Source organism: Manis pentadactyla, chromosome 1 (genome assembly GCF_030020395.1).
Source record: "Manis pentadactyla isolate mManPen7 chromosome 1, mManPen7.hap1, whole genome shotgun sequence".
Taxonomy (NCBI): Eukaryota; Metazoa; Chordata; class Mammalia; order Pholidota; family Manidae; genus Manis; species Manis pentadactyla.
The window spans coordinates 10,917,961-11,062,139 of NC_080019.1; the positions used below are offsets into that span (position 1 = coordinate 10,917,961).

A 144,179-nucleotide genomic window follows, 5' to 3' on the forward strand; every position below is an offset into this window, starting at 1 on the left:
CAAAATGCAAATAATAGTGCTCTTTGGGTCATGTGAGCATGTCCTTCTCTCAAAAGCACTTTAAAAGTGCACCAAATAATTAGACTTTTGTATAAACTGTCAATATATCAGTGCTTACCTTGAGTTTGGGTGATGAGACATAGGATGGAAAGCAGGAACAAAGGCATGCTGGCTACAGCACGTAGCCGAGAAGTCTCACACGCCGTGGAGATGTGGTCTCCCCCGCCACCCACTTTTATCTCCCCTGACTTCTCTTTAAAATAAGGGGAAAAAAAATTAAAACCTCAAACGTTCTTTGTGAGATTGGGGAGTGTTTCCTAATGGTGTTGAGAAATTGCCAATATATTGCACTGTCAAGATCGTGAGAATGTTCCTCATTTATGAGAGGTGTTTACATCTGTGGTTATAGCTTGTTAAGGAATCACATCTGGACAGCTGTTTGGCCCTGGTGCTCCTGTAGTGCTGGGACAGCACCAACTGAGACTGAGATGCTTGTGTACATATTTACATGCTCACCAAATTCAACCATCACTATTTATAATGTTCAGTCACTTTGTAGAAATTGGTCTACTAATTTAGAAAATACATCAGTAGTCTTTATGTATTTTGAGAAATTGGCACAGAGAACACAAAATCTATAAAGTCTTACAAACTAGCATATTTTAATCCCTCTAACCCTCAGTCTCTTTATTTGTGAAAAGAAGGTGATGATATCAGTATCTATCTCAAGCTTGTTCTAAAATTTTTACATGGTCCCACACACATATGCATGCACACATACACACCCGTAAAACTGTAAAGAAATGTGTGAATGTAAACCATTTTGACAGTGTTAGCCTCAACCAAATTGTACTGCATATGAAGTACATTAGAGGTGCATTATGAGTTCTACTGCAGGAAAATACTTTTCTGATTAGAAAAATAAAACATTTTCATGGTCATAAATATCAAAAAAAGTATATTGAAGAAAACAGTTGACCACCCAATAACCCAACATCAGGAAAGGAGTTCTGTTAACATTTTGACAATTTATTTTCATTTCTTCCTATGCACTGGTAAAGAAAAGAAAAGTGAAAGAAAATTCAATTTTTAAAACTTTAGTTCTTATTGCATAAAGAGTTTTGGGAACCTGTTATTTTTTTGCACTGCATTATAACACAAGCATTTTCATGCTATTGAATATTAAGGCTTTATTTTGATGACTTTAGGATATTTCCAGGTGTATAGGTTATATACCTCTCCCAATGTGTCTATTTCTTTGATTGGATTTCTGATTACTTCTTTTGAATCAATTACAAGAAATGGTATTATTTAGTTAAGTAAATCAACTGAGGTTCATGGTACATTGACATGGTATTTCTTGCAGAGTTAGCACCAAATTACATTTCCATTTATAGAATTTTCCCAGTCTAAAAATCTATGCTGTATAAGAGCTGAGCTTACTTTTTTACTGATACCTTGGGAGTTTGCTAACATCTGATAGTGAGTTGTGTAGTTACTTCTTTATGTGTATGCTTCTTTCTGTTCTTTCACATTCTTTTGAGTTATTTAAGTTTTCTCTGTATTTCTTTTGCTGGTCTAGAAGATCAACACTCCACATATATCCTGTAGTTGTTACTGTTAAAATTTAACAAAGTACAATCTGAATTAGCACCTCTACAATTAAATAATTCAAGCCCTTGGAATGGTTTAACCCATCAGCACCCCACCCCTGGCCACCTTCCATATTTTTGTCAAGTATTTTAGTTCTACCATGATTTTCACTCCCAAATTAGTCATTATCATTAGTTTTGTGTTTTATGAAGATGATGCTATTTGAAATTACTCATAGATATACCACCTTCTTTGCTTACAGTTCCCTTTAGCATTAATTCTGTTTTTAAAAAATTCCTTTGTGAAACATATTCTTTAATAAATCCTTCATTAAAGTTTTCTTGAAGTAAGCACTTCCATGGTTTCTTAAACTTTCTGATTTATTTCACCCTAGTCTTTAATGATAGTTTAGCTGGGAATACAGTTTTAGGATGACAATTAATGTCTCTCGGCACTTGGGATATGTTTTATTATCTTTTGGTAACTCTTGTTGCTATTGAAAATTCTACTTTCAGTCTATTAAATGGAAGTTAGCTTTGTTTATAAATTATACAACTAGTGTTGCAAAGTGAGTTAAATATTCATCGAGAATATGTTACATTTAAATTTATATTAAACTAATACTACATTTCTGGGCAATATTGATTCTATTCTACTGTACTGAGGTATTCCCACAATAAAGTATAATAATTTAGATGAAAGTACAAACAGATATAGTATATACAAAGGGAAAACATTACAATTGAGGTTTGGGCATTGTATTCAGGGAGATTTTAGAAGCACATAGTTTGTGGGGAGTGGAGAGAGTCAGATAATATAAGCTAGAAAAGAAATAGGGGAATGGGCATTCTGAGGAGAGAAAATCATATGAGCAAAACCATAAGTATATAGAAAATCATAATATGTTTGTAGAACTATAACATGTTCTCCATGCCTTGAATATAAAATTAAAATTAATAGATATGTGACATACATTTTGTGAGCTAAGCAGGGGTCAAGTTATGTGTAGACATATGCTGGAGATCTTAAATAAGGAAAATCTGAGAGATATTTAGCTCATAAAATTGTCAGACTTGCTAATTGAATGAATATGGCAATGGAGGGAGAGAGGAATCTAGAATGAGTTCTAGGTTGCAGCTTGAACGATTATATAAATCTTATAGGTGACATCCCCTAATGTGGACAGTTGATGGGAGCAGCAGTTTGGTTATACCCCTTAAAGGCAGGAGATGTATCCCTTGGCGTACCCTTCAGGAGCACAGCGCCTTGAATAACAGCTGTTCAAAAATGTTCATTGAACATACACACCATGAAAGAAGTTTGTAAACTGTACTATCTGCCTGGGACACAGATGCTATCTATTAGCTAGTTGAATATTAGCATGCAAATGAAAATTATGGAAATGGTGCAGAGTTTGTTTACTTGATGCATCTGGAGGAAAAGAGGAATGACATATATATGGACCTTATAAATACAACATCCAAGGATTAACTAAACATAGGACTTAATTATGATCATAAAACTAGGAGATAATGGCCAATATCCTGACCACAGAGAATTTGTTCCCATAAAACTTATAATTTAACATTCTAGAACATTGCATAATAAATTATATTTGATGATTTGGGGTGGATGTTTAAATATTGTCCAACTAAATAAAAATGAAAATAGAACAGCAAGATGGATGAAAGATACAATAATCTGTTAAAATGTAAAGATTTTTATATACATTATCTTATCTGATCATCATAAAAGATCTAAGTAGTTGTGTCAAAGATTACAATTCCCATTTTATAGATGACTCGAGGTTAAACAACTTCTTTCAAATTACACAGAGGGTCTGTAATATATGTCCTTAAGTAGAAGAGGTACTTGATATGAGAACTAATGATTTCAAATTCTATATTTTGTTATGGGAGAAACCATGTTGGTTTTGATTGTTCAAGGAAGAAACCTATTCTAAGAATATGAGGATAGGAATTAGTGGTTTGGGTGAGAGGTCTGGGATAAGAAGAGAGGACTTAGAATAATTATTGGTAGTAATGGAAGGAGAACTAACTAAGGAGAGTTAAAAATAGTTAGTTGGTATTGATGAAATAAATGAGGTTATAAATCACAGAAAGAATTAGATGTACAAGAGGTTCACATTAGAGAATGGGTTGGATACCTAAGTTTTCTTAAATGATAGTAAGGCTTCTTACCATTCGAGTCACAGTTGGCTTGTGATAAGGTATCCAAGAATTATTATGCTAGCACACTCTAAATCCTAAAAGTTCTAGAATTACAGTAGAATGTATCAATATAGAGAAGTAACATGGTGCATTATTATAGGTAATTCTAAGGGTAGGAATCTATAAGTCCCAAATCTCAGTGGCTAGTCACAGAATAGAGTTTATTTAAAATCCAGTCAGGAGCAAGAGGCTCTGCTCCACACACGGTCTTTCAGAGACACAGGATAATTGAGGCCCTGCCATTTTCAACATCTCACTTGCAGTGTTACCAAGGAAGTCAACTTCCAAAGGAAGATGAAGAAAGAGAAAGAAGGGAACATCTAGGGGCTAAACTTAGAAATGATGACATTACATTCTTGGAACTCTGTTGGTCAGAATTCAGTCATGTGGTCACATTTAACTGTAAGAGAGGCCAGGACAGTAGTCAGGCTGTATGAGCTAAAGGAAAGGGATATGGACTTGGGGAAGAGCTATGTCACATAACTTTAATGTGCATTTGTTAGGTGCTAAATTATTAGATATCAAAGTTGGGTAAGAACAGAAGGTGACAGCTGAGCAATATGAAACTCAAAGGAAATAGAAGTGGAAAAGCAATCATTTTAAAACCACCTTTGGTGAACTAGCAGTTTTCCCACTTATATGGGAAATACATGGAGTATGCAAGAAATACTCTTAAAATGGGTGCAAGGTAACAAGATCACTGCATGGACACTGAAATTTCAATTATGATGTATGGCTGAGGGACTGAATATGAAGGGTAAATTTGTTTTCAGGTGAATAATGGTCTCTAGATATTTCAGTAAAAGAGAGAGAACATTCATTAGGGGTTGCCTATTGACTCACCAAATATTTAGAATGTTACATTCAGGCTTTGTGTGAAGTTTTTGGGATGTGAGATTTAATAGTAGAATTGCGAAGACAATTACATTAAACATTAAGTGGAACAATGCATGAGGGAAAAAACTATTGAATTCATGTTACAAGAATTAGATTAATTACAATACTTGGTTTACCGCACAATCTTCCAAGTCCACACAGAGACCACTTTTAAATAAATTAAGATTAAGATTTAGTTTATCAATTATTCATTTTCAATAATTTGTGAGTACCTGAGAAACCACCACTCAATACAAAGGCTACACACCCTTTGACAGTAACCTGCATCTAACCAGCGCCCATCTCACAGACACATTGGCCTTCTTTCCCAACATAAATGCAGCATCGTCTTGAATCCTGTGTTCATCATTACCTCTCCTTTTCTTTGTTCAAGAGACTTACTGACTCTACATATGGTTCTACTTCTCTGTTGCTGTATAACAAACTAGCCTAACATCCTAGTGGTTTAAAATAACAATTCATTAGGATGATGATGATTATTATAACTCATGATTCTGAGAGTCAGGAATTTAGAGGGTACAGCTTGTCTCTATGTCATGATGTGTAGGGTTTCAGCTGATCTGACTCAGCTGGTTACCGAATGGCCAGAAAGAATCAGTCTCTCTCTATGAAGTTAGTTTTGCCTTCTTCATAGCATGGGACACAGAATGATCAGATTTCTATCATGGTGGCTCAGAACACTTGAGACCACAGCAAAAGCTGTGGGTTTTCTTAAAGGCCTCCAAATGGTTGAGTGTCACTTAAGCCCTCCTCTATCGATCAAGCCATCAAAAACCAGGGGTAGGGAAGCAGGCCCACCTCTTGGTCAGAACAGTGTAAACATTTTTGCATCTCCTTATTCAGCCACATCTTTCCATATACATTTTAGAATCATTTGGAAATTAAGAACAAAAACAGAAAGCTTCTGGAAATTTTATTGAAATTTTACTGAAACTATAGGTCAATTTTTGGATATTTGGTACATTTAAAATATTATTTTCTTATCTAAGATCATGATACTCTCTCCATTTGTCTAGTAGTTATTTTATTATATCTAAAAAATTTCGTATTTTCCCTGTAAAAGTTTTTTAAATGTTTCAGATTTATTGCTAGTTACTTAGCACTACTGTGAAAGTACCTTATTTTAACATTTCTCGGTATTTCTTGCTCTGTTTTTCAGTACATTTATGTAGCTCTTTCAGCAGCATTTTATATACAGACTATACCTAACTCATTGAATTATCTTGGTGACTTTGTTAGAAATCAACTAACCCTACATGTGTGGGTCTATTTGCTCGTTTCCTCATCCAAACTTCACTGCTGCAACAACTGTAGTTCAATTAAAACAAAAACAAAAACAAAATCCTTGAAATCAAGTAATGTAAATACTCCAACTTTCTTCTTTTTTAAGTTCGTTTCAGCTCTTCCAGTTTCTTTACATTTCCATATCAGTTTTGGAGTCAACTTGTCAATTTCTATGAAAAAGTTCAGAGAAATTTTGATTGGAACTACATTGAAATGATAAAATTGACATGCTGATTCTGTTGAGTATTCTAATAGTAAACACATATTTCTCCATATAACAAGCTTACTCTTATTTTAGTTTGCTGTTTCTTCCTGATGGTTCAACATTCTTTCTTTTATTGTTTCCTTTTTGGTTAGAGAATTTTCTTTAATCATTCTTTTATAGGTCTGATGGTGAAATATTCTTACAGTTTTCCTTCATCTGTGAATGTTTGGATTTCCCCAACTTAATGATACTTTTTCATGGGAAGTTAAGAGTATGGAAGAAGATTCTTTTATTTTAGTACTTGCATTTGTTTCTGACAAGAATCTGCACCATTTGAATTACCTTCTTTTCCCCTATGGCCATGTGTTGTTTCTTTCTCACTGTTTCCAAATTTTTTCTGTGTGTTTTAGTTTTCATCAAGTTAGATCACAGTGCATCTTGGTGCAGATATATTTGAACTGAATCTGGTTGAGTTCACTTAGCTTCTTGAATCTGTAGGGTTGCATCTTTTGCCAAATTTGAAAAGTTTTCATCCATTATTTTTTCAAGTACCTTTCTGCTTTGACTTCCTTCTCATTTTCTGAGACGAATAAAATGAATGCTAGATTTCTTTGCTGTACTCTCACAGTGTCTAAGGTTCTGTTCATTAGTTTCAGTCTATTTTTTTCTGTATTGTTTTGACTGGGTAATTTCTATAGTTCTATTTCCCAATGCATGGGTACTTTCCTCTGTCTTTTTTTATCATGTTCTTAAATCCATTTTTGAGTTTTTTATTTCAGTTATATTTTTCAGTGCTAAAATTTCCATTTTATTCTTTATGTCTTTATTTATTTACTGAGATTTTCTTTAATTGTTGAGAATCTGTTTTTTATTTAATAATAGTTGCTTATTTATGCATCTTTATAATGACTGCTTTAAAATCTGTCAGAAAATTCTGAGTGCTATAATCTCTGTGTTGTCATCTATATTTTTTATATCATTCAGTTTGAGACATCTAGTTCTTGATATGATAAGTGATTTCTTATTAAAACTTGGGCTTTGGTAGATTATGTTTTGAAACTCTAGATATTACTTAAGTTTTCTGTTTTAGCTGGCATCCTCTGACACAACTCTGGCAGAAGAAAGGGGACACCATTTTATTAACTCCTAGTGCAGGTAGACATCCAATTCCCAGCTCGGTTTCTATTAACACCTAAATGTTGGAGTGTTTCTTATGACTGCTGGGATTTCGGGCTCCCTAGTAGGTCTCCACTGACACTTCCATCTCTGGAGGGTAGGAGGCTCTCTCTCACTGCTCCCCACATGCCCTTATCGACACCTAGGTTAGCGAAGGTCACCTAGTTATGCCTGGGCGGTGGTGAAAGTCTTAACTCTCCATTGAGACCCCTCTGATAATCCCTCAGCAGTGAGTGAGGGGGGAGCCATCATTATTGCCAGATAGCAGTATTAGTCGAGGCTCTCTACCTCATCTCCACTGAGACCAAGGGTAGGGGATTTGTCATGCTCACTGCCACCTGGTGGGAACATAAGACCCAGATGTCTGCTCAGCCTTGTCTGACACTGCCCCAGAATGGGGACCAGAGGCCTGGGACAGCCTGGCAAGCTGTGGTGACCTAGACTCTCCATTCATCCTTTGCCACTATAGTAGTAGTACTGCCACAAATATTTCTGTAGAGTCTGGCTAGAGTGGAACTGTAATTCGAGGGGGGAAATCCCGGGGCAAAATACCTTTGAAACCGAAATCAGTCAAAGGGAGAAATAGAGTGGGAGAAACCCGTTTATTTCTTAGAAGCAGTCCACTCCTGCTTTCCCATGTCTCTCGTGACCCGGCTGCAGAAGAAGAGGTCCCACCCAACCCCTCCGGTCCAGATGTGCCCTCCCTGACCCTTGTAATTACCTATTGACATGGAGATGGCCTACCTCTCTTCATCCCTTGGAAACACCCATTGACACGCAGATGCACTAAGGCCAGGCGAGAGATTCTGGAAATATTGCAATTCTACCCACAGGAGCATTTAGTGCTTAAACGTTTTATGTGTTGCTAGCCTGTCTTGTTCCTGGCCCTTTGGCTAAAGTGAACAGAATTTATGGGGCTTTTCTTATCTATGTTCACTGACATTTCCGGGTTGCTGGCTTCTTCAGATCTAATCTGGGCGAAAAAGAAGACTCAGAAAGCTGACCACAATACCCTTCCCTGTATCACAAGGTCCTGGACGTTCTGTCTTCTCTCCACTTTTCTGAGCCTTATTACGTGTATTATATATATTCCATGTAGGGTTTTTAGTTGCACTTCATGCAAGAAGTAAGGAAAAGTACATCTATTCCATCTTCCTGATTAAATTGGTTTTCAGGAAATTTTTCAATGTTAAGGAATTTTTTAAAATTTTATCTAAGCTGCTGAATTTTCTTTTACCATAAAGCTTTCATACTAGTTTGTTATTATTCTTTTAATGTTTAAGGAGCTGTTGTGATGTCATCTCTCTTATTCTTGATATCATTAATTTCTGCTTTCTCTTTTTACTTGATGTTGGTAAAGTTAGTAAAGGTTTATCAGTTTAATTTTTCTTTCCAAATTATCAAATTATGACTTTTAATTTCCTTTCTTATTTTTCTATGTGCCATTTCATTTTTTCCTTATTTTTATAATTTTAATTTTTAAGTATTTATTTTGGTTTTTTTCTTACTTAAAGTCTGTTTTGATGTTAATTCCCTAGTCAGCAGCACAAAATGCATTCTACTTCTCTTTTACCCTCTCACAGATTTACCACACAGCCTCCTGTTCCCCAAGCCAACTTCACACACAAGTCTGCAAACTAACCCACCCCAACTCCCACATGTACATCTTGAGCATGGATGTTTATAGCAGCTTTATTCATAATTGCAAAAACTTGGAAGCATCCAAGATGTCCTTTAGTAGGTGGATGGGTAAACTATGGTATATTCGGAAAGTGAAATGTTATTCAGTGATTAAACAAAATGAACTTTCAAGCATGAAAAGACACAGAGAAACCTTAAATGCATATTACTAAGTGAAAGAAGCCAGTCTGAAAAGGTTATATATGGTATGATTCCAACTATATAACACTCTGGAAAAGGGGCAATTTTGGAGAAAGTAAAAGGATCAGCGGTTGCCAGGGGTTAGGGTGAATTTAGCTGCAGAGCACAAAGGATTTTTAGGGCAGTGAAAATGCTCTCTGTATGGTGTATATTTTCTCTTGCCACTGCATGCCTTATTAAGCAATGAATATGGAGAAGGGCAGGGAGTGGAGAGTTGATGAATTTCCCACAGAGTAGAAAACTTTAGATACCACAGGAACCAGTTAGTATCTCCCTACCCACAGACAGCTCTGAGGTCATACATTTTACTTTTAGAGAAGCAGCATTAGGAAATTAAATTCCTTATATGTTACTTCCCTTGTCAGTTTAGAGGGGGTAGCGTGAGAAGGCAATTGCGGGAAATGGTCCCACTTCCCTTGGCTTCACCCTGCCCAAGGTTTCTCTACTGCCCTAATGTTATTCCCCAGCCCCCTGGACTGGTCCTGTGCCATAGGTACACAGAAAGTGCTGTGTGGCCAAGGAAAACCGGCAGGTAGCCAGAAAAGCACAATAATACTTCCTACTCTTCTTTGACCCCATCACAGATTGACCACATTGCCTCCTGGTCCGAGCCAAAGCCACACCCAGAAGTGTGCAAACTAACCCTCCCGGGCTCCACATGCTCCAGGGGACTCTTCTGGTTTTCTTAAGTTCTTCTGGGACTAAAGAAAAGGAACAATGTGCCACATCAGCAATTTGCTTGAAATAGCTGGGTTTATTTTTGCAATGCAAACAAGGTACACATGTTTTCTTTTGTCATTAAATTTTCTTCGAATTATATCATTCAGTTGAGAGGATCCTTCAAAACTCCTTCTTAGTATAAAAGCTATTTTTATCAGCCTAGCTTCCTGTCTTCCTCTTCGCTTCTCCATTTGGTGTTTTAAGAAGAAAGTAGAAGTCTAAACTGAACAGCTCATGCATCTTTAGTCGGGAGATGTTGTCACCCAGAGTCCCACAAACAGCTGAAGGTAAGGTGACTTGAAGTCAACTGACGCAGGGTGGGGTGGGACAGTGTGGAGGATTCCCCATTGGGGGAGAAATGAGAAGATTCAAATATTAATTTCTATTGTGGTAGTACTCTAGTTGCAACAAAATAAAAAGCACCTGGTTCAGTTCAAAGAGCTATGTCTGGCAAATAAATATATGAAAATGCTCAGCATCCCGATCACTAGGAATTGCAAATAAAAAGACAATGGGGTAGCAGTAAATACCTATCCAGAACCTGACACCACCAAAAGCTGGGAAGGATGTGCAGCAACAGGAACTCTCACTCAGTGCTGGGAAAGCAAAATGGTATTGCCACTTTGGAAGAAAATGTGTCCTGACATACCTTTATCATACAATCCAGCCATCAAGCAATCACATACTGGTATTTATCCAAATGAATGAAATCTCATGTTAGCCAAAAAAAACTGAACATAAATGTTTATGTCAGCTTTCTTCAGAATTGCCAAAACTTGGGAGCAACCAAGATGGCCTTCAGTAGTGATGGCTCAATAAACTGTGGTATATTCAGAAAATGGAGTGTTATCGGTGCATAAATGAAATGAGCTATTGAGGGTGAAAAGACATAGAGGAACTTTAAGTGTCTATTACTAAACGAAAGAAGGCAATCTGAAAAGTTTACATACTATATGATTCCAATGATAGGACATTCTGGAAAAAGGACAGCTGTTGAGACAGGAAGAAGATCAGTGGTTGCTTGGGGCTGGCGGTGGGGGAAGATGAATGAATCTTCAGAGCAAAGAGGATTTTTAGGGCAGTGAAAGTACTCTGTATGGTGCTATAATGGTATATACCTATCATTATACATTTGTCCAACCCACTGAATGCATGAACCCTGATGTAAATTATGTATTTTGAGTAATAATGATGTGTCAGTATAGGTCCATGAATGAAACTTGACTGCTCACTGCAGTTGATATTACCTCAAACTGCTTAGGGTTCTGCCACAGTTGCCTACATTTTCTTATTCATGCTTGATATTCTTACACGAATTTTTTGTTCAGCAAGCACCAAGAGAAAAAAAAAAATAGTCTCAAGTCTGTTGCTTGTTCTTGATTATTTACAAGCTGATTTCAAAATGTAGTCTGTTGCTTTTGTTTTTAATATTTAAATTTGGTTTTCTTCTAACTCTGAGGTTTTATCAGTAGCACCAATGAAACAGCCTATGTTTAGAATTTAATTCCAGTGCTTTGGATAAGAAATTGAGAGTACAGAAAAACATACATATTTAAAACTATTTTGTATTCGAATTATTTTTGCTAGTCCTGATGCTAATTTACATGCATAATCAAGATCAATAACAGAAATTAGATATAGGTGGCAAATGATGGCTGAGATAGTCCCATTAAATCTTTGGTTCTTAACTAAGAGTACACTTCATGGTTATCTCTAGAATTTATTTAAAAACTGCTTGTCTTAATTCCTTCCTCCTATGTTCAGATTCTGTTAGTATAAAATGGGGCCCTTTTATTCTAAGTAATATAGATTACTGCAGTGCTCACTTTTGGTCAAGAATCACTATTACTTAGCATTGAGAAAACAGGACAGATATGTGCAAAAGAATGAAACTGGACCACCTTCTCACACCACGTACAAACCTAAACTCAAAATGGATTTAAAGGCTTAAATTGAAGACCTGAAATGATAAAGCTCTTAGAACAAAACAGACAGAAAACTCTTTGACATCAGTCTTAGCAATATTTTTTTGAATATACCTCCTCAGGCAAGGACAAGATTAGCAAAAATGAACAAATGGGACTATATCAAGCTAAAGAGCTTGTGTGCAGTGAAGGAAACCATCAATAAAACAAAAAGACAACCTACCGTGTAGAAGAAGATATTTGTAAACAATATATCCGATATTGAGTTGATATCCAAAATGCATAAAGAACTCATACAATTCAATAGCAAACAATCAAACAAACAACCCAATTAAAAAATGGGCAGAGGACCTGAATAGACATTTTTCTAAAGCTGACATCCAGATGGCCAACAGACACATAAAAAGATGCTCAACATCACTAATCATTAGGGAAATGCAAACCAAACCCAGAAGGTATCACCTCACACCTGTCCAAAAAGGTAAGAAATAATGAGCATTGGCAAGGATGTGGAGAAAAGGAACTTTCATGCATTGTTGGGAAAGTAAACTGGTGCAGCCACTGTGGAAAGCAGTAGGCAAGGTCCTCAAAAAGTTAAAAATAGACATATCATACATTTCAGTAATTCCAACTGTGGGTAATTATCCAAAAGATGAATGGATAAAGAAGATATGGTATATATACAATAGAATATTACTCAGCCATTAAAAAGTGAGATCTTGCCATTTGTTACAATATGGATGGACCTAGAGGGCTTTTTGCTAAGTGAAATAAGTCAGAGAAAAACAAATACTATATGATTTCACTTGTAATTGGGATCTAAAAAACAAAACAGAGCAAAAACAGACATGGATACAGGAAAAAAGTAGGTGATTGCTATAGGGAAGGGGAGTTGGAGGACAGGCAAAACAGGTGAAAAGGATAAAGATGTACAAACTTCCATTTATAAAATAAATAAGTCATGGGGTGTAATGTAGAGCATAGAGAGTATAGTGAATAATATTAAAATAACTTTTTATGGTAACTAGACTTATTAAGGTGGTCATTTTGTGATGTATAAAAATATCAAGTCACATTACACAGCTGATACTAATATAAGATTGTATGTCAATTATAACTCAATAAAAATAGAATCATTATTTTGTAAAGAACACTTTCAATATTGAGTTTCAGCAGATGAAAATTATATATAACTTTATTGCTATTTGTTTTTCTCCAAGCAGAATTGAACACAAATAAAATCATTACAGGGGTAAGAGAACAAATACTGTAATATTCTACATACTGACCATAAAATATCAATCCAATGAGCTTAGAAATGGTTCTGTAAGAAAAAAAAAGATCAGGTTCTCAATGAACTGAGAATAGAAACATATATAACTAATGGTCATGCAGTGACACAAAATCTAATCAATGTCACAGTATAAAGCTATTATGTTTTAAGACATTAAATTCCCTCAGTTGCAAATTTAAATGAAAATTATGGAAATGGTGCAGAGTTTGTTTACTTGATGCATCTGGAGGAAAAGAGGAATGACATATATATGGACCTTACAAATACAACATCCAAGGATTAACTAAACATAGGACTTAATTATGATCATAAAACTAGGAGATAATGGCCAATATCCTGACCACAGAGAATTTGTTCCCATAAAACTTATAACTTAACATTCTAGAACATTGCATAATAAATTATATTTGATGATTTGGGGTGGATGTTTAAATATTGTCCAACTAAATAAAAATGAAAATAGAACAGCAAGATGGATGAAAGATACAATAATCTGTTAAAATGTAAAGATTTTTATATACATTATCTTATCTGATCATCATAAAAGATCTAAGTAGTTGTGTCAAAGATTACAATTCCCATTTTATAGATGACTCGAGGTTAAACAACTTCTTTCAAATTACACAGAGGGTCTGTAATATATGTCCTTAAGTAGAAGAGGTACTTGATATGAGAACTAATGATTTCAAATTCTATATTTTGTTATGGGAGAAACCATGATGGTTTTGATTGTTCAAGGAAGAAACCTATTCTAAGAATATGAGGATAGGAATTAGTGGTTTGGGTGAGAGGTTTGGGATAAGAAGAGAGGACTTAGAATAATTATTGGTAGTAATGGAAGGAGAACTAACTAAGGAGAGTTAAAAATAGTTAGTTGGTATTGATGAAATAAATGAAGTTATAAATCACAGAAAGAATTAGATGTACAAGAGGTTCACATTAGAAAATGGGTTGGATACCTAAGTTTTTTTAAATGTACATTTTAAGAAGTTCCCTTAAGTACTCTTAAAAGGGGTGAAAATACCTATTTGTTCAGGGATGATTTGAGATCCTAGGTCGAGAAAGAGCGATTACTTCGTTTCTCAATTCACAGTATACAACTCAAGTTAGAAATAGGTACCCCGCCAAGGGATAAGCGTTAGGGGTGGAAAGTTTGGGCCCCACTGTGAGCTGACACAAATGCTCCCTGCTGAGGTTTGCACTTACTGGGCGTGACCAGACCGTGGTTAGAATAAGCAGCCAAGAGTCTGCATCTGTGGAATACCTAGGGGCTGGCAGGCTGAGAGCCCAGCAAGGGAGCAGAGTCAGCATTTCCAAGTTCTGTCCCAGAGCAACACCATCCTCAGAACTACTTTCAGGTCTCAGAAACAGGAAGGACCATTGACTTATTTGGTTGGTTAGTTTTTCTCTGTTTATGTGGTTTTATCATCCTTCTCAATAGGCTGTTTTTACTTTATAAACATAAATCTGTCAATCCTGTTTACTTCTCTTGTTTGCTTACTTCTTGTTTGTCTTTAGATAGTTTAGAGTAAGACTTGGAACTCCTCCTTAGTAACCATGGAGGGCTGAATGTTTGACATATTGCTGGTCTCATCTGCCCGGTGGCCTTATTATTTCTGTAACTTTCTGGCTTTCTTGTTTTCTAATTCTCGTAAGTGTTGTTCTTTTCTTTTGTTATACTTTTTAAAATCTCCATTTATGTACACACAACTGTGTTTGTATGTGTAATGAAGGGTGGTATGGTATATAAAAATATATAAAAGGACTCATTAAAAATAAATTAAGAAATGTTTTGGTCCAGCCTAACCTCAGTGACCCCGATGAGTCACTACTTCCTAATGCTATTATTGAAATTTATTATCTCCCTAGTGTGCCCTTTCCTCCTTAAACCCTTTAAACCACCTGTCATTTAAGATTTCAATGGCTTCTCCCTGAGAAACTTTTCTTTCCCTTTTCCCCAGATATTTCCTCTTTGTTCCCTTGTGCCCTTGGTTTAGGAATTTGTCTCTATTTCAGTGATTATTTTATTTCCATATTTATTTAGGTCAGTCTCTAGAAGGAGATTGTAAGTCCCTGGACAGCAGAGAAAGAGGTTAAAATTTCTGTCCCTCCTGTCAGTAGAGTAAAGTGGCAATTTTGTAAATGTTTGATTTAACAACAAAAGAAAACAACCTGGTAAGTGTAAGTTGCCCAATGTATAAATCCAGAATCTTGATGGAACTTTTGTTGTTAAACAAAGACTTGATGAGTACTTTCTAGGCTCTGTGCTAATTGCTAGTCACAAAAATGGGGAGAAAATTTAGAAATGATTTTCATTGAGAATAGATATTTGAGGGCCTTGACTATAACACCAGATAAAATTTCACTAGTAACATTGTGTAAAAGAAGTTATAGCTGGAAATAAAATGGAATTTCCATACTTAGTACTATAATATGAAATATGCCTTTCTGTGCAAAATAAGTACTGTTGCAGGTAGTGTTATTGTATAGAAGAAAATAAAAACATGCATTCAGAATAGCTGGATTTGAGTCTCTATTCCAACACTTACAAGTTGTGTGACGTGAAGAAAAAATTCACCTATTCTCATGTTTATCTTGGTTTTCCCATCTGCAAAATAAGGAAAATGATTATTTACATAGGATTGTTGTGAGGATTAAGTGAAATCATACACATACACACAATTTGTATATACGTACATATATACACATACACATATATCCACAAACTTGTATGAATCATATTGTGCCTTACAAATGTAAACTTTTGTTATTACTCTACGATATTCTGATTTTGTTTTAAATTATCAGACTTCGCTATGATTTCATTTTGTCCTAATAGCTTTGTGGATTCAGTACTCACTGATCTCAAAATATCAATTCAGGGCACATGGCTACCTCAGATCTAGGACAGTGTTTGATTTAACCCATAGCTCTCGCTGAGATTTAGACCTAATGTAAGTGGAGAAAGCTGAATAGGGCTATGGAAACAAATTCTCAAAGAACTTCAGTGATAAATAAAACACCAAGAAAAATAGAGGCTCACCAGTGAAATATGTGCAAATAATAAGTAACTTTGCCCTACTTCTTGCTGAAAGACGTGTGAAATAGAACCCTGTACAGAGAAGCGATTCACCTCTGACCTTTTTTTTTTGCAGTTCACAGGCATTTTAATTCAACCCTGAGTCACAGAGTAAACACACTGCAAGAATATATATACAGTTTGCATCAAATAAGCTGTATCAGCATTGTGGTTTGGAAGACCTACTCCTGCCAGATGGAAGTCAGCCATGAATATGAAGGTATGGGTTTCCAGGAAACAGGGCAAAGACTACACAGATGCTAGCATCCTGCTGCTAACGAGGGCATGGAGCAAGATTGAAGATTAATCTGAGAGGCAATGAAGAGAAATACACACAGTAAAAAAGGTAAGATACAGAAATCAATTTCAGAAAAAGCAACTAAAAAGAACCAGAATGGAGTCATCTTATGGATGGGTAATTGGTAAATGCATATCATCTACCTTTCTAGATCAGGGACATCTTTCTTCTGTTCTTTTTTCCTTTTTGTATTTTCATATGGCCTTTATACATTTCTTAGAAAATCCTCTTTGGAAATTGACAATTCATGAATTGTTAATTCTATTTCATTGATGAGGAAATTTAAAATGCCTAGAGTTTAAATTATTTTTTGAAGTCTTTAAAAAGCTTCTTATTGGCAAAGCCAACATAACTGTCTCTGCCTTTATACCTGCGTGTTGTCTGCCTCCTCACATAATGGTTTTGGGGAGTTTTCTGTTTGCTTGTTTGTTTTTACTTTTTTTTGTATTCTCTCCTGTGCATTTCCACTGAATTTTCTCCTGACTTTCCCTGGCTCCCTATCCAACATTTCAGCTTCCTGTTGGATCTGCTCGGCCCTGCCTAGAACTACCTCCTATAGATTCCACTCCAATTATAGTTACATGTCCCAAAAGACACACAAATCTCAGTGAGCTATTTCACAGCAGCTAAAGTGTTTAGAAAGCCAAATTGGTGAACACATTGATTTACAAGGGGAAAATGCTATGCTGACTCATAACACTTGGCCTGTGAATTGGGGGCCTTTTCTCTGAGAAATGAAACAACTTTTGCAGTTCAGAGGCTGACACATCTTTCTCAGAAGTTACTGGAACATGAAGAGGAGGCCATTATCTATAGTCATATTGTCATAACCTTGTTTTTCACTTAGGATAAATTTCTGAACTTCTTTGTTATTATTCCCACCAGAGTTGCATGCCAAGGATTTCAACATTGAACTGACATGTATACTAGGTGAGGCTAAGAAACTTTAGACATGGCTCTTGTTAAGAAGAGGATAGAAATTCCTCTGATTTAAAACAAGATTGTAAAATACTAGGAATACATTGAGTCAAATTCTCAAAAATATGTTTACCATCAAAGAAGTACAGATTAAAACAAAGTGTAAAGGGAATTATTTGGCTAGAAAATAAGCAAGAATTAAAAACAATGTTAATGTGAATGAAGATGTAGATTATAAGAAATGGTCTCCAGTTGTTTCTAGCAGAAAATAAATATATTTAAATGATATTAGACTATCCAGCTTTAGATTCTAATACATTCTGCAACATGGATGAACCTTGAAAATATTATGCTAAGTGAAACAAGCCAGCTTCATGAAAGAAAAAAAAAAGACTGTATAATCCCACTTATATTAAGGGTAGTCATGCCTTGGAGATAAATCAGGTTTGGTTACAGACCACCCCAATAAGGCGAATCCCACAATAAAGAGAGTAAAATGAATTTTTTGGTTTCCTATTGCATACAAAAGTTATGTTTACAGTATACTGTAGCCTATTAAGTGTGCAATAGCATATGTTTGAAAAGAAAGTACATACCTTAAAGCACTTTATTGCTAAAAAATGCCAATCATCATCTGAGATTTCAGTGAGTTGTAATCTTTTGCTAGTAGAAGGTCTTGCCTCAATGTTGATGGCTGCTGACTGACCGGAGTTGGTGGCTGAAGATGGGGTTGGCTGTGGCAATTTCTTAAAATAAAACAACAATGAAGTTTGCTGCACCAATTGACTTTTCCTTTGATGAATGATTTCTCTGTATCATGCGATGCTGTTTATTAGCATTTTATCCACAGCAGAACTTCTTTTGAAATTGGAGTCCCTCCTCTCAAACTCTATGGCTGCTTTATCAATTAAGTTTGTGTAATATGCTAAGTCCTTTGTTGTCATTTCAACAGTTTTCACAGCGTCTTCACCAGGAGTAGTTTCCATCTCAAGAAACCACATTCTTTGCACATTCGTAAGAAGCAACTCCTCATCCACTAATGTTTCATCCTGAGACTGCAGCAACTAGCCACATCTAGTTCTCTCACTATTTCCACCACATCTGCAGTTATTTCTTCCTCTGAAGTCTTAAACTCTTCAAAGTCATCCATGAGGGTTGGAATTAACTTGTTCCAAACTCCTGCCAATGTTGGCCTTTTGATTTCCTCCCATGAATCACAAATATGCTTAATAGCATCTAGAATGATGAATCCTTTCCAGAAGATTTTCAATGGACTTTTCCTACATTCATCAGAGAAATCATTATCTATGGTAGATATAACCTTACTGTAAGTGTGCGGGGAAATCTCTGGGCAAAGTACCTTTGAAATGGAAATCAGTCAAAGGGAGAAATAAAGTGGAAGAAACCCATTTATTTCTTACAAGGAGTCGTCCACTTCTGCTCTCTGGTGTCTCTAGTAACCCAGCCTCAGAAGAAGAGACCCCACCCAGCCTGTCTGGTCTAAATATGCTCTGCTGGCCCTTGTAATTACCTATTGATATGGAGATGGACTATGTCTCTCCACCCCTTGGGAACACCTATTGATATGGAGATGCACTAAGGCCAGGAGATTCTGGAAATATTGCAATTTTACCCACACTTACAAAGTGTATTTCTTAAACAAGAAGACTTGAGAAGTGATATACATTTTTGATCCAGGAACTGCAGAATGGATGTTGTGTTAACAACATTCATGAAAACAACATTCATGGCTATCAGAGATGAGTTGGAAACCTCCATCAGGGCTTTAGGATGACCAGATGCTTTGTTGACAAGAAGTAATATTTTGAAAGTAATCTTTTTTTTTTCTAAGCAGTAGTTCTCAAAAGTGGGCTTACAATATTCAGTAAATCATGTTGTCAACATATGTGCTATATCACCCAGGCTCTGTTGTTCCATTCAGAAAGCATAGATAGAGTAGATTTGGCATAATTCTCAAGAGCCCTTGGATTTGGGGAATGGGATGAACATTGGCTTCAACTTAAAATCACCAGCTGCATTAGCCCCTGACAAGAGAGTCAGCCTGTCCTTTGAGACTCTGAAGCCAGGCATTGACTTCTCTCTACCTGTGAAAGTCCTAGATGACCTCATCTTCCAATAGAAGGCTGTTTCATCTACCCTGAAAATCTGTTGTTCAGTGTAGCATGAATTACCTTTGCTAGATTTTCTGGATGACTTGATGATGCTTCCGCATCGGCACCTGCTGCTTCACCTGCACTTCTCTGCTCTGGTGACGGCTTCTTTCCTTCTACCTCATGGACCAACCTCTGCCTCCTTCCAACTTTTCTTGTTTAGTTTCCTCCCCTTCAACCTTTATAGAATTGAAGAGAGTTTGGGCCTTGCCCTGGATTAGGTTTTGGCTTCAGGGAATGTGGTGGCTGGTTTGATTCTATCCAGACCACTCAGATTTTCTCCATATCACTATAATAAGGCTGTTTCCCTTTCTTATCATTTGTGGGTTTACTGGAATAGCACTTTTAATTTCCTCCAAGTACTTTTCCTTTGCTTTACAATTTGGCAAAAAATTTGGTGCAAGAGGCATAGCTTTTGGCCTATCTCTGCTTTCACTAAGTTAATAATTTCTAGCTTTTGACTAAAAGTGAGAGAAGTGTGACTCTTCCTTCATTTAAACACAGAGGGGCTATTATTGGATTATAATGGATTATTAATAGCTCTGTCTCAGGTAATAGGGAGGCCTGAGGAGAGGGAGAGAGATGGGGGGGTGGCTGGTTAGTGGAAGAGTCAGAGCACACACAACAGTTACTAAGTTTGCCGTCTTACATGGCGCAGTTCATAAAATCTTACATTTGACCCAAGAGTAACATCAAATGACATAACAAATACAATAATAATAATGAAAAAGTTTGAAATGCTTTGAGAATTACCAAAATGTGACACAGAGACACAAAGTGAGCAAATGTTGTTGGAAAAAATGGTATCAACAGACTTGTTCAAGCAGTTGCCACAGACCTTCAATTTGTAAAGAACACATTATTTGCAAAGCATAAATTTAAAGCACACTTTATTAAAATGAGGTATGCCTGTACATACAGCAGGCAAATTCATATGGACAGAAGGTAGAATAGGGATTATCAGGGGCTGGGGAAAGGAGTAATGGGCAGTTATTTAATGGGTACAGAGATTCTGTTCAGGTAACTAACAAGTTCTGAAAACGGGTAGTGGTGATGATTGCACAATGTTGTTAATTTACTTAATGCCACAGGACTGTAAATTTGAAATTAGCTTAAATGTAAGTCTTTTGTAATTATATATATTTTAAAAATCCAGATAACCAGATTTTCCCCCCAGATTTTAAAATGGGCGAAAGGCCTTAGTAAACATCCTTCCAAAGAAGACATACATATGGCCAATAGACACATGAAAAGGTGTTGGTCATCACTAATTATTAAGGAAATGCAAATCAAGCTACAGTGAGACATCACCTCACACCCGTTAGAATGGTTATAATAAAGAACAGAGAAAATGAGAGTTGACAAGAATGTGGAGAAAAGGGAACCCATGTGTACTGTTGGTAGGAATGTAAATTGATGCAGCCACAACAGAAAACAGCATGGAGCTCCCTCAAAAAATTACAAATAAGACTATAACATGATCCCCAAATCCCACTTCTGGATATCTATCTAAAGGAATTGAAATCAGGATCTTGAAGAGATATCTTCAATCCCACATTCATTACTACCCTATTCACAATTCTCAAAATATAGAAACAAGGTAAATGTCTACCATTGGATGAATGGATTTTTAAAAATGTGGTATATACATACAATGGAATATCAGTCAGTCTTAAAAAAGGAAGGAAATCCTGTTACATACAACCACATGGTTAAACCTGGAGAACACTATGTTAAGTGAAATAAGCCAATCATAGAAGGACAAATATCACTTGATTCCATTTATATAAGGTATCTAAGATAGTCAAACTCATTGAAGCAAAGTATAGAATTGTGGTTGACGCGTTGGGAAGGGAAAATGGGAAGTTGTTAATCAACAGGCATAAACTATCAATTATGCAAGATGACTATGATCTAGAGATGATATGTACAACACTGTGCCTATAGATAAGAGGACTGTACAGTTTACAATCTGTAAAGATGGTAGATTTCACCAATATGCTAGTGTACCAAAGTTCTTTAGCTCAAGAGATGGATTTTATCATCAAATATATAAAATGTGAGAATATTATGTGCCAAGATAGAACTTTTAAAATAAAAAGGTGGTAAGACAAGTGAAAAATAGCAATGTAACACCTATGAAACATTGTGTCTATGAAAGACTGGAAGCAGAGAACTCCAGGGGCTGAAGAAGGATGTACTTCTAAAAACAGTTACTTTTAGAAACACTAATAAAGTTTAGACAGAATTTACTTTGTTCATTTAAACTGAAAAGTAAAATTCTGAAAACAAAAGGCAAAAACAATTCATTGGCAGGCCTTTATAATACTAATGTGAGATAGGAAAAAGAGAATGTTAATAAGAAAATAGAAGAAACAATTATAAATTGCCTCAAAAGTAGCAAAAAGGAGGGTTGACAGGATAGAGCATAGTCAAAAATTTGGAAGATAAACTTGGGGAATTCCCCAGAAATACTAAGTAGATAGGCAAGCAAAAGTGAGACAGAACGTGATACATGAGAAGATTGGATACTAAAGATCTCGAGCAGATAATCGGTACTTCTAAAAAGGAGAGAAAAATAAATGAAAGAGAATATATAGAGAAAGACAGGGAAAAGGTTTGCAGTGATGGAAGTTCTGTTAAGTACAGTGGTTAATTCTGCCTAAACCTGTCTGGAATATTTGAAACATTTGATATCTACCTGCCTTGTAGTAGTTGTCTATTGCAGCATAACAAATTTTCCCAACTCATAGCAGCTTAAAAGAACACATATTGACTATGTCACAGTTCCTGTGTTTGCAGAAACTGGGTAAAACTTAACTTGAGTCTTCTTCAGTTTCTCTCACACAGTTTCACTCTCCCATGTCCACTGGGACAGGAAATGCTTCCAAACTCATTATTGCCGGCAGAATTAGTTCCTGAAGGGGCACTGGACTGAAGGGCTTAGTTCCTCACTGGCTATTGGCCAGAGGCCACCTTCAATTCCTTATCACATAAGTGTCATTATTACCAACTTAAATAATAATGTAACTCTACCCTTTCCATAATTTCTGATTGCAACTAAAATTTGCTTTCTTTCTCATGCAAACTTCAGTATTTCATACAAAGTTAAAGGTATTCCCAAAATTCATATAAGCAGTAACTTGGTGAGGTGCTGAGGAGTATTCCAAGAAATCCTGTGGCATTCCAGTTGTAGAGCACCTGCAAAAGACTGTAGTCTAATCTTTTTTTAAGTAGAGAAGGTAGAAATAACTAATTATAAAAATAGGCTTTGGTGGCATACCTGAGATGGTTAAATATCATGTGTCTGGAATTCCCTTAAAGGTAGTAAATTGCAGATCTAGTTTGGAAAGAGGACTGTGAATTCAAAGCCTGCTTTAAGCCATCTAAATTTGCTTTACAATTCAGTTCAATGCGAAACAAAATCTTGAGGTAAGAGAGTGGTTTTCCTTTGTCCTCAAGACATCTGTCTCCATAAGGGGCCTGAGTTTTCTCTTCCTCAGGGATCCAGTGCCATGATTTCAGAATCTACAGGAATATTCAGATGCTACTTCCGGAGAACACGTTTTTTTCTAGCTTAGGTGATATAGGTAGTTAATTGAAAATTCATGGCTTCAATATTTCCATTTCATCATTATTAAAAAGAATGAGACAGGGACAGGAATTAAAACACAGAAACAAACAAAAACAGAGCAAAGATTCATAGGCCCATTACAAATACGATTGGCCTTACTGGAAATAGGGATTTATTTTGAGTTAGGGCGGGGTCTTCCAAAACCCCGCACTGCAGATAGAGCTATAGTTCCTAATATGTTCTCGAGTCAACTCCCACATAGACAGAAAGACTGCTACCATGAGAGAGGTTTGATATATCACTTTGGGTTTGCTGGGCATTGAGCTTTACTTTAAAGGGTTGAGTGAATTATCTAGAAACTCACACTGCAAAGGCTGATGAACTTCTTGTGGGCAAGTCCCTGGTGGAAAGGAAGACTTAGAGAGGCTAGGTGCTAAAAATGGGGCAGGTATAAAAAACATATTGATAATAATGGCATAGAATGCCAGTGCCCTAATAATGAAGCCATCTACTTTACTTGTTAGGATGACATTTTTTGTTGCAAGTAAAGAGAAAACCTAACTCAAAATAGCTTAAATAGTAAGAAAATTTTATTGATCACACAATAAGAAGTCTCAACAAAATGTGAGGGGACTCCAGCAGTTATCAGTCTACCATTTCAATAATTTCATTAAAAGAACAATTTTTATTCTTCCTATCTTTCTACTCTATCTTATTCAGCCCATCAGTCTTGCCCTCAGATTTACAGCATGGCTGCAACAATACCAGATAGAATATCCAGATGCCAACATCCTGAAAAAGGAGAAGGTTATCTATCTTTCCTAGAAATTCCCCAGTATATATCCTCTGTTGCCGCATTGGCAAAAAAACCCCAGAGGTGGGGGTTGTTATAAACTCAGCTCCAAAATAACTACTGGTAAGGGAAATGGGATTATTTTGATTGATTTAGGTGATTGAGATTTATCTGTGAGGTAGAGTTAGGATTGTCTTTTCTAAAATATGGACAGCTGAACAAAACGGGGGTTCTGAAAGCAAGAAAGAATGTGGGTTTTTTTTTTTTTGGTAGGCAACCAAAAATGTTTGCTCCATTACCAGTCAACTAAGCTGATGGTTGCTATGAGCAATGTGATTCTAGGGTTGACAAACCATTTGATTACTTTTAAAAAGCTGGAAATCTGGATGTTTATGCAAGATGTCCCGATTTTTAAATATTGGCAATAAATTCAAAACATTTAAAAATACTTTGTGGCCAAAATCATTCAGGCCAAGTAAAATAAATCTGCAGTCCAGTAATGTCCTGCAGGCCACCAGTCAACAACCTCTGATTTATGTTATAATTAATTCAGCTAAAACTTTCTCTACTTAGAAAGCAAAATTTACTTTAACTTTGCCAGTAACTGAATTATACAGATTTCTATGAAAAAAATTATAATTAGCAAAAGTTTTATTCAAATACTAAATGGCACAAGGATCATGGACAATAATGTAGGAAAGTGATATGTATATCAGAGAATGTTTATATAATTTTCTCCTTAACTGAGGGTTCTAATTTGACAGGTTAATGGTTAGAACAACCAAGATGGTGCTAGTCATCTAATAATGAATGTAAAATTTTTTCCCATCCCTCCATTTCCTGTGACTTCTTATTTTTGTTTTCATTAGAGGGTAAATTAATTCCTACGAAAATGAAAAAAAAAAATCAAGGTGTGCACAACATTTGAACAAACATTTGTCACCATTATAGTAAAAAAAAGAAGGGGGGCATGGCTAGGAAAATCATCTAATTAGGGATTTCAGTTTCATAGCTGTTTCTTTAGAATCATCTTCCTCCCCATGAGTATGGAGAATAGAAAATTTAAATTCATAGATTCTCAAAAGTACGTCTCTCCTGGAAAATTATGTTTAATTTCTTCAAAGTATAACGTGAATCGAAAAATGTTATCCTCCTTAGGTATCAAGAGCAAATAATAGTGAGAAAGTAAGTGTATTTCTCATCCATCCAGATTGTCCAATCTTCCAAGCTGGTCATTTACCCATCAATCCTTGCTTAGCCATTGCTTCAGACATTTGGGTTGGAGCCCTAAAAAAGACAAAACTCTTCAATGATAAACTTTTTTCAAAAAAATGTAGATATCCTATCAATTTGAACTGTTAAAAAATTAAAATCAAGTCTCTCTAGTCACAGTTTGTATTTTAGAGGTTATCTGATACATCGTGGTGAAGGAGCAGCAACGTGGGAGGGTAGAGAAAGGGGAGAAAATCGCCCTGGGATCCAAATATCCATCTGCTTATTAGGGTGCAGGCTCAGAAGAGTTGGGAGATCCTGGTACTTATGCTATGGTAAAGTTCCTCCATCCCACCCTCTCTGAGGAATATTTCTGCGGAAATGAAGAATTTGGGGATGATCATCACTTTCTAGCTAAGACCTTTCCATCGGCCTCATCTTGGTCATTCGCCAAAATAACAAGGAAGACGTACGCTAGTGCCCGTCCAGCAGGCACACAGCTGTTGCTCTTGATGAACTTCTTCAAGGAAGACCTGGCAGCCTCTCTCCTCAATTCTAGGGGTGCGCTACGTTATTATAATAGTTGGGCTTACATCTCTTACCTCTGGGGCAGACGTGGGCTTATCCATAAAAACAGTAGAGGGAAGAGCATTTGTGTCTTGATGCTGTAGTAGGGACCAAATAATAGGTCATTAAAAGTGTTAAGCATTTCCCATCTTAGCTACATTTATTTCCTTATTTAAATCATGTCTTGCCTCCTCATCACTCATGTAAATTCTACCCAAATCTCAGGGTCTAGTTCAAATTCCAACTATGTAGTCAATGGATCTTCCCCCCACTTTAACAACTGTGATCCCCTTCACTTCCCCCTGACCATATTCTTCTTGTTTGTATTACCCACTTTGGCACAAATAATACGTGAGGAATTCAGCGGCCTGTAGGTATATGACTTGCTTTTCCACCCAAAGTGTAAACAGACTTAAAAAATGGCCTTAAATGTTAATTCTTTCTTATTTACTGACCACAAAGTCCCAAGTATAAGCAGAAGAGAATGAGGAAACATGCTCAGTAACTGAGTGGATGAACTCCTCCTTTTACTTGATGAACACCTGCCTTGTATTCCAGGTTTGCCTTTACGTGGTCTGTTTTCATACCCTACCACCTACAGAAAGCCCTAATTCAGGTCTTTCTATCTATAATAAATAAGAAAGTAAAATATAATTTGAAAGAAAATTTTATATTGTCTAAAATGAGCATGTAGAAGCCACCCTTTGAAGGAGATGGTTTACCTCATACAGCAGAACTATTATTTCTTCACAATTATATAACCATAGACCTATTTTTTAATAATAAAAAATTAATACCCATACTAATTTATAGATAGTAAATAGGTCTTGCTTTCTTAGATATACCTCTGTGCCATGACATCTCAGGAAAGCCTAGGGAATACATATCCTGATAAAGAACTCATACATTCAGAGACACAAGTCACATGGGGCATTAGAGACATTTTAAAAATCACCAGTGACCATCTGATACTTACAAGGAAAGAGGAAGATGATACAAACGTAGGAATCGGTGGTGGTGGAAAATCTGGCTTCGTATTTAGCTAGTAAGAAGGTAAAACATTTTAATTCAAAGGTGGGGCCTTGAAAACAGGGGTGCTTATGGAAAGGCTTAAATCATTTTCAGAAATGGAGAACTTATGACCCTACTCATGAGAATACTCTAAACTGAAAGCTCAATTGCTTTCATTTAGGGGTAGACGTACAATTCAGAATAAACCTAATGCCAGCAGACAAACAATGGAGAGGGCACTCTTTGAAGCAGATTGATACCTTTCCAGTAATGAGTTTTCAGCTTTTCAGACCTAGTAATTCAGGTTTAGGGGTAAATCAAGGAGAATAATTGGAGAGGCACACATTCTCACATTTTGGATTGTCAAAGAATTTTTGCAGGCAAATCTATATTTTATATTAACATTCACACAGATTCCAACCTCCTTCTGTGGAACTAACTGGGCATTGTGGATAATGTCTGTCAGCAGTATTTCCTTGAGGATAGACTGGAAGTGTTGTTTCAAAGTTGCTAACTCACAAAAGAATCTGGAGGCTCATTGCTCTCTACTGGCAGATCAGGTGCAGGAAGATTCATCTGATTCATCTAAAAAGAAAAACAAACCCAAAAAATTGTTAAATGAAACTATCCATTTCCAAGTTCAGCTTCCAAGTAAGCAGTCCTTCCCAGACAAGGGAGATCAGTACTAAGATGACTCCGAGAGAGTGGATGGGCCATCCCAGAGCTGCTGCATTCTGCTGCGTCCAGACCTAGTAGAAGGACTGGTAATTTCCACCAAAACCTTAATTAAAGGTTATACATATTCCATACATATTACATGTCTTTACTGGGAAAAGAGGAATAAGGAATCAACCCAGAGTGAGAGAGAGAGAAAGACATCTGGCATTTGCCATCCTTGTCCTGTTTACTCTCTTTGCATTTTGTGAACCCCACCAAAGCAGCCTCTCCAATCTAGGGAGACTCTTTTGCATTTAAGGAAAGGCAAAGGAGAAATTTCGAAATGTGTAGTTACAGAGCCCCCGATCCTTACTACCTGCTAACTAGAGGGCTGGATTTGTAAAATGCTGCTGAGAGGAAATGATAGGTGCTCAGGACATGACAGTGGGAAGATCACAAACCAGGGCCCACGGCAAGCGCAGCTCAGGCTATGGTTCACCTCCTGGGGTTGAACGGCCTTCACTGACTCTGGTTTCCTCTTCTGTTTGCGTGGCCTGATGCCAGGAGGAGACAGTGGCCTGTAATGTGGAAGAATATCACAAAAACTGCCTTAGCAGTTCCTTCAGCATGCAAGAGAAACTCAAGAGATATTTGCCGATTGTCTTTGCCCTTGTGTCACCCTTGGTCATTGAGTGTGCTTCAATCTGCTCCCTGGTACATTCTTCAGGTTTCCTTGCTCTTTGATTCACAATCACCACCACTGAGTTTCCTTTCGATTCTTTACAGAGTCCTAAAGCCTAATCATGATGGCGTTGGATGCAACTTTTATCTAAATGATGTCTTTCAGTTAATTATTTATTTTATTCATTCGATATTTATTAAAAGCCTGTTATGGGTGGGTAACTCACTCTTTAAAAAAATTCTAGAAAGACCATGTAGTGTCAAAAACACGTTTGAAAGACTGACCAATGCAGATGCAAACCAAGACTCCATCGCTTCCTTCATAGGACTTGGAACGGGTTTACTAACTTCTGAGTTTCTGTGTCCACATCAGTAAAAATGTAAAGTGCCTGAGCCTGTGGGACCTTTTTGTCTATGAACTGGACATAATAGTTACTACCTCGTGAAGTTCCTGTGAGGATTAAATGAATAATATATGGAAAAGGACTTAGCCTAGGATAATGGCCATAAAGGTTAGATATTATATTCTTAGGAGTGCAAAAGTCTTTAACAATGAGAGTTATTATTACTTCTATCAATGATAAATACGGTGATGCACAACAGGTACAACACATCTTGCTGTAAAGGATTTCCCAGTAAAAGAGGAATGTAACTGTACTTTTTTCTGAGTATTTGAAATAAACCAAAGTTAAACTTGAGAATTTGGATCCTATCTTTGAATTGAAAGTAAATGAGTAGCCAAAAATTATGCAAAGCAGGAGAAAAGCCTACCTCTGGGCTGTCTTCTGCTTTCCTCTGGTGCTTTGATGTCGGCTCACTATGGCGACCACTATGAGGACGATGGCCATGGGGAAGAGCACCCCAACCACGATGGAGAAGTCTGCCACGGAGAGAGCCGGGCTGGTGAGGCCGTGAGAAATCCACAGGTTCATCACACCGGTCCTCGCTTCTTTGTTTATCACGAATGCCATCCCCCTTTCTCTGGCTGACATGCATTCCCCGGAAGAATCTCATAGCCAGTAAAACCAAAACGTATTTGGGTCATGATTCTTGTAATATTACTTAGACAAGGAAATAAAGGGAAACCCGTATGAAGTACGAAATATGAAAAGCATCATGCTACTAAAAATTCTCAGAATGATGTTTGTAATCATCGGAAAGTGATGGGCCAGGAAATCAGAATGCGGAGTAAAGAGGGGTGAGGCATGATTAACTCTCAGCTTTGGGATCAAAGCGGGAAAAAGAAACTGAAGCCTTGAAATCATGTTTCTGTGGCAGCAAATAAGGAGCTGAGATGTGAATAAGAGAATTGATAGGATACCAGTGCGTGTCCTACTGTTGTTTTGGCCCATTCTTGAAGTTATTACGGACACAAATTACGTGACCTTGTGAATTAGGGAACGATTCCAACAAATTTTCTGGGGCTCCCTGGTGTTTTCTCTTTTACCTACTAATCTAAGTAATGTATATAACTTCAATCTCTTGCTGTCTCAAATATCTGCTTCTCTTGTAATAATCCGAAACCACAGAGACAAGGAGGTGCAAGTTTGAAGAGCGAGGCAAACAGAGACTGCTCTCTTATTACAGAGAGAGACCAGCACATCAATAATGAGATTTATTTGTGTGTAAATGCAAGAAAAATTCACAAGTGTGCACATGCCTACATTCAGACAGAGGTAGATGCATCAGCAGTAGAATTCCAGGCAAGATAATAACAATTTGGATATCTAATACTCTACACCCTCCATAAAAATGCCAACTCTAAAAATCAAAGGAAATAAAGTTCTGGGGCATTTCTGTCAGATATTGTATAGGTATGTTCAGAATGGGGGAAAAAATGTATTTGCGCTAATGTCAGTATTGTAACTGTTTTCAAGAGAGGGATATGGTACCAGAGGAAATAAAGAGGAACTTGGCAGACCTTCACAAACACCCCTAATTTGAAAGGATGTGGTCTGGAGGTGTAGTTGGGGTATAAGACAGATGGAGACCAGCATAACAGGAAGTGGGTTTGCAGTTGAAGATGGAAATAATTGAAGAGAAAGTACAGCCCCTTCTCTTTCTGGTAATGGTGGTCTAGAAAATTGGACCAACTCTCCAACAAAAAACAAATATTAAATTCTTGCTGAAGAAAAACATCTTTCTAAAAAGCATGTAAATACTAAAAACATAGGAGGAAATTATTTTGGGAGATTAGTGAGAGGGCAGGAACCCAGAAAGACAGAAAGGAAAATGAACCTAGATAAAAGTTCAAAAATGCAGAAAGGAATGAAAAGTCAATAAAGCAGAAGTGTCCCTAATGTAAACCATGGATTTTGGGTTACAATGATGTACCAGTGTAGGTCGTTGGCTGTAACAATGTACCACTCTGGTGGGAGATGTTGATAGTAGGGGAGGCTGTGCGTGTTGGCGGCAGGGGGCATATAGGAAACCTCTGTACTTTCTGCTCAATTTGCTGTGAACCTAAAACTGCTCTAAAATGGTCATTTCTACTTTAAAAAAAAGCAGAACTGTCTATGATGGCCACTAAAGGAATGTAAAATAAATGCAAAATCTCCAATTAATGGAATGAAAAATAGAATGCTTAAAATCATCAGTAAGTCCACAAGAAATCAAGAAAGTAGAGAAAAAACAGGAGAAATAAAAACAATATGATTACAGATTACACCCAAGTAATCAGTAATTACATTTAACTTAAATGGACTAAGAACTCCAGTTTTAAAAAAAAGTTTGTGTAACTAAAATTACATATTTGTGTGCTTTATGAAAATGAGATATAAAACACATGTAAGACAGATATAAAATGAGGATTCAGAAAGGATGAAAGTATGAGAAATGTTATATCCATGCAGAGGAGGCCCAAAGTATGGTACGGCTACATTAGTCTCTAGGAACTATCAACTTTAAAAGGTAAGAAGACTGGAGATACACAGAAGCACTTATAATGATGAAAGTGTCACTTCACGGGGAAGACGTAACAATTCTACACTTTCATGGAGGTAATGGTATGGCCTCAAAATATAAAAGGACTGATAGAACCAGAAATAATAGCCTAATTTACAGTTACAGTGAGATGTGTTAACAGTCTTGGCTTAGTAATGATAGAACAAACAAACAGGATATTAGTATTAATATATGTGCACACAATTCACAAACTACATAGAAACATATGGAAAATACTGCACCTAACAAATGTAGAATACATATTTTTTGTGTGCCCAGACAGAATACTTACAAATATGGGGATATGCTGAGCCATAAAACAAGTCTGAACAAATTTCAATGTTTTCTCAACACTGTACATTCTCTGATCCTTATGTAATTATGCTAAGTGTTAATTAAACAAGAATTAGAAAATCTGCACATGCAAACATATGAAATATATGTGTAAACATTTCAAGGGTCAAAGAAGAAAGTGGAAATCAAAAAAATAATTTGAACCAATGACAGTGAAAAATATCATTTACCATATGATCTGTAACCAAAGGAGTTCTTAGAGGAAATTTTATAGATTTAAACATCCTGTAAGGATGTTTGAGAAAGAAGGCTAAAAATTAACAAGCCGAACACCTCTTTCAAGAATTTTTGTTTTAAAGATGAAATAAAGTTAAGGAAAGGGAGTGGAACAGTAGAAATGAAAGTGGAAATTGAAATAAACAAATGTGAAAAAATAAAAATCATATAGAATAATAAAAACCTTAAAATTCTGTTTGGATGATAGAAAAAACGACAATGTTATCAATTTCATTGATATTAAAAAGATAAGTATTATGAGAGATTTTAAGTCAAAATTTTAAATTTAGATGGAGTAGGAAAATGTATAGGAAAACATAACATACTAAAACTTACATAAGAAGAAACTAAAATCTTGAAAGGTCTTATAATTACTAAAGAAATTGAATCTTTAGTTTAAAATATTTCCCAGAACTCTAGGTTGGCATGGCTTACTGAACAACTTGTGCCAGATATTTAAAAGAAGCTTCCATTTTTATACAAACTCTTCCAGAGAATATAAATATATAAACACTCTCCAATTAATTTTATATGACTAGAATAACCACAATACTCAAACTGAGCAAGTACTACAGAAAAACTGTATGAGAAACTCATAGTTTGCTGTGAGAAAACTGCAGGCTAGTATCATTCATGAGCATAAAATAATAGCAAAGATCATCCATCAATATGGGTAAGAGAATTTCCATGTTGGGTTCATCCAATGAATGAAAAGTTAGATAAATGTTCAAATATCAACCAATTTATTTTGCAATGCCAACAAAGTAAAGGGGTAAAAAGTTTTAGCCAATAAAGAAAGAAAAAGTATTTGGTACAATGATTAGCCAACTAGGAATAGAAGTGAGCTTCCTTAATCCAATGGAGAGAATCTAAGTATGAACAGAATACCTTCAGATACAAGGCAAAACAATGAAGGTCTTTCCTTCGAGATTGGGAAAGAAACAAAGACGCTTGAGTTCACTATTTCGATTCTGCATTGTATAGGAGGTCCTACTCAGTGAAGGAAAACAAGTATAAGAAATCAAAATTGCGAAGATTAGAGATGGTGAAGGAGAAACAAAACTCATTTTTCTGAAACAATACAATTGAATATGTAGAAAATCTAAAAGAATCCACAGATAAACTACAAGAATGATGAAGAGAGATTAGCAGAGGTTCTTGATAAAAAAATAAATATGCAAAAATTAGTTGAATTTCTATATTCTATTAACAGTTGGAAATATGTTTCTTCAAAAGATACCATTTAAAAAACACAACAAAAGGTTCTTAGAAACAAATGTATGAAAATATATGCAAAATTTTCATGGTGAAAAACATATTGATAAAATTAAAGAAGACTAAATAAATGAATAGATATTTCATATAAATAAATTAGGAATTCAACATCACATATATGCTCATTCTCCCAAGTAGATCTATAGACGTAGTTTATGCTTTATGCACATGTAATTATTGGTACTTATAGTCTTTTTGCCTCTGCATTATCAAAATCATCCATGTTCTTTTATGTAGCTGGATTTCATTTATTTTTGCTGTTATGCAGAATAAGACAATATTATAATATATTGGTGTAATATATAATAGACACATGTGTGTGTGTATATATATATATACATACATATATACACATATATGTAACTTTTTTTCCTTTTCTTACTTCTGTTATGGATATTTCAGGGCTTTGATTTAAAAATATTTCTATAAATATTGTCATTCAGATGTCGTTATAATTTACATTTTATTTATATTCATATATAAAAATACATGTTATATACTGTAAAATATATATCATTAATAATGCTACATATCTATGTTTTTCCATACATACTATATTTCACAAAAAATGATTTTAATTAAAATTAGTAAGTCTGACAGCCATGCTGTCACTAGTGATCACACTACAGAGCAGGAATCTTAACCTTTTTTTTTGTGCCAAAAATCGCTTTGGAAATCTAATTAAGCCTATAAATCCCTTCTCTGAATGTTTTTAAATTCATGAATAAAATGTATAGGATTAAAATGGATGCTAATTATGTTGGAATACAGTTATCAAAATATCATAAAGCAATTTGTGATATCATTAAATATGTGGTTCTTCATTAACTCCTTAAATTATAAGATCTAACAGTAGATTAATGACCACTATAACTTCAAACTAGGGGTATGTATATATGCTGTTTGAAGAGATATGTAACAATGGCAATGTGATGTAAACATTTTTTGTAATTTCAATGGGTGACAAAGTCATAGGAACTACTAATGACACTGTGGTTTGTTTGTTTACATTCTTGTAATTATGGAAAATTCTAAATTTTAATTAGAAGTTTATGAAAATAGAGATGTCATTTTTCTCATTCAAGTTTAGATTTAGAAGACTGGCCATCATGCAAACTTTCCTCTGGGATCTGTCCTTTGGACAGGACACTTGCCTGAACAAGGGGACTTTTCCCAGACTGGTGGAGGCTTTCCTTGGTGGTGGAATCAGAAGTAGCACCAGATATGGATCCAAAACTCTCCAACAAATATCCCCAAACAAAAAGAAATCCTTTTGGATAAAGATGAATCTTTGATACAATGTTCTCAACAAATACAACCAGTTATTCAGAGAAAATCTTCCCTTATCTGCACTGCGAACCACTCCAGCTGCCCCCTTGATCCCCTTAAGATATAAATTCTTTGTAATATAATGTAGGTTTGTATCATCAGTCCCCCAAGTTAAAGTTTTCAAGAACTATTTTAACATTGTGTTTTAGAACTGATTCTACCTTATTAGATGATAATAATTAAGGGAGGAAAAACATTAAAAGTATGAAAAAATTAGATATAAAATATGTAGGACTAGAATATACATGTAATATATGCTTTCAGGAAAAAAAATTACAAAGATATCAAAATAAATTAAGGGTGCCATGTGCTTTGGACTCTCAATAAAATTAAAACACAGATTTTAAAAAGCAATGTATGAAATTGAGAAAACAAGAAGCTGGTATGGAATTGGTTTAAGAAACATAAAAATACTACTGAAAATTTTGGAATGTCATTATAAATAATAAATAGGAGGATTAATACTGCTAAAAATTCACTTTATAGTACAGAGAGATCTTGAAACACTTTCTCAAAAAAAATAGAAAAAGGACAAGTAAAAAGATAACATGGTAGCCACACAGAGATTTCATACAAATAATTTATGTTTCCTAATCAGATACAGAAAAGTGAGACAGAATCAATTTTAAAACCTGTAATAATAGAAATATTCCTTGAATTTAAAACAGAAGAAAATCCTCAAGTTGAAAAACTTCTCTGGCTAACAAACAAAATAATGGAAAGTGTAACACCCAGGCACAGCAAGACGAATAGCTTTCATTAAGTAGCAAGTCTAAAAGCATTTAAGGAAAAATAAAACTAATGATTTTAAAAGGTTTTATTTAACAACAGCAAAATCAGTACTTCCTCAGTTTTTAACCATTAAACATGTTTCACCTTCAATAGAGTCATGAATTCAAAACTGATTTTAAAAATCCAATCCAATGTTACCAGCTATCCATGTGTTCTATTAGGAAATCCATAGATAAATCAAAATAAAGACTTGATGAAGAAGGAAATTATAGTTTTAAAGGACTTAGTTCACCATTTAAGCCATTAAAGAATTTTTAAATTGAAGTAGTGATTATGTTTGTTGCATCTATCCACCTACCTACCCTAATCCTAGACGACAGATTGGCTAATAATGTATTTCATGTCTGTGTGGATACATATATATGTGTATATATTGATTATTTATTTATTTATTTTAAAAGATCATACAGCACTAGAACAAAATAGTATTTTTAGATACTGTAGAATGATAAGAAGTAAAGGGATTTAGGTGAACCAGAAACAGCAAATTATATATCAGAAGTAGATATTATTCTTTCTTGAGAAACCAACAGAGAATCTGGACTTGGTTCACTCAGGCCCATCTCCATCTGTATCTTCATGCCCAACCTTATATATACAGAAGAAGAGTGGGTCATGCTTGAGAACAAAGCCCCAGGAACTGCTCTCTAGAAGCAATGGGGGATGCAAGAATCTGAGAAACAGAAAGGCTAATGGCAGATACCACACTAGATCAGACAGAGTTGGGGAAATCAAGGGGAGAGTGCTGAGGAAAAGCAGCTCTGTCAGGAAATACATGCAGTGAAGAGCTCTCTCCTCTGGGCAAAGTGCTCCTCGCCATAGTCAGTGAGGGTGAGGATCCTGGGGATTCTGGCTGCTTCCCACCCTGATGACATGTAGGGAGATCTGCCTGTCTACTGATAGGTGGATATCCCATCAGGAGCCGTAGCAGTAGGTTCAGCGAACACAGAAATATACAAAGAAAATCCATGTGATTTTCTCATTCAAGTCAGTGTACTCCCACATTCAACTAAGGATCGCATAGCCTGAAGAAAAATAGCAAAGTGAAATACAAGAAAACAGGGCAAAAAAATAAGAGGATAAAACTCAAAATAAATAAATATAATTAAGAGAACAAATTGAACCTATAAAAATGATCTTTCCTATTCTTAGAGAGTTTTATGAGGATATTATATCTATACATTAAGTCAAGGTTGCTAGGAAAATGGAACACTATAAAGCAAGAACACTTGGGAAATGAAAGCAAGATTACAAATGCAAAATTTGAGGAAATATTTTTGCATGTAGAGTAAAATTATAAGGATGAGGAAAACATGATATAAAAACTTGTTTAAGAGACTCCGAGGATTAACAGTGTGGATTTAATATCTGCAGAACAAGAATTCAAAGAAAAAAAAAGGCAATGAAATCTTAGGTAAAATGAAGTAAAAACTTGGAAGAAGAGAGCGATTTTCTCAGGGTTGATGTGTAATGTTACCTACGGAAGACCGCGGAGGAGTCATCACAGCCAGGAGGGGCCCAGCCTTCTTTACACTGGCACTGGAGCTTGTGGTCACACACCTAGAGGGGCAATGACCCGGTCAGTCTGTACCCTAGACTGACCACCAACCCAAGAGTCTATTCGTCTGTGATGAAGTCCATTCTGAGAAGGGACTAGCCCCTGCTCTGCCACCTTTCAGATCTCTACATAATGTATGAATCAAGACAATAGGCATTTCTGTATCAGGTTCTTAGAAGAAATGCTTCATTAAACCAAACCCCTGAGGGGATAGACAAACTTGATCATTTTAATCATTGAATTATAAAGCATTAATTTAACATCCTCAAAGCTGACCTCAGATTACATAAGATTCAGCAAGCGTGCGGAAACATTTGCAAAACTTACGGAGTGTCCTTTGCACTTATAAGAGCAATTGCTTGTTTTGTAGGCTCTTTCAATATCCACACATTCTGCATTAATGCAAACCTGAAAGGGATGCGAAGAACAAAGCCGACATTAATGTCCAGTGCCTTCAGCTCTGAAAATCGTCGACTCTTTGAAATTTAGTCTTTATTAGTCTGTTACTAGCCACTATTGTTGTTGTTCAACTTACCTTTTTTACTAGGAAAATTCTCAACATTTTTTTGAAAATAGGAAGATAAGATTTAGATAATTTTTACAATAGAATATTTAGAAAGGCCTTTTTAAGGAAGATTTCCTTGCTTCACCCCATCTCTCATGAGTCATTCCCTTTAATCCACTACTTCAACTCCAGCTCTTAACACTGATTCTTAGCACTGAGCTAAACACTGTACATGACACCAGGTCCCCATTCCAAACAAAAAACATTATGGAAAACATGTTAATATCACATTATCTGCAATATCTAAATAATTATCCATTATGTAAACATAAATAGCATTGTTATTATTTTCTTTATTATTATCAGAGTGGTTATCACTTATTGAAAACCTACATGTTGGGGGACAATAAAAGCTACCTAAATTGACAATCTAGTGCTAAGACATAATAGGTTCTTATAAAATAGTATTGAAGGAATGAACACAGGCATATACAATGAATGGCATAAGCATTGCTTTGAAAACTGCTCCATGAAGCACAAGGAGGCCCTGAAAAGCAAACAAAATGAAAAGCAAAAAAAACAAAAGAAAATTTTGGGTAAGAGCCACAATTTCAACTTACTTTCATGTTTCCACATTTAGTTCCTTTGGCTACCATGCCTATTTCTTGATTGCTGTCTTCAGGATCAAATGCTTTACAGGCCAGGAAAGTCACTACATTTCCTTTCCAGAACATACTATCTGATCCACCTTGACAGAACAGCTTCCCACACATGGCATCCCTGAGGAACAGCCAAAATTTGCTACAGTTGAAATACCTGTTCGAAACTGCAGTTTTATACAAATGTAAATGAGCTCCCTGACTATCAGTATTGAATAGGGGCATTTCTCCCAAGGCAGAGACTCCTAGTTCTCCTTTATATCAACTTCCCCCTTATTCTTCAGTAGCACAACCAGTCAGTACTGGCGTGGAACACTGTTGTCCAATCCCATGCCAAATCCCATTTCTCAGATTCCTGTGCAGCTAATTTTGACCAATTGCCTAGGTTCTGGCCAATGGGAAGGAAGCAGAACCTTAAGTGCAAATGTGAGGGAGTATATTCTACTCTTCATTTTTTTCTCCGTTTTGCTTTTTGGAATATGATAGTTGGAGCTGGGGAAACCATGACATGCCAAGAAAAACACATGGAAATATGCATGATGGAACTATAGGAAGAGTGAGGATGGCTTTCTGACGTCATGGATGGCACCTAGGAAGTCAGTCCCTGTCTTGTTTCAGCTAAGGTTACTTTTGTATTTTCATAAATTGCAGCAGAATAATTCCAACTATAGTGTCAATATATGGCTGCGTCTGGGTTGAATGGTGGATAAAGTCAATGCTAATAAAACTGGAGTCAATTGTTTTATGCAGAATTCAGAGGAGGCCTGTGAAAAACTATTGTGTGAGTGATAGAATTGGAATCTTATGCTGTCTCTGGTGGCTGTTAAGAAACATGGTCGAGGAGTGGAGAAAAGTACTGATTCTCTCCAAATCTGAGAAGGTGTTTTTCTTGAATTATTCAGGTAGAACTTCACAAGGAAGGCTGTAGGGCACAGAATTCCAGATATATACTCCACTACAGCCAATGACTATTAAGTCCCTAGGAGGTCACCTGCAGAAAGAATGAAATGCTCATGCCTCCAGCTGCAGAAATTATCATGGGCTCATACAAACAGTTGTCCAGGACAGTTGTGTGTGCACACGCTGTAGAGGAAAGACCGAGCTGCCCTGCTCTCTTTCCTACTCACTACCCCTCACACGATGTATTACCCTCCCCACAGAACATACACAGACCACCTTTTACATAATTTTCCCCTTTTGAATCTTCCCTGAGACCAGAGGATATGATTGTCCTTTAAGTCCAGACTTTCAAGACATGACCCAAGGTCCAAAATTAGTTAGTTTGATTACAACTATCATCTAGAAAAATTAGTGTTTAATGTTTAAGCAAGAAAAGATCTTTGAGAAATGCTGATTTTGTTTAGTCTCATCATACATTCCCTTGTGTGTGTAAAATTTAGAGCAAGCACAAAGGTTAATCTATTACAATTTGAATTTTGAAGGGCTTCTTAAACTTGCAGAACCAAAATGATCCTACGGAAAAATCTCAAGTGTGTTGCTTATGATACTCTGTAATTTTTTTCAGGAATATCAACACAAAAAGTGCAACAAATTCTTCAGATGAATTATCAATCTTTTCTCCTACTGTGACTTTTTCTTCATGTATGTGATGTTATGGCAAGCTTAAGTAAAAGTGTACGAGCATTGTATTGGTTATCCACCTGAGTGGATCAGTATTCTAACCCCTAGAATCATCATGAAAGACACTAGACAGAAAAGCACCTAAATCTGGAATATCCATGTACAAATTTCCAACCAGCTTCATTTGCCATTGCACATTCCATCTCAAACAGTCATTCTATTAACAAGGACTGTCATCTGAAGCACCCACCACAGACTGGAAAAGTAGAGGTCGTTTCTTATTTGCCTTTTTAACTCAGTGCCTAGCCTAAAACCTGGCACATCATATGCACTCAATGAACGTTTGTCAAATTAACAATGCCCAAATTAGCTTTCTTTTTAAATGGAATAAATCAGAATGATGTGTGACTGAAGCGATCAATTTCCCTAGTCCATGAACAGGAAGGTTCAAACAACAAGACCACTTACTTTGCTTTACAGGGAATGGCTGTGTTGTTTACTTTATGACAGTACCCATATGCTGACCCGCCTTCATTTGTCCTGTAACACGACTTATTTGCAACTTTGGTTCCTGGGACCAAGCATGGTTAGCAGGGACACATTTGAAAGAAAAGAGACAAAAAGTTCAGTGCTACAAAGGATTAATGAGATACACAATTAAGGAAATACATAGCTTGAGAAGTACTCTTTTAGCATAATCCCATTGACCATTCTCAGAAATATAGGCTGCATTAATCTGATATCGAGAGCTCACTGGGATTTAAAATAACACTCTAATATTCTATTTTTGAATAATGGCTTTCTAAATATTTGGGAACTTGTGATTGATTTGCTGAAATTAAAAGAATCCATCAAAAAATGAAGATTTAGCCAGGAGAGCCGCAGTTATTATGTTAATAGCCCACAGCCAGATACTGGAACGCTGCCTTGCTGACACATGCTATGATGACGATTATCTGCTATGCTTAGTCAAACTTCTATTCTGTTCCAGGCACAGCAATACACATCATGTGTTTAATTTCTCATGTAAGCTTTCTCAGATCCCCATCAGATGGGCAATAGAACATAGTGGTTAAGAGCTCAGGTATTGTAAGCCTGAGCAGCTGTGTGATCTCAGGCAAGTGCCTTAGCCTCTCTGTTTGCTCTGTTGTAAAATGAGGCTACATAAAATAGCACCAGCTCGGGTTGTTGTGGGGACTAAATGAGTTAATACACATGAGCGGCTGAGAAATACTAGCCATTCTTATTACCAATTAATCAATAAGGAAATAGGATCAAATTGATTAAAATCACAGAGAGAGATGAAAAACCAGACTTCACACCCAGTTCTGTATAAGTCTAAGACCAAGACCTATGTCCCTTCTCTGTGCTGGGATGTTGCCTTTAAATATCAATAAACAGGACCAGGAGAATTTGAATCCAGTCTTTGAAAAAGCAGCAACTAGGTTAAAAGTGGTAAAAAGCCTATAGAAATATTGCATTGGTTTCAAGAAAAAGTATTAAACGTACTCTAATGATTTGTAAACTCAAACCTTTTAAAGGATTTTCATGTTTCAATGTCCAAGATGATAAATTGAGTCTTATTACCACATTGCTTATTCTACTTCAGTAATATTTATAGGTTGTTTTTGATTATAATAAAATATCTACTCTGAAAAAGTTGAATAGACATGGATAATCAGGTAAAAGCATATGTCGAATCCCAAGCTAGACTTTGTGGAAAGCACCGTTCATACACCTGGTATCATACTGCTTCAGAAGTAATTTTTTCCCAATTATCAATATACTTTTGTCCTCTCCCAAGACATTAAATATTGTAAAATGTCATAGCAATAATAATTGTATTGGATAAATACAGTACAATTTATTTGAACAACCCTTACTCTTGGACTTGGAGATGTTTCCCAATTATCTACTATCGTGAAAACAAAATGCTGATTTAAAATCCTTTGTAAATAAATATTCCTGGGTAAAATTGCTAGGGAAGGGGTATATTTTCTTTCTTTAGGTTGTACATATATTTTTCCCCATTCTATATGAAAGATTGAGCTAATTCATCTTCTTCCCAGAATACATGAAGCTAGACGTTTTGTCATAAGTTTACCGACACTGAGCATTAACTGTAAGAACCTTTGCAATGTCACAAGTGTAAAATAACTTGTTTTCATTCATATTTTTCATTATATGTTTCACTTCCTAATACATTAATGGTATTTCATGTTTCCTTATAGTGAGTTAAAATTATTTTTATATTTATTAGACATTCGTATGTATTTATGATGAACTGCTTGTTGATGTTTTTGTTAGATTCTCAATATTTGGAATTCCAAAGGACTTATAGGAATGATTTGATGTTAAAGAGAATGATTTTTCCTTCCTATACATGTTACAGAACTTTTCAGACTTTGAAAAGTAATTTAAAATAAATGTGTGGCCCCTTATGAATTGCAAAATTTGGTATTTTATTTAGGGAAATCTATTTCTCTGGTCTTTTATAAGAGCTGCCTTTAAATATACGATTTACACAAGGTTTTCCCTATTCCAACACCAGGTAAATATGTTCAATATTCATTCAATGAATTCAGGCAAAAGAAGGTAATAGCATGAATTGCAGTGGTTTAATACTAAACAGGAAAGCGGATGCCACAGCTCCACCTTTGTGAGGAAGATTGTCTTTCCCGGGGTCTCCGCCATATACTGGTTAGACAAGAAAAAACAGGGTCTTTAACCAGCAAAGCCTTTGTGTTTCCACCTGTCACTTAGCATGTTCACCTGCATGACAAATAGTAGGATTGCCAAGACCCGATTACAGCACGTTGGTGTACTTCCTGACGCACCATGGGATCACGCTCTGCTCCTCAAATTGTCTGAGCCCACCCTTGCCTGACACACAGGGCTTTATTCAGGGATCTTTCTAGGCTCTTGTCCATTTACTTCCCAGGTATCTTTTCTTCTGGGTGTATTGTGAATCAGTGGGTTTCTTCTTTTCCTTAATCCAGTATTATGTATATTTTCAGGAATTATGAAACATTTCTGGCAAGTGCTAACTTTCTTCAAATATTCTTAGGAATAGGGGAGTAAATTCCCTATTAAAAAATATTCCTCTCACCATTTATGCAGGAATCTGGAAGTGTAGCAGAAAAGGGTATGAAAATTATATGTATGCAATATACATCATATCCAGGAAGTCCAAAGAACTGTAATTTTTTTAAATTGCCTTTCTAATCAAGTTATTTAGCACAAGCTAAGTTTTATTTCAAAGTTGTTGGGGGCTTTTAAGTCATGCTCTTATTTTTAGTATTTCTTATGGTGTAGTTAGAGAATAGGACCTCTAAAATTCTGGTATTATGGATGAAATAAACATTTAAGAGCTTTATTCCTCCTCATTGTGCCTCGGCTTCTCCAGAGTCCTACTTTTCTTTTCTCCCCCTTTCCTTACACACACACACACACACACACACACACACACACACACACACATCTACCTCCAAGGGTTTACTTATCTGAGAAGGATCTTGGTGATGGTGGTCAGATAAAGTACAAGATATCCAGTTAAATTTGAATTTCAGATAAACAAAATTTTTTTAGTGTAAGTCCACCTCAAATATTGCATAAGACATATGCTAAAAAAAGTTGTTAACCTGAAATTTCAATTTAACCGGCCATCCTTATTTTTTTTTTGCAAAATCTAGCAACCCTTTATTGACCAGGATTTCAAGCAGTGGCACAACTTCTAAGGAAGAAGAATGGACAGAATGCTATTTTTGGCTGCGATTAATAAGCCTGTTCACCTGGAATAATACGGTTTTTCTTTGAGTGTGCACAGAGAGGCAGGATTGCCAGCAGCATGGGGCTTGTATTCCTACCTGGTCCCCACAGCTCGGTGCACTGCCCCTGCAGCGTAGGGCACAGCCCCATGAAGCAGTAGCCCATCCCATTTTGGCAGGGTAAGCCATTGACTTGGAATCTATCCTCAGGACAAGTACCGGATTTACCATCACACATTTCTGTCAGGTCACACTCATCTTTGGCTGGCCTGCACACCTTACCAGCCCGTTTAAACTGTAGGGAAATAAAAATGGAGAGAGGGCTTTTTTCGACCTGACTTAACTAGTATTTCAAATTAATGCAAATACTACTTTCCCTTTGGCTTTTTATTGGCAAGGTAATTAGAGGCATCACCCTATTCCAGTTTGCAGTCGCACTGTATAATCTAAAGCCACCTCCTATTATATCACTTTTACTGACTTTGGCCAGTGCTTTAAGTCTTTAAGCAATCAATCTTTTCTGAATTAGAAATGCAAACACTACAGAAATAAAAATGAGAAAAATACAGAAGAAAACCAAGCAACATCTCAGACACAAAGAAGGAAGCTGTTTCTTCCTTTCAACGGCATTTGTCCAGGTTTCTGAGGAGACTTACATCTGCAACTTCAGAGATTTATTGGTGAAGTGAATCTTCCATATTAAGGAAGATAAATTCACAAGCACCAGATTAGCATGCTCTCAGATGTTCCCAGGCATCACATTTCCTGATCCTTAACTCCTTTTATCATTTGTACAGGTATTTCCTTTCAACTCAAGTCTCTTATGGCATGATTTACCATGAGGGAGAAATAACCAAATATTCATTTGATGTGTTAATTCCATTGCAATCTATCCTTGCCAATTGTGCTCTTATTTCCTTACAGAAAACTTAAGGAAACAAACTCTGCCCTTCATGCATGTCTGAAGGGGCCTGTGTAAACACTGGAAGCATATCTTTGGCTAGGTGAAGTGAGCAGACATGCTCTCATATCACCAAAAACTTTCATTATCTTTACACTGGTGACAAAATAAAATCCAAATTGGAGTTGGTGCATATAAGACGCTTTACATTCAACCCCACTGCTTCTGCCAGACTAGCTTTCTTACCGCCTGTCACACAAAACTTGTTTATACCTTCTGTTCTGTCTTTTGTTTCTCTCAGCCTCCTCCTTTGGAATTTTTGTTTCCTTTCTGTCTACTTTCTTAAATTCTACTGATTACTTTCCAGACTCATTGAACACCTCATTTTTCATGAAGACTTCTCTGACTTCAGTGTAAATCACTGTCCCATTTTCCTACACATTGTGGGAGAAGAGCTCTGAATTCTGATTTGGAAAATATGGGTTTGAATGTTGGCTCTGCCAGTGACTAGGTGCATACACTTAGCAAGTGGATTTAATCTCTCTGAAAATCCATTTCCCAATCTAATATTTACTTTAAAAAGTCATCATGAAAATGAAGTGAAAATATAGGCACAAAGTATTACACAAAGGGAGTATATCATTATAGTATCTACCTGGGCAAAAAAATACACCAGTATATTTTCTTCCGTTTCAGCTATGGATATCATTGCCCTAAGGAAACAGCAAGTCCTTTGTGATCAGAGACTACTTTTGTTAATCTGCCATAATCTCAAATAAATAGCATTTAATATATTAATACTTATTAAATACTCCTTAAGTTCTCAAATTGTCTTCCTTTTGGCCTCCTTTGTTGCGTTCCTCTCCCATCTAACCCAGCACTACCTATAATCTGACATGCCGTCTATACATACATTCCTCTCACAGTCATTGAGCATTTAAAATGTATGAAATTCTGTGCTAGGTGAAGATAAATTAGTCCCCTGCTCTAAAATCATTTAGATTTAGTCAATCTAAATAAGGAGACCGACACATAAGCAAATGACCACAGTCTACAACAGAATGTAAAATGCTAGACTCTAATTTGCAGGAAAAGTCAAAAGAGGCTGAGGAAGACACAGAATCCTCATTTTATGTTGTTTTTGCTAAGGATTTCACCCTGAAGGGATATCAAAGGTTGAAGATAGAGAAGCCCTGGCATTATTCAAAATAAAAGCTTTTCACCAAACCATTACTAGAGGAATATGCAACCAAGTTGACATTTGGTCCAAGAAGGCCACGTAGCAGCAGACGAAGCGGCGGTCAGCAGCCAGCATTGCCCTTGGAACTGGTCATATTTGGAGTTTCCCAGTGAGTCATGCTGTTATTTTGCACATTATCTGTTCCGAGCCTCTGTTCCCTCAAAAGCAAAATAAGATCATATATCCACCTCAAAGGGTTGTCGGAGGCTCAAAGAGCTCATGTTTGCAAAGCACCCAGTGAGGACTTAATAAATGGTAGGGAGCATTCTTTCATAGAAAAATTACTGCTTTGCCTATTTCATTTAAAATAATTCCTGAAATTTTAATACAGCAAAAAATGAAGAGTAATCATAACTATTAAGAGAGAATAAAATAATTTACCTGGCATTTTTCACAGCATTCTCCTAACGCACATTGAGAATTTGCTTTGATTTTGCATGTTTCAGCATCACAGCAAATGTTGGTACATTCCTAAGAAATACCAGAAACAAATGCAAATTCTGGATTTGGTTTCAATCATTGGCTCTCATTTCAGCACAATTCACAATATAATTTATTTTTCACATAGACCTTACTTTGGTATAGTCTGAGAAATGATTTTCAGGAAAATGAAAGCTAAAACAAAATATAACATTAAAGAAACAGATTTTGAAGCAACTGGTGGTTTATTTATCTGACTTCTACATATATCATTTTTTTTTCCATTTGAAACATTTTTCATTCGTTCCCCCGGACCCCCTGTCTCCCATAGTGATACTGAAAATGATCTATTTTTGGTAAAACATGAGAGAAAAAGAAAAGGAAAACGGATAGTTATAAGAAATAAAATTTGTCTCTATAATTAAAGAATATAATTAGTTCATCAGTTTTGTACCTATCCAGCAATTAATTTAATCTCTAGGACAGGTACTGAAAATCTAACAATATAGTTATTCATCCAATTTTTACATTTAATTCAACTCTGTGTAAAGCAATATATTTTTGTCTAGTTCTCCCCACCTTGTTTCTGAGAAATCTGACCCTGCAAAGGCGCTGGGAGAACTTCCATCTCAGAAACTTCCCCTATAGCCACATAGATTCCCAAAGAGGAGTAACGTATTCAGAGTACAACTACGTTAGGGTTAAAACTCCTGCCCATATTTCAAATATAAACATTATGGGGAAGAGATTGCTTTCTCATAGAATGACTATATTTGTAATCCTATTTTGAAGTTACTGAAAAGCCAGTCCCCAGAGAGTTTGGCTTGTTACTTATATTAAGTGTTAAGATGGGGGCAAAGGTCATTCAGAGTCCCGGCTGCCCTGTGGGTAAGGCGGGAGCAGGCCAGGCACTTCTAACGCTAAGGACTCCACATGGCAGAGATGGACTAAATGCCCGAGCAGGTGGTTCTGGGGCTGCTCAAGCAGTCACACCAGAATCTCCACCTTGGCCCCCCACTGACAGTCAGGTGACCTTGGGCAGGCTGTTGACCCTGACCGAGCACTCCCAACATGCTGTGCTTAAAGCAACTGCTCAGTAAGTTGTAAGTACATAAGAAACATAAAGTATTTCTGCCAGAAAGGGAGGGATGAGAGAACCAAGCCCAAGCCGGTGAGGGCTACTTAAAAATACAGGAAATAGGAAAGGAACCCCGCAGAAGGAAATTAGAAAGCTCTGTAAGCAATGCAGTGCCCATTGTTAAAAAAGTTGACCTACAGATATTTACAAATGAACATGTACAAAATTACAAGAAATGTGTAGTTTTACGTGAACCACTCTATGATGTTCTGTAGTTCATTTTCTTAGTAACTGAAAAATGAGCAAGATCATTTAGAACGGACTTTATGGTACCTCAGGAGTCCCACAATCACACTCCTCTCCCATTTCTACCAGCTGGTTCCCACAGATCGGGGGGGATATGATAGCTGCAGCCAATGGAACATTGAAGAGGCAATTTGATAATTTATCTTCAAGGAACTTGGCATAGTCGGCGCGGCTGCAGGAACTGAAGTCCGTAGGTATGTAGAAGCTGTGAGGATCAGGGAAGAGAAAATGGAATGCAGTCATGCTGGAGGTGGAGGGACCAGGATCACACGCTGGGGTCGGCGCACCCGAAGACCTGCCCCAGAGATCCAGTCCAATGCACTGACCATCTGCTAAAGCATGAGCTCATTTGGATGCCTGAATGAGCCCACCTGGGTGGACACACACGCCTTCAGCTTCATGAGCAAATATGGTCATACCTCAAAAGCATAGCATCCACGTTGCTGTTGAAAACAAAAGTGTTCCTGACTTATCCAGATAATCCTACTGAGTCCTAGCTCATCCTGATGGTGAAGTCTGAAGGACAGCAAGATCATACTTATTCACGGGTCCAAGAATTTACTTCCCTTCAGTGGAATTCTTTTTGACAGACTTTCTTCATTCCACACACACACACACAAAAAGGTTTAAAAATGCAGTAATATCTGGGAGCGATAACATATATGACTGGCATGCAGCCATGTGCTATTTTGTGGAAGGGCATGAGAGACTAACCCTAGATCGAGTGGGCTGGGACAGAAAAATAGGAGAGAGGAAATGAATATATACAAAGGATTGTGGGAGTTGTAAAGATAAAATTCTCTGGCATCTTTGCTTAGGCAAGGCAGGAATGTGTAATCGCTTTTCACAGATTCTCTCTTCATCCTTCTGTGAGAATGTTCTTCTTTAGTTAGATTTTTCTACTAGAATTCTTTCCCTACCACCACCCAATCTGAATTCACTGAAAATTTAATAATGGCTAATGATTTTCTGAGACCAGGTCTTGTGTACATACAATGAGGATAAAATGACAAGTTATCTCAACTCAGAGATAATATATTTAAATTATAATTTAGTTAATGAAAAAGGTCACATACACATAAGGGATAAGGTGTTTGGATATTGATACACATCGAAGACTGTGCTATTTAATATTTAAAAGCTTGAATAGGTTGCTAAAGATGGCATAGAAGTGTAGCACAGCCCAGAGTGAATGAAAACAAGAAGTTGACACCGTTTCTTCCCAGAAAGCCTCACCTCATCGCTCTGTCCATCACACATTCTGAAGAGGAGCAGCTGCAAACTTCGGAGTCATGAGACATTCCGCAGTTATGGCCCATCTCATGGGTCATTACTGATGCAACTCTGATCGCATTCTCACTGTGGTCCTACGGGGGAGAGTCAGGAAACAGATCCTCTGGTTTGCAAACACGATTACCACCCAGGGTACAATTAAACAGTTTTACTGTAGCCAAGTGGAGCACAGAGACTGATTTTAGCTTTGACCTCCTCACCCTGTCCACCATTTCTCTTTCTCTCCTTCTTCTCTCCCTGCCTCTTTCTCTCCATCATTCTGTCTCCGTCTCTCTTTCTCTCTCACACACGTACCCCCCCTCTTTGGTACCAAATGACCGATACAAGGCATGTTGCCTTCCTTCTCTTTGTTCTTGTGAATAGGGAGTATCTATAACGAGGACATCTTTTGTGATTCCCTGCCATGAGAGATAATGGCAACATTTCTTCAACAATGATAAGGAAACAGAATTTTTTAAAAAATCTACCTCCTCCCCACAAGATTGTTTTACAATATCTTCTAATTTAATGGAGGTCTCTGATGTTTAGCTAGCAGGGGTCTAACAGCGTTGGTCAGCCTAGAGCTTTAGGCCCATTGTTGCCCTTCCAGCTCCATCACTGCCAAGGCATCGGTCAGTTCCAGCCTCGCCCCACTGCACCAAGTCCAGCCAGTCACCACCTGCCTTTCCAGATTGTTTCTCACTAAAGTTTGGACTTGGGGCTCCAAGTCATCCAGGAACAATCAAACAATACAAGAGCATCATTGCTGGGTGAAATTCCCCAGTGGGGAGGGATCTGGCAATGATATCCACCCACAGAAACTGGAATCCCTTTCTCCTTCATTTCAAGAACCAAATAAAAAGGTCTGTCAAGCATAGTGCAAGGCTGGCGAGCAAGGAACACCTGTGTGCAATGGGAATTAATACCTGCAAGTCATGACATTGTTTCATCCTGTTGAGATGAACCTGGTAACCCTTGATATACAATGATATAGAGTTTCCCAAATGGAGACAGAAACAAACCAAACATTTTAAGAAAAATGAAAATGGGTTTTATTTAAATAGACACTTTCCATTTCCATATTGCCTTATTTCAGATTCCTTCAAATTTAGGGCATCTTCCTTTAAATAATTATTTTCATAACTTAAATGGTTGTTTCTCCTAAATGACCTCCATTCTCTCTTCTTCCTCTCTAAACCCTACCCACCCTCTGAAGTTCACCTTAATGCAACTTTTCCTGACAATAGGAATCTTCATCAGCAATCCTTTCCTCTGGATTCCTTGTGCTGTTTTCAATGCTACTATCATATAGTATTAACTACTCCTTTAAGAAAGTTAGTTTCTCTTCCTTTTTTAAGTTAAACTCTTTCAAGGTAGAAAATATCAATTTTCCTTCTTCTGGTCAACACAAACCCAGACTCATATAAGATGTATTGGACTCATAAGATAAATTCCACTTCAACATAGGATGTAGACACCTGGACCAGAGCATTACTCTTGCACTAACAACTGGGATAAGCCAGATAAGCTTAAAAATTACAATTTTCTTTGAATCCACCAGTCAGTTGTGGTTGCAGGACATCCAAAGAGGGAAGAATAAGAGGAGACTGGCTTATGTACGGCAGAACAGAGAGGACGAGATGCCAGGTGTCCTACAAGTGGGGAAGACGAATGCCGTTAACTTCTTCAGTGAATTGTTAAAGACTTAGTATGGGCCAGAGGGAGAGTACTGAACCCTCGGGCTCTCAAAAACAAGGGTGCTTTGCACACCCTCCCAAGCTCTTCTCCAGCGATCTCCTCTGGGAGCTCATGACAGACATTGGGGGCTGGGTAGGAGAACAGAAAGAACCTTCCAGAGAGAGTAAGGAAGCAGCTGCTACAGGAAAAAAAGCAGGATGCCGGCCATACCCAGACTCTTCTCTAAGGAACAGAAACCTTCAGCCCCTGGGGGAGAAGGAACAACCTCCGACATCCCAAGGCGGAGCTGAGTACCCTTCATGGCTAGGCGATGGGTCTAACACACGCAGACACAAACAGAACCACAAAAGCCTCTGCTCCTGAGAGAGGGCACACAAAAATCCTGAGCCCAGAATCTTGTATTGATAACAACTGAGGTTTTCTCTCACTAAGGGAGGGCCAGGGAACTCTGCCACTGAACACCTGCAAAACACAGAGAGCAGAGTTTTGCTGCCATGGGAAGGACGGGCAGGTTCCTAAATAGCTTCTCTCCTGAGACTCAGGACCTGCCTAAGATGGAAACCGGACAAAGTCAGAAAAGAATCCCACCAACCTCTTTTCCCCAGTACCGGATTGTAGGAAGCTGGAAAGAATATCACTCCCAAACTTACAATAAATAAAGACATTGGACAATTGAGACACCATTTTCTAGAACCCATCCTAGAGCTGAGTTGCAGGCAACAAACAAAGCTGAAATTGAAAGAAAGATAGACTGGCACCTACAGAGAGAGCCAGGGATGAATATCTGCTTACCTGGGCAGCTACAACCAGATGCTAGTAACAACTCATATAAAGAAATCTAAAATTGAGAAAGTCAGAGCCTGGTACGGCAAGAGAATATACAGATCATGGGGGCTTCACACGTAAGGGGAATTTTTGCCATGCACTCATGTGAGAGTTCTAACACGGCCCCCATTACAGCATGGCCCTGAAGAGACGGACAGCAGTGAAAAGACAGGAACCCCACCGAGTTCCCTCTCCCTGATCTCTGCTGTGGAACAAGCATGACCAGGCCCAGGATGAGAGTCCCTTACTTGCCTTATTCTAGTCCCAGTCCAAAACTAAGGCCTTACACTTCTAAGAGAAAAGCAACAAATCCTGACACCCTCAGGGCACTGGTAAAAATCTCAGTGCAACTCTGAACAGGAAGGAAAGACTAATAAAAACCTCTACCCCCAGAGGAAAGGGGCAGGAGGGCAGGAGGGCAGGAGTACAGGCTGGGCTGTATCACTGGAGGTCCCCACCATCTGGTCCTGGAGTAGGACCACCCGAGACAGTAAGGGACACAAGAGTGACAAAAGCCTATTCAAGGAGGAGAGAGAACAGCATAAAGAAGAATTTCTGTTGTTAAGCCACACAGCCTGTGCTGTTATGGCAGCCCTAGCAAATGAATACACAGACTATTACAGGATTAAACTACAAAAGACAATGATAGAAATTATTATAATACACTTCTAAATAATACATGATCAAAAAAAAATCAAAAAGAGCTAAGAAAATATTTTTAACTGAACAAAAATGTACACACACATATCCAAATACCTAGGATGCAGCTAAAGCAGTGTGGCACAGGAAATTTATAGCCTTAAATGCTTATATTTGGAAAGAAGACAAGCCTCAAATTAACAATTAAAAATTCTTCCTTAAGTAACTAGAAAAAGAGCACATTAAATTCAGAGAAAGCAGAAGGAATTCAACAATCAAGATGAGCAGAAATCAATGAACAGAAAGCAAGAAAACCCATCAATAAAGCAAAAGTGGTTTTCTTCAGATCAATAAAATTGATAAACCCTTAGCCAGACTGACCATGAAAATAAAAGACACAAATTACTAGTATCATGAAGGCGAGAAGGGACATCACCACAAATCCTACAGATGTTAAAATGATAGTAAACATAAAATCAATAAATTTGTGCCAACATAAACAAAATGGACAACTTTCCTTAAAGAGACAAAATACCAGAGTTCACTCAAGAAGAGATAAATAATCTGAATAGTCCTATACCTACTAAAGAAGTTGAATTTGTGGCTAAAAACCTGACCACAAAGAAAATTCCAAGACCCTACGGTTTTACTGATGAGGTGTACCAAACATTTTAGGAAGAAATGATGTCAATTTTACTCAAATATTGCAGAAAATTAAAGAGTTTGGGAATACTTTGTTTTATGTGGACAGATTTACCCTTATAGTCACCCTAATAACAAAATTTGAAAAAACACTTAACAGGAAAACACAACTACAGACCAATATACCTTATGAATACAGATGCAAAAATTCTCAAGATATACTAACATGTAGAATCTAGCAATACATAAAAAAGATAATACATTACTATGCTGGGTTTATACGGGATATAGAAGATTGTCTAAACATTTGAAATTCAATCAATGTTATTTACCATGTCAACACACTAAAGGAGAAAAACATCATCTTCTCAATAGATTCAGAAAAAAGAGCATTTGATGGACCTGTACTATAGAACCAACTGTTTATTTCCAAACAAACCTGAACAATGCCAACAGAATGATAAGGGGTGCACATTGTAGACATGTAAGCAAGGCCCACAGTTGTTCCAGAAAATTCTGTTGCTCTGAAAGAAATAAATTGATGTAACATCATATGATTCTCTACAATATATTTTGTATAGAAAATTCATTCAGAACTCTAAATGGTTAGCAGAAAAACTCACATTGTGAATAATAACTCTTAAATATTTCTTTCAGGTTTTGAATTCACATGAGGCATTTTTTTATACAATGGTTGTCATGTCACTGAAATCCAAGCACCTGGATAAAATCACTTTTAACAATTTACATCTCACATTCATAATTATTATGTTTTTCATTATGGAATTCATCCCTTTTCTGGAAATAAAGGGATTTTTTTTGTCCTGATGTTTTTTTTGTATATATCTTATTTTAATATCAGTATTAATATTATATGCTTTGTTTTAATTCTTATTTTCCTCATATAATTTTATATCTGCTTACTTTTGTTTTTCTTCTTCACTGTTTTAGCTATGGTAGAATTGGAGTTTTGAGTCCATCCTGAAGTATTCATTGTTGAAGTGTTAGGGAGAAAGACCATTATAAGCAGGATTAAAAGAAGGTGGGGCCCACCAGGAACTCAGGGGGCCAATCAGATAAAGCCAGAGAGCCGGAAAGGACTCAAGAGTTAATGCCCTTTGCGATGTGAGTTCATCCCACATGCTCTGAATCTGGGCTGACCTTGAGACTTGCTCTAGCTAATGCAGGTGGGATAGGGCAGACATGGGACAAGCATCATCATGAACTTTTCCTGCCTTGATGAAAAATGCTGAGATATAAACAGTACATAAGAACAGGAGGGACTCAGTCTTAAGGCTAAGACTCCATTTTAAAAACCAGGGAGTTAGGAGGTAAGATTCTTAACATATTCTTTAGTAATCAGCCAACAACCTATCTTAAGGCATGGCAAGCAGTCTTAACTGATGTATTCCCTGTGCTGGAGGGTAACCACTATCTTGGAGAGGAACAGGATCAATAAATTCCTTATGTTGTTTATTGTACAGAATTATCTGGAGGACTAACTGTGGGTGAGGACATGGTGTCCCTCATTGTAGATGGACATCATGAGACCACATGTCAAGCCTACACACACCCTCAACCCTTTACCTTTACTCCATTCTTGAAAGCCTTAAAAGATGGAATCCTAAGCCCTTAAGTGCGCCTCCTCTCTGAGGTCGTCCACACTCGCCTTTCTTCGAGTGTGTCACTCTCTCTGTTCTACTCCAGATAAGTAGTGACGGGCTACTAAGAGCTCTGATTTGGTCTTCCAAGTTCCTGTCACTGGGGTGACTTGGACAGATCTGCAGCTATATGATCATGTTCCTTAGTAGCTTGCCTGAAAATCTCTTTCTTTGCCTTTAGGAAGTTCTCAAAACATAATCCCACTCCATCCAGTGCTCTGCAGGCTCCCCCAGATCCTAGGGATTTAGTTCCCACACCGTGCAGAGTCAAGCAGACACTGGATGCCAGGTGATACTGGCTTTAGGAGTTGGCAGGGGATTTTGCCCTTAGGCTTAGCAGCAGTTCAATGAGCCTCCCTTTCCTCCTTCTGTTTTTCTCTCCTCTCTTATTTATTCAAGTAAACCCACCTTTATCTACTTTGACTCTAGTGCATTCCTCCCTTAGAATGTTTTCAAATAAAAGTTTTATTCTTCTTTACGACTGTGTCTGTGCCCTTCAATTCTTTGTTGTGGTGGCACAAGAACCTAGGAGAACCTGTGATTGAAACATTTGTTTTGTTGAAGGGGGATTTGAACCACTTGCATTTATTTCCAAAGGTGATACATATGTCTTCAGCAATTTTAATTTGTTCATTGGTTTTGTTTCATTTTGTTTTTCTTTCCATTTGCAATGGTTCCATGTGCTTTCTCTGTTAGTATTCTTCTGCTGTTTGTTTAAGATCCTGGCCTAGTTTGTCTCTAAAAATTTGCAAAGTATGCATCATTTGAGAAAATTCCCTTAATAGATGCATTTACTTAAAAAGCTGAGCCTAAAGTTTCCCACTTAACAACATCAAGAGCGGGAGTATTGTTTTTGACATGCAAATAAGGAAATTAGAGAACTTCTTCCCACTTTCCATCCCCTGTGGAGTTTTCAGATACTTGTTATTTTAAATATTTTGCAACATACTTGATCTTGTATAGATTTATAGCATTTATGTCCTCTTTTATATAATTACATTGTAAAGTTCCTTATGCTTAAGTCTACATTTGTGTGGGCTCAATTCTCATTACTAACTCATTTTATATGAATGCAATCTTTCCCCATTATGGAGTTATTTATTTTGGTTCCTCTTTTTAGTGGGCAGAGTATATTTGGACTCTACCTGGTTATGCCTAGGTATAGGTATCTTTTGTCAATTTGTCAAGTAAATGGGAAGGCTTTCAATTTACAAGTGAAAGGACAATTATTTCCTTCCTGTTTATTCTGGCCTATGCAGGAAATTTTGATATTGGGCTGCAATTTTTTAAATCTGTAATCCGTCAACTTGTCCATGATTTTTTTCTCTCTACCCTATTGCTTCACGATATGGAAATATTCTATAATTTGAGCAATGGCCCTGGAGGCAGTCTGGTAAGAGTTGAATTCTGTTACTACTTACTAGCAATGAGACCCTGGAAAAATCACTAAAACTCTCCAAAAGCTGAGCTCTGTCCTTTGGTGGGTCCTTGAGTCTGGAGCTCAACTTTCCCAATTAAGGAACTGTGGCAGCTATTCTTTAAAGATAACTCCCAATGAGCCAGGCTCGTGGCGTTCACATCCTGTGTAGCATCTTCTCTTGAACCTGAATAGGTCTGTGAGTTGCTCTTGACCCAACGAATATAGTTTGGGTCATAACAGGCCTTGAAGTTGTCTCCTGAGTCTCTTAAAATCCTTATTTTGGGGAAAGCTAGTCACCTTGTAAGATGTCCAAAACCTTGAGACTGCCATGCTGGGGGAAGGCCAAGTTTCACCACCTGGAAAGCTGCATATATGTGTATATATACATATATATACAGAGAGATGACCAAGCAGCCCCCCTGCTCAAGTCATACCAAGCAAGGCACCAGATATATAAATGAAGAAGACTTATTTTAAGCCAGGAAATTATGGGTGGAAGTGTTATGCCTAAGAGATAACCAGCACAAAATATTAGTTAATCCTGACAGGAATTAGTCTGCTTATTTCTTATGACACCCACTGTATTTAGGAAGTAAAACTCAAGTCACCCCTTGCTGCTTCCTTCTGTCTGATTCCAGCTACTAACTATAGCAGAATTTCCTTAATTTCTTTTGAGACATATGCTGAGCAGTCTTGTGTAATTTGCAGCCACTAGCTTTATTTTCCCAGTTTTTGTTTTTTTAAGTAGTCATTTAAAAGGTGTGGGATTAAAATATAATACTCAATTTTCCTTCTCTCCTAGGAGGTTGTCCTGACTAGTGCTTAAAGCCAATCATTTCTTTTAAAACATTGACTTTAAATCATTCTTGCCTTTATCTAAGTCATCTTTCCTTTCTGTATACCCAGTCAAAGCAAGTCTTATGAATCCTGATAAATGATTAGCTTATCTTTAAAAAGAAAAAAAAAAGAAAAGCAAAAGAAATACTTGGTTGAAATGTAAGAGCGTACTTAACATAATATCCAAGAGCACTTTTTAAACTGTTAGTCCCCTATATGGAAGGTCCTTCTCTGACCTTATTCCCTGAGATACCACTTGCTTTGTTTGCAAAGGCTTTGAACAAAGTTTCTAGGCTAAACACAATGTAACATATAAAGGGGAAAATCTATACATACGTGAGTAACTGAGCAACATCATGATGTTTTCTTCTTAGGAGGACACTGCCCTTCCAGCCAGAAAAATTCTCCAAGGTAAAGCTTGCTTTTGGGATTATCTCTATTTTATCCTTGTCATTCCAGATTTCCATCCCAACTAAGGCCACGTGAGTATTGAGTTTCTTATAAAGCTGTCCAAAGAGAGAAAATGACCAGGCAATGACTCATCATGATGATACTATCTTTTAACATTTTCAATGTAGTTTATTTAGATTTTCAGATGTATTTATAACAGTACTGTAAAAACCTCCTTTCCAAGCGTACTTGTGCATGGAAGTTACCATGTGATATAGGTGTTAGCATCCCCATTCTTAGACCCCTTGGATATTTCAGGTCTATACACTCCTTATTTTGGAGCAAAGATCCTATTGAAACAAACTTTTTCTCTGCTTGTGACCACAGGAAGTATTACAATTTTGTATCAGTAGCTCATTAGTAAGACTCCACTTTAAGCGTATTTACTCAAATGCTTTGTCACATTCTCAGAGTCAGAATGAACGAGGTTGACTTATTGTATTTCACAACTAGCTGGTTTGAACAGTAGAAAAGGAACATACTATGTGGAAAAGCCCTGCAACTGTGAGTCACAAGAAAATAAGTAGTTCTCTAATTCTTAAACTTGAGTGACCTAAGTAACCTACAGTGCATATATGGTAACATTGAGAAATAACAAGTTAAACTTATGGGACAATACACTCTAAAAATAAAAGCTTAAATTGCTACTATAGTTGATAAAACTGCACAATGTTGGTCAAAGATTACAAAGTTCCAGTTACAAGATGAGTAAGTTCTGAGGGTCTCATGTACAGCATGGTGATTTTCGTTAATAATAGCATATAAGACACTTGATAATTGCTGAGGGAGTAGATAGTAAGCCTTCTCACCACAAAAAAGAAAAGGCAATTATGTGACATGTTGCAGGTGTTAGCAAACCTTTGGTGGTAATCATTAATCATTTTGCTGTACATAAGTGTGTCAAATAAATATGTTGAAAACCTTAAAATCATTGGTTATATGCCAATTATATCTCAATAAATCTTGGGGGAAAACAGCACAGTGACAGGCTTTCTCCTGGGACAGATTTCTGCTGAGAAACCTGAAGAATTTTTGTAAAGCAGTTTAGAAAACACTAAAAGTATGGAGGAATGTAATTATCATCCAAAGAGAAGTAAAAATCTAACTAGATTAAAATCCATCCCTTGACTATGCCCTCAACTTCTGGTTCCTTTCTTGTTTTGTTTTACTTACCCGACCAAGCTCCAGTCCTGGTTGAGTGACTCCCACCACATCTGCCCTTCGAAGCCCTGAACAATCTTGGGAAAGCACCCGACTGGGACTCCCTTCACTCTGAAGCCAGGGATACTACCCTCTAGTGGTCTTTCCCGCCCTCCAGCAAGCCTGCTGCATTTCCAAAGTCCATCCACTCACATGGTCTCCTGCACATTTTTTTCATACTTTCTCCTCTTTCTTATCTAACCCTTTAAGTTCTCACTTTGAGCAGATGCCCCTGCTTCCAAATTCACGGAGCATATAGAAGCAATCAGAAGGGAACTTCCACAAGCTCCCACCATCAGTCTCCCTGCTGACCTGCACCTGTTTGAATAACCTGCACCTTCCCCTTCCTTACTATAGGGATGAATGGGAGCTTAAGGCTAACTTCTCCACTTGTGCTTTACTTCCCCCACGCCTCCCAGATCAAGGAGATGAATGCAGCCATTCTTCCATTGTCTTTTTGCAGTTGTCAGTGGTTAGCCTTCTATGCAATCGTTCCCATCAGCATAAAGAAGATGTGGGTGGCCAGGGGAGAGAGGAGGTGGGGGGAATTTCTCTTTAAGGCCCTTCCCCTCTAACTTACACTCTGCTTCTCTGCTCCCATTGATAGAAAAACTTCTGGAAAGAATTTTCTGTATTTGCTGTCTCTAATTCTACACCTCTGGCTCTTTCTTGGACGCACTCTAATCATGCTTTCACTCTTACACTACCCAGAACCTTGCTTCATCCAGGTGACCAATAACTTTTACTTGGCTAAATCCAATGGCCGATCCTCAGTCCGCAGAGGACTGTAACATCATTGATCATTTTTTCCTTTGATAGATTTTTGTTTTCAGGATCCTTCAGGGCAACCCTCTCTCCTGGATTTCCTCTCACTTCACTCTCTACTCCGTGGGCTCTCTCAGCTTCTCCCCGACTGACCTCTGCTCAAAGAAGTATTTCAGGAATCTGTTCTTGGGCTCTTCTCTACCTATCTACACACCCTCTGTTGGTGATCTACACCAGAGTTAGCAAACTTTCTGTAAAAGACCAGATAAACAATATTTGAGGTTTTGAGATTCTATGGTGTGAGCTGCATCTATTCACCTCCTCTGGCATTATAGCAGAGAAACAGCATTAGAAAATGTGTAAACAAATAGGTATGGCTGTGTTTCAATAAAACTTTATTTTATAAAAGAGCAGCAGGCAGATTAGGCCCAGAGGCTAACTTTTGCTGACCCATCTTATGCCATCTCTACGTACTGCAGACTTAGACAGATTTTTATCTCTAGCCACCCCTTGCTCCTAAGCTCCAATTTTGTATATCCAGCATTTCCTCATTTTTATACAAAAAGATATCTCAAAGTTAATGAGTCCAAAATAGAAATCACAGTCTTTCCTCCAAGTCACTGTCCCCCACCATTGCTCCCCATTCTTGAAGCTGCTCAAGTCAAAGCCCTTTATGTCACGTGGCTCCTCTTTTTCCTCTGCTTCTCATCCCCTACCCTCCTTATACACCCTGTTGGCCATATCAGAGATCAACTACTCTCAAAGGTCCACTATCACTGCTTTTACTCAAGCCACTGTCATCTCTTGCCCTAGATTATGGCACAATTTTTCCTCTGTGGTCTTGCTTCCTCCCTTGCTTTCCTTCAGCTTATTTTCAACTTAATGTCCAAGACGACCTTTTAGGAACACACATGTGAAACTGTCATCCTCAGGTCAGGCTCTCCAATGTTTTCCTTATTCAAGAAAAATAGCTAAGCCCTTACACAGCCTCACCAGGGCCTTGGGGTCCTGGTCAGTGCTACCTGTTAGATGGTATCTCTACCCCCCCTCCCCTGGCTTATGTCCTCCCAGCCACAGTGGCCATCCTACTGCTCTTCCAGCAGGACAGTGTAGGTTCTACGCTTGCGTCCTTTGCTGGGTTTTGTAACCCTCCCTTGGGCCACACCCTTCTGTCCCTCCTTTCAGGTCTCTGTTCAAAGGTCACCTTTTAGAGAGGCTTGTAATATCTTAGGGTTGTTTAGAGTATTCAATGAGATCATGTATTGGATGACAGCAATGCGCCAGAGCTTGGCTTATTTTGTTGGTTTTCCCATTTTCTTCCTTAGATTGACTTTCTATTGTTTGTGAACATTTTCTTCCTGGGTGTTATTCAACAAAGCCACCTTTTATACCTTCATGGACCTGAGAATAGTGTGGCAAGTAGGAGAGAAACCTCTCTATCTCATAATATTGATATTCAGTCAAGTAGCAAGAGCTGCAGTCACCCCTTCAAAAGCCAGTCAGTGGTATTAGTCTTTGTAGTATTGACTTTGCTTTCCTGCTTCATGAAGGATCATAGACATACTGATGATATCGCCTAGCAAATTGTTGAAATTACATTTAATAAAATATATCATACCATGTTGATGTAATTGACCATTTCAAAAACCCTCTTTCTTATTTCTTCTGTATCTTGATTGTACTTTTTAAACTGAAAAACAACCAAGACAAAATATGAGCATTGATAGAAATGAATATAATTGGAAGGTAAAAAAGGCAACTTCAGTATATTTTACTCACCAGTAGTTATAACTGATGATCAGTTATAAAAGTTAACAGTGAAAAGTTGGAAACAAACTGCTTCCTTGTCTCTCTAGCTAAATTAATGCACTTTGGGAGTAGACGTGATGTTTTGTCCCCTGAAATACTAGCTTACTGCAAAGCTCTAAGGAATTATTCCTAATGTATTTTTAGTTAAATACCATGGTTTCCTAAACTGTGCATAATTAGTACCAGGAATAGCTCATTCATTAAAAATATATATATATAAACAGTAAATGAATCTAGCATAAGAGAGGCCAAAGCTTTAGGGCCTGAACTAATTAACTTACTCACAATATCATAGCATAGAATTTTCCCCTGAGACCACACATGAGGACCTCAGGCTTAGAACATTCAATATATGAAAATGCCTTCTTGTAAAAGAAGATAAACAGTGAATATTACTAAAAAGTTGCCTGTTTCAGAAGGTTCCCTTCACTAATCTTTGATATTTACCATTCCCTGATAAGCATAAATTCTAATTTACCAATTATTTAGCTGCTTAAAGAAGACAACATTATAAAAGAGTTTAACTGGAAACTGTTTGGAGCCTTTCGGATCATGAGAAAAGAGAATTTTAGTGCAAAAATTTCAGTTTATGCATATCACATTTGTTGGACATTCCTGAAAAGGAGAGATCATCAGTCTAATTATAGGTCTAATTTCCTAGGTTCAAAACAGTTTGTGAAAAAGAAGAGCCCATAGTCATGATTTTTAAAAACTGATCCACATATTCAGTATCTTATATAATAAATGTATGTAGAAGGTATTTTAAAAAAGACATTTATCCGATATAGTTACCACACTATTATCCAGGACCAAATAATATTCTATGTATTTCTCACGTTCCCAAGCCTTCTGGTCTTTTGATTTCTGTAATAAATATGAAAAGGGAAATTCCTAAGATAACATATTTACATGCAAGTGTCATTTTTTTAATTTTTATTTGAAATGTGTAATTTTATAAGAGATTAGTTAGTACCTGGGAATAAAGGAAGTCAATATTATCATTTTAACCCCAATTAGCCAGAATTATCTATAGACCAAGCCCAGAATGTGAGAGCTAGAAGAGACATCAGTGATATTCTGGTCTGACCTCTTTATTTCACCAGAGAGTTTAACGATTGTACAATTAATTAGTAGGGGTACTAGAACTAAAGCCAAGTCTATGGATTTTTTAAGCAGTGGACTTTCTGCACTCTCCTGCCATCAAATAGAGAAACTTTGAATCCAGCATCCCCCTACTGCTGTGTTTAGTGCCTTTTATTGCTGTCCCAGTGATTACCCCTCGGTTACCAATGGCTCAATGAGGGCCACCGTGGCACAAGATCTGCTCTTTCCTCCTCAGGCAGACCTGGGACTGTTTCCTACATTACAAGCTTCCCTATCTTCTGTTCCTTTCTCTTGACAAAACAAAACAAACAAAGACAAAAACAACACGTTTCTAGTGGATTATCCCACTGAAAAGCAGCAGAGGCATTATTCACACTAAATTATAAACCATGTATGTTTATTATGTTTCATTTCTGGAGGTGTTTGTCTTTTAACAGGTAAATAAGCTTAAATTAGCAAGAAAAAATTGTGAAGGCAAACTTTAGGTATTACCTAAGGAAATATGCATTTGCCTCACACCCTATACAGGACCAACATATTTATTAGTAATTATTGTGCACCAACAGAGCTCTAGGGATATAGCAGTGAAATAGACACAGTCTTTGTGCCTAGGAGCTCACAATAGACTGACAAACATAGATATGTCAGATGGTAATTAGTGCTATGCAGAGGAGTAAATGAGTGCTATGTATTAAGTAATAAGGTAGTTTTTCAGAATAGAATGAAAATCTCTGAACAATAGCCTCTTTAGAATAGGCATATTAAGAAAGTTGACAGAGTAATAGAAATTGAAATAATAGACATATTAATGAATAAATAGAATAATAGAAATAGAAATAATGGTAGCCAGGTAAGGGAAGATAAATTGGGAGAAAAAACTGAGCAAAAAGACTAAAGTGAATTGATGCTGGCATGTGTAAAGCACAGATTAAAAGTCTGTGTTTGTCTGGACTTAATGAGGGAGGTCATTTGTGAGTGGGGAGTAGAAAGGAGGAGGAGATTAGAGGGGTAGGTGGGCCCTAATCATACAGGGGTTTGTCACTCATTTAGATTTTGTACTATATGCAGTGAAAAGCCATTGCAAGGTTCTAAACAGAAAAGTGACACGATGTGATTTAGAATAAAAGAATCTCTTCACCTATGGTGTGGAGTGTGGATTCCACTAAGGCAGGCATGAGAGTGGGGGGTCAGGTAGAGGGTGCCGTCACGGTTACTGGGAGCTGGGTGGTGCATGTGGTCTTAGGAAGAGGGAGCAGAGCATAAGAGCTGGAACGTGTGGGGGCACTTGCTGACGGATACCATCCAAGGAGGAGTGAGGGAAAGAGGAACCAAGGACAGTTTCTAGATTGGTCCTGAGTAAATGAATGGCGGTACCATTAACTGAGATGGGGGGGAAATGACGTAGAAGCAGATATGGTTTGGATTTGGAAATCAGTAGTTCTATTCTGACCACATTCAGTTTGTGGTATCAGACATCAGAATGAATGCATGAAGCAGGCAGTGACTTTTAACAGTCTGGCCTTTAGAGGAGGGACCAAAGCTGAAGGTCTAAATTTGATAGAAATAGTTCCTATTTCAATAAGACATATCATAGGATGAGACAACCCAGAAAGAATGGGTCTGCAGAATAAGCTTTATGAGGGCCTGTAGTGATCAGCCAGAGGAGGGGAAACAGAGTTGCTGGGAAGGAGAAGAGTTGGGAAGAAAAGACTGATGGCAGGATGCCATGAAAGCAAGGTGATTTGCACAGGTTAACAAGGAACTGAGAGAGAGAGAGAGAGAGACAAGAGGCCATACCAGGCTACATCAGGAGATCAACATTCACGGGGAAATACAGGTAGGAGGGGTCTGGGTTCTCAGGTATCATCTCAACAGTAAAAGTCAAACCCACAGCAAATTGAACCCAACAGAAATATTATTTTATTAAGATCAATTCTACCCAGTGTTTATAGACTCTGAGAACACTTTGAAGAAATGATTGCATATGAGATGTATCCTGAATGAAATGAATGTAATAATGACAAAGATTTTTTTTATACATCTTCCAGTTTCAAACACAAGGCATATTTATTTTGCTTCTGTGACTAGAAGCCAAATTCCATACATGAAAGAATATTCTAACTTCCTGTTGGCAGATTCTACATTAATTTTACTCACTGCCACATCCCTAGCACCTATGGCAGTACTTTAGGAAAGATTTGTTGAATGAATTCATTCCTGAAGATAGCAGGATGTTTTACAAAGTGATAATACTTGATGCCTTTGTTGTACATTGTATTGTGAAAGTTGTCTGCTCCTAGAGGGCAAGCATCATATTTGTACTTCTTTTTAACCCTCGTACATTATCGTTAATAATAGTAGATCCATAAGTACTTATTCAATAAATCATCAGCAGACATCAAAGTTTTAGTGCCTCTATGGCCTACTAATTTCAAAAATAACTGTGAAGTTTCAGTCAATCAATCACAGCTGCTAAGACAGGAACCCAGGGCAGCCAGACAGGACACATGGAAGTATTGCAGATAAAACATAAATGTTTGCATACGTCCAGACTGGTGGCAGGTGGGGCCACATTCTGTGGAAATCCATGTGCCCATAACATGTCATCCATCCCGCAGGAGCGGTTCATCTTTCCATAGGGCTCATACTTATAGAGTGCATGTTCCTGTTCATCCTGATGAGTGGCGCTTAAAGGTTCAATGAAGTACCTCTGCTCCCCCTGACTGAAGTAGCCCCTGAAAAACATGAGAATTCAGGTTTCTTTAAATATTTACTCTGGCATTTCAGGGCTATAGACTGATAGACTCCAAAATATTGCCAATGTCAAAACATTAGAAGCTTAGGACAGTGGAATATAGTGTAACATTACAGCTGAAGTCATGATTAGACATCACACAAACTGATTTTCTGTGTCAGGAAATGGGGCCTGTTGGGAAGAAGGGACTATTGCAACATCATATAGTTATAACTCTGTCACAACTGGGGCAGTGACAAGGGCACTGGAAACTGACTGCATTTGGTAGTTAGGTCCCTCTCAGCACTTTCACTAAACTTCTTGAATTCTTTCAGTTACTCTTCAGAAGATAGGAGTGTGAATATTTTTAAAAGAGGCAGAGTAAGGGGGTGGAGCCAAGATGGCGGCATGAGCTGGACAGTGGGAATCTCCTCCCAAAAACATATATATTTTTGAAAATACAACAAAAAAAATTGCACTGGAATGGAAATTTCCTAACTCTAGTCCCGTGTTCTTCCAACTCCCATGCCTTATCTTTTCTAAAGGTGCACTGAAAATGAAAGAGACTTTGGAGTCTTATAGATAAGGGTTAAAATTCTGGGTTTATCAATTATTAGCTGTGATACCATGGGGAAACTACTAAAAATCATAGCCTCAGTTTCTCCATCTATAAAAACAAAATAATAATACCTACATAATAGGATGGTTGTAAAAACTGAAGGAGATGATATGTAAAGCACATGATTAATGGATATTATCAATATCTTCTCAATTCTCTCTATTGAAGCCCTGAGCTAAGATTCATTTAACAAATACTTAAGGTGTATCCATTATCATTAGGCACTGGACTAAGGGCAGGTGGTAGAAAAAGACTCGTGATCTCTCCTCTCATGGAGCTTATATTCAAATAAAGAAGATGGAGGTGCATAAAATGTGATTTTTATGTGACATGGATGTAATATACCTAATTACAGCAGAGAGTTGCTAGGAAGAAAAAGTACAAGAACATGTAACAGGGAGACTGGATTAAATGTACATAAAATTATAAGACAAGAGTGAATGTGGTGAGAGAAATTAGGTGGTTTATTACAGTGACCTGCTTAAAGGATCGTTGATAGTTTGGACAAGGATGTGGCAATAGAGGAAGAACCTCATGAAAATCTCAGGAAATATTTAGAGCATATGCTCAATAGAGCTTGATAATGGATTGAAAATGGACAGTTGGGAGGCAAAAAGTCATCAAGGAATCTGGATTTCTGGAGGGCAAGTGGCTGGTTTATTGTATCATTCACTGAGATAGGGGACACTGGAAAAATACCCGATTTGGAAGAAAAAAATCGCTTGTTTGTTTGGGGTATATTTAGATTGAGATTTTGCTTAGCTATTGAGATGCAGATGTGGAGATATGGAAAAAGAAATTAAATAATCCAGCCTGGTCATCAGAAGAGATTTCTTACTGAAGACAGACATGGGGAGTCATTAACACACAGGAAGAAATGGATACCATAGGCATGGATGGAACAGCTGGGGAGAGAATTTAGAGTGCAGGGGAGAGGAATTCCCATTCCCTAAAGATTCTGACTCCAATACCTGTTTTTTGTAAACAAGCAAACAAACAAAAACAACTCTACGAGCAATTCAAATATGCAACTTATAAACCACTATCAAGAGAAGCCATGTTTCCTTCAAATTTCAAAATTCTTGAGCCCTGACGGCTCATATTCAACTATAGTATAATTAATTATAATTGAGATTCCTTATCTTCATTAAAATACCACCCCCCATCATCACAGGTACAGACACGCTGTTCGTGACACTTTACCTTAGACCCGTGCATGTGCTGATGCTAGCATCAGAAATGTTTTCATTCATGATGTGTCCCTGGTAATAACAGTCATCCTAAAGAAAAGGGAGAAGGGGATTTAAAAAAGGAAAGCGTGCATGTGTTTTGGACTGCTAAATTTGAATTTGAAATATTGAAACAAGATCTATAATGTTTTCAAATTGTTTTATGTTGAACAACAGTCAACTTAAAGATTAAAAACAATGTTTAGGCTTTTGTGGTTAAAATCTTTAATATTTAGTTACTGATCCAAAATGCTTAAAGAGTGTTAACTAAATATTGGCATTGTATAAAAAAAGATAACAGGGGTGAATACAGTCCAGAAGAGACAAACTTACAAATGTAAGTTTAAAACCTGAGACCCCCAAAGCATCAGATAACCATTCTTTCCCTTGGCTGATTGCACACTATGTTTTTTTCTAACACCTATGAGCTCTTCCTAATGAATGGATTATTCAGACTGTAATTTCTTGATTTATCCAAAGGGTACATACCAGGATAATGAAATTAGTACAACATCCCTGACTCCATCTGGGGCAGAAAGCCAATCCTAAGAATTTTCCATGTGCATGTACCTCAATCAAGCATGCCTTTTGACTTTGGGAGAGACAAGCTATTGGCCCACATAAACCTCTGCGCAATTGCTATGGAAGAGAATGTTTAAAAGCCTTCCAACAACAAAGAAATGAAGCTCAGAAAAGATAGCAGTGGAAAAACACCCCTCATGCCACATAACACTGTCACTTTCTCTGAGCCAGTCATGAGTGAAAATTTTTTAAGGGAAACACAGAATTCTCAATTCTGCCATTAATAGAATAGTCTTGAGTTTGAAAGACTACATGATCTAGAGAGGTGATCAACATTGACTAAGAACACCGAAGGTATTTAATTCTTCACTTTTCTAATGAACATGAGAAACTCCTATGCCCTCTCTTTTATAGAGAGACCTTGAAGGCTGGAAAGGGTTGCCATGGGTTGTCAAGGAAGCCTTTGTTCCTGTCCCACTGTAGAAGGTGGTGGATCTATTAAGAATTTACTACTGCTGAAAAAAGCACCAATACTATAAATGCTGGTTCACTTCCACTGTTTGTCTGGCAATGACACGGCCTTTGGTTGGATGGATCATGCCCCAATTTACAATGAATCTAGGCCCCTGAATTACCATGATCTGTGGGCTCGTGGTGACCTCCTTTCCAGTGGAACTGTAAAGCGTTTCTGTGTAGCCTGGTGCAAGGAGATCCCTGGGGAAAAAAAAGAATGTCATGGTTACTCATGCTATTTGCAAAGTCTGCTGATCAGAGAGCTTTCACTAGATGTGCAGAAAACTTCTGAGTCCTGATCTCCTGCCCGTGACATAGCAAGACAAGTCCAAGGTTGAAAGGGATGTGTACAGTGGGAAGACTGATGGGGCAGGGACACTCCTGAGTAGTGCATAGCAAGGTCAGCTTTTTCATCAGACTTTGCATGTTTGTCTGGGGAGAGATTTGAATAATAAGTGGAAGTGAGGAGGGGAGAGTTGATAAAATGACTGAGAAGGGCACTACTCCTCACCAGTTCAGGATAACTGCACCTCCATCCAGTCCTACTGCGTTACCAGCACCTGGTCACAACTGGGGCAGTGACAAGGGCACTGGAAACTGACTGCATTTGGTAGTTAGGTCCTTCTCAGCACTTTCACTAAATTTCTTGAATTCTTTCAGTAACTCTTCAGAAGATAGGAGTGTGAATATATTTTTAAAAGAGGCAGAGTAAGGAGGTGGAGCCAAGATGGTGGCATGAGTAGGACAGTGGGAATCTCCTCCCAAAAACATACATATTTTTGAAAATACAACAAATACAACTATCCCTAAAAGAGAGACCAGAAGACACAGGACAACAGCCAGACTACATCCATACCTGCAAGAACCCAGTGCCTGGTGAGAGGGGTAAGATACAAGCCCCGGCCCCGCGGGATCCGAGCACCCTCCCCCCAGCTCCCGGCGGGAGGGAGAGGGAGCCCAGGACTGCTGAACACCCAGCCCCAGCCACCTGCACCAGAGCGCAGGCACAGTGTATGCGTGAGGTGCTGGAAACTAGGGAAACAGGACAGTAAGACCTGTGAGCGGGTCCCGAAGCCGGCGCTCCGGGGACAAAGGAAAGCCAGTGCTTTTTGAAAGTGTTAAAGGGACAGGGACCACACAGCTGGACGGAAGCATCCCGGGTCACAGTTCAGCAGCTGGAAATTCCAGGGAACTCCGGGCGCACTAACCCCCTGGGCAACAGCTCTGAGACCCCTCACGGCGGTAAACAGCCAAACAGCCCCCCCGTCCATTACCCCTCCAGGGCCCCGCCAATAGCAGAGCAGCAGTCGGAGGCTGGCCACGCCCACAGCAAGGGAGCTTCCTCCATACCTGCCGGGCAAGATACAGAGACCCAGTCTACATGCAATTGCCCAACACAAGCCACTAGGGGTCGCAGTTGTCCCAGTAAAGAAAGGCCAGGAGCCAAGTGGAAAGACTTGACTCTCCCAGCTGACAGATGAGTCAATATCTCACCAATGTACCTATCAACATGAAAAGGCAAAAAAATTTGATCCAGCCAGGACTAACCCAGACAGCTTCGGCATCTGCTACATCTTCCCCTGAGAAGGAACCTGGGGAGATAGATTTAACCAATCTTCCTGATAAAAATTCAAAACAACAGTCATAACCATGCTGATGGACTTGCAGAGAAATATGCAAGAACTAAGGAGGGAGAATTCAGAAATAAAACAAGCCCTGGAAGGACTTCAAAACAGAATGGACGAGATGCAAGAGACCATTAATGGACTAGAAAACAGAGAACAGGAATGCAGAGAAGCTGATGCAGAGAGAGATAAAAGGATCTCCAGGAATGAAAGAGTTTTAAGAGAGCTGAGTGACCAATCGGAACAGAACAATATCCACATTATAGGGGTACCAGCAGAAGAAGAGAGAGAAAAAGGGATAGAAAGTGTCTTTGAAGAAATAATGCTGAAAACTTCCCCAAACTAGGGGAGGAAATGGCCTCTCAGACCACAGAGGTACACAGAACTCCCATGACAAGGGATCCAAGGAGGGTAACACCAAGACACATAATAATTAAAATGGCAAAGATCAAAGACAAGAACAAAGTATTAAAGGCAGCAGAGAGAAAAAAAGATCACCTACAAAGGAAAACCCATCAGGCTATCATCAGACTTCTCAATAGAAACCCTACAGGCCAGAAGAGAATGGCATGATATACTTAATGCAATGAAACAGAAGGGCCTTGAACCAAGAATACTGTATCCAGCACAATTATCATTTAAATATGAAGGAGGGATTAAACAATTCCCAGACAACCAAAAGTTGAGGGAATTTGCCTCGCACAAACCACCTCTACAGGGCACCTTACAGAGACTGCTCTAGATGGGAGCACTCCTAAAAAGAGCACAGAACAAAACACCCAACATATGAAGAAGGGAGGAGGAGGAATAAGAAGGGAGAGAAATAAAGAATCATCAGACTGTGTTTATAATAGCTCAATAAGTGAGTTAAGTTAGACAGTAAGATAGTAAAGAAGCTAACCTTGAACCTTTGCTAACCACAAACTTAGAGCGTGCAATGGCAATAAGTACATACCTTTCAAAAATCACCCTAAATGTAAATGGACTGAATGCACCAATCAAAAGACACAGAGTAATAGAATGGATAAAAAAGCAAGACCCATCCATATGCTAATTATAAGAGACTCACCTCAAACCCAAAGACATGCACAGACTTAAAGACAAGGGATGGAAAAAGATATTTCATGCAAACAACAGAGAGAAAAAAGCAGGTGTTGCAATACTAGTATCAGACAAAATAGACTTCAAAATAAAGAAAAACAAAAGATAAATAAGGACATTACATAATGATAAAGGGCTCAGTCCAACAAGAGGATATAACTATTATAAATATATATGCACCCAATACAGGAGCACCAACATTTGTGAAACAAACACTAACAGAATTAAAGGAGGAAATAGAATGCAATGCATTCATTTTGGGAGACTTCAACACACCACTCACTCCAAAGGACAGATCCACCAGACAGAAAATAAGTAAGGACACAGAGGCACTGAACAACACGCTAGAACAGATGGACCTGGTAGACATCTACAGAACTCTACATCCAAAAGCAACAGGATGCACATTCTTCTCAAGTGCACATGGAACATTCTCCAGAATAGACCACATACTAGGACACAAAAAGAGCCTCAGTAAATTCCAAAAGACTGAAATCCTACCAACCAACTTTTCAGACCACAAAGGCATAAAACTAGAAATAAACTGTACAAAGAAAGCAAAAAGGCTCACAAACACATGGAGGCTTAACAACATGCTCCTAAATCATCAATGGATCAATGACCAAATCAAAATGGAGATCCAGCAATACATGGAAAAAAATGACAAAAACAACACAAAGCCCCAACTTCTGTGGGACACAGCAAAAGCAGTCTTAAGAGGAAAGTATACAGCAATCCAGGCATATTTAAAGAAGGAAGAACAATCCCAAATGAATGGCTAATGTCACAATTATCAAAATTGGAAAAAGAAGAACAAATGAGGCCTAAGGTCAGCAGAAGGAGGGACATAATAAAGATCAGAGAAGAAATAAATAAAATTGAGAAGAATAAAACAATAGCAAAAATCAATGAAACCAAGAGCTGGTTCTTCGAGAAAATAAACAAAATAGATAAGCCTCTAGCCAGACTTATTAAGAGGAAAAGAGAGTCAACACACATCAACAGAATCAGAAACGAGAAAGGAAAAATCACGATGGAACCCACAGAAATACAAAGAATTATTAGAGAATACTATGAAAACCTATATGCTAACAAGCTGGGAAACCTAGGAGAAATGGACAACTTCCTAGAAAAGTACAACCTTCCAAGACTGACCCAGAAAGAAACAGAAAATCTAAACAGACCAATTACCAGCAATGAAATTGAAGCGGTAATCAAAAAACTACCAAAGAACAAAACCCCCGGGCCAGATGGATTTACCTCGGAATTTTATCAGACATACAGGGAAGACATAATACCCATTCTCCTTAAAGTTTTCAAAAAATAGAGGAGGAGGGAATACTCCCAAACTCATTCTATGAAGCCAACATCACCCTAATACCAAAACCAGGCAAAAACCCCACCAAAAAAGAAAACTACAGACCAATATCCCTGATGAACGTAGATGCAAAAATACTCAACAAAAATATTAGCAAACCGAATTCAAAAATACATCAAAAGGATCATACACCATGACCAAGTGGGATTCATTCCAGGGATGCAAGGATGGTACAACATTCGAAAGTCCATCAACATCATCCACCACATCAACAAAAAGAAAGACAAAAACCACATGATCATCTCCATAGATGCTGAAAAAGCATTTGACAAAATTCAACATCCATTCATGATAAAAACTCTCAACGAAATGGGTATAGAGGGCAAGTACCTCAACATAATAAAGGCCATGTATGATAAACCCACAGCCAACATCATACTGAACAGCGAGAAGCTGAAAGCTTTTCCTCTGTGATTGGGAACAAGACAGGGATGCCCACTCTCCCCACTGTTATTCAACATAGTACTGGAGGTCCTAGCCACAGCAATTAGACAAAAAAAAGAAATACAAGGAATCCAGATTGGTAAAGAAGAAGTTAAACTGTCACTATTTGCAGACGACATGATATTGTACATAAAAAACCCTAAAGACTCCACTCTGAAACTACTAGAACTAATATCGGAATTCAGCAAAGTTGCAGGATACAAAATTAACACACAGAAATCTGTGGCTTTCCTATACACTAATAAACTAATAGAAAGAGAAATCAGGAAGACAATTCCATTCACAATAGCATCAAAAAGAATAAAATACCTAGGAATAAACCTAACCAAGGAAGTGAAAGACCTATACCCTGAAAACTGTAAGACACTCTTAAGAGAAATTAAAGAGGTCACTGACAAATGGAAACTCATCCCATGCTCCTGGCTAGGAAGAATTAATATCGTCAAAATGGCCATCCTGCCCAAAGCAATATACAGATTCGATGCAATCCCTATCAAACTACCAACAGCATTCTTCAATGAACTGGAACAAATAGTTCAAAAATTCATATGGAAACACCAAAGACCCCGAATAGCTAAAGCAATCCTGAGAGGGAAGAATAAAGTGGGGGGGGATCTCACTCCCCAACTTCAAGCTCTACTATAAAGCCATAGTAATCAAGACAATTTGGTACTGGCACAAGAACAGAGCCACAGACCAATGGAACAGAATAGAGACTCCAGACATTAACCCAAACTTACATGGTCAACTAATATTCGATAAAGGGGCCATGGACATACAATGGGGAAATGACAGTCTCTTCAACAGATGGTGCTGGCAAAACTGGACAGCTACATGTAGGAGAATGAAACTGGATCACTGTCTAACCCCATACACAAAAGTAAATTTGAAATGGATCAAAGACCTGAATGTAAGTCATGAAACCATTAAACTCTTAGAAAAAAACATAGGCAAAAATCTCTTAGACATAAACATGAGTGACCTCTTCTTGAACATATCTCCCTGGGCAAGGGAAACAAAAGCAAAAATGAACAAATGGGACTATATCAAGCTGAAAAGCTTCTGTACAGCAAAGGACACCATCAATAGAACAAAAAGGTATCCTACAGTACGGGAGAATATATTCATAAATGACAGATCCGATAAAGGGTTGACATCCAAAATATATAAAGAGCTCACACACCTCAACAAACAAAGAGCAAATAATCCAATTAAAAAATGGGCAGAGGAGCTAAATAGACAGTTCTCTAAAGAAGAAATTCAGATGGCCAACAGGCACATGAAAAGATGCTCCACATCTCTTGTCATCAGAGAAATGCAAATTAAAACCACAATGAGATATCACCTCACACCAGTAAGGATGGCTACCAACCAAAAGACAAACAACAACAGATGTTGGTGAGGTTGTGGAGAAAGGGGAACCCTCCTACACTGCTGGTGGGAATGTAAATTAGTTCAACCATTGTGGAAAGCAGTATGGAGGTTCCTCAAAATGCTCAAAATAGAAATACCATTTGACCCAGGAATTCCACTTCTAGGAATTTACCCCAAGAATGCAGCACTCCAGTTTGAAAAAGACAGATGCACCCCTATGTTTATCGCTGCACTATTTACAATAGCCAAGATATGGAAGCAACCTAAATGTCCATCAGTAGATGAATGGATAAAGAAGATGTGGTACATACACACAATGGAATATTACTCAGCTATAAGAAAAAAACAGATCCTACCATTTGCAACAACATGGATGGAGCTGGAGGGTATTATGCTCAGTGAAATAAGCCAGGCGGAGAAAGACAAATACCAAATGATTTCACTCATATGTGGAGTATAAGAACAAAAGAAAACTGAAGGAACAAAACAGCAGCAGAAGCACAAAACCCAAGAATGGACTAACAGTTCCCATAGGGAAAGGGACTGGGGAGGATGGGTGGGAAGGGAGGGATAAGGGCGGGAAAAGAGAAAGGGGGCATTATGATGAACATGTATAGTGTGGGGGGCATGGGGAGGGCTGTGCAACACAGAGAAGACAAGTAGTGATTTTACAGCATCTTACTATGTTGATGGACAGTGACTGTGAATGGGTATGTGGGGGGGACTTGGTGAAGGGGGGAGCCTAGTAAACATAATGTCTTTCATGTAATTGTAGATTAATGATACCAAAATAAAACTAATTTAATAAATAAATAAACAAACAAACAACAAATAAATAAATAAATAAAAGAGGCAGAGTAAGGAGAAAAGGAACTCATTAAATGCCATCTCTTGACTGGCCACTGGGTTTGATGTGTTACACGAATCATTTAATTGAAGCCTTTCAACAATCTTACAAGGTAAAGAGTATTCTCCTTATTTTTTTGTGAGATTAAACAGTTCAAGTGACAAAGAATCATATCTAGATTTGCCTGAGTTCAAAGCCTGGGATATTTCCATTAGGCCACACTGTTTTCTACACTCCAGGCTGTTGTCACTTTTTGCAAAAAGTGATCACTATTTGAAAAACATCATGCTAACCTCTGTAGAGCAACTGAGGGACTAAAATGGCTTAGAAGCACTGAATTAAGCAAAACTGTTTTTTGAAATAGTCTACATTTAGATGGTCAAGATCTGGGTGAAGACTAAGGCTATGAAATTTGGGAAAAAATGTTGAATTTAGATGAACTGAATGGAGAGAATGAGGGACTAAGAGGACAATGTAATGTAGGAGAAAAATAGGATGATGGATAGCTGGCTATGAAGATCACTGGTGTTAGAATCAGGGCTGCCCCATTCCTGGCTTCACCACTGACTTGTTCTTTTGCCCTAGATTTTAACTTCTACATGTCATGTTTTTTCCTGATGTAAATGGTTGCAGGTTATTTTAAAATCACATTGCTCAGTGTTAGAATAATAAAATGTAATAATTAGAGGATGATTTAACAATCTACCTGCTGTGTCATAGAGTTTGATAAAATGTATGTCTGCTCGTACCTCGCTCATTGTTTTATTACTATAAAGTAAACTATTGTTTTATCCAATGTGTTTCTACCATTTCAGTGGGAACAAAGTCATGGAACCCCTGGGCCAGCAGAGAGCAAAGGCTGATTAGCCCGGGTTTACCAGAGCCATTAGCAGTAACAGACCCAATTATATTTTCACATCCTAACTTACTGTTGGTAAAGATAATACAGTAGTAAAGACACTTACTTGCTTTTTTTCAAATAAATCACCGTAATTTTTCCATTAACTGTCATTTTATACTTCAATTCAGTTTCATATTGTTCCTGTAAAAATGCAGAAACATTGTTGGCAATTAAAAACACACACAAATATTCACTTGTCTATCTCCATTTGTTTAATCATTAGCAAGCAATGCCTCTTTTCCTCAACAGTACTGTTCATGATCCAAATATCTGCTTCACCTCTTGGAATAAATCAAACAACTCTGCCAACTGAACAGACAAATTATCTGAGACCTTTACATCCATCCATCTACTCATCCATCCATCCATGCATTCTACAAATATTATTTGAGTGCTGCTTCTGGGTAAGACACTGCTGGGTTCTAGAAATTCTACTCTAAGTAAGAAAAATAAGTACCTACTATCATAAAGCTTGTCATCTTGTGGAAAGACAGACAATAAAAGGAAGTTAGTTGTGTCGTATGATAAGGGGTATAAACATGGAAGCAATATAGGATATCTAACATTCTTAAAGGCAAGAGAGGCTTTCTTAAGGAAGTAAGCTGAGATATGTGTAAGCTGAGATATGAATTAGCCAGGTAAAGTTATTTTCCAGGGTGTTATATATAGCTATATTAATTAGCCATGGTGGGGAAGTTAATTGAGAATAGCAGCCACACAGACCTAGACCTCCAAGCCTCTCACTGTCTATTTTGGTCTGGAGGTCTTCTCTAAGCTAACTGGGGGTCATCATAGGGCAAAATTACAGAACTATGTACTCTAAGGCAGGGAGAAGTCATCAGGAAAAAAACATAGGTTTAGGTGTTCAGAAATGGAAAATATCACCACAAGTAAGTCTTGTAGAAAAGGGGAACAGCTTCAAGTTTAGATTTATAGAGAGAGGAGGAGATAGAGAGGACTGCACAGAAATATTTTGAAGGTATTATTGGGTAACGATTTCTCACCTCTATAGAACAGGACTATTGGCTATGGTGACACCCAATGCTACAAAAGAAGCACCAGGATATTGTCATTAAAATCTAAACATGGCAGATGGAAGGTGATTGAGAAGCACATATGATGGACTGGGTGCTCTTTCCTCTGTCTTGCACCTAAGGTCAAGCTTCCCTATCCTCTCTTCATTGGCTGGAATGGTACCTGAGCTCATCAAGGGTCAGGGTACTGTGCAGCGACTTGCCATCTCCCAGGTCAGCCCACATTGCCTTCAAATGACCAGTTATTGGAGTCCTCTGATGCCAAAAATCCCAGACTATAAATATCCTATGTTGTAGGCCTAGATGAGGAGAAGCTGCTGCAAATCAGTTCATTTTCATGAGTACCTGGAGCTAAAAAAAAGCCTGAGGATTAAAAGTAAAAGTCATGGGGAATTCTCATAACCACTTATTGTTCAGGCTTGAGAAAGGCCAGACAGAACGAAAGTATTAGGATGACATTGGATATTACCTTCTACCCAGAGGAGACTTCTAGATACCTGTTTCCTGTCAGCAGTGGATTTTAGTGGACTTTCACCTAAAATATTACTTGGAGGTTGTTTTAGAAAAGATTTATTGTTTTTGGAGTGGGAGTTTTAGCCAACACTAGTGTAGAGATTATACTGAAAGGAAATAGCAGTAAAACCCAGTCTATAAAAGACGGTGGGCTGGGGGATGTTACAAGTGCCCTTCTCAAGTACAGGACGAGGGTAGGAAGCAATGCCTGTTAAGCAGTGTACCTATTTGTGCACTGAATAGGTTCTGAATGATAGGTTAGAAGAGGAAGATGCACCTTTACGTGGGGAATATCTGCCTAAAGGAAAGCAATGATCTGCAGCCCACTGAGTAATATCAGCCAGTCACAGAGACAAAGAAACAAAAATTTCCTCCAGGAGAATGCCATGGTGAGTAGGTTAAGGGTGAGTAGGTAGACTGGGAAGACCACAGTCCTGGATGGTCCTGGGATGGGAGCCAATCTATGAAGTCAAGATGGTGCCCATGGGCACACAGGAAAGAGCAAAGGAACCCCCAAAAGTCCTGGGGAGGTTCTTAACTCTAGTAGTACCATTTTGCTATAACAGACAGTAATCTGAGGCCTCTATAAACCCCAGTGGACGCAGCTAAAATTGTTCCCAGTATCAGGGAGGCAATGTGCTGCCAGACAGCCGATTTTATGGCATGGCCCAACAGCAAGACGGGCTTTGGCCTCTTGGGAAATGTGTGATGTGGAGGCCAGATCCTAGGAGGAGGAGAGACTGCCCTTCAAGTATCAGTTCCCAGTGTCAGGCACCTTGATTAAGTATTTGTTGAATAGATCTATGCAGGTCTATGGACAATGTACTCAAGTTACACTAGTTCATTCAACAAATATGTTTTCAGTTCCTCTTATGCCTTACATATAAAACGCAATAAGACTACACTAATGAATAACACACCCATGGGTCTACCTCCAGAAAAATTTCCAAAGGATTAGTCCTTTCCAATTCAAATCTTAAGTACCAGGGCCAGGAGTGAAGAAGTGAGAAAGATGTTCCATGCTCTTGGCACAGGGGACAGGTAGTGCCAGAGCCTCGGTGCTCGGGTCCCACAGAGGGCACAGGTGTACTGTATGAAGTACAAGGGTCTCCTTTTCACTGCCTGGAAAAGTGATTAATCCAGACTGAGATCTCGGGGGCATCCACGGGACACAGAGATATCCCCTGGTCACATGCACAATGAATTCTGGATACTCTGAGTGATTGCTAATCAATTCTTTGCCTAAGGAAGACCAATAGTCTCAATCCAGAAACTACGAGGATAACGTCTAAGAACTTGGCTTATATCTATAAAACAGTGTCCTTATTAGTCATAGGCTGTGCCCGAGCAAAAGAAAAAATTCTATGTCAATGGAAAGAATGTACCTGTTGCATGGCAGAAAAGGATGCCCCTAGCTTCTCTCATCTATGTGTACACAAGAAACAATATGATTTGGCAGAATGCAGTGCCCCTGACAGAGCAGGATTGAAACATCAGACATGCAGCAGCATGGACCCTGATAACTGCAGATGGATCAGGGACTGGAATCATAGAGAGACTGCTAGGGTTTCATTCTAGATGTTCACAGGGAGATAACAAAAGCCACATGGTAAGATTGCCATACAAAATACAGGACACTAGTTAGACTGAATTTCAGATAAACAGTGAATAGGATTTTTAAAATCACATCGCATGCAATATCTGAGAATACTTGTGCTTCAAAAAAAAAATCATTCACTGTTTATCTGACATTCAAATTTACCTGGGTATCCTGTATTTTTATTTGCTGAATCTAATGATTCTGCACATGGTAAAGTCCATGTAAGGAAGAATGGGAACTAGACATCAGTGACTAGGGAAAGAAGAAGAGTTTCTGAGATTCCAGAGCAGGGGAACCACTTGCTGGGAAAAGCAGATTAGTTCTTTTGGAATGTTTCTTTAACCAGGGATAACTTTTAATGAGTCTATCACATACTTGCTGTGGGGTACTTCAAAGACATCAACCAGCCCCTGAGAATGTAAATGCTCCTTGAGTACTAAAAAGTAAACATGATTGAGTCATATGACTTTGTGAGACTGCGTGAGAGTCTTGAGTCTTGAGTGCTTATCCCTCCCAATAACGTGCTGTCTTCTGTCCTCTACCACAAAAAGAACAAAGAGCAGTTTGCAAAGATAGCAAATAAAACTACAAAAACAAAGAATGATTCACCACATAAAGAAACATCAAAGCATTCAAATTATTTAGGCGAATTTTCCTTCAATTTGATACTGGATTTGGTTTAATGTCTGAAGATAAAGAAAGATAAAATCCTTTGCAAGGATTTCTTTGAGCATTTATGGAACACTTTCCATAGCACGGGGGCTGAGAGTTGTGGGTGAAGAAGTGGCAGAGACATTTCAAAGTCGTGGAAAACACTGTTTCTAGGGACCTGGGCAGTTTCAAATGAGAAAAGAAGATTACATCTACTCTCATAGACATACACACACACACACACACACACACACACACAAGTACACACACCATCAGAAGTGAAATCAATATTAAAAAAAAATCAAGATCCAAGTGGCAGAACATTGATCATTACTGAAGCATGACTTCAATCAAGGGATATGCAAATATTCCATGCTGACCTCACAAAGAATATAAGACGGGCTGGGCTTAACAGAGAGAGAACATTTTAAGTAGCAAAAATCCATACGAAAGGGCATAGAGGTGGAAGCAAGCATATTATCAAGAAAAGCCTTGAGATTACCAAGTCTGACTAAAAAAGAAGCTATGTGTAGAAGCAAAAAGAAAATAAAATGGCTTAATAAACCACAGCATTGAGCACAAAGACCTTGAATATTAGTCATAAGAAGTGGAAGATGATGGGTTATATAGGACACATAGCCTGATCTTGAACATGGAGTTAATAATTAATCACATCCTATTTTGCTTTTCATGTAGATTACCTCAAAATAGCCATATAAGATAAGCATTACTATTATTATCTCAATTTTAAGACAATTTGAAGTTTATGTGTGTCTAAATTTACATAAAGGGAATTAACAAAGCTAAAACACGAATACAAATAAGCCCTCTGAATTCAGATCCTTTATGCTTTTACTATGCAGCATGAAAATAAGGTTCATGCAGCCAGCTAATTGAGCAGGACTAGATAAATAATTTATTTGCAACAAATATCAAACACATTGTATTAACTGCATCCATCTACTCAATCATTCCAAAAATTAAGACTGATTATGTCATAGGTGCTAGGAACTACTCTATGGGTATTCATAAAAATAAATTGTTCAAAAGCTTAAATTTATTTTTACAGTTGTGAGGAAATCCATTTATAACTGTGATAAACACACTGGACTTGTATTCAAATTTTCCTTAAAATATTCAGTGACAAAAGGTATCTGGCATTTTTAAGAGACTGCCAGAAAGCATTTGAAGAAAGAGGTATAGATAGGGAATCTAATGCATACAGGTCCCATTGAAATTTAGCAGAAACATTTGTTGACAGATAATTATTCAAGGAAACAGGGATTACTATGGGTTCTACTGTTACAAATGTGTTTACTTAAGAAGAAATAATCTGTGAGGAGCCTCATACAGCAGGGGAATATGTGCTCCCAACATGTGGCCTCTTACTGTATTGCTGTGAGTGATTATTTATGTCTCAATTATCTGTATTTTTCCTGGCTCCTAGCAGCAGACTTTCTTATGTAGGTAATTAGAAAATTCTCATTGAATGAATCATCATGTTTTAGCTTTACTCTTTTGACTGAGAATGCGTTATTTCATTAAGTGGTAAGAATTATACGAACTTTAACGACTTTCTCTTTAAAAATGACAGAGGTAAATTTCAAGTTTAATTATAGTAATTCATCCTCATTTAATATGCATATATTCATGCATGCATTCAACAATATTTTATTTTCTACTTCAGTTTTAATGTTCATGGTTTTATTTGTATGTGTGTTTATGTAGATAGAAGATAGAAAGTTGTATCAAGTTTCTTTGGAAGTACACAGAATAAACTATAAAAATATTACCTTAAAAATTAAAGCTTATACTCCATGTGACCTTGGAGGTCTTATTTCAACTGTCAGAACCTTAACCTGGAAAATCAGGCTAATTATAGAACATTGGGTTATTGGGGAAATTAATATAGATAAGATAGGTAAAAAAAAACCACAATGTGTGTATATATATATAAATGTGAACATGTACATATATTTATATATTAAGTATAGTTATATATTTATATGTATATGTATATATCATATTTTCATTTAATATTCTTTATTAAATCAAGAGCTATACCTGTTTATCTGACTCCTTGACCTCTCTTTTATGTAGTGGATGAAGTCTTCTTGGATAAACCACTTCATACTCCCTTACTTCACGGAGTTCTTTTATAGAATTTACTAGAGAAAAAGAAAAGTAAGAGTCAAGACATAGCTAAACAGAACAAATAGAAGCAGGTTGGTGATGGTCATCTTTTACTGCATTGCCGATGAATGATGCCACAAAGAGGCTATAACTGACTTACATCAGAGTTATTCAAGTGCAGACTCCAGGAGAGATTGACAAATCAGAAACCCCCTCTTACTCTCAAATCTTTAACTTGTATCTTCAAATATTTCCTCACTGAAAGCCTACAAGGGTTTCTCCATTTAGTGAAAATATTTCTTTAGAATTTTCCTATTTCTCTTTCCTAATTTGAATCCCCTGCAAAGGGATGTTGCAAGCAATACAGCCAACAGCAAATACAGGAAGGCAGAAGCCAAGCTAAGCCTCGAAACTAATCTTAGTGTCAGAATAATTGAGTTGAAATACTCTGAAAACTATATAGTGTTATAAAAACGAAATAACTAATGTATACTACTTCCAATTCTATTGCATTTTTCTTGTATTTTTCCAATAGCAATGTTTTGCACTAATGAAAGAAACTAAGATGCAGTAAGAAAAGGCTCCAATACTAGCTCCATAGAACAGCCAGCTTTAGCAATACAGATAAACCTTTATTTTTTGCATACAAAGCGTGGAAAGAAAGAATATTAGAGAAGCAGTCAGTTAGAATATTATTAATGGCCTGGAAGGAAAATTTTTGAGCCTGCAGTTATACTGAAAAAGAATTGGAGAGTTCTCATCCAAACTTCTATCTACATTTTGAATTCTTTGTTCCTAGAAATTATTTTTGAGAGAAAGAGTTCTCCCACAGCTAACACTGGACTTTCTATTTTCTTTCTTATTTGCCTACGTGGTCTGATCCCTGCTTTGTGTGGGCTAGTGGCCAAGGTGTGGCGTAGTGCCTGAGGATCTGTGTGGGGTAGTGGCCGCAGAGCCAGGTGGGGTAGTGGCCGAGGATTCATGTGGGATAGTGGCCGAGGAACTGTGTGGGATAGAGGCCAAAGATCCCTGTGGGTAGTGGCTGAGGATCCCCGTGGTAGTGCCTGAGAAGATGTTGGCAGACCTGCTCTCTGATGGCTGAAATTGCTGTTGGTCCACCCAGAATACAGATGCAGTAAGAAGCAGCTCAGAGAATGGGCCAAGCCAGTTTATAACACTGTGACCTGGAAAAGCTTTAGTTCTCTGTGTAATGACTAGAAGGCTCTCGAGAAATAATCCTAGCTCATTAAAATACTCAACCCTAAATTTGCCAATACTACAAATTTATGTTAGTGTTGATCTTTCAACAAACTGAAGTATATTAGTTGACTTGAATGACTGTCCACTGATCCCAAGGATGCTCCAGAGAATTTACATTTAAAAAACGTTTTTTTTTTTTCAGAAACAAAAAAAATCCTAATAAATGTCAACCTTCTTTTATCATTTTAAGATGGCTTTAATTTATTTGCCCAAGTAAGAGTCATTTACATCAAACTTTGAAGAACAGGAAAGTGATTAAATTGGTTTAAAACTTGCTGGGTCAAAATAGGGTGTTAAAGGTGTAGGTTTTCTTTCAGTGGCTTGAGATTTACTCTTAAAACCATTTCAAAACCCCTTCAAGCCATGACATCAACACTAGAATATCTGAACTTTGGGTTTAGTTTGTTTTTTTTAATTGTTTGAAAAGAGGGGACAGATAAAATGATGTTTCTAAGGCCAGACACAAGTAGTCTACATGATTGTATGCAAATAAGTACAGAATCCCCTATAATCTCTTTGAAGAGGTGATGATCATTAGGATAAAATTCTAATCAGTTGTAATAAAATAAGTCTCACTACACAGTTACACTTCAAGAACTATTTCACAAGGTCCCTCAGTTACTTCTTGCTGTTATAATCAGTTGGCATCTTTTATTTCTATTTTTTTAACTTTTGGTAAAGGAAAAAAATAAGTTATGAAAATTTGTCATTGACAGAGGTTCAAAAGCCCAAAGAAACATTAAATCAATCTTCTTCCCACTGAGTTATAATTTTTATAACTATCATAATTATTTCAAAATAATAAGATGCCAAGAGGTAAGAAAATTACCCTTGTCAGAAATCAACTGATTTTATCAACACGGTTCCAGCAATGTCCTGTAACTCTGTGGTACCCCAAACAAACATACCATAGGCGCCCACATGGCATCTGGTGGATCATGTCCAATGAATGCAATTAGTCCCATTAATATAGGACCTCATGAAGCCATTTATTCACCAATGTTGCAACTAAAGTAATTCTTTTTAAAATATTATACGAGAAAAAATGGTTTTCATATCTAATTCACACTATTCTCACAGGAAATTCTGCTCCAAACTGCTCTAGGGTCATAAAATAATAACTTATCCAACTGATTCTGTTTATAAAAGTAGAAAGTGATTAACACACCCACAATCTCCGTTCAGACTGGTGAAAAGGAAATAGGCGAGTCCAACAAACATAAGTTTCTCTGACATGCACATTGATCTCCACGCTTCTAGTTAATATCTAAGTCCTAACATTTCATGAAATCAATTACCAATTGACTCTTAAATATGGAGAAATATGTACATTAATGGAGAAATTTATTTCTGTTTGCTAGATGAGCACTTCTAAATGGCAACCAAAATAAATCAATAAATAAAATAAACAATAATATTTTTAAAAATCCCTCTGGCAACCTCTCACATTCTTCAGTTGAAAATGATAGGATTTTCAGCTCTTCCCAAACTCTTGCAACACAGTACATTATCTAAAGAAAACAGAAAGAATTTCCCTCCACCGCTCTTATTTTTTTGACACCAAGAAGGCCCCCTGAAAGAACGAGATTTGAGATATAACGAATTACATAGCAGTTAGGGAAAAGCAACAGACCTAACTGTTGCTTGGTTTATTCATCCTTGAGGCTGGTGGAGACGGTGCAGCCTCCTCCCAGCTGAATAACAGGCTAATTATTTTGAAGCCTGTGGAATGAACAGAACTAACCGCCGTCCACGGATGATACAAACCCAAGAAGCAGCACAATGTCTTTCTACCAACTCAGTGTAATACTTGTTTTCTCTCTCCCACAGAACTCATGTCAGACTGGTTTTGACTAGCAAAACTGGATCAAGAAAAAAAAAACTGCCATTTTGGTTTGAGTTAGATAATTATTTTTGTTCTTCATTAGTTTTAGAAAAACTAAGGCTCATTGACAAGATTAATATATCAGACACTGGTCTGGATTTCTACTTTATTTTTTAATAGGTTGGGGGCCATTTTGGCATTCAGCACATTTGTACATCATATTGACATTTTCATATTTGTTCCAAACTGTTCAAAGCAATGTCCTTCCCAGCTGAACACATGATAGTCAGCCCCAGATCAGGGTCTACACAGTGACTTGGGCCTCAGTTCCTGGATTCTCTGTATCTCCTCAAACTATCTGGATTTTAGTTTGGAGTTCTGACTCCTGAGTACTGACACTGAGGAAAAAACACATCCTAATTAAGTCTATGATTTTGGCTATTAAGATTAAATTATATATACTCTTTAGGGTGTTCTAGTAACTTCATGAAGGCAAGAAAGAGTCCCTAATTTAAAAGGAAAGAATTCCCTAAGGTACTGTACCCCCTGGATATTCAGTGGGCATATAGTAAAGACCTTCTCCTCTGTCCGCGCACTTACTTCCAAACAAGTGTCACGTCCTTTTAAGTATTTGTCATTATTGTTTTCTTTTCCTATGATGTGATCCCATAACTAATTTTTCTCAGGGGATTGTGGAACTCATTACAAACAGGTGGCCTGATTTTATCTCATTCTTTTTTCACATGTATGGGAACTGGGCCAAAGTCATGGCCTGAGGGGCACATATTGATTATCTGGATGATGGAGCCAGAGGAACAGAACAGGAAGTGCGGGAAAAGGAAAATTGTTTTGCTTCTTATATTCTGGCTGGGAAGTAAAACCACTTAGGAAAAATATCAGGGGTATTTCCGGGAACAAGGAGACACTCACAAAAATACAAGATGGAAGGTCAAAGGAGGGACAGCTTTCTCTTCAAGATGGAAGATAAGGAGAAGAGTTCTGTCTGTCTCCTGGTCTCTAGAGCCACTCAAAACCTCTGTCCCCACCACCAGTACTTGGAGATGTCCCACTTCTAGGCATGACTTTAAGGAAGTTTCATCTCTTGGTGCCGGGTTGTAAATGCAAAAACGGGGGTCAGACAGAATCAGCAAGCATGCCCATTTCCATGGAAAGGCTGAAATGTGGGTCAATTCCAGGGTTAGCTATGTAATTCTACAAATGGGTCCATTTTGATCTCTGTGCAGTTGGATAAATCTGGTACCCAAGCAATTCTCATGGTCGACTAAACTGAAAGATCCCACAGAATTTTTAGCAATGGTGTTTTTAGAGCATGTAAGAATGGATTTCTATTGGCTCAACAAATAGGAATTTTAAGCCAACAACTTAAATTCCTAGTACAATTCTCTACTTACAGATATTAAGGACAAATTTTACAAGTCTGGAAAACAAATCAGAAATGAGGCACAGCAAAAATCATTTTTACTGACAAAGTACAGAGTGAGTCCCAGCGGGAGGAGAACCTTTCCCTCCCTAGTGTCATGCTTTTTGCTGATAATTTGTTCTCATTCCTTAATCCCAGCAAGCATTCTAAAACCCAAGAAAAGGTTTACCACGGGAGGTTTCCCAGGCACTGGAGGTAATGTGCTAACTGAAGCTCTAGAAATAGAAATAAGCTGAGGACATGTGTTACCCAATCTAATTTAGCCAAAAGCTAGTTGGAGAACTGATCTGAAATGAAGAGACATGCTAGAGGTGATTATTAAAAGGTAGAGTTCCTTAACATTTGAATTCTTAGATGGTTGATATAACCAGCTAGATGGAAGTGAGTTATCAGACTTAAGCTTAGTAGCAACAGTGTTTCAGTCAAGTAAATATCACAATGCTTTATAAATATGAAATTGGTCAACTATGTATTTCTAATTAGTCATATTTGTTATCGTCAGTAATGGAAGGACTAAATATAAAAATGTGCACCCAAAAGGAATAGGACAAGACAAATTGGTCCCAGGAATAATAGCAGAGGCTTTCCAAAGTCTACTGCACAGAAATATCCACTCGAATCCACTGCATCTTTACTAATCTAAAAGTGACAAGGTGGGTTTTGACGAATTTCACTTTTTTTACTCCAAGATCATATTCATTGTTTAAACTATGCTCTATGAAATCTTCCCTTTGATTTCTATATATTCTCAGATCAGACATGTAAGTGATTCAAGACCTCTCCTTGCCTGTCCTTTACACAGAATGGTTACATCAGTTGCAGCCCCCCAAAACAACAGATTAAATCCAGACCAACAGGTTGGTAAAATTGGCTAAAAGAAAAGAAAAAAGCTACTGGAGGAAGATGAAAAGCAAGCAGTTTGCTGACGTATCGGACAGAATCTGCAAAGGAGGTAAATACCTACCGGGAACTAGAGAAAAGAGGAAGGCGGCCTTCAGAAGAAGTCCTTGCGACATGCTGAGTAGTGATCGGTCCCAGGAGGCAGGAGCCTGCCCTTCTCACTGCTGTGTGGTCCGTCCCTGCCTCCTCTCAAGCGAGACAGAATGAAACTCCCAGGTGAATTTTGTCTGCTTCAGTGAGTGTTTACCAAAGGTGTTGCGCAATCATTAAGCTGTGGTCCTGCCACAATAGCAAGGCGGGCGGAAGTCCTGGCTGCCTCCTAGCTCAAAGATTCCTTCGGAATAAGCTGCTGCTTCTTGTTCCTTCTTCCACATATTCTCCACTCAAAAACTGCATTTCCAATCTATTACTATAGCCCGATGAGCTGCCATGAGGTAACAGCCTTGATGTACTTTGATAAATGTGTGTATTTATTATGTTCATAATAAATACATAAATATGTATTGCATATATATTGCGACGTTGGCCAAAGTTATTGAGAATCTTATTCTTCCCTCATACATGGAAGTGCTCCAATGAAGTGGCTTGTAATCCAGTCCAATTACAATGTAAAATGCTCTTTTACAGTTACCATGGATCCTATTCTCAAGCCACGGTGCTCTCAGGGAGTTTAACCTATCCTGAAATGAGAATGCGTAACACTACGAGCTCAAGTTTCTGCAGATCCCCAAGAATGTTTATATCATCACCAACAACCTAGAGGTGCAGGAAAGCCTTCATGACCCAAAGGATGTAACTTCCAGGAAAATTTCAGGAGCTGTCACTGGTTTCACTTCCTGCTACCACACTGTATAATAATCAAATAGCTAATATTAATTGAGCTGCTTACTAAGTCCCAGGTACTTTATACTTATTATCATATTAATTTTTATGATACTCCTATGTGATAAATACCACCTTACTCCGATTTTAAGATGGAAAAAACTGGGGTTTAAAAAGATTCAAAAGATTAAGATTCAGTTGTCCTACTTTTATAGAATAAAAGGATTAAGCAATTTGCCCCAAATCACTTAATCCAGTGAATGGCAAGAGTGGAATTTGAACTCAGTATGATCTGAGCTCTTAGCCACACACTCTAATGCTTCCCTCTTACACAGCTGATTTATTCACCCAGTTCTTTGTCTGTTGAGAAGTTGTACAAAGTGATCACTGCCTGTGTGTCATAAAGTGTGTCTGGTGCGATGGTGGATCAGGCATAGAGGTCAGAGGCTGCCCCGACAGGGTAAGGGAGACTTTCAGGAGGCAGGTTTGGTCAATGAGGAATTAACTGTAAGAAGGAGTGAGGAGCCTATCTTACAATACCTTAATTTATAGCTGGTAATATTCTGATACTGTTGGAGTACAGAGCGTTCAGGGAATGGGATTAGAGGCTACTACGTGTAAAAAGTTCATGTTGGGCTTTGTCCCTGTAGGGAATGGGCACCACTGGTGGCTCTAATCGGTGAAGCAACTTGCACAGGAAATGAGAAAAGGTTGGTCTGCATTGGGATGTGGGGACATGCGTGGCATTTTAAACTGGAAGTTGTTCTTCAGCCCCCTGGAGATCTCCTGCACTCAGAACATGCCTCGACCGTCTTTCCTCCCAGCCATGATTCTCTTGGTGTTGCTCAGTCTGCATGGCCTGGGGTTCTACTTACAGGGCCCTCCAATGTCAAATCTAAGTGAACTTTATTCTCACTTCCTGGTTATTTCTTCAAAGATGTATCAAGCAGGCATCAAAGTTGAATTTTGTCATCCGGCTTAACTTTCCCCTTTGTTTCTCTGTCACAGAGGCAGCATTATCACTTCAGGCTTTTATCATCATTACTGGCCAAACTTTTTACAAGAACAGAAAACAAATGGCAGGAAGAAGAGCCACATGAGTGAACAACATACATTTCATAATATAGTAAAGTCAGAGACTGGGCCAGAATGTGACAAAGTGTAAGCCAGCACGCAGAGACTGGGATAAAACATGTTTATCAATGGTGTCCTACAGATATATATATTTACTTATTTATTTTTATTCATATATTATATATTTACATTTATTTATGCACTATATGTTTATTACATGTATTTAGGATATATGTATATACATGTTACACATACATACATATATATGCCTTACACCTGCACTTACGAATATACATATAAATATATATATGTACACATGCACAAATCATTATTTATTCCTGAATTATTTAATCATACATATATATATATATATATACACACACACACACACATGGGTATGTGTATGTATATACAGATGCACATATTATTTTTTATATATTTTATATATATAAATACACTTAAGATACTATGTCAGAAAGACAGTGTTACAAGTCATCAGTGCTGCAAGGGGACGTGTGGAGGACTCTACTATTGCATTTCAATTTTAGAACAATTCGTTTGGCAGCAGCACAGAGAACGGCTGAGGCCAGGTCAGAGGGGAAGAAGGAACCAGATGGAAGTGAAAATGGATGATGAAGCAGAGGCGATAGGGATGGAAAGGAGGCCACAGGTCTATGAAATATTTATGAAGCAGAACTGGTAAGCTTTAGTTACTGCTTAGTTACTAAAAAGACTTAATTATTAAGGTGCTGAAATTAAGAAACGGTTTTGTTTATTCATTCATTAAGTATCTACTATGTGCCAACTATTGCCCTAGACTCGAGGATTAAGCTTTGAAAGCAGAGACAAAAATTTATATGTTCATGGAGCACAGAGTCTCATTGGAAGGGGAAGGTGGACAAAATCAGTGTTATGAAGAAAACAAAGCCAGCTGGTGAGTTCTGATGGGTCCTCTCATCCTCCCTCCTAGTGTTTCTTCCACATGAAGTATATTCTGTAGCATCAGCTCCTGGCCCAGGGGAATCATCTCCCTGGCCCCCTTTCTGCCTCTTTTGGGAGCTAGATGCTCATAGGGAAAGAGCAGAGAGCACGGATGTGCACTCCATGCTCAGTGTCTAGGGGCACAAAGGCTGGTCCTCGGGTGGGACAGAGGCCTGCCCTGTGGTGTTTCTGGAAGGGCCAGTTAGCCTGCCAAATTCTGGAGATCGGAGTTAGCAAACATCCTTGCCCTAGTTAAAAATCACATTTTCCTGTATCAGCTTTATCTAGTAGAAAGAGACTATTTCAGTCGTTATCTGTCTTAATTGTGCATTATTTCTCAGATGGCTCATAAATCTGGTAGGGAAGTTGAAACTTTTTAATTGGTCTGCTTTAAAGTCCAGCAAAAAGAGCTAGGAAAGTACAGCTGGGGCTACTTTGTCCTCCATCAGGAGGTAGCATTTATGTTGGACTCTAACTGATGAGAACCCAGGCACAGGAAAATGTGAGGGAACAGCATTTCAAGCAGAGGGAATGGAAAATGCAGAAGGTTTAAGCTGAAGTACATTGACATAGCAAAGAACAAAAACCAGGCCCAGTGTGGTTGGAGGAACTGAAAGAAAGGAAAAGGGGCAGTTGGAAATGTGGGGTAAACGCCAAATGGTGTTGGGCCTTTCAAGTATTTTATTGCAAATGCAATGGGAGGTCCTTGAGGAAACTTAAACAGAGAGCAACATAGGCCATTTAGTGTTTCTAAAAGATGATTCACACAATAAAGAGAACAACAGAGTCAGAAAGAGATCAGGGTTCCAGGGAGAGAGCCCTCAGGAGCCCAGCGAAGACACATTACAGGGGAGAGAATGGACCAGCAAGGAGGCAGTGAAAACGGAGGTCAGGGCTCAGGTTAGGGATATATTTTGGAAGCAGAGATGCTAATAGCTTGCCTTCCCTGAGCTTTCTAGGGGAATCTCATTATATTGTGTCTTGAGAAACTGATTTCACACAGTAGAGTCAATAAGAAGAAAAATACCAGTTTGGAATGTGCTCCGTACAGGCAGGATATTGAGAAAAACAGATCTGGACCTCAGGCTAGAGATCTGTTTCAAAGAATAATAGATTCGTGTATCGGGATGTTATGTGTGAATTAAAACATTTTTACCCTCACAACATTCCTGTGAACTAGATAACAGTTTTATGATCATTTTAAAGTAGAATGCACTGAGATAGAAAGGTTAAGTAAGATCATGCAGTTATTGTGCAAAAGAATAAAGAGTTAGACCCAGGCAGCACGGGTCAGGGGCACGCCTGTTTACATGCAGTCTATGGGGCCTCTCTCAATGCCTGGGGAGCACAATCTTCAGTAAATTTCTAGGGATGAACAAATGCACATGCTAGTGTATATTATTATTTTGTTCCTAAAAAATGAGTCTCTTGAATTAGATTTCAAAATCCTTGGAGTTAACAACCATGTCATAGTCTGAGCTGTGATTCCCCACAGCCTTGTATATCCCATCTATGTGTATCTAAAGTCATATGACAAATAATTTCCAATACTCTGCTTCACTGGAGTTTATAAGGATCAAATGATGTTATATATTTAAAAATCATTTGTAAAATGTTTTGTTCACTATTCTACACAAGCCTCTCTTAGTTAAATGTCACCTAAAAAGAGGATTCTAGCAACGTGATCCCTTTTTAACCATCTGAATAAAAATAGTGTGGTCTGAACTCTGATCTGGATATAGGTAAAAGCATTACTGATTTGTACCAGTGTTCCAAATTCTACAGTTCCTACATATTGGAATTTATGGAATATGGGCAAAGTCCCTTCCCTTTAGGACTACTTGATATCATCTGAAGGGTCCCTAATTCTTATAAACACTTTTGATGTGGATGTCATCATCTCCAAGTTACATATGAGAAAACAGAGGCCAGAGGTGATAAGGGATTTGTCTCAGGGACCCCAGCAGGGTGTAGCTTAGGGGGATTATATTGCAGTAGTATTTACCAGCAGGGCTTGCCCAAATTCTAGCTCCATCCCACGGGGACACAGTTCTCTGGGAGATGATTATCAGAAAGAGAAAATCTTTCAGGGATGCTGGCTGGGGAGAGATGGACAGTGAAAGAAGCCTACAGCACCAGGCAGGAGAAGATAACGAAGATCACTGTATCGGGGAAGATCTGGTCTTGAGCCTTGCCTTTTAATGGTGCTTTGTGAAGTGTTTCTTGGAGCAGAGTATCTGTACATCGTATAAGAGCCTCCTCCTGTTTTCCTTCCAGGTGTACATCTCAAAAGAGAAACTACTGCAAAAACAGACACAGATAAATGAGGGGAAGGTGTTTAAGGTTTTAAATGCCTAATTTTTGGTAGACGGCCCCTCCCTCTTAGGAGCAGATGGACTTAAACCTGGGATTGAGAGTGTCAGACACAAAGACCCAATTATGGGTAGGTTCTTCACACTCATAGATTGGATCTACAATTAAATAATATAATCATTTAAATAAATATAATGGTTCTACCATGCTTTTTGTGCATTTATTTCATTCATGGGCTTCCAAATACCTTCCAAAATAATTACTTAGAGCCATCAAATTACATGAATGAGAGATGATACCTTGAACTCTGCCCACGGTGGGTTCACTGAAGTACAGGAGGACCTCACTGTAGCTTTGTGACCCCCCCCCAGGACTGTATCAGCTCTGATCCCAGGCACTCTATTCACTGAGGGCAGAGCAGGAATTGCACACATGGATGATGATGTCTTTCTTTAAAGGAACTTCACAAAAACCTCTTTTCCCTCCAGAATTCTCACTATCCTTTTTGCTTTCCATTTTGATTATTTCAAAGAATGTCATGTATAAAGAAGAGCGAATGATGTTAGCTCTGGAAATGGGAGAAAAAGATGATTCAATCACCACCTAACTGGCTCCATTCAGGTCAATGGACACAAGGTCTTAAGAAGAAAAGAGAAGGGAGCAATTGGTCCCTGGGTGATTGGAATGGCCCGTTCCTTATATTAGCAGGTGACAGTCTTCAACACACCCCTGAGAAGGAAGTATCTTTGAAATATCAAACACCATTGATCTTTTGTAAGCACATGTGACAAGTCTTGGGACCAGTGGGCACCAAATCTTCAATATGTGGTTTTATTTAATTACAACATTTCTAAACTGCTGTGTTTTTAAAATGCTTCTGGAAGAGAGAGATAGCAGGGTCAACCCAAAGACAGACCATAGGGTCATTGAATATTGAGGCATCACCTCCTGTTTTCCCTGTACCCAGAGATGAACTGCATAAAGTTGGCATTGAGTAAACACATCCACTGATGCCAATAAGGGGTGTGTGGAGGCACTTAAGGGACTCAGGTTGTTACATGGCTGAACATAGATAGTCCTTCTCTCTGCTCTGTGCACATATTGTATGCATGTTGAAAACTTGTCTGACAGCATATCTACCTCTAGAGATCAGAATAAACAAAAATACAAACTTAGAGTGTGAAAGTAACCTTCAAGAGAAGGCACACTAGTCATCAAATTCAAGATTTTAAGCACTCCTTAAATATTTTAAACAAATAATTCAACAACTGAGAATCACTCTAAGAAATTTCTCTGACATATAAAATGGGTTTTATGCATCAAGACATTAGTTACATTATTTGTAAAGGATAAAACTAAAACTAAATATCCAAAAATAAGATGGGCATGTAATACAGTAACTACTCAACAAAATATTCAATCATTATTTAAAGTAATCTGTACAATGAATTTTAATTTTATGGGATATCTTTATATTATAATATTATAAACAGATGAATCAATAAACTTATATACAAAATGATCAGAACTAAATAAAAACTTCAAAATCTTATTCAGAGTAAAAAAATCCAAAATATTTACAGAGGTTTTTCTTATGTGCTGGGGAGCTAAGTGTTTTTACCTCTTTTCTTTTTGCATTTCTTGGTTTCTAAGTAGCAATGTTGTCAGACAACTGCATCTGGGGAGGTCTCTCCTTGCCCACTAGATGACAGGTGGGGGTGGGGGAGCCTGGACGGGGGAGGGGTCTTGACAGAATGAGAAAGATTTATCGAACAGGTCAGACTTTGCAGATAAGGAAGGACTTCATTAAAGCCAGAGTAGCAGCAAATGGCCGCAGCCACACAGGCTGTAAAGAGCAAGGAAGAACAGAGGGAGGGAAGGGAAGCTCACTGAACTCCTGCTCAGCACAGGGCAGATTCCTTGCCAACTCCTGAAGCCAGCATCACCTGGCATCCAGTGTCTGCTTGAATCTTCATGGCATGGGAACTAAGACCCTACCACCCCAGGATTTGGGGGAGCCATGGAGCACTGGATGGGGTGAGATTATGTTTTGAGAATTTCCCAAACACAAAGAAAGGAGGTTTTCAGGCAGGCTGCTAAAGAGCACGATCGCACAGCCGCAGTCCTGTCTGGGTCACCCAGGTGACGGGAACATACAAGCCCAAATCAGAGCTCTCAGCAGCCCCTCCCTGCTTGTCTGAAGTAGGACAGAGAGAGTGAAGACTTGCACTTAAGTCTAGAAAATTGAATAAAATAGTGAAATAACAAATGCTTACCACTGGAAGATCACAGAGACAAAACACAGGAAGTTGAAAGATGAGAAGGCTTTATTTAAGGCAAAGTATACACTTGAAGAAAGGGGACTGCAGGCAACCTTAGAGGGGAGACACACTTAAAGCCTTGGATTCAGGCTTTTAGGATTTCAATAATGGGACAAAAGGTGGGGTGGGGGGCAAAGGCATGACATATGGCCTCATGATATCTATCTCCAGTGAGAGACTTTATGTCACTATCTATAGTAAGTCCTCTAGATGTTCTATAAGATAAAATTAACACAAGAAATTTATTGGGCCTGTTCTTCTCCAAGACAGTGGTTATAAACAGTGGAAACATACCATTTAGGACTATTTGCCCTGCCTGAAAATAGGGCTGGTTGTTGGCTGATTATCTTAGTACATGTTAAGAATCCCACCCCTTAACTCCCTGGTTTTTCAGGAATCTTAGGCTTATGATAGAGTCCCTCCTGTTTTTATTATACTATTTATATATAAGCATTTTTCATCATAGGCAGGAAAAATTATTCATGATGCTTGTCCTATGCTCATGCTGTACCTCAGCAGTTACACTTATTTTTACAATTTAAAAATTATGTAAAATAAACACACAAAAAATTAAAATCTTTTCCAAAATTACTGACAGGACTTCCCTCCCCTAAACTGAACTCTCTTTTAGGATACTGACAAATCAAAAAATTCTAGAGACTGAGACATCTCTAAAATAAAGGGGTTATTGAGCTTTTACATATGCCAGACAGAAAAGGACTAAGTCCTGGGACAGAAAGTTTATGCTTCGTCAGCAGCAAGGCCAGTTCACAGAAAATTGTTCACCAGACTTAAGAAACAGGGCCCATTTATGAGGGAGTCTCAAGGAAAGAAAGTTCTTTAAATACACATTGGCTACAGATAAGGAAGGTGGGCTAATGTGAAGAAGGGGAAAGCCCAGGGATAGGTGGTTAGTCCGTAAAGAAGCTAGTAGATTGGCTATTGATGGCAAATACTGCTCATGCTCAATGGGGATGCGGTGGTTCTGAGGACCTTCCAGATGATTGTTGAAATGACTTGACCCAGGAGCATAAGTTTCTGGTTATCTGTGGGTTATGGCCCACAGCTATTGACTGATTGCCTTTCCTTTTCTCTCTGCCTCATTCTCCACTTAATTTAGGACATTTCAGAATGTTTGCCTTATCAGTATGTATTGGTGATCATTGTATCCTCAAGACCCTAACATGGTACTTAGAAAATAGTAGCTACTGAAAATATGTTTGCACAGGAATTAATGATTGAAGGAGGGCTGGTTTTAAAAACAAGCAGAGCTTCTGAGACACAAGCATGGTCAGCCAAGTCTTTGAAGAAAAGGAGGAAAAAGAGCTGGAAGTCTTTTAAAACCGAAACCAATTTAAAGCCTCAGGGTTTTCTATTCTAACTTATCATGTTCCCATCTGTGTTAAGTAGATAGTGTGACACAAAGGGAAGAAAGCCGTTTGCTTTTAAGCTTTTAAAATGTAAGGACATTTTTACATAAGAAAGCCGAGAGATTTTGTTATCACCTTTCAGGTACTATATCTCCATTCTACTTTCTTGCTTATGTTTTAATATTATAATCAGTTGGAACCCCTCTGGCCATGAATTACTAGCTCTGTGTTTAAGACAGGCTATGTTTCATCAGGTTCTTTGTAATATGAAGTGGCCTTTCCTCTCATCCTACAATATCTAAATGAAAAAGCAGTGGGTAATCAGAAATTTATTGGGTCCAGCCAAAATGATGCATCATTTGCACAGTCTGAAGTACTTCACAAGCAGACAAGGGCCGGAGAACACTGTCTTCCAGGCAGAATGAGGATAGACATTGCCCATCTTTATATGTGTGAGTCTTCTATGTTTTCTGTGCTTGTAGGGAAAATGGAAATTCCATGCCCAAGATGCTCACCTCATCCTAATCTAATCTACCCACGGTGTATGTGCAATGATATAATGCCTAGCCTACTGCGCAGGTGTGTACTTATATACCCATTGGCGATAAGCCATTGTTGACTATGTCGCTATTAAGAGTTCCTCTGGTGCTAAGAGAAGACGGCAAGAGAGCAGGAGAGAGGAGAGCAGAGGTTGGAAGAGAGGGCAGAATCTAGGGCAGAGGCTGAGCCAGAGGCAGACACCGAGGCAAATGGGATTCCACCTCTCAGCCTGCAATTGTGAGAATAAAGCTTGATATGAGTCCTTTTTTACCCACAATGTTCGTTGTCATTTTTTGGTCTCATCGAATCTATAGTGAACTTGCCTGGGATGAAACCTTCAGGTGAGACAGTGCTCCACTGCTCACTTACACTCTCCCCTACCCTCCATCTGATACAAGAACTAAAATTAAGATCTGACATTATGTATGACTTGACAGCTGGGGAGAAACCAGAGGGCCCGGATTGTCCAAACCTTGAGTTTCCCTTCCTGCTCTATTTCCAAGGATCAGGTTCCCCAGTTAGACACCAATCCTTATCCCAGGGACCCAGCACAGTTTCTGCTTACACTGAGTACTGGGCTTCAGTTCCTTGCCAAGCTACAGAATTATTTAAACAAGCCAATCACATTCTTGCATGGAAACCAGAGGTGCCATATCCCCTTGGTATGGCTAGGCCTAAACCCAACAGACCCTGGATGTTCACTCTTTTTCCAAGTGCATTCTTGCGTGTTTGGGCATAGTATGCAGGGCACGGATCCCTCCAACCCTGGATTGTGAGTGTGTGTGACAGAACTGTTGCTGATCTCATCTATCCAGTGTAAGGTGTTGTATGTTTGGCCAACCCCATTGCACTGGGGCAGGAATCTCTCCCTCACCAATGGGATAAATAGGAAGCAAATTAGACATTCAAGTAAATACATATATCTCAAGAAGCAGTTAAATATCCCTGGCCTTAGGAGACATTCTGTTTACATCTACTTTGATTTGCTCTGTTTTGATTTCACAGTCAAATACGCACAGGGAACTCTCATGCCTCTTATTTATAATCAGGGGTAGAGAGAGTTTTCTTATGATTATTCTCATGGTCTGCCTACATATGAAAATCCAGACTGACTGAAAAATCTTCACTACCTCAATTAAACCCACTCCATCCACTACTATGACTTTCAAGGATGTACAGGATCTGCACACCAATGCCTTGTGGTCACCCCTCAGTCCCTTCAGGTCTCTGATTTCATCTTCTTGCTCATTCTAATCTGCCCACACTGGATTACTCCATATTCCTTGCATATGCCAGGCATATGATTGCTGCAGCATTACTTTTGACTATTCCCTCTGCCTGCAATGTTCTTGCCTCAGATAACTACCTGAATGATTAACTAGTTTAAGAATTGGTCTAAGTTGTCTTCTCAATGAGATGTAACCTGATCAGAAATTTCCATCTTTCTCTTTTCTAGCACAGCCTTTCCCCTTTCTGTTCTATTTTTCTCCATTGTGCTTATCATGTACTAGCATTTTGTACTATGCATTTGTTTGCTTATTTATTCATTTTTAGTCTGTCACTCACACACTTGAATGTAAGTCCTACAAGGGCAGATAATTATTCAATAAGTTATCTGCAGCTTAGAACTGTGCATATTTCAGATTAAGCACCTAATATATATTTGTTAATATTTGCAAAATGAATAAATTTTACTTAAAGATCTTTAATGATTTTTGTACAAGGAATTCTTTCCTTTCTTAACATGGAATTCTGATATATATGTTTAACTTTTAAAAAGCTTTTAGTAACTCACTTGAGCCTCATTATATACTATTAGTAAGAAAAAAACCATTCTACTCCTCTTCATATACCTTTCTGCTCCCCAAATCATGCAACAACTGACAGATTTGCACAGCTAAAAGAATGTCATGCCTTTTCAAGATAGTAAGCAGAGAGTGAGAACTAGATTCTGATGGGTCTGATATTGCAATTGCTTTGTCACTGACGATAACTGGTCCATATGTAGAAGTATTTTTACAGGCTCCAGACCCTTCCTAGGCAGTCATGGGCAAATTTAAGCCCTTGTATAAAGCCCAGTTCTCATGCTTAAATTCCCTTTTCCCATACATTATTCAGGTCAGAGGTCTGTGTTTGTGGTCATCATACTATGAAGCATTCCCTGGGCTTCTTCACATAAATGTGGAGGCGAACAAGTCCAAAATCTCCAGGTATGCTGGTGGGCTGGAGACCCAGAAGAGCTGACGTTGCACTTTGCACTTTGAGCCCGAGGGCAGTCTACTGGCAGAATGCCCTCCGTCTCAGGGGAGCTGGGGCTTTCTTTTTATTTTCTAAGTTCAGCTTCTTTTTATTCAGCTAATTGAATAAGGTCCGCACACATTATAGTGAGTAATCTGCTTTGTAAAGTCTGCTGATTTAAATATTAACTTAATCTAAAAACAGCACCTTCATAGAAACAAAATATTGTTTGACCAAATATCTGGGCACTGGAGCCTAGCCAAGTTGACACATGAAATTAGTCATCACAGAGCATATATGTTGGGATTTGATGCCTTCCTTCCAGGAAACAGAGCTTTTCATTTAAATGGTCACTTTCTCCATGGAAATCTACTCTATATACCAAATGGGTGTATGACTTTTTGATCATTAAAAAAATAACTTGTTAGATACTAATTCACCTCCTGGAAAAATGCGGGCCAGTTACATTTGCATATGTAGGAGGCCCTCCAAGTGATCCTTTGCAGGACAAAAAGGATCGGGTTCTCTGGATTAGAAATCCTGGACCCACTCTAGAAAGTAAGAGATACTTACATGAGCAATAAAGCCCAAAGAGTGACAGTTTAATAAAAACGAACTTTCAACAGCCAGATGGGAAGGCAGGATTCTGACTGCAAGTCCTGAGTAAATGTTCTTTGAGGAGGTGCTGAGACCACCCAAATGTTCACCTTTTTACCGGGTGGGATCACGTAAACCAGGACTGACAAAAACTCTGCCGCTGGTGGCACTGTCTTCTTTTTCAAGCAAACTATATAGAAGAACATTGTTGCAACAAGGGTGACATTCAACAAATTCATCTATTTATAACTGAGTCATTCTACAAAGGCTGCTTCTGTGTCGCATGCTTCTGGGTGGATGAGAGGTGCTTGGTAAGGTTGATAGAATCGTATCATAGGACTGGGTGCCTCCTTTCATTCAGGAATGAAAACCAGCTGTTAGTCATAGATTCAATTAATATTCAGGTAAATAGTTGGGGATCTGCTTAATAGGTCAAGAATGAAGCCATATCTGAAAGTGCCTTGAGTAGAGAGAAGATAAATGCAACTGAAAGTCAAGAAACTGAGAGAAAAGAGTTTGAAGAAATTAAGATTTAGAATTTAACATATGAATATGTGATGATTAATTTTATGTGTCAACTTGAGCATGATGCCTAGATATTAGGTCAAATGTTATTCTGGATGTTTCTATGAAGGTGTTTTGGGATGAGATTGACATTTAAGTCAGAAAACATCTTTTTAAACCACTTTATTGAGGTCTGACTGACACGTAAAAAGCAGTAAATATTTAATGACTACAAGTTACTGAGTTTTGGGATAAGTACACACCTGTACATCACCACTATCAAGGCAATAGGAATATCCAACTCCTGTAAGTTTCCTCCCACTCCTTTTTTTATTATTGTTATTATTATTTGTATTGTATCTGTGTAAAAACGCTTAAGATCAACCTTCTCAGTAAATTTGACTACAACATATACACAAGGTTGTTTTTGTCTTTCTGTGTCTAGCTTATTTCAGTTAGCATAACCTCCAAGTCCATCGTATTACCATCAACGGCAGGATATACTTCTATGTTAAAGCTGAATAATATTCCATTGTGACTATATATGAAATTTTCTGTATCTATTCATCCACTTATGGACATTTAGGTTGTTTCCAAATCTTTGCTATTGTGAATAATGCTGCAATGAACTTGGGAGAGCAGATATCTCTTCAAGATCTTGATTTCAATTACCCTTTGGATAAATACGTAGAAATGGGATTACAGGAGCATATGGTGGTTCCATTTTTAATTTTGGGGGGGTTATCCATACCATTTTCCATAGTGGCTGCACCAATCTACATTCTCACCAAGAATACACAGATTCTCTTTTCTCCACATACTCACCAGCCCTTATTATCTCATGTTTTGTATGATGGCCATTCTAACAAATATGAAGTAATATCTCATTGTTATTTTGATTTGCATTTCTCTGATGATTAGTGATGTTGAATATGTTTTCATGTACCTATTGACCATTTGTATATAGTCTTTGGAAAACTATTGAATCAGGATGTTTGCTCATTTTAAAATTATATTGTGTGTCCTTTGCTATTGAGTTGTATGCATTCTTATATATCTTGGCTAGCAACCCCTTATCCGATAAATGATTGCAAATATTTCCTCTCACTCTGTAAGTTCCCTTTTCATTTTGTTGATTTGTTTTTCTTTTTTACTGTGCAGAAGGTTTTTAGTATGATGTAGTTCAATTTACTTATTTTTTCTTTTGTTGTCTGTGCTTTTGACATCATACCTGAAAATTAATTGCCAGGAACAACATTATTGAGCTTTCCCTATGTTTTCTTCAAGGAGTTTTATGGTTTCTGGTCTTATATTTACATCTTTAATCCATTTTGAGTCCATTTTTGTGTATGGTATGGTGTAAGATAGGGGTCCAACTTCCTTCTTCTATGTTTGATTATCCAGTTTTCCAATATATATTATTGAACGGGCAACCTTTCCCATTGAGTATCCCCGGTATCTTTGTCAAATAATAGTTGACCATTTATGTAAGTGTTTATAAATGGTTAACACTAGAGTTATGGATCATAAATGATTATAGATACAACAAAAAAATGTTGAGGGATACTGAAGAAGTACAAACACTCTGAAAAAAAATTTTCTCCAAGAAATAGAGCTAAGTACCCTGTGAGTGAGGTCTAGGTGAGGGACTCGGGGAGCATGCTGGACTTAGGGATCCACAAGTCTGTAGTGGCAGTTCCAACAACATCTATATTTGGAAACACCAAACTAGAAAGATAGGTCTCTATCCAAGTTGAATATAGATAAAATAGCCAACTTGGAGCTTATGAAAATACATGCAGAATTAAGGCAATGGAACATGGCTCTCAAGTTAAAAAAAATAAAAGTGCACCTGTTAAAATAATTTTATGAAAGGTATATAAAATAATTTCAGAAACATATGTTGCCCCAGAAAATACTTAAAAAAAATATCTCTCTGCAACAGGAGGAGAAAACCAGGAAGAAAAAACACTTAAATATGCAGAGAGCTACTTATAATGGCAAAAACATGCAAAATACACTTGTGTGTGATATCAGTATGAACATAGAGATCTAACTTTTCTGCTTCAAACACCCCAAGTGCCTCAGGGATATAGAGAGCGCAGTGTAACTCAGATGTCCTGCAGGACACTGCCACACCACGGCTGCCCACACAGTTAATGATTATTCAAGAGCTGTGGGCAGTTAAAGAGGTTTTTTGTTTAGACAGTGAGAGGCAAGGAGGCTGAAGCTATGTGCTTCTTGCTCAGATGGCTTGGATCAAAGTATTACTACTTGAAAATTCATCTATAGAGCCTTTTTTCCTGAGCACATGCTTATTCCTAGCAAGTTGGGCCAGAATGGGCCCTAGCTGCCATTTTATGTGGACATAGAAAAAAATCTTTGTATGTATACATATATATTAGTATATGTGTGATAGTGTATGGCTGTGGTGTAGGCAGGGGCAATTACAGATAGATAGCTAGACAGCTAGATAGATAATGTACATGTGGTAGACAATCAATAGAGCACTGATGGACAGATAGGTAGATGATAGATACCTGATAAAAAGATAATAGACAGGGAGATAATCAAATTACCATTTTCATGAGTTTACTGGTGATTTGTATGTTTTTTTATCTATTTATGATTTCTTAATTTTTTTCTAAGATGAAGCATTATTCATTCTATGAAATAAATAAATTAAACTTTAAAAAATATGTTCAAAGCTAGAGAATCGTAGTAGTGAACAGGTTAAGAATGAGGCTATTTCTGAGAATGACATAAGAAGGGAGAAGGTAAATGCAACTCAATGTCAAGGAATGAAGAGATATACTCAGATTCCCTGTGAGCTGACATGAACGTTGTAATCACTAAGGATGCTGGCAGAAACTAGGGCTTGAACGTGGGAACCCAGTGAAATGTGTGCTGAATTCTAGGTGAATGTGGAGAAGTATCTTGGAAGCTAACTTAGCAAATGTAGAGGGATACCTGACTTCATAGGAAAAGAGGTGTTTGTAGAAGAGTGTAAGGTACGAGACTAAAGTGTGCAGATGGCCACGGGACGCTTAAACGCTGCTTCCTGCATTCTTAGGAGGTGATGGAATAAGGATCGATTACTAAGCCACTACTGTGCTTTCCTTGGTAGTACTGAATGAGAAGTGATGTTAAAAATGATGGCATGGTTTATAAACAATGCGACAGTCATTCTGGAAGGCACAACGGGAAGTCAGCAAGAGAGAGCAGCCATGACGTGGTGACAAATTCACAGAGGAAGCACAAAGAAACTCTGAGGTAAGAGTATAGAAAAAGATATTAACCAAAGGAGTTTTCATTAGGAAAGATGACCAAGGATGACAGGACCTGAAAGGAAAAGGTATAGTTCTATGAGAAAATGTTTGGAAGAATAAGAAAAATGCAAAAATGGGAGGTGGGAATTTTCATGGATCAATATTCTTATAAACTACCTTCCTATATTACAGAAACTTGCAGAAGCAATCTCAAATGTCTCCAGCATGCATTTCCTAATGAATCACTGCTAGAGCTGCCTGGCACACCGTGGCTGTTGGGACACACCTTAGGATGTGATTACTGAGGAAAGGTGTTTATCAGGAACAGTGATTACCTTGTGAATGAGGCCAGAGCAGTGGGATAAATAGAATGAAACATGAGCCACAGAACCCAAGGAGCTACATGAAGTTTCTACATTGTTATTGCTTGTTCCTAAGAAATAAGCTGGGTGGCAGGGAGTAGGGAAATTTATAGCAGAAGAGCTGTTGAAGAGACGCACCTCTCTGCAGATGAAATGTGTCTATGCATGTAAACAAGATGTAATGAAATTAGTGACACAGACACCCACAGAAATGCACCATCAATTTACATGTCAAAGCTTTGAAAAGGGCTCCAGAAGAGTCTTATTCATGTTCTTGACTTACTTGATTAAGTCCTCTTTATTTTAGTAAACAAATTTTCATTAAATTAAGAACAAGTAGGGGTAAATTTTCACCAGATGTTAAAATCAGTCATGAAGTTACAATATTGAGAAGTCTTGTTCAGGCATAGTAATAGACATATAGATAAGTGGGACAAAATAGAAAGTCCCAGAATGGACCAGAATATATCTAAAAATTTAGTGTATAATAAGGTTATAATTTCATATCAGCTTAGAGTACTCAATAAATGGTATTAATTAGGTTTACTAATTAGTAATTAGTAAGCTTACAATTAAATATATAGAAAAGGAAAACATTAAGTTAGAATTTCTGTCCAATATACTAATTCCAGATAACTTAAAGATTACTATATAAAGTATGAATATAAATAAGCACATATTTTTCACCCATCAAATTGTTAAAGATTTTTAAAATGATAATGCTTAATGTTACCAATGTTACCACTTCTGAAGGAAGGGGAAATTATTTCAATATTTTTCAAATGTTGTATCCATTATTAATCTTTTTATTAGATTATATTCCAAGGTGTAAAAATTTTCTTTTTAAGCTAAGGGCATGATGTCTTGGGCTTTAACCTATATGGCCATATCTTTCCTGAAAGTGTTTTTTCCTTATTATAATGTTAACTCATGTTGAATATAGAAAAACAGTGCTTACAAGGAAGAAAGAAAAATGTGCTTTTTAAGGGCTTAACTTCCCCAAACCAGAGATAAAATATCACTTCAAGGTATATTCTTTTAGAAAATCTCTCTACATGTCTACATATGTATTACTTTCTCAGAAATGATATCATGCTATTGTTTTATGACATTCCTTTTCATTTAAAAATATATTGTGAAATCTTTTAACAGACACAGTTCTGAAGTGTTGGTATTGCTGCATATACTCTATCATTTGGATGTATGGTAATTTAATGCCCTTTAAAAAAATCCCAGGAAATTGAGATTTCTTCCACAATTTCATTATCACAATGTTACAGAGATTACCCATGTACAAGCATGTGAACACTCACCATTTGGAGACACATAGTTTTATTAGAACATCTTTAGGTATTTCAGCCAGTTTATTTTGATACTGGCCAAGTGGACTGCAGTCCGACTTAGCTGAGCTTTTTAGTGGGAGAGAGTGTGTATGTGTGTGTGGTCAGATAGCAATAAAAACCAAACGCAAAACACACATTCTTTCTCTCCCCCCTCCCTCTTTCTCTCTCTCATATACACACCCCATACCACACCAGACACTAGAGAAACTATTTCAAGAAGCTCACATAATTTCCTAATGTGAGTAGCTTTGAAAAAACAGAGCAAAGTTAGAAAGCAACTAATTTACTACACGATGACACTCTGGGATCATGGGGCAGATGCTATTAATGTGAATTTGCATGGGTCATATGGCAGGCAGTCCTTTGCCAAAGATCACACAGCAAGTAACAGAATAAGCCTGAGAATTCAGTTCTCCCGTGCCCAGCACTCGAGTGCAGAGCATTTTCCTTCCATGAGAACTTATAATCAAGCACAAGCAACCTGAATATCATAAAATGAAAGATTAAAAAGCACACCACAGAGGGGAGCAGACAGCAGGGGAGGGCAACATTATCATCGATCATGTTTTATTTAGTCTTTCCGTCCAGGTTCGACTTCTTGAAAGAATAAACTACTCTTAGAGAGGAAGAAACAGGAGGAAGGCAGAACGGGACCCATTCTAATGATGGCTAGTGACTGGAACATGAGTTTGGGGGCTGAGAGGGAGGAGCCAGGGAGGACGCAAAGAGAGGACATTTGGAACTTAAAACTGAGGAAACAGGGACAGGACAGCAAGGCCTGGGATGCCATCTGAGGCAAAGTTAACCAGTCATGTGTGTGGTGAGAAGATGATTTGAAATCGGTAGACAAGAGCAAGAAGACAGATGAGGGAAGAGAAAGATGGAGCTGTGACCATCAAACCTGCTCCCTGCAACAACCCCCACAAGATGCTGCGGAAAGTACCAGGGATCTGAGCTGTTGAATAGCTAATGAGCTTGGAATAATCTTCCAGCCTAGCCTCTTCTTCTCCTCATAAGAGTGTCAGTGAGGCCAGGCTGCTTGTAAGATAACTTAGTAAGACATAAAAATAGAAAACTGAAAGTAGAAGGATGGGGGAAACAGAGGAGGATTAAACTCATATTTATAACCAAATGATGCCACAGTTTAACAGCAGACCAATAGTCTTTGAGGCAAAACATGTTTCTAGAAATAAGCAAGTTCACTACATATTGATAAAGGTTTCAATCTACCAGGACTATATAAAAATTTGAAATTTTATGTACCCAATAACACATCCTCAAAATATAAAGAGCCAAAACAGAGAGAAATTGACACATTCATAGTCACATTAGAATATTTAGGACACTTTTCTTAGTAATTGATCAACAAGCAAAAAAAAGGCCATGTGTAAAAACTATTTGAGCTAAAAAAATAAAATATATTTAAATTACATATATAGGACTCTCATATGCAAAATGAATGGTTTCAAATTATATTTTCAAGCACATTTTGAACATTAACAAAACTTGACTATGTATTACATAATAAAGTAACAATTTAAAATTTTCACAACTGTAGTTTTATATAGATCATATTTTCAGACCACAGCATAATTAATTTAGAAATTCATAAGAAAATAAAGAATTAAATACCTCTTATGGCTGGGAATTTAAGAACAGATTTCTAAATATCTGAAGATCAAACACAAATGTTAAGGGAAATTAGATAATTCTTAGAACTGAATGGTAATAGAAATATTACCTATCTCCCACGGAGAAAACTCCGTGTTCTCTAGAAGGTTAAATTGATAAACACAGAAAGAGAACTATATTCCACCTGGAATCATTAAAGTTGGCCTAAAAGAGAAGATGGCAAAGAGCCAATGATTGTTGAGGCCATCCTCTCATTGCCAAAGCAGGAAGTGGTTGGATACCCTCAAACCTCCAGCTCAACTAAACAGAAGGAAATAGATGGATGATTGCTTTATCAGTCATATATATCTCAGTTAGAACGGAGGAGTTTGGAGAATTTTTTTTTTTCTTAAAGATAGGCTTTGAAGAGGAAGAAAAACATGATGAGAACACTTAGTACCCTAAATGGGAGGTGATGGTGGAAACAGAATACTGGTAATAAAGGCAAAATATTAAAGAAAAGAGAGGCTGAAAACTCCAGAGATAAATAAGCAGCTTCACAGTTTGGATTTATTTCCTTTGAAAGTCTAAATCAGTGACTTTTAACTCTTTGGTTCATAAAACCCGCAGAAAATTTGAGAAAATGCAAAAAAAAAAAAAAAACCCCACAAAAACAAATAACAAAAAATTCTGGGTAGATTTTCATGGGGAGGATATTGACTTCTGAAGTCCATTTCTGGTTTCAGAATCAGTGTTGTAGAACGTACACTGATTCCTGATATCAAAGGTAAGCTATAATGATTGACAAGGACATTGTTCCAGCCCTGCTGTAATTTCCACCATCACCCCCTCAAACTAACCAACCAGAACAGAGTGAGGCTTTGCCTCTAACAAGCCTCCTACATCTTTTCTCTTTCTCAAGAAGACCCACTTTCTGATGAAGACTAGGGAGCTGGTCCCGGAACATTTCACCCATTTCCTAGAACACTGTTTTCCTAAATTGCATTTACTTGACAATTTTCAAAGCCTGAGAAGTTCATTAGGCATGATGACGAAGCCTGGAAAGCCTTTGACTTGAATATCTGGTTTCTGGCCTCAGAATAACAGGCTTACAAGGGCAATTCACTTACCTCTCTGTCTTAGTTTTCTCACTTGTAAAATAACACAGCTGGATAAGACGATCTTATATTTTCCTTTCTGCACTGTGGACGCCTCCAAAAGAAGGGGAGACTAGACCTGGGTTTGGAGGTTCTGGTAGGATTAATAAACAAAGGAGAAAGTCAGTTCTACATATTTGGTGAACCTGTATTAAGTCTCTAAAGTGCGTTAGGAGCTGGCTTTAAAATTTTCTATAATGAAACAGACATTTTGAAGTGAACATTATTTAGAGTATTATTTTAGAGCTGGAACGCCTTCCATTATAATTCACTGTAGAACATCTATTGAAAATAGGCAAGTCACCAAGATGTTTTCTTCACCTTGTTATCTTTGTAGGGCTGCATTGCATTCTCATATGAAACACATCAATCTACAGACATTTCTGGTTTATAGGAATTCTGGGCTCTTTTCTTTTACTTTTCTGAATTAAACTCTTAATGTTTCCACAGGACAATAGAAATACAGTTATGACTATTTAGGTGATGGGAAATAAACATTAAGGCTTAATTTATATTAGCAAACATAAATTTCACATATATTTTAATACATTAATGCATTTACATATATCTGTATAAACATATCAATTAGATATTAATATATTTATGTATGCTTATGTATAAATACAAAATTATATATTAAAATATTCACAGCCATATCTTCCCTTAAAATATGCCACCTTCTGAATAAATACAAAAATGAGGCAAAACGCCCTTCCTGGCATTAAGGAGCCTATAGTCTCTCATAGAACTCAAACATTTCCTGAACTGATCCACATGGTCTAGTATTACTTTAAATGGTACCACAAAATAATAATAATACCTTCCATTTAGTTAGTTATTTATAATTTTACAAAATATTGTTACTATCATGTCTCATAATTTGACTAAAGCTCACGGGATAAATGTACCATAGAGCCTTCTGAACTTTGCCTTCATAGACAAAAAGAGACAATAAAAGGCAAAGGAAGGGGTTTCGGTTTTTCCTTTCTTTTCCTTTTGTTTTTTTCTTATTTCTTTTGCAGTAAATGTTCCATACATCATGGGTGAGTCTAAGAAATCAAACATGAAACTATAAATGTAAAAACTCTTCAAGAGTTAAATTTTCTCTTCATGTTCTCAGGTTTCTGATGTTTCTTATTTTACACAGGGCAGGTGTAAGCCGTAGCCCACAGCAGCACCTTCATTCTCAGCAAATGACTGTATTGCAAAATAATTCCTATTGCCACAGTGGAGACTATATATGTACGTGTACACCCACTGAGCATTCTATGCAGGCATGCATAACTTGTTGGCAATAATAACAAAAAAAAACAGGGTTTTCTTGACATGCACACAGTTTTCAGCATGGCACTAGAGCCAACACAAGGAGAATAAATGAAAAGTCACTCTGGAACCAACCCTAAAAGTCAGATAGGAACAGTGGCTTGATTCTGAGACAATTCAGTTCCAAAATAAAATGTAAAGTGCCGGAATTTTATGAAAATTTTCTGTAACTATGTTATTTTGACATAGTTATAATTTACCATAGTTATTCAAAAACAACTATGAACCTTTATGAGGAAATTTATAAAGTTGGAAGTCAGTTCCCCCGAGTTGATGTTTCCGTAATTCTTGACTCCGGCTGCTTTAAAATGTCTAAACTCTGCTCCCTGGGTCTTCAAGCACTACCTCCAATCATATTTCAAACAGCCAGTGATTTCACAGAGCTCTGTTGTTTCTCTGTGTTAACTAATTGTGGTTATTACAAGTAATAGTCATGTAGTAAAATTTCTCAAGTTTCATAAGTGAGCTAGTCTCAAGATATTTCAGGAAGAACTCCTAGAAGGAACAGTTAAGCTAAATGTGTAGGGCCTGCCAATCACAAAGGAAAAAGATGGAATACAAGAAACATGTGGTGGTAATACAGATGAGAACTGCATGCACTTTTTTCATTAATTTCTTTATTTCTTGCTGAAGATGCCTAGGCCTAGGAAAAAACATATAAGTAGGCCAAGATTGCTTTTTGCAAGCTCTCTCCACTATTATCAGCAATTGTCCCACCAGTCATTCCATTTTTAAGGTGGCTTTTTCCATTATACCTCAAGAACTGAATGTCTGAATTTAGTGCATGTTTACTGATTACCTATCATATAGGGGCAATGTTCTAGGCACTATAGATAAGGCAAAGATTAATGGGACATGATCCCTGTTATTGCTCAACATTATAACCTAGGATGTAAAGTAAGACAAATTTAAAAATATACTAAAGGCAGAATGCAATAATTGTAAGAGACTTATGCCACATAAGATAGTTGATTTGGCTAGTTCCTGGACAGCAGTTACATCTCAGATTATTATAAATCCATTCCTTTCTACCAATAAAAAAAGAATTATCGAGAGGTGGAGCCAACATGGCGGCGTGAGTAGGACAGTGGGAATCTCCTCCCAAAAACATATATACTTTTGAAAATACAACAAACACAACTAGCCCTAAAAGAGAGACCAGAAGACGCAGGACAGTGGCCAGACTGCAGCTACACCAGCGAGAACCCAGCGCCTCGCGAAGGGGGTAAGATACAAGCCCCAGCCCCGCGGGACCCGAGTGCCCCTCCCCCCAGCTCCCGGCGGGAGAAGAATAGGCAGAGCGGGAGGGAGACGGAGCCCAGGACTGCCGAACACCCAGCCCCAGCCATCCGGGCCAGAGCGCAGACACAGTACGTGCCCAGGGGGCCCTGGATACTGGGGGAACAGGGAGTAAGACCTCTGAGCGGGTGCCGAAGCTGATGCCCCTGTGACAAAGAAAAGCGGGGGCTTTTTGAAAGTCTTAAAGGGACAGGGACTTAACAGCTTAACGGAAACAACCCAGGTAACAGTACAGCAGCTGTAAATTACAGGTAAAACCGGGTGCACTAACTCCCTGGGCAACAGCTCTGAAACCCCTCACGGAGGCAAACAGTCAAACAGCCCCCCGTCCATTACCCCTCGGGCGCTGTGAAAGCAGAGAAGCGGCCTGAGACAAATTCCGCCCACAGAAAGGGAAATTCCTCCCTTCCGGCCAGGCAAGACACAAAGACCCACTCTACACGCAATTACCCAACACAAGCCACTAGGGGTCGCAGTTGTCCCAGTAAAGAAAGGCCAGTAGCAAGTGAAAATTTTGGCCCTCCCAGCTGACAGTCAATAGCACCTGTCAATATGAAAAGGCAAAAAAATATGATCCAGACAAGACTAACCCAGACAGCTTCGGCATCTGCTACATCTTCCCCTGAGAAGGAATCTGGGGAGATAGATTTAGCCAGTCTACCTGAAAAAGAATTCAAAACAACAGTCATAACCGTGCTGATGGACTTGCAGAGAAATATGCAAGAACTAAGGAAGGAGAATTCAGAAATAAAACAAGCTCTGGAAGGACTTCAAAACAGAATGGACGAGATGCAAGGGACCATTAATGGACTAGAAAACAGAGAACATGAATGCAGAGAAGCTGATGCAGAGAGAGATAAAAGGATCTCCAGGAATGAAAGAATTTTAAGAGAGCTGAGTGACCAATTGGAAAGGAACAATATAAGAATCATAGGTATTCCAGAAGAAGTAGAGAGAGAAAAGGGGATAGAAAATGTCTTTGAAGAAATAATTGCTGAAAATTTCCCCAAACTAGGGGAAGAAATGGCCTCTCAGACCACAGAGGTACACAGAACTCCCATGACAAGGGATCCAAGGAGGGCAACACCAAGACACATAATAATTAAAATGGCAAAGATCAAAGACAAGGACAAAGTATTACAAGCAGCCAGAGAGAAAAAAAAGGTTACCTACAAAGGAAAACCCATCAGGCTATCATCAGACTTCTCAACAGAAACCCTACAGGCCAGAAGAAAATGGCATGATATACTTAATGCAATGAAACAGAAGGGCCTCGAACCAAGACTACTGTATCCAGCACGAATATCATTTAAATATGAAGGAGGGATTAAACAATTCCCAGACAAGCAAAAGTTGAGGGAATTTGACTCCCACAAACCACCTCTACAGGGCATCCTACAGGGACTGCTCTAGATGTGTGCTCCTAAAAAGAGCACACAACAAAACACCCAACATATGAAGAAGGGAGGAGGAGGAATAAGAAGGGAGAGAAATAAAGAATCATCAGACTGTGTTTATAATAGCTCAACAAGCGAGTTAAGTTAGACAGTAAGATAGTAAAGAAGCTAACCCTAAAACTTTGGTAACCACAAACTTAAAGCCTGCAATGGCAATAAATTCATACCTTTCAATAATCACCCTAAATGTAAATGGACTGAATGCACCAATCAAAAGACACAGAGTAAAAGAATGGATAAAAAAGCAAGATCCATCCATATGCTGCTTACAAGAGACTCACCTCAAACCCAAAGACGCGCACAGACTTAAAGTCAAGGGATGGAAAAAGATATTTCAAACAAACAACAGAGAGAAGAAAGCAGGTGTTGCAATTCTGGTATCAGACAAAACAGACTTCAAAATAAAGAAAGTAACAAAAGACAAAGAAGGACATTACATAATGATAAAGGGCTCAGTCCATCAAGAGGATATAACCATTATAAATATATATGCACCCAATACAGGAGCACCAACATACCTGAAACAAATATTAATAGAACTAAAGGAGGAAATAGAATGCAATGCATTCATTCTAGGAGACTTCAACACACCACTCACTCAAAAGGACAGATCCACCAGACAGAAAATAAGTAAGGACACAGAGGCACTGAACAACACATTAGAACAGATGGACCTAATAGACATCTACAGAACTCTACATCCAAAAGCAACAGGATACATATTCTTCTCAAGTGCACATGGAACATTCTCCAGAATAGACCACATACTAGGACACAAAAAGAGCCTCAGTAAATTCCAGAAGATTGAAACCCTACCAACCAACTTTTCAGACCACAAAGGCATTAAACTAGAAATAAACTGTTCAAAGAAAGCAAAAAGGCTCACAAACACATGGAGGCTAAACAACACGCTCCTAAATAATCAATGGATCAATGACCAAATCAAAATGGAGATCCAGCAATATATGGAAACAAATGATAACAACAACACTAAGCCCCAACTTCTGTGGGACACAGCAAAAGCAGTCTTAAGAGGAAAGTATATAGCAATCCAAGCATATTTAAAAAAGGAAGAGCAATCCCAAATGAACGGTCTAATGTCACAACTATCGAAATTGGAAAAAGAAGAACAAATGAGGCCTAAGGTCAGCAGAAGGAGGGACATAATAAAGATCAGAGAAGAAATAAATAAAATTGAGAAGAATAAAACAATAGCAAAAATCAATGAAACCAAGAGCTGGTTCTTCGAGAAAATAAACAAAATAGATAAGCCTCTAGCCAGACTTATTAAGAGGAAAAGAGAGTCAACACAAATCAACAGTATCAGAAATGAGAAAGGAAAAATCACGACGGACCCCGCAGAAATACAAAGAATTATTAGAGACTACTATGAAAACCTATATGCTAACAAGCTGGGAAACCTAGGAGAAATGGACAACTTCCTAGAAAAATACAACCTTCCAAGACTGACCCAAAAAGAAACAGAAAATCTAAACAGACCAATTACCAGCAACGAAATTGAAGCGGTAATCAAAAAACTACCAAAGAACAAAACCCCCGGGCCAGATGGATTTACCTCGGAATTTTGTCAGACATACAGGGAAGACATAATACCCATTCTCCTTAAAGTTTTCCAAGAAATAGAAGAGGAGGGGATACTCCCAAACTCATTCTATGAAGCTAACATCACCCTAATACCAAAACCAGGCAAAGACACCACCAAAATAGAAAACTACAGACCAATATCCCTGATGAACGTAGACACAAAAATACTCAACAAAATTTTAGCAAACCGAATTCAAAAATACATCAAAACCATCGTACACCATGACCAAGTGGGATTCATCCCAGGGATGCAAGGATGGCACAACATTCGAAAGTCCATCAATATCATCCACCACATCAACAAAAAGAAAGACAAAAACCACATGATCATCTCCATAGATGCTGAAAAAGCATTTGACAAAGTTCAACATCCATTCATGATAAAAACTCTCAGCAAAATGGGAATAGAGGGCAAGTACCTCAACATAATAAAGGCCATCTATGAAAAACCCACAGCCAACATTATATTGAATAGCGAGAAGCTGAAAGCATTTCCGCTGAGATCGGGAACTAGACAGGGATGCCCACTCTCCCCATTGTTATTTAACATAGTACTGGAGGTACCAGCCACGGCAATCAGACAAAACAAAAAAATACAAGGAATCCAGATTGGCAAAGAAGAAGTCAAACTGGCACTATTTGCAGATGACATGATACTGTACATAAAAAACCCTAAAGACTCCACCCCAGAACTACTAGAACTGATATCGGAATACAGCAAAGTTGCAGGATACAAAATCAACACACAGAAATCTGTGGCTTTCCTATATACCAACAATGAACCAACAGAAAGAGAAATCAGGAAAACAACTCCATTCACAATTGCATAAAAAAAAAAAAATACCTAGGAATAAACCTAACCAAAGAAGTGAAAGACTTATATTCTGAAAACTACAAGTCACTCTTAAGAGAAATTAAAGGGGACACTAACAGATGGAAACTCATCCCATGCTCGTGGCTAGGAAGAATTAATATCGTCAAAATGGCCATCCTGCCCAAAGCAATATACAGATTTGATGCAATCCCTATGAAACTACCAGCAACATTCTTCAATGAACTGGAACAAATAATTCAAAAATTCATATGGAAACACCAAAGACCCCTAATAGCCAAAGCAATCCTGAGAAAGAAGAATAAAGTAAGGGGGATCTCACTCCCCAACTTCAAGCTCTATTATAAAGCCATAGTAATCAAGACAATTTGGTACTGGCACAAGAACAGAGCCACAGACCAATGGAACAGACTAGACAATCCAGACATTAACCCAGACATATATGGTCAATTAATATTTGATAAAGGAGCCATGGACATACAATGGCGAAATGACAGTCTCTTCAACAGATGGTGCTGGCAAAACTGGACAGCTACATGTAGGAGAATGAAACTGGACCATTGTCTAACCCTATATGCAACTCAAAATGGATCAAAGACCTGAATGTAAGTCACGAAACCATTAAACTCTTGGAAGAAAACATAGGCACAAACCTCTTAGACATAAACATGAGTGACCTCTTCTTGAACATATCTCCCCAGGCAAGGAAAACAACAGCAAAAATGAACAAGTGGGACTATATTAAGCTGAAAAGCTTCTGTACAGCAAAAGACACCATCAATAGAACAAAAAGGAACCCTACAGTATGGGAGAATATCTTTGAAAATGACACATCCGATAAAGGCTTGACGTCCAGAATATATAAAGAGCTCACACGCCTCAACAAACAAAAAACAAATAACCCAATTAAAAAATGGGCAAAGGAACTGAACAGACGGTTCTCCAAAAAATAAATACAGATGGCCAACAGACACATGAAAAGATGCTCCATATCACTAATTATCAAAGAAATGCAAATTAAAACTACAATGAGGTATCACCTCACACCAGTAAGGATGGCCGCCATCCAAAAGACAAACAACAACAAATGTTGGCGAGGCTGTGGAGAAAGGGGAACCCTCCTACACTGCTGGTGGGAATGTAAGTTAGTTCAACCATTGTGGAAAGCAGTATGGAGGTACATCAAAATGCTCAAAACAGACATACCATTTGACCCAGGAATTGCACTCCTAGGAATTTACCCTAAGAATGCAGCAATCAAGTATGAGAAAGACCAATGTACCTCTATGTTTATCGCAGCACTATTTACAATAGCCAAGAATTGGAAGCAACCTAAATGTCCATCGATAGATGAATGCATAAAGAAGATGTGGTACATATACACAATGGAATACTACTCAGCCATAAGAAAAGGGCAAATCCAACCATTTGCAGCAACATGGATGGAGCTGGAGGGTATTATGCTCAGTGAAACAAGCCAAGTGGAGAAAGAGAAATACCAAATGATTTCACTTATTTGTGGAATATAAGAACAAAGGAAAAACTGAAGGAACAAAACAGCAACAGAATCACAGAACTCAAGAATGGACTAACAGGTACCAAAGGGAAAGGGACTGGGGAGGATGGGTGGGTAGGGCGGGATAAGGGGGGGCAGAAAAAGAGGGGTATTAAGATTAGCATCCATAGCAGGGTGGGAGAAAGGGGAGGGCTGTACAACACAGAGAAGACAAGTAGTGATTCTACAACATTTTGCTACGCTGATGGACAGTGACTGTAAAGGAGTATATAGGGGGGACCTGGTATAGGGGAGAGCCTAGTAAACAAAGTATTCGTCATGTAAGTGTAGATTAATGATTAAAAAAAAAAGCAGTTCCTATGTGGTGACCTCTAATGAGTTCTACACAATGATATAAAGGGCATATAAAAGTCTAGGCAAAGGGTCTGTTTGTGTTTATACAGAGGATCAAAGCCTAATTTGGCTACCCCGAAAATGAACTAAGATACGATATGAAAAAGAACTTCCAACATCAGCACTCTCGGGAAGACTCATGACAGAAGATGATCAGCAAAAAAAAAAAAAACCCCAACAAAGATCCACGCACTGCTACAGCTGTAGATGCACTCATCCCACCAGTTCCTGGACTTGCCATGGGAATGAGGAAGGAGATATCTAAGCTGGCCTGTGCATACAGTAAAACAAAAATTGGACTGGATCTATACTGTTGGAACTCAACCAAGAATTAGGAGAAGTGCAAATTGTAGCACTCCAAAATCTTACAACCACAGACTATTTATCGTTAAAAGAACATATGGGATATGAACAGTCCCCAGGAATGGGTTGTTCTAGTTTATCTGAATTCTCTCAGACTGTTTAAGTTCAGTCGGACAATATCCACCATATCATAGATAAGTTTTCATAAATGCCTAAGGTGCCTAACTGGTTTTCTTGGTTTCACTGGAGATGGCTGGTAATTACAGGTATGCTTTGGTTATGTAACTATACTCCTATTATGTTAATGTGTGTGCACAATTTAATTAGTAGTTTAAAACCTATCCATGCTGAAGTTACTCTACAAGAAGATATGTCAAAGAAATAATCAATCTTCCCAGGTTTTCTTCTGCCTGCTACTTCTATAGCTTTTCTTCTTCCTACCTAATCACAACCTTTAAATTGAACTCGTGCCACATGTCGAATTTACCGAGTATCATAATTCTTCCAAGTGGTAAAGACACCTCAAGACAAATGCTGGGCATAGAAGCCACAGGGCATAAGTATGCAAAGAAGTAAAAAGCTAACCTTTTCAAACAATAAGGCTTCCCTCTCACTTACCAACTTCACATTTCCCTGTATGGCCCCGGAAGATGACTGGTTAGCCAGAGACGGGTAAGATTCCTCAAGGGAGGAACAACCTAAGACAGGCACAGTTGCAGGGGGCCATCTGGTGAGAAAATGGGGAGCAGCAGAGGTGAGGCTTAGAACCTCCCCCCTCATGTTCTGAGAGAAATCTTCTGCATACATGGATGTTTATTGACCTTGTCTAGCTCGGATTAACACATAGTCTACAGGCACACACCTGATCATCTACATTTGCTCTCTTACAACACTAAACTCGGTTTTCTACCTTTATCTCGTATCTACCTACCACTTCAGCATTTTATTAAAAATAATAATAATAGAGAAATGTGGTATCCACATATAAATCAAGTTTAAAAATCAAATGAATATTCATATTTGAACTGACTGTTTATAGTTCATAATGCATGAGCAAAACCGAAAGCTTCTGTGATGGCTGCCCTTGCACTGTTCACCATGTAACTTATTCACTATGTAAGAATTTGTTCTCCATGTAAGAATTTGTTCGTTATGCATCAGAAGATTGGAGACTGACGAAAATTAGGCTTGGGGTGGATTAATGATTGTGCATTGAGTATTGACCCCCCTATACAGAAATTTATTGTGGTTAACAACTATTTGATCAATAAATATGAGAGATGCCCTCACAAAATATATATATATATATATATATATATATATAAACACACTTCCAATTGTAAAATAAATAAGTAACCGGGATGTAATGTATAGCACAAGGAATATAGTCAAAATATTGTAACAACTTGGTATGGTGATACCTGGTACCTAGAATTATCATGTATATAAATGTTGAATCACTGTGTTGTACACCTGAAACTAATGTAATGCAATACTGTTGTCAACTACCCTTCAATAAAAAAAAAAAAAAAAAAAAGATAAGCAAAAGAAAAGAAGTTTAGCAAAGGCTGACAAAACATTTTAATGGGGTGGTGTAAGAGTGAGGTTACATCAGGCCAGAGCAAGGAAAAGAAAAGAAAAGAAGATACATGTTTTTTGGCCTGGAAATGTTTAGCTTTCAAGTTCCAAAATAAAATTTCATGTGGTAAAAAAAAAAAAAAGAATTATCAAATTGACTATTCATACTAACCCATTTCATACTAATAAGATTTACAGAATATTCATGTTATTCACAAAAATAAATGACAATAAGGAAAACACATATCAAATAACTTTGATTAACTGATTCTCTTGGTTGTTGAGAAAAGACATATGCCTGATGTTTCTAATAACTGTAAAAATTTTATGACATTGCATCTAGGCAGTAATATGTAAGTAAAGGGAAAAAACTATTTCTCCACTACTCAACACTTCTAGGATCACATGTGTAGGGATTTTCCCAACACTGACACCAGCTGGGTGTCCTGCACTTCAATTAGAGTCTGACACTGTCTATCTTGCATTAGCTGATGGGGCTGATGGGTGGGCAAAATGTGTGAAGGGGGCAAGAGATACAAATGTCCAGTTATAAAGTAAATGTCATGGTTATGTAATGCACAACATGATGACTGTAGCTAATTATACTGTCTTGCACACTTGAAAGTTGCTAAGAGAGTAAATCTTTAAAGTTCTCACCACAAGGAAAAAATATTTTGTAACTTTGTACAGTGACAGGTCTTAACTGACTTACTTGGTGATCATTTTGAAATGTATACAAATATTAAGTCATTAACGTACACTTGAAACTAATATAATGTTATATATCAATCATACTTCAATTATACTTCAACTACTGGAACCCCTGGAGTTTCAGTGTAACTTTATGTAGCCTTAATTTTGTATGCCAAACCCTGAAGATATGATCCTGAGATGCTGTAAATTAATCTTTTTGACTTATATAATTAGTATGACTGTCCTCTCAGAATCCATTTAATGATAAACACTTCAAACCTACTGTTTACCAGGTTAGCTTTTACTTTTACATTTTCAAATGATGAGCCTCTGAAGTTATATATTTAAATTTGTGTCTCAGGGTCCCAAATTAAGAATTTGAAATATATCCAACTCAGAAAGGACTGTGGGAAGACTACTTTTAAATCATACATTACTGCAATAAATGATTCTTTTTTAAAAAAACAGGAAAGTGTTCGTAAGAATGGGAAAATTTTTTTAAAGTAGGAAGGATAGCAAACAGAAAAAGATGTTAAATGTTTAAAGACATCATGAAGGGAGGACTAGGAGACATATGTATGGGTTGGAGACAAGATTTTTTTGTCTGCGGTCCCATCGTGAGTAACTGTGGCAATTACCTGAAGATTATACCACAAACATCTTTCAGCTTGAAAATCTCTAGCAGTGAGATGTGGTGAGTGACCTAAAGTACTCAGGAGAGGCAGTTTAGTACCAAAACACACATGCCTATTGTTAGATGCTTCCTAGGCTTAGAAACCACTCCTTTATGGCACAGATTTTATGGTGAAAAAAAAATAAATGAGAGGGCCAAGTTTAAAAGAACAATCTCTTCTCTTTTTGTGCCACTAGTAGAAGCAAAGGGAAATATAGCAATGTCCAATCCAATTTCATGGGATCTATATGTTAGGTTAGTGCTCTGAAGCCAGCTACGGGAGCAATGAGGCCTGGCCCCAGACGGGAGCACAGGAGGGCACACGGATACCCATCAGGCTGGGCCCACGCAGAACTTCGGACCAACAAAATGTCTTGTATCTCATAGACTCCGTAAGCCTCTCCCCAGATATCGCCAGTCCCATAAGCATAGTCATACCTGCCAGCCAGCTAGTCACCAGAAATCCCCAGGGCCCCAGTTTCTTAAACCAGACTGATAGTCAAAATCACCTGGAACACTTTTGCAAAAACATAGATTTTTCGATCCCAATTGGCTAATTTTCACTGAGTAGGTTTTTGGTGGTGCATGGCATCTGTATCTTATAAACTTCTTCAGGTGATGTGATGACCAGCCAGGTGTGAGAAAATAATGCCTGAAGCTATTCCACCCCAGATGTGTTCTTTGGACTTCACTATGTTTGGTCTCCTCTCTCTTAATGCCTGGAATACCCCCACAAGCTCACATTTTCCTGGCAAGCTACATCCTCAGCTCTGCTTTTCAGGTCTTGGACCAATCCAGAAGTATAATTATTGCTTTCTCTCTTATACCAGCCACACAAGGCCAGGCAGGACTCTGCTGTTTTATTTTTTCCTATGGTTCAAGGAGAAACATGAGCAGCAACTAGGTGAATAACCTAGAAAGTCAGGCCATGAAACAAAAGTCAAGTCAAGAACTACATGAAGAGGGGATGAAATGCCACATGGACAAGGACAAAAAAATCACATCCAACAAAAAGAGGAGAGTCAAAGCTTCCAGTAGGCAGGCAGGCATCAATAGGAGTAGTTCAGGGAATGAAGAACACACAAGCATGCACACACACACACACACACACACACGCACACACACATGCACATACACGGACACACTATACATATTAATATATATTTCTATATATTAAATGAATAAATAAATAACAGAGCCAAGCAGTTTTCAGAGGATGAGGTTATGCCCCAAAGAAACCTTACTAAATCAGCTTTTCAAGCCCCAGTCAAAAGAATTTAATTCAGAAGAACTAAATCCTTCCCATTTGCCCCGGCAGCTCCTCTGTCCTGGCCTGTCCTCCCAGCTCTGCCCTGACCACCTCTCTCATCACTGAACTCTGTATTTAGCTGCTGGTTGTCAGCGATGGTTAAACAAGCAGGCCTGTTTCTTTATTTTCCAGACCCAGATTTGTGAATACATCAGATTTTACTGAAAGGCTAGGGAAAATAAAAGTAATTTCAACGGAGTAGATTGATAAACACTTAAAACTGTACTTGTATCTCAGTCTAATGACAGAACATCCAAGAAACAGAACTCTTCCCTGAGTGGGCTCTGTATGTGTCCACACTGGTGCCTAAAGTTGCTCAATGGTAAGGATGAAACAGGACACAATTAATAGTTGTCTGGACCCCAGAGGTCCAGAACCTCTGAGACCCAGGATGTGCCCCCATCCATTGTCCTTCTCTTTGTGCCTGTCTGTGAGTGACGGCTTCTTCTAAATTCTGCTACGTGTCTCTCCAGATTCATTTTGGGAATCACCATCTCACCCACAATACATGCTCCTCTCTCAAGTGGTACATTTTTCCCAGTCTGAATTATATTTGGAAATTCTTGAGCAGCAAAAGCATGAGGAAAATGTTGGTCTTGATCTACAAGTGTTTCCTATAAAAGGGCTGAAGGAAGGCAGTGACATTCCAAATTCAATCCTTTCAAAATCTCACCCCAGCAATGTACACATGTGCTTCCTTATTCTTCTGATCATTCAGCAGATAACTGTTGACTCAAACACACAGAGCTCCTGAAGGACACATATCAAATCTTACAGACTGTGGAATATAAACTCCTAAGAAGGGACAAAAATATTCATTTTCTGTCTCACAACCTACAATGATGCTCCTGAGAGCATGAAAGCAATTTTAGTGACTTTCCTTCATATCCTAGTTTTCAGAATTTCCTCCTCAGTCTTTTGAAGATAATAAACAATAAACCTAATACAGACCAAAAAGTATTTTAATGGACATTCCTTTAGCAACATAAAGGCACACTGAAATGATTGAAATTATCACTGGTTAGGACTCAAGTGATTCTTAGCCAAAAGCCATCCTTCTTCCTGGTCTGTCTGGGGAAGAGACGATTGATGATGGATTTTCAGTTACATAATGATCCTTTGGAGGATATAACCCTAGAATGTGATCATATGAAGTGATAAAGTTCTTGGAAACACCTGGCTGAGGTAGTTGGAGGGCTTTCTAGAAGATACATTTGACGACCACACTCCATTAGAGCTCAGATAGGTGAGGGGCTAGTAGAACCATACCCACCTGATGTCCCTGTTTCAGGTAGTTCATGAGAGGAAAGGGAATTCATACTCTACTAGGTATTTTACCTCTGCCATCTCAGTCCCTTGGAAATTAGTTTAAGACCCCTTATTTTTATTGCTGAAGAACGTTTGACTCAGAAAATCACATTAATTAAATGATTGCTAAGTCACATGGTTGGTAAGTGTCACAGCCAGGAGGCAATATCAGATGTGATTCCAGATAAAAGGTCTTGATACTAATTGAGAAAATAATAGTGGAGGAAGTCTAAACACAGGCACAGTGAAGGAGCATAATTTGCTGATTGCCACCCAGTATTCATTTCCCTCTTCTTCTGCCAAAAGACTTGGGAGGTCCACCCTGCCACCCTTCTCCAGCATGGGACTTGGAGATCAACTCCTTCCCAGCTACAGAAATGGCCTGTGATTGGCTTAAGGCCAGTCAGCAAATCCTATCTCCTGCTCTGTATGGTTGGTTTGAGAAATAGTCATAATATCCCATTCAGGCCAAAGAGAAAAGACAAATCGCAGGATTTGCTTGAGATCTACCAGAAGAGAATCTCTCTTCACCCTTAGATAGCATAGCACAGAATTTGGAGTCCGGAACAACTGCAGTCATTTTGTTATTATGAAATAAGGAGTTTAGAGCTGTCTTGGGGCAAGGGCAGTCGGGCAGGAGCCTGGAGGGAATGTCCACACGGAGGAATGCAGGGTAAAGAGAGAGAAAACAGATTCTTAACATGATTTAAGTTTGCAGATTAAGTCTTTCCTGAAGTCAAACCCACATTTGTACTTCCAGTCAGAAATCCATATAATCCCTTTGATGTGAAGACAGGGTGAGCCGGATTTTCTGTCCTTTGCCATCAAAGGGCCCTGACTGTTAGGAGGGGTGTGCATGAACGTCAGAGGAAGAGAAATTCTTTATATCCGTAAGCCCCAACTGGTTATTTATAAGGGATAGACCCTGCCAGGACAATTGGATCCATTTTACTCAGATCCCTAAAGTAGGAGAGCTGCCTTCAGATTCCTAACCTTCAGAATAAATACTGCTCAAAGCCTTAGGGCCTAACTGATCCTTACATCTTATCATAATGTGTTTTCAGGAGAATATCCATTATATTTCTATTGAGGTAAGACAAACAAGATGGAAAAGAAAGAACAGTAAAACTATCTGGAGTCAAACTATTTGGATATAAATCCCTACACTGATTTAGTTCTTCAGTGGTTACTTAATCTCTGTGTCACCTTAATTATCTGTAAAATTGACAGAGTAATGTCTATTTCATCCATTCATAAAGATTGCAGTAAGTGATGAATATATGAAAATCCTTTGAGAACTGGAAATAAAATGCAAATAGGCAGGTAGTTTTGAAATGGCAATAAGAAACAACTTAGTTCAAATTCTTAGGTAAACAAATATAACTCTCAAATGTTGGATTTCTCTGGACAGTGACTGGATGAAAACTTCCATCTGGACAACAGTATATGCTTAAAATCATCCTTAAGGTAAGGTCATTTTTCTGGAGAAATTACTGTTGAGTGCATTACTCGCTCAGCTGTGTGAGGAACGGTGCTCTTCCCAAGGGTCCCAGGGAGAAGAAGAATATTCTCAGCAGGCGCATGTATGGGAACTCTTTGCACTATCTTTGTAACTGTTCTGTAAAACTTAAATTATTCCACAATTTAAAAGTTTTTTTTAAATTTTTAAAAATCCCAGCCAGTTCTACTCTGAATTCTTTTGGGTTAAAACAAATAGCTCCTATGAACAATTATATAACAAAATTTGGAGAATGATGATAATACATAAATTTTAAACATGCTAAAGGTTAAAAAAAAAAGACTTCACTCATTTTTTTTTATGTGGGGCTCATGATACTGCTATAGAAATACGTGGGAGACAAGCTGGTTTGAACTGACGTTGGAGGGTAGCATCAAGTGCAATTGGGAGCATTTTGAAGTATATTGTTCATTCAGTAATATTTTCACTAGAAAGATTTCAAATTCCCAAATATGTTGAGAAGCCAGTTGGGGTAGTTTAGGAGGAAAACGATGGCTTTGCTTCTTTGGCACCCGCTGTGAAGTGCATTCCTGGAGACAATTAAGAAGAAACTCAGGTCGTTAATCAGCAGCTGGGAAGCCTGTAAACTGATTGTGCCTTTGTTGAACTTCACAGTCAGATCGTCAGTGTGCTTCCCTATATGTTGCTGCCACCTAGTGATGGAGCCTTTCTGTGAAACGTTAGGATAAAATGTAAGCACTCCCAAAAATAGTTTTTTAGTTTTATGTTTATACTAGAGAATAGTAAGACCCCAATAAAAATATGGGGAATGAATAGTTTATTGAGTAATTCTTCCACACTTATCATTGGTTCTGTGGAAGATGCATAAGCCCTATTCTTTAGAAAGTTTACAACCTATTTGATTCACAAAATTTAAAATAGTGCAACATAACACGAGTGGGATGAGAATTCTCATAGTTCTGCTGTTACTTTGGCACTTTTGATATCAGTAGAAATGGACATAACTACCATTTGGAGGATGCCTTTACTGTAACAAGCTTTGAGTTTTAAATAAATTACATTTATAATCTTCGCATCATGCTTTAAAGAAAGATTATCATTATTATTAACTAAACTATGGCAAAATGGAGGCTCAGTGAACTTACAGAACTCTCTCAAGATCACACAAATATAGTGACTGATATGGGTAGGATGTGAACTCGGGTAGCTAACTCCAAATTTCGTATATTTTGTACAAGACTGCATATTGCTGAAGTGAGGTTTCTTAAAACAACACAGAGTTTACAAACCTATCTGAGTGTTATTGCCTTCAAAACATTCATGATTAAAAATTATCTCCTTTAGTTATCCTAAAGATGGTTCTTCCCTTGCCTTAGTTGTTATGTTGGGATACATTTTTGGAATTAATTGACTCTAGAAACTAGTTTGGAAAGAGAACTTGTCTTACTACATTTAGTAATTTGTATTTGATTCTACTTTTTCTTTGAATGATGAGTTTTACATGCTTTATTTTTTCTGACAAAGTCTGAATGAAAATGATTGGGACCCTAAAATTAATGCCAGAATATTACTGGCAATATCAACATTCTCAGTAATTTTTCCACCAACTGCTCCAGACTCTTCTAAGGAGCAGATGGTAAAATTTCTTCAAAAAGTTCCTATAAAAACAGAAAAGAGAAAAAGTCCTAGCAGTGAACTAGCTGATACTATGAAAACCAGAAAACAAAGCACTCTTGTCTTGGAAATAAAAATTACTCAACTTAAATAACGTGGGTCAATGATAAAATAAAACAAAAATTACATGTTTTCTAAAAATAAAGATATGACATAACATGAAAATCTTTAGGTTAAGCTTAAAATATAGTTAAAAAAATAGAGCGCTTTACTAAATAAAGAAAAAAACAATGAAAATAAATGAATTACACATACAAATCCAGAAGTACAAAAGGAAAAACAAAATTAATTGCAGGAACATGAGACACAAAATGATCAGGAAAGCAAATATAAACTAAAAAAACAATAAAATTAATAAATACAAAGAATAATAACATAAAAATAGAAGTCAATATAATTACAAATCGCAAACAATCGAGAAATAATATTTATCTTGTAGTTTTTCCTACTTATTTTGGTTTTTTTGTAGCTTCTTATTTTTCTAGCTCCTTAAGATTGAGACCTAGATAACTGATTTTATAATTATTATTTATTTTCTAATATAAAATTTCAATTTAACTTCACCTAACACGTTGATAGAAAGATCTGAGAGCTGTCTTATTTTATTCTTTGTGTTTGTGTAACATATCAGAAGACTCAAAATTGTTTTGATGTCAGTTCTCCTGACAGACAGTGAAACTAGTTAAGTATTGGCTACTATTAATAACAGATTTTTTGCTGACAAAATATTTGATTACATAACATGTAACAAAATTTAAATAGCTCAGACAGATGCTAAAAATTGTTCCATACGACAAGTATGGATCGGAGGTTTATACTTTGTATGCTTAATCACTAGTTCCTGAAGTTCTCAAGCTGCATGTCAAAGCACAGCAGTTGCCATAGCAAACTCACAGAGGTGTAGCAGCTTCACGTTTTCCCGGCAAACATGGTGACACTAGATATCTGTCTGACATTGTGAAATGTACTAGAAAGAGGTGTTCGCAATTTCAACATCAGATTGTGCTGTGTTCCTTTGATGGCATATCTTTGTGAAGATGGTTTTTAGCAGATCCTGATTAAAAAACAAGTGGGAAAATCACTGTAGAATAGGAAATGAGAAAGACGGTGTCCAATCTCATTCCAGGCTTTAAGAAATTATACAGGCCTAACACAGGTTCATTACTAAGTAATTATGGTTGCTTTAAAAATGAAAGTACCATTTTTTTCTTTTAATTTGCCTGTACCATGCTTTTGAAATTGCTATTAAATTGTTAGGACATAATATTTATTATGCTGCTTGTACCTAACTAATAAGGAGAAGTTTTAGGTATTTCTTTGAATTTAGGGGAATCAGGAAAATTATTGGTTACAAAAGATGCAATGAATCAAGAATACTTGGGAACTTTTGAAAAGATCATTAAAAGTATACCTATTAGTGATTAGTGCAATCAAACCTGTACTACTTTAAAACAGAAGTTCCCAAACTTTTCCTATAAAGGATCAGATATTTAATATATTAGGCTTTGCATTCTGTATTTGATCTATGTCATATATTGTTCTTTCTTTGCTTGCTTGTTTGCTTTTACAGCCTTTTTAAAAAGTGAAAATAATTCTTGCTTCACAGGTCAAACAGGTCGAATTTTTAGCTATAGTTTGATAGAGATTTAGGGAGCCAGCATAATAAAAACACTAATTTTGGGAGTTGCCAAGCACTTTAAATATGAATTCTGAGACATTATTTTTTATATTTTAATATCTGAGCTACTGGTTATTACTATTCTTACAATTCTTTCTGGCTAGGTGGCAGTCATGGGGAAGTCACCATTGCCTGTGCACACATGAACATGATCATAACATCGGTATTATTTCCACATCTGATGAATTCTGTTTACTGTTTGTTCTGCAAATGCTAAATTTAATTACTCTTCAAAATATCTTCAAAAGAGGACACTATGATGTGGCACTGAAAATGAAATTTTAAGTATAGAGCTGATTTATTAGCCTCTTCAGCCAATTTGTGTGGAAAGGGCTCCTCCCGTCATAGGGCTGTGGGGATGACCGGGCACATGACACATAACACTGGACAGATGAGGTCAACAGCAGTGCATTAGTGATGCACACTCACACCTGGGGAGCCACCACACAGAGCCACATGTGGGCTGCATTTAGGTACAAAGTGAACCACCAAGGACTGTGGGAAACAGTGCAAAAGTGCATTCATGGCCAATATAAGTCAAAGTATCATAAGTAACATTATAATAAAATGCAAATAAAACAATAATCTTGTTAAAAAATTTAGAAGCTACTAACAAGAGGGTGATTTTATATTTATTAAAGCATTGACATCAAAAGCAATTATCATAGTATGCTAAAGCACAGAGAAAGTTGTTAATTTTATCAAGATAAGCTTAGAACAGTTAATATTTAAAATATTTTGTTCATAGGCATGAACTAATCAAGTACACTTTCTGCATTATACAGTGTTTACTGTTTGGTCAAATATAAAATTATTGGCTATAGATTAACCTTCGACAATGAGAACAACTAATCCTGAATATGAAATTTGGTCAAAAAAATAATGAATCATTTGATAACTAAACAAAAGCAAATTAAGATAAATGAATTAATCATTCTCCAAATGGCAGGAAAAACAAAAAATGAACATAAAAATAAAGATATTGGTGAATGGGGAAAAAGAATAAAATAGTATAACATCTGAAAGAACTTTTTAACAGGACAAAAGAATAAATACATAAGGTTAAGATAAGCACAGATGTATGTTAAGAAATAAATATATTCTGATTGCTTTTCATTCCTAACATGTACTCTATAGAAATTATTTTATATGAAGGCCCACAATTAGAAAAATTATGCATACTTAAATAGGTGCTGAAAATATTTAGGTACTCTATTAGAGAATTAAAAAAGAGGCTGTTGACCTTCATACAGAGGTGAGGAAAAAATAAGAGAAAGACTTTGTATGAAAAATAGAAAAAAACAAAAGGTAACAGTGATATGTAAAGCATAAACATAGAAAAAACTCAAACATGTCAGTTATAAAAGCAAAGTTAAGTCAAATTCTCTAAAAATATAAAGGAGAAATATATTTCAGAAAGTGAACCCCAAATTCAATTTGGTTTATAAAATCTGAACTTAAAACCTGAAAAAAAGAAAAGCACAAAATGATATGGATAACAAAGGCTGCTAGCCAGACTCACAAAATGAAAAAATATTTTAAAATATCAATAACGTTATTAAATATTATTGATGCAATGTCAAAAGAATATATTATAACCAGGATCACCCATCTCAGGAATAAAAGTATGGTTCAATTGGTATTATAAATTTATTTTTTATAGGAGAAAGAAGAAAATTGTTCCATATTACAAACGTGTTTCATAATCTTGAAGTGTCATGTTTCTGTTTTAAAAATCAGGAAGCTAGGTATGGAAGGATATTTCCTAAGTAAAATTTCTTTTTTCTTTGGAAATAAAGCTTAAGGTAAAGACTTTATATTTAGTAATAACATACGACTGCTACCTATGACTGTAATTATTCCAATTTTCTAGAATCTGCAGCAATTCAAGAAAAAACATTAAAAAATATGAGAAACATTGGAAAGAAAATTAAACTAGCATTATTTACAAATAATGGGATTAGTGATTTGGAAAAACCTATTAAAGATATAAAAATAAAATTGCTGCTTTTAAAAATCTATGCCAGGAACTTGACTCAAGTATGGCAATAGCTGTTAAAGCAAGAAGCCCAGCCAAAACTGTCAAATTCAACTTTTTCAAAACGCTGAAAAACAGCTAAAACCTTACAACAATCCCAAAAGAATTTATTCAAGAACTGTGGCTGAATCTCAGTAGGAACCCTGATCCTTGTGCCATTTTCACTTGCCTAAATTCTATTCCAGCTCCTCAGCTTCACAGTGGCCTGAAAGCCTAAGGCCTTGCACCTTTATGGCGGCTGTGAAAAACAACAGCCTAGGCGCTATCGGATGGGTGAAAATAGATTTGAACTTCCCCAAAGTCCCATTCCCAGAAAACTGTCACCATTTGACCTGTCTTGAGACTTTCTGGAAAATATAAATAAATAAACAGTTTCAAAGACATGTGGGCCCCCAAAAGCATGCCAAAGCATGCATAATGGGAGTCCAAGAAGAAAGTGAGAGAAAGAATTGGGCAGAAAAATTAGTTGAGGACATAATGGCCAAAAATCTCCCAAGTTTAATGAAAATCATTAATCTGAACATCCAAGGAACTCAATAAACACCAACTGGGATGAACTTACAGATGAACTTCCCACACCGAGAAACATCACGATCAAGCTTTCGAAAGTCAAGACAAAGAATGAATCTTGAAAGCAGCAAGTCACTTTTGACACATCATGTACTTCTAATAAGACTTACAGAATATTTCTCATCAGAAGCTACTGAGGCCAGAGGCAGTGCAATGATCTGTTCAAAGTGCTGAAAAAAATTGAGTCAACCAAGAATTCTTTACCTAACAAAACTATCCACCAAAATGTAATGATGAACCTGAAACATTTGCAAATAGAAAAATTTGAGGGTCTCCCCCTTGCTAGGAGACCTTCTTATAAGAAATGCAAAAGAGAGTACTTCAAGCTAAAATTAAAGGATAGTGGATGATTTGATTAACACAAAAAATAAAGAAGAACAATAAAATGAAATACATTTCCTCTTTTGTATATATACAAGAATATAAATGTATTTTATATTTATAAATGTATTTTTATCGGATTTAAAACAAATGCATCAAGAAAAAGTATAAAACTATGCTGATCAACACCCATTCATGATAAAAACTCTCAATAAAGCAGATATAGAGAGAATATACCTCAATATCATAAAAGCCATATATGATAAGCCCACAGCTAACATCATATTCAGTGTTTAAAAGCTGAAAGTTTTTCATTAAGATCAGGAAAAAGACAAGGATGCCCACTCTCACCACTTTTAGTCAATGTAATATTGGAAGTCCTAGCCACAGTGATTAGGCAAAAAACAGAAAAAACAAACAAAAAGCAACCAAATTGGAAAGGACAAAGTAAAATTGCCACTGTTTGCAGATGACATGATTATATATATATATATATATATATATATATATATATCCCTAAAGACTCCACCAAAAAAACTGTTAGAAATAAAAAAAGAATCCTTTAAGTAAAGTTGCAGGATATAAAGTCAGTATACAAAAATCAGTTGTTGCTATATGCTCATAATGAACTTATCAGAAAAAAAAGTCAAGAAAATAATCCCACTTAGCACTGCATCAAAAAAATAAAATATCTAGAAATATATTTATTGAAAAAAAGTGAAAGATTTGTATACTGAAACTATAAGACATTAATGTCTGTATGATGTCACTTTATATATGGAACCTCAAAACCAAGCAAAGAACCAAATTTACAGGTACAGAGAACAGATTAGTGCCTGCCAGAGGTAGGGTGTGTGTTAGGGGGACAGTGAAATAGATGTAGGTGGTAAAAATGTACAGACATCCAGTTATAAAAGAAAGAAGCCTTGGGGATGTAATGTACAATATGGTGACTATAGATGATAATACTGCATTGTATATTTGGACATCGTTAAGAAATTCTATCTTAAAATTTCTCATCACAAGAAAAAGGATAACTTGTATAACTAAGAGGTGATGGATGTTAACTAGATTTATTTGGTGATCATGTTGCATATATGCAAATATCAAGTCATTATGTTGTACACTGAAACTAATATAATGTTATATGTCAATTTTATCTCAGTAAAAAACTGTTGATGGGTTTATAACAGATGAAGATACAATTTGTAAGACAATAATAGTACAAAGGAGGTGGGATGGAGCAGAACTATATTCATGTGAGAGTTTGCATATTGAAATTAATTACGATTAATCCAAAGTAGATTGTTATAAGTTAAGATGTTACTTGTAATTATCAGGCATATTGACAAGGAAAATATCAAAAACACATATGGTAAAAGAAACAATAAAAAAGAAAGAAAACAATTCCATTAATAAGAGCATCAAAAAGAATAAAATTCTTAGAAATAATTTTAACCAGAGGTGCAACTCTTAGATACTGAAAATAAAATATTTCTAAGTGAAGAAATTATTAAAAATAAAAATTTTATATTTATAAATAAAGCAAAGTATTTAAAGATGAGCTAACTAAATAAAAAAAATACCCTATGTTCATAGATGTTCATCCCATATTCATACTAATCATATTGGAAGAGAGTATTTTTAAGATGGCAACACTCCCAGCACAATCCATCTTGTCAATGCAATCTCTGTCAAAGTCCCAGTGGAATTGTTTTTGTGGAAATACAATAGCTAATTCTAAAATTCATATAGAATTACAAAGGACTTTGAATATCCAAAGTGATGATGGGAACATAAAAACAAGCCAAAGGAAGGAGATAACATCTAGAGTGGTGTTAGCTGTAATGGAGAATAGAAAATCAAATGGGAATATATTAAGAAAACCAAAGCTGATTCTTTCAAAACATTAACAAAATTGACAACCTTTAGATGGACTGACCATATAAAAAGAGAGAAGAAAAATTACTAGAATTTGGAATGAAAGAAGGACATGACTATTGACCTTAGAAGAAGGTAAGTGAATACTGTGAACAACTGCATGCCTACAGATTAGATAATATGATCAAATAGCCAAATTCCTAGAAACACACAAACTACTGAAACTGACGCAAGAAGAAATGCAAGTCAAGCCACAATGCAACACCACTTCATGTCCACTAGGCTGGCTATCCTCAGAAAGATCGACCATAACAATTTTAGCAAGGATGTGGAGAAATTGGAAGCCTCAGTACTTCTGGTGGTAATGTAAAATGTTACAGATATTTAGAAAACTCTACTAGAGTTCTTCAAAAAAGTTAAATATAGAGTTATCATGCGACCCACAAATTTCACTCCTAGGTATATATATACCTGTGTGAAACAAAAATATATCTCCACACAAACCACTTGAACAAAATTTTCATAACAGCACTGTTCAGTAGAGCCAGAAAGTGAAAGCAACCCTTTGTCTATCAACTGATGAATGGATAAACAAACATGGCATATTTATATATTGAAGTATTTGGTCATAACATGAAATGAAGCTAAGATGCATACTATGGCATGACTGAACCTTGAAAACATTTTAAGTGAAAGAAGTCAAACACAAAAAGTCCACATATTGCATGATTCCACTAATATAAAATATCCAGAATGGATAAATCTATACAGAGCATAGATTAGGATTTGCCAAGGGCTGGGGTGGGAGGGAAGAATGGTGAGTGAGTGATCATGGATACGGGGTGACCTTTGGGGATGATGAAAATATTCTGGAGTTAATGGTGATTAATGCATAATTTTGTCAATATATTACAAACCTACTGAATTGTGCACTTTAGAATAGTGATATTTATAGCACGTGAATTATCTTCATAAAACTATTGTTAATTATAGATCTATAAACACACTTCAGCCTCAGGCCAAGATGGGAGTAATAGGGATTGAATTTATCCTCATAACAGACACAAATAAGAAACTGAAAAAACTGAAAAAAATTCACTAACAACAGTTTTCAAGAATTCGGACATTTGGTAGAAAGGAACATGATCCCAGAATGATAGGAAAATGGAAGTAAGGCCTCCATTTGCCCCAGCCTAGAGAGATTTTTCCACGACACAGCACAAGAGTCCAGACTGGGATGTTGTTCACTAGTTTCCCTGAGTTACGAACACGGAGCCGGGAATCTGTGGAGACCAAGAACTGCAAAGGTCTTAGGGCAGAGTATTCATCCTAGAGAAATGAAAGCACGTCTCCAAACAGAGACACGTGATGTGCACAGCAGCTTCATTTCTAATAGCCAAAAATTGGAAACAACTCAACTGCCTATCAATAGATGAGTGAATAAATATACTGTGATATGTAGGTAAATGAAATACTGTCAACCTTAAACATAAAATTGCCAATTATTTTACCAGCAAAAATGGGTTCATTCCAGAATAACGGAGAATCACAATTCAGGACATGCAAGCTTCAGAAAAACCATAGGAGTGTCCAGAAAAAAACAGTCTTTCATAGTGGAAGAGAGATGGGAGGGCTGTTCTAAGCAAAAAAAAAATCCACTGGAGAAAACCGTAAGTCCTATGCATTGTGGATTCTCATTGGCTGAGTTGTGACGACCGGGCTGTTGCCAGGGGAGGCAGAAACCTTCCCTCTTCCTCTTAGGCAGTGAAGTAGCTAAAACAGTATGACTTGCCAAGCCTGTATCTTCCATCCCCTTGAGGTCTGCAGTTGAAGAGGGTGGTGGGCGTCAGAGCTCCCCTGCTGGATGCCATGCCATGTCAGTGAGGTTTCCCTTTACTAATTTTCAGGCATCTCTAAAAGGAATGAATTACTGACAAATACAAGCAGCATGGAGATATCTCAAGATAATTACGCTAAGATTGTGCCTTTGCTGTAAATCTTGACCTGGTTTGTTTCTTGATCTGGTTGCTTATTATAAGGGCATATTCAATTTATGAAAATTCATAAAATTCATATGATACACACTTTTTAAATGTATATTGTATTTCAATCTAAGTTTTACAAATTAATGACTTTTCTATATTTTGGCAATAGCAAGTTTTTAAAAAGTACAAATAAGAAAGAGGGAGCCAAGATGGCAGCGTGAGTAGAGCAGCGGAAATCTCCTCCCAAAACCACATATATCAATGAAAATATAACAAAGACAACGACCCCTAGAATAAAGACCAGAGGACACAGGACAACATCAGACCACATCCACACCTGCAAGAACCCAGCGCCCCGCGAAGGGGGTAAGATACAAGCCCCGGCCCCGCGGGAGCCGAGCGCCCCTCCCCCCAGCTCCCACGGGAGAAGAATAGGCAGAGCGGGAGGGAGACGGAGCCCAGGACTGCCGAACACCCAGCCCCCGCCATCCGGGCCAGAGCGCAGACACAGTGCATTTGCGGGGCCCTGGATACTAGGGAAACAGGGCAGCAAGACCGGTGAGCGGGTAACGGAGGCCTGGTGCCGGAGGACATAAGAAAAGCGAGTGGCCATTTTTTTTTTTTTTTTTGCTGTTTTGTTCTGGCGAGCGCTTTTTGGAAGTCTTAAAGGGCTAGAGACCCCAATACTAGGGAAACAGGGCAGCAAGACCGGTGAGCAGATGCCTGAGGCTGGCGGTGAAGAATAAAGAAAAACATGTGGCCATTTTTTATTTATTTATTTATTATTTTCAAATTTTTTTGTGTGTGTGTGGTCGTTTTGTTTTGGCGGGTGCTTTTTGGAAGTCTTAAAGGGGCAGGGCGGGACACTTAATCCAGAGGTAGGGAATCCGGGATCTCTGGGCACCCTAATCCCCTGGGCTGCAGGGAGAATGGAGGCCCCTTACGGAGATAAATAGCCTCCCAGCAGCTCCTGCTCCAACGCGACTCCACCACTTTGGAGTAGCTGCCCGAGCCAGGCCACGCCCACAGCAACAGCGGAGATTAACTCCATAGCAGCCGGGCAGGAAGCAGAAACCCTGTCTGCACGCAGCTGCCCAACACGAGCCACTAGAGGCCGCTGTTCTCCCAGGAGAGGAGGGCCACAAGCCAACAAGAAGGGAAGTCCTTCCAGCCGTCACTCGTCCCAGTTCTGCAGACTATTCCTATCACCATGAAAAGGCAAAGCTACAGGCAGACCAAGATCACAGAGACAACACCAGAGACGGAGACAGACCTAACCAGTCTTCCTGACAAAGAATTCAAAATAAAAATCATAAACATGCTGACAGAGATGCAGAGAAATACGCAAGAGAAATGGGATGAAGTCCGGAAAGAGATCACAGATGCCAGAAAGGAGATCGCAGAAATGAAACAAACTCTGGAAGGGTTTATAAGCAGAATGGATAGAATGCAAGAGGCCATTGATGGAATTGAAATCAGAGAACAGGAACGCGTAGAAGCTGACATAGAGAGAGACAAAAGGATCTCCAGGAATGAAACAATGTTAAGAGAACTGTGTGACCAATCCAAAAGGAACAATATCCGTATTATAGGGGTCCCAGAAGAAGAAGAGAGAGGAAAAGGGATGGAAAGTATCTTGGAAGAAATAATTGCTGAAAACTTCCCCAAAATGGGGGAGGAAATAATCGAACAGACCACGGAAATACACAGAACCCCCAACAGAAAGGATCCAAGGAGGACAACACCAAGACACATAATAATTAAAATGGCAAAGATCAAGGACAAGGAAAGAGTTTTAAAGGCAGCTAGAGAGAAAAAGGTCACCTATAAAGGAAAAAACCCATCAGGCTAATGTCAGACTTCTCAACAGAAACCCTACAGGCCAGAAGAGAATGGCATGATATATTTAATGCAATGAAACAGAAGGGCCTTGAACCAAGGATACTGTATCCAGCACGACTATCATTTAAATATGATGGTGGGATTAAACAATTCCCAGACAAACAAAAGCTGAGGGAATTTGCTTCCCACAAACCACCTCTACAGGACATCTTACAGGGACTTCTCTAGATGGGAACACTCCTAGAAAGAGCACAGAACAAAACAGCCAACATATTAAGAATGGAGGAGGAGGAATAAGAAGGGAGAGAAGAAAAGAATCTCCAGACAGTGTATATAACAGCTCAATAAGCGAGCTAAGTTAGGCAGTTAGATACTAAAGAGGCTAACTTTGAACCTTTGGTAACCACGAATTTAAAGCCTGCAATGGCAATAAGTACATATCTTTCAATAGTCACCCTAAATGTTAATGGGCTGAATGCACAAATCAAAAGACACAGAGTAATAGAATGGATAAAAAAGCAAGACCCATCTATATGCTGCTTACAAGAAACTCACCTCAAACCCAAAGACATGTACAGACTAAAAGTCAAGGGATGGAAAAATATATTTCAGGCAAACAACAGCAAGAAGAAAGCAGGGGTTGCAGTACTAATCAGACAAAATAGACTTCAAAACAAAGAAAGTAACAAGAGATAAAGAAGGACACTACATAATGATAAAGGGCTCAGTCCAACAAGAGGATATAACCATTCTAAATATATATGCACCCAACACAGGAGCCCCAGCATATGTGAAACAAATACTAACAGAACTAAAGGGGGAAATAGACTGCAATGCATTCATTCTAGGAGACTTCAACACACCACTCACCCCAAAGGATAGATCCACCGGGCAGAAAATAAGTAAGGACACGGAAGCACTGAACAACACAGTAGAGCAGATGGACCTAATAGACATCTACAGAAGTCTACATCCAAAAGCAACAGGATACACATTCTTCTCAAGTGCACATGGAACACTCTCCAGAATAGACCACATACTAGCCCACAAAAAGAGCCTCAGAAAATTCCAAAAGATTGAAATCCTACCAACCAACTTTTCAGACCACAAAGGTATAAAACTAGAAATAAACTGTTCAAAGAAAGCAAAAAGGCTCACAAACACATGGAGGCTAAACAACACGCTCCTAAATAATCAATGGATCAATGACCAAATCAAAATGGATATCCAGCAATATATGGAAACAAATGACAACAACAACACTAAGCCCCAACTTCTGTGGGACGCAGCAAAAGCAGTCTTAAGAGGAAAGTATATAGCACTCCAAGCATATTTAAAAAAGGAAGAGCAATCCCAAATGAACGGTCTAATGTCACAACTATCAAAATTGGAAAAAGAAGAACAAATGAGGCCTAAGGTCAGCAGAAGGAGGGACATAATAAAGATCAGAGAAGAAATAAATAAAATTGAGAAGAATAAAACAATAGCAAAAATCAATGAAACCAAGAGCTGGTTCTTCGAGAAAATAAACAAAATAGATAAACCTCTAGCCAGACTTATTAAGAGGAAAAGAGAGTCAACACAAATCAACAGTATCAGAAACGAGAAAGGAAAAATCACGACGGACCCCACAGAAATACAAAGAATTATTAGAGAGTACTATGAAAACCTATATGCTAACAAGCTGGGAAACCTAGGAGAAATGGACAACTTCCTAGAAAAATACAACCTTCCAAGACTGACCCAGAAAATCTAAACAGACCAATTACCAGCAACGAAATTGAAGCAGTAATCAAAAAACTACCAAAGAACAAAACCCCCGGACCACATGGATTTACCTCGGAATTTTATCAGACATACAGAGAAGACATAATACCCATTCTCCTAAAAAGTTTTCCAAAAAATAGAGGACGAGGGGATACTCGCAAACTCATTTTATGAAGCTAACATCACCCTAATACGAAAACCAGGCAAAGACCCCACCAAAAGAGAAAACTGCAGACCAATCTCCGTGATGAAAGTAGATGCAAAAATACTCAACAAAATATTAACAAACCAAATTCAAAAATACATAAAAAGGATCATACACCATGACCAAGTGGGATTCATCCCAGGGATGCAAGGATGGTACAACATTCGAAAGTCCATCAACATCATCCACCACATCAACAAAAAGAAAGACAAAAACCACATGATCATCTCCATAGATGCTGAAAAAGCATTTGACAAAATTCAACATCCATTCGTGATAAAAACTCTCAGCAAAATGGGAATAGAGGGCAAGTACCTCAACATAATAAAGGCCATCTATGAAAAACCCACAGCCAACATTATATTGAACAGTGAGAAGCTGAAAGCATTTCCTCTGAGATCGGAAACTAGACAGGGATGTCCACTCTCCCCACTGTTGTTTTACATAGTACTGGAGGTCCTAGCCGCGGCAATCAGACAAAACAAAAAAACACAAGGAATCCAGATTGGCAAAGAAGAAGTCAAACTGTCACTATTTGCAGATGACATGATACTGTACATAAAAATCCCTAAAGATTCCACCCTAAAACTACTAGAACTGATATCAGAACACAGCAAAGTTGCAGGATACAAAATCAACACACAGAAATCTGTGGCTTTCCTATACATTAACAATGAACCAACGGAAAGAGAAATCAGGAAAACAACTCCATTCACAATTACATCAAAAAAAATAAAATACCTAGGAATAAACCTAACCAAAGAAGTGAAAGACTTATACTCTGAAAACTACAAGTCACTCTTAAGAGAAATTAAAGGGGACACTAACAGATGGAAACTCATCCCATGCTCATGGCTAGGAAGAATTAATATGGTCAAAATGGCCATCCTGCCCAAAGCAATATACAGATTTGATGCAATCCCTATGAAACTACCAGCAACATTCTTCAATGAACTGGAACAAATAATTCAAAAATTCATATGGAAACACCAAAGACCCCTAACGGCCAAAGCAATCCTGAGAAAGAAGAATAAAGTAGGGGGGATCTCACTCCCCAACTTCAAGCTCTACTATAAAGCCATAGTAATCAAGACAATTTGGTACTGGCACAAGAACAGAGCCACAGACCAATGGAACAGACTAGAGAATCCAGACATTAACCCAGACATATATGGTCAATTAATATTTGATAAAGGAGCCATGGACATACAATGGGGAAATGACAGTCTCTTCAACAGATGGTGCTGGCAAAACTGGACAGCTACATGTAGGAGAATGAAACTGGACCATTGTCAAACCCTATATGCAACTCAAAATGGATCAAAGACCTGAATGTAAGTCATGAAACCATTAAACTCTTTCAAGAAAACATAGGCAAAAACCTCTTAGACATAAACATGAGTGACCTCTTCTTGAACATATCTCCCCGGCCAAGGAAAACAACAGCAAAAATGAACAAGTGGGACTATATTAAGCTGAAAAGCTTCTGTACAGCAAAAGACACCATCAATAGAACAAAAAGGAACCCTACAGTATGGGAGAATATATTTGAAAATGACACATCCGATAAAGGCTTGAAGTCCAGAATATATAAAGAGCTCACACGCCTCAACAAACAAAAAACAAATAACCCAATTAAAAAATGGGCAGAGGAACTGAACAGACAGTTCTCCAAAAAAGAAATACAGATGGCAAACAGACACATGAAAAGATGCTCCACATCACTAATTATCAGAGAAATGCAAATTAAAACTACAATGAGGTATCACCTCACACCAGTAAGGATGGCTGCCATCCAAAAGACAAACAACAACAAATGTTGGCGAGGCTGTGGAGAAAGGGGAACCCTCCTACACTGCTGGTGGGAATGTAAATTAGTTCAACCATTGTGGAAGCAGTATGGAGGTTCATCAAAATGCTCAAAACAAACTTACCATTTGACCCAGGAATTTCACTCCTAGGAATTTACCCCAAGAATGCAGCAATCAAGTTTGAGAAAGACCAATGCACCCCTATGTTTATCGCAGCACTATTTACAATAGCCAAGAATTGGAAGCAACCTAAATGTCCATCGATAGATGAATGGATAAAGAAGATGTGGTACATATACACAATGGAATACTACTCAGCCATAAGAAAAGGGCAAATCCAACCATTTGCAGCAACATGAATGGAGCTGGAGGGTATTATGCTCAGTGAAACAAGCCAAGTGGAGAAAGAGAAATACCAAATGATTTCACTCATCTGTGGAATATAAGAACAAAGGAAAAACTGAAGGAACAAAACAGCAGCAGAATCACAGGACTCAAGAATGGACTAACAGGTACCAAAGGGAAAGGGACTGGGGAGGATGGGTGGGTAGGGAGGGATAAGGGGGGGAGAAGAAGAGGGGTATTAAGATTAGCATGCATGGGGGGATTGTAGAAAGGAGAGGGCTGTACAACACAGAGAGGGCAGGTGGTGATACTGCAACATTTTGCTGTGCTGATGGACAGTGACTGTAAAGGGGTTTATAGGGGGGACCTGGTATAGGGGAGAGCCTAGTAAACATAATATTCATCATGTAAGTGTAGATTAATGATACCAAAAAAAAAAAAAAGGCAGTTCCTGTGTGGAGACCTCCAATGAGTTCTACACAAGGGTATAAAGGGCATATAAAAGTGTAGGCAAAGGGCCTGTTTGTGTTTATACAGAGGATCAAAGCCTAATTTGCTACCCCGAAAATCAACTAAGATACGATATGAAAAAGAACTTCCAACATCAGCACTCTCTGGAAGACTCATGCCAGAAGACGATCAGCAAAAAAAACCCCAACAAAGATCCACGCACTGCTACAGCTGTAGATGCACTCATCCCACCAGCTCCTGGACTTGCCATGGGAATGAGGAAGGAGATATCTAAGCTGGCCTGTGCATACAGTAAAACAACAAATTTGACTGGATCTATACTGTTGGAACTCAACCAAGAATTAGGAGAAGTGCAAATTGTAGCGCTCCAAAATCTTACAACTGCAGACTATTTACTGTTAAAAGAACATAAGGGATGTGAACATTCCCCAGGAATGGGTTGTTTTAATTTGTCTGATTTCTCTCAGACTGTTCAAGTTCAGTTGGACAATATCCACCATATCATAGATAAGTTTTCACAAATGCCTAAGGTGCCTAACTGGTTTTCTTGGTTTCAGTGGAGATGGATGGTAATTACAGGTATGCTTTGGTTATGTAACTATACACCTATTATGTTAATGTGTGTGCGCAATTTAATTAGTAGTTTAAAACCTATACATGCTGAAGTTACTCTACAAGAAGATATGTCAAAGAAATAATCAATCTTCCCATGTTTTCTTCCGCCTGCTACTTCTATAGCTTTTCTTCTTCCTTCCTAATTACAACCCTTAAATAGAATTCGTGCCTCATATCAAATTTACCGAGTATCATAATTCTTCCAAGTGGTAAAGATACCTCAAGACAAATGCTGGGCATAGAAGCCACAGGGCATAAATATGCAAAGAAGTAAAAAGCTAAACTTTTCAAACAATAAGGCTTCTCTCTCACTTACCAACTTCACATTTCCCTGTATGGCCCCGGAAGATGACTGGTTAGCCAGAGATGGGTAAGATTCCTCAAGGGAGGAACAACCTAAGACAGGCACAGTCGCAGGGGGGCCATCAGGTGAGAAATTGGGGATCAACAGAGGTGAGGCTTAGAACCTCACCCCCCCTGTTCTGAGAGAAATCTTCTGCATCCGTGGATGTTTTATTGCCCTCGTCTAGCTCGGATTAACACATAGTCTACAGGCACACACCTGATCATCTACATTTGCTCTCTTACAACACTAAACTATGTTTTCTACCTTAATCTTATATCTATCTACCACTTCAGCATTTTATTAAAAATAATAATAATAAAGAGAGAAATGTGGTATCCACATATAAATCAAGTATAAAAATCAAATGAGTATTCATATTTGAACTGACTGTTTATAGTTCATAATGCATGAGCAAAACCTAAAGTTTCTGTGATGACTGCCCTTGTACTGCTCACCATGTAACTTATTCACTATGTAAGAATTTGTTGTCCATGTAAGAACTTGTTTGTTATGCTTCAGAAGATTGGAGACTGACGAAAATTAGGCTTGGGGTGGATTAATGATTGTGCATTGAGCATTGACTCCCCTATACAGAATTTTATTGTTGCTAACAACCATTTGATCCATAAATATGAGAGATGCCCTCACACACACACACAAAAAAAGTGGACACTTCCAATTGTAAAATAAATAAGTAACCGGGATGTAATGTATAGCATAAGGAATATAGTCAAAATATTGTAACAACTTGGTATGGTGATACCTGGTACCTAGAATTATCATGTATATAAATGTTGAATCACTGTGTTGTACACCTGAAACTAATGTAATACTGTGTGTCAACTACCCTTCAATAACAAATAATTATCTACAAAAAAAAAAAAATAGTACAAATAAAACCTCATTTGAAAGAGGGAAACATTACCTTGAAACAAATTTAGTGAATTTAACTTCATGTGAAGATATATATCATCATAAAATATAAATGTATATATGAATCAATTGAGTCATACTATATTCCTAGATGAAATACTCAGTATCATCAAATGTAACTTTCTGTCAAATTATCTCACTGATTTAAGTCTTCTCTTATCAAAACCCGAACTCTCCTTAATACTTTCGAAATGTATTATGTGACCCTCAGACTCCTTTGGAAACAAAAATTAACTTAAGAATGTTGAGAAAAAATGTGTTTCAGAAAGAAAATACATGAGAAAGAACTTCCCCTACTGTCTGGTATTTGTCATTGTTTTTGCCACCCAGCCACAGAATCCCTTCCTATGCTTAGGGACTCCCTTTCCTGAGGAAGTTGAGGCTCCCTCCCTAAAAGACTTTCACATGTAAAATATTTGCATTCCCAGCCTCCATAGTTCAAGTTGTGGTCATGTGGTTTATGGCGTGCACATCAGACACACCCTTCCTCAGGTTGTAATTGGAAGTTAATATTGTGTTGTATTGGATATTGTAACATTGTGTTGTGTGTATATAAGGCAGTAGCGTAGATGACAGCTACCTCTAGTTTCCACCATGTCCAGTGACAGCAATTCCAGTGGCATTAGGGTCCAGCACGTACATGTATTATGTAGGTCCCAGAAGTAGCAGAAAAGAGCTAGGCATGACTTGAGGCACCCTCCCTGTCTGTGAAACCACTACACCTATTTCTCTAGCATCTCATGAGAGTCTGTCAGTTACCACTTCCCTTTAAAGATCCTTTCCTACCTACATAAACTCAGAATTCTTTTGCTTATTGTAATGTTGTGTCAGATTCTCAATGTTATAACTTAGACTCTCACATTTGCACTAACTAATACAAAAGTTAGCCCTACAAATGATTGCAATCAACAACCTTTCCACTAGGGAAGTTGGTGAAATTTAGGATTTATTACCTGATTTTGCTGGTGCTGACAGCAGTGAGAATGCCTGGTACAATTAAGGGCTGGAATCCTGGCACCTGATGACATGCATTGGCTGTCTGTGGCCACTTGCCAAAACGGCCCGTTAAAGGCAAAGCTTGGGAGCTCCGAGCAGCCTGTGCATGGAAGAATATATAGGGCATGAGAAATTCAGGGGGTTGGAGGTGAACTGGCTGCTTCTAATATGATGAACTAAAAGAGAGTCACAACATTAAAGTCCAAAATTCTCAGCTCAAGGCATAGATTTAAAAGCAAGAGAGTTTTAGTAACTATAATACAGTTATAATCTCTTATCTCTTGCACCCCAAGGTTGGGACTTTGCAAGTTCCAGTAAGACTGTATACCATATCCCCACTGAATTGTTTTTTATTATTATGTCTATCAAATTTTTTCTAAAGTATGTCTTGTTATGTTTTATACATGATTTCATTTTTCTTGATATTGTAAATGGAGTATTTTCTGTTCACATTTTAACTTGTTATTGCTATTACAGAGAATATTAATAATTTTCATATATAGGCATGATAATCATTCACTTAAAATAAATCTCTTGCTTCTAAACAGTTATGAATGTACTGTATTCATTTTCTTGGTAAGTATATCATCTATATATATGATCATTGTCTGCCCTCCTTTCCAATATTTATATATTCTTTTCCCCTAGAAAATATATTGCCTATTTATTTGAATACATCTTTTAATTTCAAATGTAGTAAAATATATTTTCATTCGTGAAGAATTTTGAGTTTTTATTTTCAAATACCCTTCCAGGATCTTTTGAGATTACCCAATTTTTCTTATCTTTGGTCATTAATGTAATGAAATATTGTAATTGATTTTCTATCAGTGTTCTTTTTTAGTCTGGGCCACGATATCTTACTAGCTGCAAGTGTCCTTCTCAGTGGATGTGCCAAATGGATTTAAGAAGCTTTCAGGAACTGACTTGAGTCCACACCTCCAGGCCCTTAGCACTTCCTAGTGCTGACCTGGCAGGAAACTGTAAGAGAAATGATGTTTTCCTGTTTTCACATCAACCTGTCCCTGGGCCAGAAAGCACATGAGCCAGGGTGTGAAATGAAAAAAGAAAATAATAGCAATTTAAGAGGAGAACATCCACCAACTTTGCTAAGGAGGAGTGGATTTTTTTGTGGTTCCTTCACCAAATGGGATCTATGATGACTTTAAAAGAATCAGCTAACTTCCATGTTACCTCTTACCTTATCTATCTGAGGTTTCTTTCTTGACGATGGCACTCGTGACCCTTTATTTTAGTCATGTTCTGTGTCTTACATCTGGAAAGCTAGATTTCCAATGTGCCATGTTTACTTCTTGGAACTGCTGTCACATGACAACTTGTGCTATCCTTTAGGGCAGCATTGACCTTAGCAGGTACAGTTCCTTTGGCATGCCTACCTGACAGTGAGAAATGATTCACATAGTTATACGCACTCGTGTTTGAAAACATTATGCTGATTCTTAACATCACCAGTCTACATGTAAAAAATGAATTGTCTGCTTAAAGGATAAAATTGAAATACATTTCAAAGTATAAATTGTGCACACATACCGTAAATGTATTATAATCCTCCAATATAGCAAAAATCCAATAATCCTCCAACATAGCAAAAATAACATATACACAAGAACAGAATGGATTAATGTTTTCTTCATATGCCCTTTAAGAGAAGAGAAGAAATGGATGGTTTTTAGTGCTAGATACTGTGTCCTCCCATACATTCTTCCACTGACTAAGGGCCAAAATCAGGGCTCAACCACAGAGCTGTGGATTGCAGCTGTTGGTCCTTTTGCAGACCAAACAGCCTCCCAGAACTAAACTCAGGGCATTCAGTCCCACCCTGAAACTTTCACGAAGACCTCAATCACCACTGATCCCTTCTGTCTCTCCAAAGCCATGTGTTCTAGGCTCAGCTTATCTTCATTTTGCCCTTTTTCTGACTCCTGCAGCAATACTGTTCTCCCTTGCCCCTGAATGCAAGCTACTTTATCACATAAATTCCAGCACTTGTATCTGTTTTTAGAGTAATCCAATTACATTATGTATGACAAAGTACTTCATGGTTTTCTAAAGGTTTTGTCAACTAGATTATGCCTCAACCAGTTTCTTTTTCCTGACAAAATCCATGAGAATCTGATTCTCAACACTATGTCTAATTAAATAGAAGTATTTGTAGAGTCATATAGTCTCAAAAGCATGAGGATGGGCAGAAAGCATGCAAATTCACCTTTACTTCACTGTCTCTGTGCACACATTGATGAGTAAAGTGAAAAAAGTTTTAATACAGAAAAGTGAAGTCAAACTTGTAAGAACCCATTAGGAAATTAACTAAGTAACTTTTTGAAACAACTTTTAAAAAGTTGGAGCTTAAAT

The 144,179-nt window shown here is 37.7% G+C and overlaps 2 protein-coding genes and 2 long non-coding RNA genes across 7 annotated transcripts in view; 2 read left to right on the top strand and 2 right to left on the bottom strand.

Moving 5' to 3' along the window:
- ADAMDEC1 (ADAM like decysin 1) overlaps window positions 1-270 on the bottom strand; it is a 14,533-nt gene extending 14,263 nt beyond the window's left edge. For both annotated transcript variants that reach the window (XM_036889066.2, XM_036889067.2), the window contains exon 1: window positions 119-270. In XM_036889066.2, the coding sequence (XP_036744961.2) occupies window positions 119-167 (49 nt within the window). In that variant the 5' untranslated portion in view covers window positions 168-270. The remainder of the gene's footprint in view (window positions 1-118) is intronic.
- A 14,005-nt stretch (window positions 271-14,275) lies between these two features.
- LOC118914346 (uncharacterized) lies at window positions 14,276-84,073 on the top strand. 3 transcript variants are annotated; one of them, XR_005025569.2, is made up of 6 exons: window positions 14,276-14,602; window positions 15,251-15,381; window positions 16,362-16,631; window positions 17,469-17,513; window positions 56,460-56,496; window positions 83,973-84,073. It is a non-coding gene; the product is annotated as an uncharacterized LOC118914346 (long non-coding RNA). The 3 variants fall into 3 exon arrangements; XR_005025571.2 differs by lacking the exon at window positions 17,469-17,513; XR_008992134.1 differs by lacking the exons at window positions 56,460-56,496; window positions 83,973-84,073 and adding an exon at window positions 18,454-18,565.
- On the bottom strand, window positions 20,978-86,555 carry ADAM28 (ADAM metallopeptidase domain 28). The gene is made up of 24 exons (XM_057486887.1): window positions 86,122-86,555; window positions 80,563-80,666; window positions 74,765-74,841; window positions 67,153-67,231; window positions 65,970-66,046; window positions 63,959-64,148; window positions 61,102-61,173; window positions 60,119-60,190; window positions 56,422-56,591; window positions 52,607-52,691; window positions 48,328-48,458; window positions 47,119-47,296; window positions 45,669-45,758; window positions 43,246-43,441; window positions 39,848-39,950; window positions 37,760-37,919; window positions 36,962-37,042; window positions 36,558-36,636; window positions 28,939-29,047; window positions 27,986-28,064; window positions 27,349-27,414; window positions 26,795-26,860; window positions 25,854-25,916; window positions 20,978-25,326 (listed from the first exon to the last, which is right to left on the bottom strand). Exons 1-24 carry the CDS (start codon window positions 86,171-86,173, stop codon window positions 25,306-25,308), a joined length of 2,400 nt encoding a protein of 799 aa, XP_057342870.1. The 5' UTR covers window positions 86,174-86,555; the 3' UTR covers window positions 20,978-25,305.
- LOC130679114 (uncharacterized) lies at window positions 84,676-86,567 on the top strand. The gene is made up of 2 exons (XR_008992114.1): window positions 84,676-85,810; window positions 85,910-86,567. It is a non-coding gene; the product is annotated as an uncharacterized LOC130679114 (long non-coding RNA).
- Window positions 86,568-144,179: the final 57,612 nt, after the last annotated feature.

What these genes read in the sequence shown, in the direction of transcription:
- ADAM28 (XM_057486887.1), bottom strand. Translation starts at nt 86,173, where the DNA reads ATGTCGCAAGGACTTCTTCTGAAGGCCGCCTTCCTCTTTTCTCTAGTT. An exon ending in TCAAGGAGTCAGATAAACAG is followed by an intron (nt 74,842 to 80,562) that starts GTATAGCTCTTG and finishes GCATTTTTACAG; the next exon opens with GAACAATATGAAACTGAATT. An exon ending in CACCTGCCACCAGTCTGGAC is followed by an intron (nt 61,174 to 63,958) that starts GTATGCAAACAT and finishes TATTTATTACAG; the next exon opens with AAATCAAAAGACCAGAAGGC.